The sequence below is a fragment of the Cupressus sempervirens genome, chromosome 3, assembly GCF_028749045.1.
Source record: "Cupressus sempervirens isolate cs-2001-9-10 chromosome 3, ASM2874904v1, whole genome shotgun sequence".
NCBI classification, from domain to species: Eukaryota; Viridiplantae; Streptophyta; class Pinopsida; order Cupressales; family Cupressaceae; genus Cupressus; species Cupressus sempervirens.
In genome coordinates, this window is record NC_143120.1 from 528,655,614 (window position 1) to 528,799,792 (window position 144,179).

At 35.0% G+C, this 144,179-nt stretch overlaps 1 protein-coding gene across 4 annotated transcripts; it reads left to right on the forward strand.

Annotated features, from left to right (window-relative positions):
* Positions 1–3,253: 3,253 nt before the first annotated feature.
* Positions 3,254–68,081, forward strand: LOC149567494 (uncharacterized). Of its 4 annotated transcripts, none has more exons than XM_089820688.1 (4): positions 3,254–3,692; positions 4,178–4,266; positions 4,496–5,070; positions 66,960–68,081. In XM_089820688.1, the coding sequence occupies exons 3-4, from the start codon at positions 4,519–4,521 to the stop codon at positions 67,821–67,823; spliced, it is 1,416 nt and encodes a 471-aa protein (XP_089676814.1). In that variant the 5' UTR covers positions 3,254–3,692; positions 4,178–4,266; positions 4,496–4,518; the 3' UTR covers positions 67,824–68,081. The 4 variants fall into 4 exon arrangements, with proteins under 4 accessions (XP_089676814.1, XP_089676813.1, XP_089676815.1 ...); XM_089820689.1 differs by having other exon boundaries at positions 3,277–3,765; XM_089820687.1 differs by lacking the exon at positions 4,178–4,266 and having other exon boundaries at positions 3,276–3,692.
* Positions 68,082–144,179: the final 76,098 nt, after the last annotated feature.

Genomic DNA, 144,179 nt, shown 5'->3' on the forward strand with positions numbered 1-144,179 from the left:
CCTTCATTCAACAATTACTTCTAATGATATTGGTTTGTCATTGTGATTAATCTAGTTACATATACTTGTGATAGTCTCCATGTTTGATAATAAGTTGGTAAGAGATATATTGGATAGCTCCTTCATATATTGTTTGTCAACACCTAAATAATTGTTGATTAGGTAATTCTTCCCATTGTCCCTTCTATAAATAATGAGTCTCTATTCATCTTGTTATGATAGCTTTCCTTGAGCCACAATCGACTATTATCATATTTATTTAGTTACAAATATTTTAATATTAGTGATAATTACATTATATTTACTTATATTTTATAATTTTTGGATTGGTAATGGACTTAAGCTAATACTAATATGGGGCTCAAGTAAACTCGAACCAAGACCTCCCTGACAAGAGGCTCACAATTTACCACTGCACTGTGAGGTGTTATCCTATAGAGTTGTTCTCCTATATTTACTTATATTTAGTACTATATAATATAATATTAAAATATTATATTATATCAATTTTATATTATAGTTTTTCATTATTATATTAAGTTAATTGTAATTATAAAATATTTGTTTTGTCATTTTTATTGTTAAATCTTATTTTAGAAAGGGGACATTACATGTATGTTGTAACATTTGTATTCTGGAGCATCCTCTCAACCCTTGGCATATTTTCTCTTCATGAATTATGAGAACCATGCCTTTCTTGCCTTTCTCTGCTTGTTAATCAATATGTCCTATACTTATTCTTTATAAGTCTAATATAGTTGGCTACATACCAATATTATAATTTCTTTTTTTTTGGGTGTATCTTTTTATTATCATGGAGGCTTTTCTTTGGTTACAATGTATCTAAAATGGGAGAGATAACTTGTACTATTTACAACCTTCTCCTTAGGAAGGTTTGTTGCAGGCATTGTGGTTCTCTCACTAGACCCTTATAGAACTATGCATGTCTAGACACAAGAACATATTCTTGGTGTCTCTTGTTGTTCCTATATTTAGAAGTAGGGTTCTTATATCTTGTATACAAGTGTAGAGATTTACATGCTCTTCAAGAGCTTTGTGTCTTTATTTGGACCTTTGTAAGTTCTTCATGCCTGAGATTTAAATATTTTTTCCTATTCATTTTAACTATGGTATTCTACTCTTTGGCTCAAAAAATGAAGGGTCTATGGTACATTATGTGCTTGTCACATCTTACACTTTCCAGATTTGTGAATATTACTTTTTCAGTAGCTTCCATATAAAAAAATGAGAAATTATTGAGTTGGAAGGGTGTTGTCTTGATGAAATCCATGTTTACGAATCAACCTTGAAATTGAAATAAAATTGAATTAAACATGTAATTATAAAGGTAAATATTTGATCTATATTGTAAATGTATACTTATTTATGGACAACTGTTGAGATTGGACATATTCATGGAGATGCTTGTATGCTTCTTGATAATAGCTCTTGAACCTTGGAAAGTAGGAATGAATCAAGGATGCATTTCACAAATGCATGGATCTATGGATGCCACTCCAAGATCTTCAATATTGCTGTGCTTGATAACTCCTACCTTTGAAGAATGAGTTACAAAAAAATGTTTAAAGATTATGGGAGAGAAACTCCTCTACTTGGCCATCATGGGAGAGAAGCTTGCTACAATGGAGAAGATTCACCTTCAAAATGCCTTAGGATACTTGAAGAACGCTTGAAATTTGATCTTGAACACTTGAATGTGAAAATGTGGGAGAAAACTTCAAATCAATTTATGCTTGTGGTTAGATTGATGGATGCCAAAATGAGGAGAAATAGGCCACTTATATACTTGCAACCTTGTAAATTTAGAATTCCCAATAACACATTGTAGTGGGCCACCCATTCAAATTTAGGCCCAAATGTCAGGGTATAAGCCACCTAGGCATCATATACCTAGGAAAATGAGACTAAATTTTAAGGGGGAGTTAGAAATAAATAGATGATACTAGAAGAAAAGGACCCAAGATGTTGGATTAAGCATGGCGAACATATTAAGTCTTGAAATTGCCAAAAATAAGGCCTAATATAACATCTAATTATAGGAGTTAACTTTTTAAAATCTTACTTTATGAATAAGATGATAAATAATCAACTAGAAAAGAAAGACTTATAGTAACAATCTTCAATCACCTTTAGATCATCTTCCCAAATACTCCTCATACTTTCTTATTACAAGGAGTTTCATTTGCAATATTGTCTTGATTGAATCCATTTTAAATTTGGATTGTTTAAAACCTTATAATATCTTATAATATCTTATGTGAATGAATGCACAATTTTAATAACATCCACAAGGCCAAAGCAACCAATGTGACCTCCTAAGTGCACCCACCCTAAGAATAGTGTGCCAAGGTCTTAAGCACTTTGTAACCTCTTTTTAAGATATCTTCTTTGACAATGTATTTTGATCCCCAATTTTTTTGATCTATCCAACTCAAGTTCTTGGAATAGACTACACAAATTATCTACTTCTAAGGTATCTACATAACTAAAACATGTCATTATATACTAGACATTCCATAACAAAATGTTGCTTTGTTTCTCCTTCCATTCCACCTAATAGAACTTGAGCAAACTTGAAATTTTATGGTCACCCCTATGTGTTATGTGTCTTTTTTATGATGGTTTGGTTATGTTAATGCCTTTCGTTTTACATTTTAAGAAAAATATTAGTTATCATTTTTTCTAAATAATTTAAAAATTATTTTAAATATGAATATTAATATAAAATAATAATATTTGTAAAAATCTCATATTTGAGATTCTAAATTTATACATTTTATTAAATAGTATAAAATTATATAAAATAATTATAAATTAGAATATATGTCAACTTAAGAAAGTTTCTAAGTTTATATTTCACATAGTAATATTTTAAATTAGTAAAACAAGTTTATATAATATATTTAAAAATATTAAGTATAGTGAATATAACAATTTATTGATAAATTTAAGTATTATATTGACAATTATTATAAAAAATTAATCTATTAATTCTATAATTCGATTTTGTTTAACTGAAAAAAATAGTGAATACGACCATCAAGCTGCTATCCTCCATTCAGTATAGTTGACAAATTAAAAAAAAACTGAAAATATTCTGAAATTTTCTGAAAATTTGAGCGTTCGATATTCATGATTAGAATAGTTTATAATTGAAAGCAACAAAAAAAATTGGAAAAAAATCACGAGTTTTTGTGAATGTGGAAAAAAGGGATTTCTATTTTGTTTTAGTACATTTTAGATGGAGATTACCTGTCCAGACCTGAAAGCGAGATAGCAGAATTGAAAGCTTGATTACCTTGCCTTGAGGCTTGGAGTCTAGGTGCGAGAAAAACAGCTAGATTAGTTGGCGATTCTCCATCTTTAGCTCTACCAAACTTATCAGCGTCCGCCAGGTGTTGACTCCACCTCCACCTAATAAACCGGAGTTTCCGCTTTTTTTACGGTAGAAAGTTGCCCTTGTTGGTCAGCGTCAAACACTTGCCAGTTGCCCTCCCACGCAGACGAATTCAGACATACGCTACCAAAGGAAATTGCATTCATTTTTTGTCGCTCTACTTGTTTATTCTGCTATAGTATCTTCCGATTGCAGACCAGAAGAAAAAGGACCGGTGAAAACGGGCGGATGTAATATGTTCGGTGCAAATTCAGAATGTTTGGCTTGGAATCTGGTGCGAATGCATATGCTATGAACCTGGTTACGAATAACTAGATTTATGCTAACCCACGGAGGAAATTTAGCTTGTAACGCCTGATCCATTCATTTTTTTAAATGTTTAATCGATGTAGAATGTAATTAATTGGCTTGTATAAATGATAATATTATATGTTAGTTACTACCTGTGCAGCGATACCCACCTGAATTGTGGATTGAGATTGGATGGGAATAAGGAGATAACATTACTTGATTGCTAGAATAATGTGCTTTGTGCAAGTATAGATCAAGGCTTTATCCAATAGACACTTTAAAGCCGAACACGAGAGGGTGTTTAATCCCCCTGGTCAAGGAAGAACAAAACTTTCCCCTTCAGCTCTTGCCCCATTAATTGATTGTTCATTGTATATGCCTTGAGGCTTCATACATTAATTTACAGACATGGTCCTCTAAATTAGAAACTAAATCGCTTTTTGATTCTTTCCACTTATTTTCATTCAGGTGAGGGAGGGGAGTATATTGTACGTTGACGGCGGTCAATGGAGATTTCATTTTTAAGCCATCAATTTCTGCAGTTTCCTAGTTTGCTTGTAATGGTTTCTTTCATAAGCTTTTAATCCCTATACTAACGTTGGGACATAATTGTGTTTTCCTTATTTTTGTTTTTTGGTTTTTTGACAACCGTAATGCATGCGCATTAACAGAGAGATGGTCATAGTAGTCGGAATTTAAGTAATTGATGTATAATACACGATCTATAGATTTGATTCATAAATTTGTGGAAGTTTTAACGTGTACTCTTCCATGTGTTTTCTGCAGCGTTGTCTGGAAGAATAAAAGGAATGAGAAAAATGGCACACAAACATGGGAGATCAACTGCTTTTAGTTGCAATGCAAGAAGCAAGTGTTCCTTGTCTGCTATAATCTGGAGTTTGGCGGCATGGATACTATTGGTTCATGCTTACAATACCTTAACTCCATCGAATTTTAATAGAGAAAAACCTCCAATGCAAGGAAATCATCTTTCTATTTATAGAGAGTATGAAGAGATAGAGGACAGGGGCTTTGAAGTCAGACAGAGGGGCAAAAAATTTGTCTCCCCATCAGCAAAGCAACGAGGGAAAAAATACACCCCAATAGATGATTTTCTTGATGTTACATCTCAAAGGAGATCCCTTTACTTCCCAGAAAAAAGTCTTGCTGTGAATCCTTTGAAAACCGATGAAGACATGCACTACTTTTATCCTGGCAGAGAATGGTGTGACACAGAGGGTAGGCCCATACAGGCACATGGAGGAGGCATTCTCTTTATTGAAGAAACTCAGACATTCTATTGGTATGGAGAGAATAAGGATGGCCGAACCTACCATATTCATAAGAAAAGTACCGCTCGCGTAAGTCTTTCTTTTATTTTTGGCAAAATATGCTTACTTTGAGAACAGGTTTGATGGTATTACTTTAATTATCAAACATATATAGTTTATATTCAGGAATCTTCACAAATATGGCTCGTCCTAACATCTGACTAATAGTTAGGTTCTTTCATTCATTAACATGAGACATATACATTGCTCCTTTTGATCAATAACATTGAACTAATACTTAGCTCCTATTGAGCAATCATGCTGGAAGCCGACATTGAAAGAGCATGCATCATGCCTTAGAAATCCACTTTGATGTCACATCCATACTAGAAGAAAACAATAGAAGATTAAGTCACAACTTAGAATTCCACATAAGATGTCATTTCGCGTATGTAATCTTGGGTTTCCACAATGAGAACCCAATGCTTTAATCAATCAGGTTCAACTTCTTTGACACTCTTATCAAACATTTTTTAAGATTATGATCCGTGTTTTGTGAGGGTTTTCCTGTACTTTTCTATAGTTTTAGCAAGACTACAATGAGTAAACTCAGAGTATATTTGTACTAGTGAAAATGATTTTGTTTTAGGCAGTAGCATTTGATATAAAAACTTGAAAGAGTTGTCTGATGTTCATTTGAAAGGAAAAGTACAAAGTAAGGAAATAATTACAATCTAGAGAGTTAGATGGTTAAGAAATGTTACCAAGAGAAATGCGAAGGCTCGGAGATTCACCCAAAGAGCCAACAAGGAGATGAGATTTTGAAAGAGGAAAAGCAAAGAAAAACTGCTTGTGAATTATTACAAATGATAGGGCTAGATATGCAGTTTTCACAATTGCATCTCTGCACCCCACCTGTCCCAACTAAGAGGGGAGTGGGAAGAGAATCACTTCAACCCCTGAAATTATCAAGTTAACAAATATGAATACAATGCTAAATATCACAGTATTTCTAAGCACTAGAGTGCATTTTAAAGTCACGAGGGTGTGCTAAATTGAAAAACTTTTATGGATCCAATTGCAGTTATCTATTATTGCTGCACTTATGGATATAGAAAGCTAAAACTAAATTTCATATGGTTTTGCTACTTCTATGTTCATTTTGAAATAAATGACCATTCCTTGCAATTGTGTGTGTGTGTGTGTGAGAGAGAGAGAGAGAGAGAGAGAGAGAGAGAGAGAGAGAGAGAGGTTTTTCTGTAAGGAGAGGTTTTTCTGTAAGGAAATTGTAATAGCTTAAGCAATGTTCCTGGAATAGCAGCTACCTCTATCTTTTCTTTGTGCAGATACAAAGACAAATTGATTCACAGGTTTTGACGTTTTCTACCTTCACTTCAAATAGCTATAAATAATCATAGAGATCATAACCTGTTTCCTTGTAAGTATAGAATGATAACTTCACAGTGCATTTCTTGGATTGGATCACAAGATGAAATTTCTTCTTCTTTTAGGAGTATTGCAAAGTAAATGAAATGTTTTAGGATTTTACTTGCTCTGGCTTCCTTCTAGAATACTCTTTATCATTCCTAATGATTAATGGGTCTTACTATTTACTATTTTTGCATCTTTCTTCTCCTTGCCCTGTCCCCTGCCATGGATGGAATAACGGTAAACTGAAATAATATGTGCTACTAGAGAGCAAAGAGAAAGGTTATTCAAGTATGTCTTTACCTATGAAGCAGTTTGCAAATCAGGCACATGTAGATAGGTTCAAAATTGCCAGGATTCATGAGTAAGGGTAATGAGAGGGTGTGCAATTTCTATAACTGCTCCCCTCTCTCACCACCCACAGAAAGACAAATACTCCATAAAAGCAGGAAGGGGATTTTTCAACCATAGAATTAGCAATTATATATACAATGTTAAATAAGGCAATAGACCTTGCTTCCCACAATAATGAAATACAAAAACTACCTTAAACCATGGAATAAGCCTTGAGACCTCACAACTGGCCACCAAGATAACTGCTTCCTCGAAGTGCATGAGGCAGCTAATCAGCATGATCTTATGGAAATTTCTCACATTGGTGGCTTAATAATGCAAACCTCAAATGTTCAATCCTAAAAGTATAGGGTTTCCTGTTTCCCTAGTTTTTTATCCTGCATCTACTGTGAGTTTTGAAGCCCGAACCATTTTGTCCCTATTTGAGGATTTTCAGTACACTCTTACAGTTATGAGGACATTTTTTCTGCCCCTTTCCAGATTCAAGGGTTGTTGCTGTATGTTTGAAGGATTTTTTCCTGTTCTTTCCTCACATCAGAGGATTTTCCTGGTCATCCTAATAGATTCAAAAGTTATCTGGTTCCCCTCTGTAGATATAACTTTTTCCATTCTCCTTGCAGTTTTCAGATCACTTTGAATTGTTCAAGATTGTTCATGACCTTTTTCGGTGGTGAGTCACATCCCTACATGTTTTGAGGAACAGACTATTGTGCTGGCCTGATATCATGCATTGTCTTCTTAAAATTTACAGTTACAGCATCAGAGGAAATCGTTCCCGGAAATTGCTATCTGGAAGATTGCTTCATGTCTTTTGAATGAGATTTGAATCTTTTCTGAATGTCAGCTCTAAGGGATGTTAACTTTCATTTTTCCTTCAATATCTGCAAACCTCTTGGATCAATCATTCGATTATTGAATTCATTTGAACAAGCAACATGTGGATATGGAGACCCAATTATCTATTTAGGTGAAGCCATATCCTGCTCATGGAGCTGAATACAAAATATTTACTATAAGAGGGTTTTCAGTTGGGAGACCTGCAATTATTGCCTATGTACATCTTTCAGGGGTAGATCTTATAAATTTAGGGGTTAAGCTATTCAGATACGTAGGAATTCAAGACAGGAACTTAGAGTTATGGCCTTTGATGGCAAGAACAACAGTAAATTTCAGGTCAATAAAATAACACTTGCAACATCTAGCTGAAAAAAGCAAGTGCTGGTCTATGGATGCTCCACCAAGCATCCACATCTTTGAAGAATCCCCAAAAGGAGAATATGACATATATCTGCAAGTGAGTTTGAGGATTTATAAATGAAGTTTGTTATTGATAGCTGTTAGGCATCTGGTTGTTTTGCTTAAAGCAGACACACATTTTGCTTAAAGCAGACACACATTCTCAGCTAGGAGAATTTTATTTGAACTTCATGGATGATATGGAGCTTAAATTTTTTTTTCCTGAGCAGTTAAAGAGGAGGGTCACTGTACTTGGAGCTTAAGTTTCTACTGAGCAGTTAAGTAGGAGGGCAATTGTTCTCAACTTCTTATGTAGGATGCAGCTTGAGAAGGATCTTTACGGGGGGATTTTCTTTTAATTGGGAACTGAGAGGGTGCAAGGTGTAATCCTCTTAGGGATTGGGTAAACTTTAAAGCATATGTTTCCGTTGTCCTTGACAACGTGGTAGTATAATGGATTTATTAAAATGGAATTTGGAACTATTTTTGTTGCATTAATCCATGCTCATCCTTGACACAAGTAATTAATAAAAGGATTCATATAATGGTATCTACTATCTATTCACCCATGTAAATCTGAGGATTTATCTATTCACTCATACAGATAAGCTGGTATTTTGCTTTCCCACTGTAGATAATTCTTTTTTTTGTTGTACTTGCAGTTCCAAGGCCATCCTGAAATTCTCACAAGTGTTCACAACCTCTTTCCATGACAATTCTTTTCCATTGAAGATGTCCTCCTGCATGTCTATTTTGAGAAACATTGCCTGTTTCTGGGATGCAATTATCAATCATCTGCTTAGAATTTGCAGTTGACTTATCATAGGAAGTCATTTCCAGAAACTGTTAGCTGGAAGATTGTTTCATGTCTTCTGAATGGGATTTGATTACATTCTAATCATGCTTAGCTAAAGTTGACATTGTTCTTAACAAGACAGCGGCTACAGATCTTTGGAATGAATTGTCTGATTGTTTCTAATCATAACCATCAATCTGTGGTCATGAAGAGAACAATGGCTAGTGAATTGATGATGGCTCTGTTGGTATGTAGAAGCGCTGAGGGTGGGGGGTGGGTTGGGCAGAGGGCTGAATCAGTGCAAACAGGTAAACCACTAAATCAAACTACCAATCTGATTATCTTCGAGTAACTTCTAAAACACATTATCATATAATTGCAGAATTTAAAGAGAAGTAAATAATATCAGTCAACCACACATGCAACACCCATAACACATTGATTTTTGTATATGGAAACCCTCGACTAGAGGGAGAAAACCACGGTGGGGATGACACCCTCAAGCCCTTTCACTGCAGTAAAAAGGTTTGCCTTGTTAGGAGCTACAAATACCCTTTCTAGGGGGTTCACCCTGTTAGGAGTGATTTGTATACTGTTAGGAGTACAATAGAGATCTGCTAGGATCTATCTCACTAGAGGATTTAGAACTCCTTCTGGGAGTCCGCTCTGTTAAAGGATTTACACAAAGAGACCTGTTAGAGTTCACCCAATTAAGGGATTTCCCTTGTTGAAACTGTTAGGAAACAACAAATTGAATGATCTGTAAGTAGCACTGCTTGCCTGTCAGATTCAATCAGCTCTCTCCACTCTGATATTGGTCACTGCTCAATCTTTACTTCACACCTTGATCGCACCCTCTATAATCACGAAATTCTCCTCCTGCACTCACCATACTCAACATACTTTCTCTTAGAACAACATCATACAAATTACTCAATCCTAATGTTGCTTAATCTTCGCCATCCATTCAAATCTCAAACTTGCTGCATATATACCACATGCAATTCACATATCCCGATGTCCCTAACATGTTTTCGATCACTGCCTTGATCAACATTAGAGTTTTCATATGATATCCCCAAGAACAGTTAAAATGTGTTTGACCTTCTCCAACTTTTTGTGGAATCTTTTCTTCATCCTTGTTTTGATCATATAAATGCCAGCTCATCACATCCTCAATTGATTGGGACACGTCATCACACCTACTCTCACCACATCGATCATACCGATCACCAATCAATAATCTGTCATTGGTAGCTCAAGAACATAAGCCATATATCCTGCAAAACCTTCTAACACTGAAAACCTTGCTCACTTGTCCATATTGTGCATTACGAGTGCACAGTCTGTATACATTAAATAGAAGCTTCACCTATGATTGCTCCACTTGATTCGTCCTGCATTGTGATCACCACCGAAATATCTAACTTGTTGCACTTCTGGCATACCGGTTATAACACTTAGTCGTTAACCTACTCACCGATCACTTGCCTTGGCTAACCGATCAATCCATGCTTATGCAATGACTTTGTTGCCATCAGTGACAAACAAATACTCCACTACTTCTGACTGCACCTCACAACCAATCAATCTCCACCAATTCTCATGTCAATGCCAACAGGTTCCTAATGGTGAAAGTCCTTAATGATGAAGCTGTAACCAAATTATTGGGCATAACTGGGTTTTTGGCAGGAGACCTCCAAAGTTTTGCCCAAAACTTTCTTAGAGACCACCCTCAAAAATGCAGGTGGTTGAGTGATTGGGTTACATGAAGCCTAAAAGCAGAAACATAAGAGGCATGGCACTCTAATGGCAGGAATCGCAGGAAATGTGTACTAAATAAAAAATATAATGTTTACTTCAAGCATCTAATTCTTTGAAGAAGCTAAGAAGAATTTTATCTATAGTCAGAAGTGTTTTAAAAAAAAAAAAAGTTTAACATTGTCAGGGTGCCCCACCCCCCCTTTATTTTGTTTTTCATTTTTTATAATTTAATGTGTTGGGTATATTTGGTTGTCCTTGGGAAGGTTGAGGGATATTTGAGACATCAAAAGCTGTCTCTATGATGTATTTGCATTCTCCTTACTGTCTTGGAAATGTTTAGTGGGACCGAAAAGAAAGAACATCCTTGGGGATGTTTCTTGGGCATCCCTGCTTCCCTGAAATGTACCAAGGACAGGAATGCCCAGGATATTCTCAGAGAAGCTTTCCTGCTTGAACCTGGATTGTTTTTTAAGGACCTCTTCTTGCTATTTTTATCCTTATCAAGTATAAGGTCGATACTCCAATATCATGACATATTACTTAAGAGAAAAACAACAGAAGGAATGTTTTATTGGGCTGAAATTGTTGAATAGGATCTAAAATGGTTAAGACAAAGGGAGCACAAGTATTATTGAAAAGTATTTTCAAAGGGTAAGATCAATTTGTGATTGTGGCAATGCAGTTGCTCTAATTGAGCCCATTCCAGTCTTGGGATATACGGATACCAATCATGGGAGTTGTGGTGCTTCAACAAGTCCCTTGGTATGGAATGTGCCAGTAAAACATTTTTACATTGTATGGATATGCTCCATTGCTCCGTGAGGTTCATACCTGTCTATAGAGTGAAGTTGGGGTTTCTGGCTCAGGAAGAATATGTGGTGAAGGTGTAGATTTTTACATAAAGATAAATAGCTCAGTCCACTAAGTTACAGGTTTTGCAAATAAAGATAAATAGCTCAACCTACCTATCTTTTGAAGTGATGCATGTATATCCCCCATGTTCTCTTGTGGAGGTAGAACTAATGCTCATTTTTTCATCAAAAGTTGCCCAAAATAAACATAATAATGTGTGTCTAGAAAGACTTGGAATATGTGTATCCAGATAGTCTATAATAACCCTTGCGATTAATTTATATGAATATCAGATTTGGGATTAACCCTTAATAACTATTTTGCAAAATTCTGAAATTGCTTCAAACATGGTTAATCAATTAACTAAATAAACACAACTGAAATCCATTTAACTTCACATCAGCTGATGAATAGGTGTAGCTCAGGTTTGCAGCAATGAATAACCATTTTTCTAATGTTATAAAATGAATTCAAACAACAAATAACATTGACAATAGCTTCTGGAATAAACTTTACAAACTTGACAACCAAAACAGCACAGTTTCAGTGAAACTTCACCACACTTGGAGCAACTGTCTGGAATAACATATCTGTTCTAAAATCATAATAGCAGAAAAATACATCCTCTTTGCTGGTATGAAAGCTACAACAAAATCTTGAAACAAAAAGTCAGACCACTCAAACAAGCTACTAACAAAACCCTCACAAAATGCATAAATAAACTATGAAATCTGAACCTTCAGCACAATGTACTCTCTGTATGAGACCACACCACAGTGTACCTATGGCTCCTATCCTTAGTAACCTGGAAACCCTCACACCACAAGTTTGACAGCCTTTGAAGAACAGCAAAACAATTAGCAAAATAACAAGTCAATCGATAAGAACATGGTAGCAAAGCCCTCTAAATAACAAGCATTCAAAACTGATGACCAAGGGGAAAGATTCTTTGCTTTTCCAAGAATGGAACTCCTTGTCTGCTTGTCTTCAATTGCTTAACTCTCTCCGTTGTATCCAGCCACTTGCTCATGCTGTCAAAAGTTTCCAAGTGACATGTAAAATTCCAAAATGCTATGTTGCACGGGTACTCGTACCCATACCCCTGGGATGCATACTGGGTAGTGGTACACGAATCTATGTACTGGGTACATGTGCCTAAGTACTAAATACTCAATGGGCACTTAGTGGAGAGCATCATAGTTAGGACCTTGATAAAGATCTCTAATATCCATTTCAGTTTTTTGTTTGCATATCAGCTTGCTGTTTATCAAGCTTAATTCAATATGTTATCAGTTTGAAACTTTGATACAATATTGATTAACAGTAAACTTATCACTGTTTGAGTTAGAAGTTTATCATTTGGAATATGTAATTGTTATATGATTTATGATCTTCTATTCTTACAAATATATTGCAGATCTGAAACTGTAAACACTATATTACATCTGCAAACTTTATCACTGTTCTTGTTTTGAAAACACATTGTTGTGACTTATATCTTCATATTTTCTATAAATTATTAAATTATATTAAAAAAATTGATGTGCCCAAGTATCCCCGTCCCCTATTTTGGAAAATACACATACTCATACGTATACCCGAAGTACCTAGGTGACCCCGTCTCCATGCAACATTGCCATAACATCCTTTTTGACTTCCCATGTCATCTTTTGCATTCAAAACCATTCAAATGCCATTTATTAATATATAAGTAAATTGATTTAACTGTTTAGCCATGAAAGATAACATTTCCTGATTTATTTGTAAGGTTCCGATTCATATTTTTGGATAACTGGACTTACTATAAATAGTAAGTACTATTTTTAGAAAAGGGAGATGACAGAGTCTATGTATAGCTAAGAATCTATTATATAAGAGAATGAAATGAAAGCATTATGCCCTCAAATGTAATGTTGTCTCTATATACACTAAGATGAAGATCTATAAAATAACAATCTCTAAATAGCCAAAGCTTCTATTAGCGGAGACACAATGACAAGAATCTATATGCAATATTAGGAGGGCAACATATTTGAGAACAAGATAAAGGAGAATAAAGTAAAGGGTGATTAAACTAAGGGCTATGGAAGGCAGTAAGGAAATTATTAATTAATGATTAAGTAGGTGCTAAATCTAGGGCAATATGGTCAAAAAGTAAATAGAATGTGTTAATGCAGTAAGTAACACACATACAATGAGAAATCAAATCTGCATGAAGGAAAGAGGTAGGGTGAAAAATGTTTGACCTATGTTTGACTTGCACTTGCATACAAATTAATCTGTTTGGATAGGTAGTTGTAGGTGTCATTGAGATGTATTATATACACCCTAGTAAGCTACATAGTTGGAAAACTTGCCGAGTTTTTCTGTTCGCTGGGCAACTAGGCAGGGGCAAAACTCGCCGAGTTTTTAGCAAATATTCGGAGAATTTTTGAAAAACACTTGTCCGTGCAGCGCAATCAGAGGTCAAACGCCTAGAAATGTTATTTTTTGATACCAGTTGCATTTGCAGCATTGTTTAGTTATTTTTGCAGCTCAAGGACCGGAGGATTATATAAATATAACATTCAAGTATAAGTTTTTTCCTTATACTTTAAGTTATATTTGTATAAATACTGTTAGGATGTTTGAGATAGGTTTCAGCTTCATAGGAGTTAAAATGCAGATTCTAGATTTTGGGGATTTTCAAAAAATTCGAGGCTTAACCAAGTTTCAGGATTCAACATGCCTTCAATAGTGTTATCTCCCACAAACTGTCCTGGCTACATGAGGTCGAATTAAACCTAGAACAATGATTTTCTAATGATTCTAACTCATTTTCTCACAAATCACTCGGTTTCAATTCTATATTCCTAAGTCTTGACAGACTTAGCTCAACCACTTGCTCACACCCAAGACAGGCATTACTTTCTAGTAGGCCAAAGTTGCTCAAACTCATGCCTTGATTATTATGCTATGATGTATTTTCTTCTAGTTTCAAAGAAACAATTTACTGTGATGTATTTACTTATAGTTTTACTAACTACAATGATGTATTTACTTCTAGTTTTATAGAAATTATTTACTAGTTTGCTTCTTGCCATCAACATTCCGCAAGAAAATCCGATTTTGTACCCACTTTGCATTTAGATATATCTAAACTTTGCTTGCTTCTTTTGTGTTCTCATTAATTAATTAACTCATTGGATGCATCTTCTCATTGAATTTTGTAAAGAAAAGTACTTTTAATTAAATTTAAGCTATTTTTTAGGTTCCCAATTTTTTTAAAAAATTGGCCAAATTTTTTTGAGGTTTTTTATTGGGCTTGGCGAGTATATAGAAGCAATGAGAAGAAGAATGCAAAGGTAATCAAACGAAGACAAATGAAATTGTAGAATAAATGGAAGATTACAACCAGGTTGCCAATATGTATAAGCTGATGCTATGATACCCAATCTTAGGAGAAATATGCCTTTTGGGTGGATATTTTGCAACCGACAGTTTTGGGTAAAAAGCTAGTCGCAAAATAGGATGACCAGCCACAACGTGTGAGACAGAGTCTCTCCTACCTAAAGGGAAGGCTCCCCCTTCTCACAGTTCCTTGGATCAACTCAAGGTAAGCAAGAAGTTGAGAGATTTTATAAAATGGGTGTTACCAATATCCTTTCTTCTTATCTTTCAAGAAAGAATCCACTTACTCGTGGAGCGAGTAATGGGCAGGGTGGATCTCTAACTACACTTCTATCAAGAGTTGGAAACGGTGATACCGATAAATCTTCACTAACTCAAAGGCTAGCTGAAAATGTACCGGTTTGGTTTTAAGTCCTGTCGTACTTCTGTATAAATTTTTTTTACAATTAGGGCATAAAGACTCCTAAAAGTAAGAATAATTTAACTATTTTGCGAATTAAGAAGAAAACATAAGTTACAGACAAAGCTTCTAGCTATATATTTCCACAATTGCTCTTGGTCAAAGCTCTGGCTCCAGTTGCTTCTTAACTCTTTTCTATTCAATTCACGAGATACAATTACCAATAACACAAGATAACATGAATCAAAGATAACTTAAATGAATTATAGACAAATCTAATAACTCATGCAAGTAACAATCTCACTTAATTAAAGTTAAGTCTCAAATGCTCCTTTGTATTCACTTTTTTTCAAAATAGTGCTTACACAAATAAAGTTTTGCTGGCACAATTTCTCTAGAGCTCTCTTGCATAAAGATAATGATGATTTTACAATGAAGGGGCACTCTTTTATATAGGCACAGGAGTTGAGAAAAAGGTGGAGGAAAAAGTGGGAGCAACTCAACCAACTTTGACCTAGTCTAACTATAGGAAAAGGGTTACATGCAACTACACATGCAACTCACATTACATCCTTTTTCATACATGTAACTCGCATTACATGTAATTACACTTTTTCATGTAATGCATCTTTTACAACTACTAACATGAAATAAAAACAAAAACAACAATCGTAAAGATTGTTTCTCAGTGCCTTGAATTTGACAATGATGTCACACATCGTGGGAAGATCAACAATTTCCATAGTCTTTGATATAGCTTCTACTCTCACTGCATTTTCATACGCTGATTGCACAACTTTGAAATTTGCCACTATAGTAGTTAACAAGTGTTTTGTCAAGGATTTATACAAGACAAACTTGTTCATCGTGTGCGAACCAAAATCTTCGGAATCTACATCAGCATTGATCTTGATTGTATATTTTGAATTTACTCTCTCTACTGTAATAAGATTACCAGATTCATCAGTAATATGGCATCCCATCTGTTCCAAATCACAAGTAACACTTGTTTCAACTGCTTGACAATCTTCAAAGGCCACCTACAATTTTGTGATCAACTTCCTCAATGTTTCCTCCTTGTAACCGATGAGTCCTTGAAATCTGAAGAACATTTCACATGACAGAAGAATGTCACATGAGACTAAGGCATCTAGATCGAATTTTATCATTTCATCCCAATCATCGAGGATTTCCTTCAAGTTATCTGCATCTTGAGTCAAAGAAAAGATTAAGTTTCGCTCCATTTCATTCATCTCTTTGACTCGCCTAAGAAATGCAAATGTCTCTGTGATGGCTTGAACTCCTTCTGAAATGATTTCTTGTATCCAAGACTTAGCGACCTCAATCAACTTTCTCTCCTTAGATGTTTGAGACATAACAACAACACTCTGAGAAGATTGTTTCTAAATGACCTCATTCAGACGAGAGACCTCTTGTTTCAGTTGATTTTTCTTTTCTCAAAGCTCATGATTGCTCTTTGATATATTAACCAATGCATCTTGAGCATCTTGCAGACAACTCAAACGTGACTGCTTTTCAATTTCAACCTTTGTAAACTTGTAATCAGAACAAGTAAGTTCCTCAATAGGTTTATCCACCACGGGCTCAACAATCTCAACAAATTTGGTTTTGGTGTCATCTAATTTCCACAATCCATTAGCAATATCAGAATTTTTGTGGAATTCGATTGTGTCTGAATTTTTAAGCATCAACGTTTCGGATCACACACAATGATCCATCATCAGGATGAAGATCAAGAGAATAGAGAAAATAAGTAGCAGACTAAAGGAGACACAGATATATAAAAAGAGGAGGGAATGGGGGGGGGGGGGGGGTGAGGTGGTTCACGAAGATCGAGAGGGGGGATCATAAGATAAAAAAGGAAGAAGAAAATGAGTTTGACCTTAAATGAAAGAGAAGAAATTCAAAAAATAAAAGCAATTAAAAATAAATAAAAATGAACATATAGATTGATAACTCAAGGACAAAAACAAGGTGAACAAGCCATAAGATGAAGAATGAAACCTAACCAGAAAGAATATGCAAAACCAAGAAAGACGATACAAAGATAAAATTTGAAACCTATATACATACATATAATAATAATGAATATTAATAATAATAAAATGGACATATTATGTATATGAATATGGATGTATCAATATTATAATGATAATAATAATAACATAAATAATATAACTAAATAAGACTAAATAAATGAATATATATAAATTAATTATATAAATATAAATAAGAAGAAAATAAAAATCAATAAAATAACATATAGAACATTGAGCAAAATATAAATAATGAAGAAAAATGACTAAAAATAAAAATTAATAATAATAACAAACTAAGAATGCGAATCTGAAAATGAACCACAACAAATAATAATACATATGAAAATAATAATAATAACAAATGGACGCATTATAAATATATATATGAATGCATAAATATTATAATGAAAATGATAATAACACCAATAATAAAAATAACACAAATAATATAACTAATTAAGACAAAATAAATAAAAATATATAAACTAATTATATATATATATGAAGAAAATAAAGATCAATAAAATAACATATAAGACATTGAGCAAAATATAAATATAAAAATAATAATAATAATGAAACGAACTAAGCATGCAAATCTGAAAATGAACCACAAAAAATTAATAATACCTATGAAAATAATAATAATAATAACAATAGAATGGACGCATTATATATATATATGAATGCATTATAAGGAAAATGATAATAACACCAAAAATGTAACTATATAAATATATAGATTAATTATATATATAAAAATAGGAAGACAATAAAAAATCAATAAAAATAACATTAAGAACATTGAGCTAAATATAAATAAAATGAAGATAAATGGTTAAATGTAAAAATAATAAAAATGAACTAAGAATGCGAATCTGTAAAAGAATAAAATGTCAACCACATAATAATAATAACATAACTATGTAAATGTATAAATTAAGAAGAATATGAAGAGAATAAAAATCAATAAAAATAACAATGGACTAAATATAAATAAATAACTAGATATAAAACATTAATAAAAATGATCTAGAAAAGAAGAAAAAATGTCAAACATACACACAAGAATATAATAAAGAGCAAGGAAATGGTAGAATAACGAAAGAAGTGGACCACAAGACTAGGAATGTTGGCATATAGAAAGCCTAGGGAAAGAGAGAGAATTAAAGATGAGAGAGCCCTAGAGAGCAAGACAACAAAGAAAATAGATAGGATAAAGAGTAGTACAACTGTCGACCTAAAAAATTGCCACCAAGGGAGCAAAGAGGAACCAAGAGGCGAGGAATGATTGAAGAGGCAGGAAGACCACAGGATTAGGATCATTGGCACTTAGCTAACATAGGAAGCCAAGAGGGGTTTAAGGTCCATCCATCGTCTCTGTTGAGGTTGATGGGGTGACCATTGATTTCTACTGCTTCCTTAAGTTTCCTTTTGAAATAGTTGTCCTCCTTGGATAAGATTTGAGCATCTTCCAGACAAATGCGATGCTTAGTAGCTGACAAGTGCTCAGCTAAAGCAGACTTTTGAACCCTATCATGTCTAATGTCAGCACTATGCTCCTTGATTCTCGTGCTGAAAGAACGACCAATTTTACCTATATAAGGTATATCGCAAGAGCAAGAAACTTTGTAGACCCCTGATTCTGAAAAAACATCTTTGGAGTCTTTGAGAGTGGGGGTTCAATTTTTGAGCCTATACTAGGGTTTGAAAGTGACACGTAGGCCTTTTTTGCTCAAAATCTTGGCTAACTTTTGGGGGACACCATCTACAAAGGGAAGCGTCACAAAAGAGGGAGGCAGAGAGGGGGTGGGTTTGGGAGCAGAGAGGGAAAGAGAGAAAGAGCATGCTTGGACAAGGGCCTCAGAAATTTGCTTATGAGAGTACCCATATAATCTAAAGACTTGGCGAAGGTGGGTAAGCTCCAAATTTAAGTGGTCATCATCACAAATTCTGTGGGCCCTTAAGGCTAAGGTCTCGAGGATGCCAACTTTTTGGCTCGGGTGGTGGTGAGAAGAGGCATGAAGGTACAAATAGGTGTGTGTGGCCTTCCGAAACACCCAATGCCCCAACAAGCCGTTAGGTTTCTTAATGAGTAAAACATCAATGAAGGGCAATTGCTTTGGTGAAAGAGATGCACAGAGAAATACTGTTGATATGTTTGTGAAACTCTTCAAGTTTCTTTGTTTCGTGGGGCTAGCAGACATTGGTATCATCTACGTATCGTTTCCACCATTTTGGCTTAAGGGGGAAAGAACAGAGGGCCAACTCCTCGAGGTGCTCCATATAAAGGTTAGCAATAACTGGAGAGAGTGGGGAGCCCATGGTGACCCTATCTACCTATTCGTAGATAACCCCTTGGAAGGAAAAGAAAGTTGACCTTAAGCAAAGTTCAACAAGGTTAGTGATCTCAACATTAGTTTTACTCTTCACAATTCCAACCACGTCAGGAATAGGCACCTTCATAAAGAGGGAGACCACATCAAAGCTAACCAAGATATCATTATCCTCCAGTTTGGCATCTTTGATGAAGTTAACAAAGTGGGATGAATCCTTGATGAAGCAATTGGAATTGCCCACTAGGGGAGAGATTAGCTTGGCAAGATGAGTGGCAAGAAGGTAAGTGGGAGAACCTCTGATGTCTACGATGGGTCTAAAGGGGATGCCAACTTTGTGAATCTTTGGGACACCATAGATGCGCGGGGTTACCTCCTTCGACGGTAAAAGTCTCTTCTTGGTGACATCATCAAATGAAGAGGAGGAAATGGCCGCTTTGTCTTTCTTGGAAATCTTGGAGTAGGGGTTGATGGAAAGGGCTCTGTAGTTACCTGAATCAGAGAGTAGGTCAGTCATTTTTGCAATGTAGCCATGTCTGCTCATAATGACGGTAGCATTGCCTTTGTCAGCTTCGACAAGAATAACATCAATTTTCAAAAAGTTGTTGAAGGCTAGAGACTCTCTTAGAAGTGTTACGTTTCGGAGGTTTAGCGCGTCTAAGTGCAACCGCACAATCCTGCCAAATTTAATCAGCATCATCGTTGGGGAGCGAGCGGATCGCACTTTCAATTTCCACAAGGAAATCAACGCACAGAACCTCATGGGGGCCAGAGCAAAGTTAAGACCATGTTTGACAAAGTTAAAAGTTAGCGGGTCAAGAAAAGCACTAGAAAGGTCAACCACTCACTTGTTCTCCCAATCAAAGATGATGGGGGCCATGTTCAAAAGGTTGACCGAGCTGGAGGGTGATGTAGACAAAAGGGGGGAATTCCCTGAGGGACGCACAATCACTAAGCTATTGGATACACAAAGAGGAGGGGTGGATGGGGCTCGAGGACCCAATTGAGGAGAGGCTACACCATCCAATACGAAAGAGAAATCAATGCAAGAAGAGATGAACCACATAGGCTAGAGGACGTACCAAGCTGCAACTGTGATTGGACGCCTTGCTACGATTGGACATCTTGTTGAAACGAAAGCTGGTTGCCAACTGTTTGTGAGATGGAGCCGTTGGATGGAAGTGACTGTTGAGGGATTAATGCATGCCCCATTGCGTCCAGAGAATTCTGTCTCGCACGTGCAGGGGAAGACCTTAGTGTGAAGACCTCTAGCGCATGGTGTTGCGCATTCCAAATGGTGTTAAATGCTGGTTTAGAGTTGGCAGCAACCGAGTCAGCTTGGAGGATCATTGTTGGAGAAGGGACCAAGCTTGAATGCAAAGAACTGAGCTGTGGGCAAGCATGGAATGTCGCAATAGAGCTAGGACGATGAGATAGAGGATGGGGATGCCTGCATGCCGTCCACTCAACATACCTATGGTTGCGCTTCCATAATGCAAGGAATTTACGTTTTTGTCTATTGATGCATTCTGCTTGATGCCTCATTGCTCTGGCATGCGAGGAGGTGTCTAGATGAATCCAAAATATCTGGATGCAGAGATGAGTCAAGCTCCAAATGTAGTGGTAACAACCTGGAATTCAAATGGTCAATTGATTTCCTAGTGGATCTGATGACGGCTCTAAGGAGGGATAAACATGCCTGATGGAAGATGCGCTTGGTGCAGTTGTTCCACAGGTGGTGGATGATTCTAACAAAAGAAGGAATTAAAAAAGCATCTCTGCATCTTTTTAGAAAAGCCAAGTCTGCAACTTTCTTCATGAGCTTGATTCTCAGCACTTCAAATTGCTTAGATTTAAAACAAATTTCCCTCCCATGAAGGGTATAGATTAGTGTCATCTGAATTCCACAATCCATTTATCAGAATCAACCAAAATTTTGGAAACAATCTTGTCTTTCAAAGATTTCGATTTGGACTTCTTAATAGGAAGATTGTCCGGAGGAACAATCACTTTCCTCCTCTTCATTGTTATTTTGCTCAACAATGCAGGCAAAGTGAAATTTTCATCCGCAAAAGCAGGTACAGTGGAAACCGTTAGCATTGATCCAGATTGTATTTTCGTAGTGACTGAGCAAGATTCAGTGTATACAACTGAAGGCATAGGAACATGTTGAGAAGACTCCGTCATGAAAAGCTCAAATCCTATGGAAGATGTATCAAGTTGGGAAACTTGACCACTGGTAAGAGTTCGAAAATCGTCAAACACATTTGCTAAATGATCATATTATTCATGTGCAGGGATGTGAGGAGCAACAGAGGAAATAGGAAGAGCCATGGTATTAACCTCTGAAATTGGAATGAAAGGAGTGAAACAATAGAGAATGAATCCACATCATCATCAACCTCATATAGAAAAGGCTCTTCATGTATAGAAGATGTACAAGCTTGTGTAGGCTTTGAAGGAGATATGATCATGATTTCCCCTTCTTCATTTGAATCTCCTTTATCAGATTCTATTTCCAATTCCTCTTTTGATTCTTCTACTGATTCTTGAATTGGTTCAGGAACTTGAGATGAATTAGCTCTTTTTTTGCCCTTCAATTTGAATTTGAGGTAACCCTTAGCATCAAAAGATGAGGCACCATCTTTCCTTGTGATTTCCAATTGTGACTTCCTGTCAATAGGACCAAAACTTCCACAATCTAAGCCCATCTTAGGATTTACTCTTTTCAACCATTTATTGGCGTTCACCAAGATGGATTGAAATCTATCCATGATAGACATACCTTCCTTTTGTTGCCATTGAATAGGAAAAGGGTACTTCTTATCAAAGCCGACTTGATAAAATTCCGGATCAAGGATGTTGCCATCATCTTCAACTTGGAAATTTGAAGGAATTTCCAACATGTTAAAATCAATTATCTACTGCAGGGTTAATCTGCAGTAGTCCATCTTCATGATGTCAAGTTTTGTCCTCATATCAATCCGGATGTCTTGGATGCGATGAACATGAGTGTAAGCTCTTTTCATTTGAGAGTTCATCTCTCGATAATCAAAATCAAATCTGACCTTGAACTTCTTCAAGGTAATCAACTGCAACTTTGCTTCCATGTTCTTTGCTTTAGGCACATAAATGATTGAATAATTGCCAATAGCCAAAGGTTTAGCTGAGGTAATGCCAAAACCAAGCCTATGCAAAGCATGCTGATCACTTTGCACATCCATGAGCTGTCTAGCTAGCTTCATCAGAAAAATTCGATCTATAGCATACTTGGGTAAGGTATATGGCTCACCTTTGAAATATCCAACTCTCAAGTATGTGAAAGTGGGAAATTGAATAAAAGTACAGCCGTATTGGTTCACCTTCTACCATGCTGCATCAGATACTCTTTTGACAAATAACTGTTTATTGAACAAGCACTGAAAATGCCCAAAGAAGGCATCTTGAACTTTTCTATAATGGAATTTACTATTTGCCAAAGTGATCTAGTCATAGTAATTCCAAATAGGAACCTGAAGATGATCTCCCTTGGTAGAAAGACCAGAGAAAGATCCCATGGCAGCAACAATGTAAACAAGATAAGAATTCATGTAAAAGGGCACTGATGTTCCCACATTGCATATTTGCTGGCAAAGTGCAGTATTGATGAGTTCTCGCCAGAAGATGTGTTCTTTATTCTCCATAATTTGAAACATGAACTTATACATCCATGACTCGAAATAAGTAGAATCTTCGAGGCCACAAATCTTGCTGAGAAGGATGATGAGATCCTTATATTCTTGTTTGAAATTAGACCGATGAACGATCTTTGGCCATCTGGAGAAATTGCTTCTTTTATTGTCTAACCAGTAAAGGTTGACATACTTCTGATAATCGCCCTTTTGCCTATTCCAACATGCCAATGATGATTCTTTGGTCAAATCAGCACATTCTGCTTTATGTGGAACCTTGAAAATTTGTTCAATGACCTCAAGATCAAGGCTAATGATAACCTTACCGTCAACATCTCTGATAGTCTTCGTCTTGGGAGTATATTGCCGTGCACATCTGAGATGAAATCAGGTTTTATGGCCGCCATGGGAAATGTAGACACTAGGTGAATGTTGCTTCTCTTAATACGCTTCATTTCATGACTAGCTAGAGCTTCAACTCTTTGTAGAAAATCAGCCACATCCAATGACCAATCTTTGTGTCCATCACGTTATCGAGAATAGATATAACTGACAAAGGGGCTGCATGAGCCAATTCTTTATCATATTGATATTTCATTTTGCCTTTGGATTTTGATGGCAAGGACATGTCTTATGCTTGTGCTGCAACACGAAAATCCCAAAACACAATACATCATCAGAAGAAATCTCCATACGAGTGGATTTTGGATCGGCAGTGAAGATTCGAAAATGGATTGGAGACTTCACAAATTTGACAAAGTGACTTTGAAGACAAAACGTATGCATATGTAGTGGAGTGCGGAATGAAAGTGGAAACAGAAAATATGGAAGATGGAATGAAACATAATGAAATGAGAATGCGTGAAGGTGGAACGCATGGGAATGTGTGCAAATGAAAATTGCTGATTTCAAAAGTGAGTATTTTCAAGGCATTAGTACGTGAAAAATGAGTACATGTAAGTGCAACATGTAACGGGAGATGAAAGGTGAGATGAGATGTAAATGCGGGTGGAGAGTGCACTTCACATGCAAGTGCGAATGGAGGATGAGGTGGAAAGCATGAAAAGATGCGGAAACATGCATTTGCTCATGGAGGCGCAAATGCATATGGAGGGACAAAAATGGAAAATGGAAGAGGGATAATAAGTTTTATAGTCACTTTTGGTGAAAAGGGGAAGTCAAAGCACATGAGAGATGACAATGACATCTTTTTGACTTTTCAAAATGTGACTTCTAATCAAAATCGAACCTTTTGGATGCAATTACATGTAAGACATTTCGTGTAATCGTGTCATGCAAATGGATGCGAAAAGTGAGATGAGTGAAAATGGAAACGAAAAATGAGATTACATGCATGTGTGGATGACGAATGAGATGGAAAACATGTAATTGCATTCGTTGAGTGAGAGATGAGATTTTGTGACACGGAAATGGAAAGTGGAACATGATAATGCTTTCCAATGAAGTGAAGTAAAAACAAGTTATTGGGAAAGAACTTGCAATTTCTCCAAGTGGAGAAAACCGGCAAGCAAGCACAAAGCACAAAACACAAAAGGAAAAATGTACCTTTGGAAAGTGATTCAAACATACTAATATGCAATGCACTTCAACACTCAAATTCGAAATTGAGACTTGGGAAAGAACTAAAAACATGAAAATGAACAAAAACTTCATTTTTAAAGGAAAAACGCACTTTCCATGGCAAAGATTTTAACAAGTGGCAACCATCAAGTAATTACATGCATAAAATCAACAAGATAAGCATAATTTAAAGCAAGAAAGAAAGAGTACACTTACATGTGCCAAAAATGAAGGGAAAAGATGCTCCAATGTTTAAAAAATTCTTCAAAAATGTTTGAAACTTTCAACCTCTCACAAATTCGAATGAGAGAAGGCAACAAACAAGGAGAAGTTGGTAGAACATACCAAAACGTGCTCTAAAAACACTCCAAGATCCAACGTTTTGGAGAAACACATGCTTGGGACGGTTTTAGCAAAAAATGTATTTCTCCATAATGCAAGATCAAAACGTTTTGATCATTAAACACCCAAACATGAACCAAAATGCAATGCAATCTCCAAAATATACCAAATCGATTTGCTTTGGAGCTAAAACATGTATTAAAAATGGATTTATTTGCTGATTTCTCAAAAAACATGCCCTAGAATGAAGCTTTCAAAAATGTTTTTGAGCTTAATAAATCCATTTTAAATGCAAGTTAAATCATTGCCAACCAAAAATGTTAACTTATGATCAAAATCGGGTTCTTGGAGGGCAAAAACATATTCTTCAAAAACAAACTTTTTGAGTGTCATTGCATATATTAAAACATGTTTTTTGACCAAAATCGGACCTTTTTGGGTCACTTATATATTTTAAAACGTGCATCTCATCAAAATCACACTTTTTGGGTGCCATTTCATGTTTTAAAATATGCTCATAGGCAAAATCAGACCTTTTGGAGGAGGAAACATATTTTAAAATGTATCTCACCTTTTAGATGTTAAAGCATGAAAACTTCACTTTTGATGCAATAACATCAAAAAGGTCCACTTATGATAGACTTTTGATGTAATGACATCAAAAAGGTCCACCAAAGTAAACTTTATATGAAGTGACATGTAAAATGTTCACTTTTGATGGATTTTACATGTTATTGCATATAAAATGTCCACTTTTGAAGACTTTAAGTCATTTAATTGACTTAAAATTATAAAAATGTTACAAAATAGGCCATAAACAATATTTATTTATCATATTTAGAAATATAACATATAAACATCATTTAAAAAGTAACATTTAAACAAACATTTGATTTTTAAAACTAAAAATCAAACTGAAACTATATAGTTATATAGTTATTTAAAGTGAAAAATTAAAAAGTAACTCAACTTAAAATTATAACATAAAGTGCACTATAGTCACTTTAAGTTAAAAATTTAAAGTTAAAGTAACTTAAAAACATAACAAAAAGTGAATATAAGTTATATTTCAAAAAGTAAAAGTCAAATTGAAAATATAACATTATATTTTTAATTCGTGCTATTGCACCCAAAAGGTCCACTTTTGAAGCACTAAAATGGGCACAACTCTTGACTAACAACCTCGATTGACCTTTAGGTTAGACCGAATTGAAGGGGAAACCGAAAGGCATGACATGAGCAAAACCAAAGGACTAAAAACAAACAAACGCAAACTCAAAAACAAAGAACAGACGATAAAGGCTTCAAACATCAAGCAAAGGCTCGACAGAAAGCAAAATGAAAAAGACTTGATGAAGGCCTTCAATAAAACAATTTGATTAATGAATTAAAATTGATCGTTCAATCAACATTAAACAATTAAATATCAAATTCAAGCTTAGAGAAACGTGAAACTAGATTGAAAATTTTTCGTGCTGTTACCAACATTTTGTGGTGACAAAATGTAGGACAACAATGCCTATTTTCTTTGCAACATAGAATACAAGCACAAAATGACACTCTACCCATAACCCAACTTCACCAATTTCTAAACCTTAGCAAGAACAACCTAGCAAATGATCAAGGTCTTCTATTATGTAGTGCTTGCTACTTTTAATGCCACATTAGATGGAAGTTGGTCACTGAATTCAATACAAGATCAAGTAGTTAATCAGCTAGGGAGCTGTCTAATAGAGGACAATATAGCCATTCCTTATTAAATCTGAAGTGACATTTTGTGACCTCCTAGAGTTGACACGCAATTAGAAAATCAAATTGTGTTGTTTGACAGTTTAGCGGAATGACCAACCACCTGACAAATGATATCTAATTGATCATAGTGAAGGGTGCACATGTTGTTGGGTCCATCATCTATTGATTCTTTAGTGCAACTGGACTCTTGCTTGGTAAAGATGGTTGGGGGTGTGTCGATAGGCAACACAAACATGCATGATTAAGTCAACATGTGGCAAACTACCACATTATGATATCCCCGTCAAAATATGGTATAGATAAATAAAATAATAATAATATAATATTAATAATCATATTATAATATATCAAGATATTGAGAATTAAATATTATTATATAAAATGATAAATCATAATATTTAAATTAATAATCATAATATATAAGTGACTATATTATGCTTAATACATGTAATAATATTAATATTAAAAAATATTATCAAAATTAATAATAAGAGATAATTGATTTTAATACTATAACTAAGGCATCCATAAAATCAACTTGTGAAGGGTTTTACACAGTTATGCTTAATACATGTAATAATATTAATATTAAAAAATATTATCAAAATTAATAATAAGAGATAATTGATTTTAATACTATAACTAAGGCATCCATAAAATCAACTTGTGAAGGCATCCATAAAATCAACTTGTGAAGGCATCCATAAAATCAACTTGTGAAGGGTATTGATTTTAATACACGCAATCAGAAAATCAAATTGTGTTGTTTGACAGTTTAGCGGAATGACCAACCACCTGACAAATGATATCTAATTGATCATAGTGAAGGGTGCACATGTTGTTGGGTCCATCATCTATTGATTCTTTAGTGCAACTGGACTCTTGCTTGGTAAAGATGGTTGGGGGTGTGTCGATAGGCAACACAAACATGCATGATTAAGTCAACATGTGGCAAACTACCACATTATGATATCCCCGTCAAAATATGGTATAGATAAATAAAATAATAATAATATAATATTAATAATCATATTATAATATATCAAGATATTGAGAATTAAATATTATTATATAAAATGATAAATCATAATATTTAAATTAATAATCATAATATATAAGTGACTATATTATGCTTAATACATGTAATAATATTAATATTAAAAAATATTATCAAAATTAATAATAAGAGATAATTGATTTTAATACTATAACTAAGGCATCCATAAAATGGGGTGGAACTCAAAAACCCCCTAAAGCAGCAATAGACTTTAACAAATGGATTAACAAAAATGGGCTAATAGAGATTGCCACTTCTAGAGATAGCTGCACTTGGAAAAATAGGAGAAAAGGATTCAACTTTATTGTGGAGAAACGTGACAGATTTCTTGTAAATGGGGATATGACAACTACTTTTTACTTTGGAATCAGAAGTGAAACCCATCTCAGGTTCAAATCACTACCTAGTTAAATTATGCATCATAAAGGATAAAAAGCCAAATAATTGTCCTTTCAAATTTGAACAAATGTGGTATAAGGATGAGGGCTTTCTAAAGACGATAGAAAAATGGTGGAACGAAATAGTGATATCTGGGTCTAAACTTTATCAAGTGGTTAACAAACTAAAAATTATTAAGCAAAGGCTTAAGGTATGGAATTCTAAACACTTTGGGAATTTAGCCTTATATGAAAGTGAGAAGTGCCAAATGAAGGATTATGAAGTGGTTCTTAGCCAAAGAGGAATTGTTTTGAAGGCAAAAATCAAGAGAAATATGGCTAGATGTAGGGGATAGAAACACAAAATTCTTTCACAATAGTACAAAACAATGTAGAATAGCTAATAGAACCACTTCCATCTAAAATAAGGATGGGAGAAATTGTAGGACGCAAATGATATTGCAAAAGAGGCAATAAAGTTCTTTGAAGAAATCTTCAATAATAATGGTAACTAGAACATAAGGGCACAAGAAATCATCATTAAGAACATCCCAAACTTATATCCAAAGAACAAAATAAAACACTTTTGGGAAAATTTACCTTTGAGGAAGTAAGTGTGGCCCTCAAGCTAATGAATCCAGATAAATCTCCAGGGCTGAATGGATTTTTGGCATGTTTCTGTCCAAAAAGGCTGGGACTTCATAAGGATGGAGGTAACTAAGGCTTTAGGAGGAGTACAAAATCGGGAAAACTCCTCAAGGAGGTGAATAATACCTTTATTGCCCTTATTCTGAAAAAAGGAGAAATCAAAGACGTTCAATATTTATCATTCCATAGCTCTTTGCAATACTCTATAAATTATTTATTAAGACTATGACAACGAGAATCTAGAAACTTCTCCCGAACTTGATTATTAAGGAACAAACAGGGGTTGTATAGGGCAGATTTATCTTCAATGGAGTAATTATTGCCCAAGAGGCCATACATACCGTTCAAAACAAAAAAGAGACCAATATGTTAATTAAGACAGATATTAAAAAGGCATATGATAGAGTGGACTGATTTTTTATAAGGAAATACCTCAAAGCCTTTGGGTTTGCAAAACAATGGGTGAATTTGATCTTTGAATGCATATCCTCCCCCAAGTTATCAATATTGGTAAATGGATCACCCAAATGCTTTTTTGGAATAAGTAGGGGACTTAGACAAGTAGATCCAATATCCCCTTTTCTTCTCATCTTAATGGCAGAAGCATTAGGAAGATCAATTAATAATGCCAGGTATGAGAAGACTATTAAAGGAATAAGGATCACTAGTGACTTGGATCCGACAATCCACAAACAGTTTGTTGATGACACTATGCTTTATGGACAAAATACCATAAAGGAGGCAAAGTCATATAAAACAATATTAAGTCAACACACCAGTGCATCAGGTCAAGATATTAACCCTGAAAAGTCAGAAATCTTCTTTAATACCCATCCTAATCTGGAGCAACAGATTTGCCAAATTTTGAATTTCAAAAGAGGAAGTTTTCCTTGTAAATACATGGGTCTCCCTTTAGACAAAGGGGCACGTTCAATGAAATTATGGGATCAAATAGCAAAAATGATCAAAAGAAAAATGGATTCCTAGAAGGGAAAATGACTCTCTTCTGCAGGTACAACAACGATGATACAAACTATCTTGTTAGTACAAGCTATTTATCAATTATCTTGTATTGAGCTCCTCGGAAAAAATAAGGACGAAATCAATAGGCTCCTTAGGACTTTCTTTTGGTAGGGAATAGGGGAACAGAAAAGAAACTCTTTGTTAGCTTGGGACAAGGTATGCAAACCAAAAGACGAGGAAGGTGTAGGGACCAGGGATATAAAAATCCAAGGTAAAGCTTAGGAGCTAAACTAGTAGAGAATGTACAGTAATCTACACCTCAAGTGAGCAAAGATCTTAATAAAGAAATATCTGATCAATATTGATCCGATCAACATATTCAGGGAGAAATCACCATCTAGAGGATCAAGAATTTAGAACTTCATGATGGATTGTAGATCCTCCATCCAAGATAAACTAACATGGAACCTAGGGAATGGGGAAGAAGCCCTCTTGTGGCAGAGACTCTTGGGGAGGATATGGTGCTTTGGAAAAGGATGGTAAACTAGCTTAGTTAAGGTTTTGAAGCCAAATGGGGAAAAAGAGTTAAGATTATGTGACCTTTGAGGATGGAGGGAAAGGTTGGAAATGGAAGGATTTTAAGGACATGAACCTCCCACCTAAGTAAGTAAAAGATCTAAAAAGAACCCTATCAAATAGGAAAGTAACTTTCAAGTTTGGGAAAGGACAAATTGATGTGGGATGGAAGCAAGAGCGCAAAATATAACTCGAAGGAGGGGTATCCTCAGGTCTCTCCAGATGAGCACAAAAAAATCCCTCCCTACAACATTTTGTTGGAATAAAGCTTGTCTGCAAAGGTAGGATTTTACCTAGTTAGTTTTAAATAGGAAGGTCCTTACCTTAGAAAGATTTAAGAAGATGGGATACCAAGGCCCAAGCAGATGTGCTTTATGCAAAGATGAGGAAGAATCCATTGACCACGTTTTTTTTGCATTGCCCTTATTTGAGTCAATGCTGGGAATGGCTATGGTCACAATTGGGATGGGTATCAACATTTCCAAGAACTATAACGTATATGGTACAGACTTGGCCCTCTTAAGAAAGGATAGTATTTATAGCTCTTTATGGATATCTACACCTTCCATAGTCCTATGGGAATTATGGAAGGATGCAACTGAATAATTTTTCAGGATAAGAAGATGAATATAGAACAACTTTTAATTAAAATTGAGACTTTTGTCATTGGACTTACCAACAACCAGATTTTGAATAAATTAAAAGAGGCTATAATGTCTCATTGGGATGAGAAAATGAGAGGCAAGTGGATAGGTCTAAAATTACCCTCCTTTATAGGAGGAGGGGGTAATTTATAGGAGGAGGGGAAATTTCAAAATCCAAATGAGAGATGTGTCAATGGAAACCATCCAGGTAGGGATGGTTTAAACTTAATTGATGGAGCTTCAAGAGGGACTACATTGGTTGTAGTCCATAACTCAAAAGGCATGGAGATAGCAAAGTTAGCAAGATATATAAGAAAAAAAACTAATAATTGGGTGGAATTAATGAATTTAGTGGAAGGACTAGAGTTGTATAAAAGTCTTGGTTGCAGGAATGTAGAGATTGAAGGAGATTCTGCACTTATAATAAATGCTATAAGGAAAGGATGCCTCATTAATTGGAGATTGACCTCAATTTTATCTAGAGACCTCTCACTATGTCAGACCTTTGACAAGATGACAACCAATCATATATATCGAGAGGGCAATTAAAGAGTAGATGAATTAGCTAATATAGGTATAGAAGAATGTGAGACATAAGAAGTCGAGATTTCAATATAGGGACTCCATTTGAATTAGGGATGGTTTAGAGTTTTTAGAATTTCAACCATTGTTTACATCTCATTATCTTGGGGAGGATTCAAGGTTCTTTCTTTAGCTTTTACCCATTGCCTACATCTCGCACATCCCAAGACAATATGATTGGATAGAGATTCATTATGGAAGATGGTGTTGGAGCTTGGGAAAATGAGTTTGAGGTGAATTTGGAGGTTCTGGAATCATCTAGTTTGGACTCAATGGACATTCAAAATGATGAGAAGCCTCTTTCCCCTATTTATGCCAGTAGAGTAACATAGGTTTATTACTGTTGTATTTTTATGTATCTAAACCGACAAAATACCCTCTAGAGTAACAATCTGATAATCATGTTGCTTAAGATATGTTTTCTCAGTTGAGGAATGACTGCTTCACTCTATTAGATGTATTTTTAGGTGATTTAGATGTATATTTTATCTTTGTTTAAGAAAATGCTTGTATCACTTTACATTTCATTTCTACGCTCTTTTTGTATTCATGTTACATAACATAAGTGCAAGAAGTACTGCTTAGATTATGTATAGATCCTAATTGAAAGTAGAAGAAGAGAAGGATGAAGAATGACCTAGATTAAAGGAGGGAAAATGTAACTTGGGACTAAAAGCTGATTATTTGAATGTATCTATGTACTTTATGATGTATCTAGGCTTAGGCCATTTATCTATCAAAAAAACGAAGAAGAGATAATTGATATAATTTATATTTTATTAATATAATTATATTATTAGTATAATATATTTATTATTTATGAAGGGACATGTCACTAAGAATGAAAATTATATATAGGGAGTATTAACATAGAAAAAAAAGATGGAAAAATACAAAAGAAACAAGGAGATATATATATATATATATAAAATATGGTTTGCAAAAAGTTCAGTTTGAGGAAATTGAAATAAATTATGTAAGTCCAGACAAGGGACATTACACACATCACAAGGCACATCTTGACATCTATTTTTGGTTTTGATGCAAGATCACATGAACCCAAGGAAGTGAATGAGATATTCTTTGTATTTATGCCTTTATATCTTCTTGCATATGCACATATCTAAGATTTTGACAATTTCTTCACTTCTTCACTTCGTTTCTCCAATTAGGTGTTTCTATTGGCTATGCATTTGAATTCTCAAGCAGTTGTAGGAATATAGATCGTAGATTGAATAACAACAAGATGTCCAACCTTTTTGACAACTTCTTCTCGTAAATATTCTTATAAAACTCGCATGATATCCCATTGGGGAACCTCTCCTTTCTTAGATGCACCATGATTATCTTGCACTATGAGTAGTCTTTATTTCTATCTTGTGTCGTGCTCTTACAATTGCTTCTTGACTTTCACAAAAACCTCCTTAATATGTTGTGTCAAGTCTTAGCTTGTATGCTTATGTGCCTTCCCTTAGCTTCCACTATAAACAGATTTGTGATTCCTTTTGGCCATTGTTCCATACACCACTTGAAAAGGCATCCTCCTTGATGATGTACTCATCGAGTGGTTGTATGCATACTTTTCTTGCACTAACACTAACTTTAAGTGGACTTTTCTCTTGTCAAAATTTTGACTAGATTGTCAATATTTGGATTGGTAACATTCCATCCATTTGTTAGTGATGTTGATGTATACTCGAGCTGCATTTCCAACTTCTTTTATAGGGTGTGACATAATGGCTAAAGAATTGCTATCAAATTTTGACATGATAGTGCATAGTAATCCATGCAACTGAACTATTTTGTTGAAGAATTAATCAACTACTTTAGACACATTAGTTAATTGTTAAAAGGGAATATATGTTAATAAGTAAAGTCCACACATAACTGAGGGTGGTGAGTGTGAATTAGTTATGAATAAATATAATGAAATCCAAACATATAAATCTGATCCCCAACAATTAAAATAATGATGCCCAACAATAAGAAACCATGCACCATAACAGAATGATTTGTTGACTAGAGAAAACCCCAGTGGGGATGGTACACACAAGATAATGTACTAATATATAAGTTGTGAAAGAATATGACCCTGTTAGGAGTCAAATACAATGCATTCAGTACAATAGTCCTAGTTAAAGGACAGATTCCTATTAGGATACTCCGAACCCTTGTTTGAAGGTTCTAGCCCTGTTAAAGGCTGATAGGAAACAAGTACACCCACTGCTTAAATGCTCTAACAAATGTGAAAGAGAACACTTTCAGGATAACATATCCAATAATATGAATTGACTGGTCTGCAACTTACTTGCCAAAACAGTTCCTTTGAAGTCCACTTCAATCAACCAACATCATCTCTACACTGCTCTGATCATCGAACATAAAAGCTCGCATCATATGTATCAAGACATATCATTTCCATGGGTATCCAACCAAGGAAAACAAATTTCCTCTATACCCTTCACAAATAATTAAGTAGGTTGGCCTATCTATCTATCTATCTATCTATCTATATATAAGCCCATGCCAAGGCATACACGGCTTCACAAGCATCATTACAACCATTACAATAAGGTTCCCATTTGTCACTATAAAAATATTACATTTTTAATAATGAATTACAAGTTTCCTCAACACAGTCAACTGCCAGTTTAATATACTACATGCCAAACATTAGTGACCTTTCTAGAATAATCCAAATGCTTTCCAATTATGAACTTAACGCACACGACCAGGTCGCCTATCACCTTCTAAGCTTGCCATGGTTAATTCTGTTTGCCAATAAGATATAACCCAAATGTCAACAACTATCTCTGTCACCGTTTCTTGTACATTGGCATGCTACCAATTTTCACCAAACAAATTGTATCTTAACCAAATCTTTACATAAAGAATAGCAAACATAGATATGATATATACTCATTCTTTTGCACACATATAAGCTCACATACATAATATTGTAACCAACTAACCTTGCTGAACTGATAATGAACCTGAAATATACAAAATTTGTGTCTATCATGAACATTCAAGCATATGTTGTCATCAATGCCAAAACTAGTCATCAATACAACATCTCAACAACTCATCCAAGTGCCAACAAAGGCCTCAATTCCTAACAATAAACTGTATGATTTTAGAAAATCTGTTCTCCACAGCAAAGATTGAGTTATTGCCCTTTGAATGCATGGCAATTCAAAGATGAAATCCGTTGATATTTCTCCCTTGGATTTGCATGTGCAATGGATTGTATATCCCAATGAATTTGCATTGTACCCTTCATTATTTGGTAGATCTTGTATCTCTCTACAAATTTCCACACATATTTGTCCAAGCTATACTAATAATACCTTTCCTCTAACATAGCCTACATCTTGTTTAGACCAAAGTGTCCTTTGCCTCCAACTCTGTGCAACACACTAATGAGGTTCTCCCTCATTGAAATCCATGGGATGCATGATTGCTGCCTCTTAATCAAGTACCCTTCTTGCACAAAGTATTCTTTATATGAAATCCTATTCCCAACCTAGGGCTTCATCCATAGTCATGAGAATCGGACTCGCCTTTGACTTGGAAAGTCAAAATCCAACTTAGACTCAACGACCGGACTCGGCAAGGACTCAGAAAATTGAAAAACCCATGAAATTCAAAGATTTTTAAGGATTTTAAGATTGTTTCATGAATCTTTTAGTCAATTAACATCAAATACACAATAATTGAGATAAATAGAAGCTACTCAATACACACACAATTTTGCATAGATCACATAAGTATAAAAGCGAATTTCTAAAGGAAAAAAACTGAATAATACAATATAAAGTATAAATTAATAAACATAGTGTCATTGCAGTGTCAAAGACTTGAATGTCTACAATATTCATGGATTATGAAATCCATGGTATCAAAAGTTCAAAACATATATCAAAATAACAACTAGAAGATTAAGGCTCATAGTAGTCTATGTCCTCCTATGAGTACGCCTTAGATAAGTCATGAAAGACTGTAGAGCCATCCTCTCTCCTTGTGTCTGAGGTTGAACCTTAGCCTCATCCTCATCCTCATCATCATCCTCATCCTCACCCACATAATCCTCATCATCAGACTCAGATCCATCACTCCTAGCCTCAGGGTCCTACACTCTGTCTCCTCGCGCTCTAGCCTCCTCGACTGCCATTACTACTGCCTCATCCGCCCGATCCACCTGATCTACCCACTCTACATCTTCATCATTGAAGACAGGATCAAAAATCTTTATGTTCCACTCTGCATGTGGATCGACATTCTCTAATTCGGTGATGTATTGGTGCCCATGATCTGTCTATGACGAAGGCAAAGGTTGTAGTGAACAAAGACAAGATCATTCAATTTTTTCACTGCTAACCTATTGCACCTCTTCGAGTGTATGTGCTCAAATAGACTCCAATTACGTTCGCATCTTGATGCACTAAATGGTTGGCACAATATGCGAATCACAATCCTCTGTAAATTTGGCACCTTAGTGCCAAACATCTTCCACCATGCATCTGAAACAAGAAATTTTTAAATCATATCAATAACTTTGACTTTATCAAATTAAAATGGTAATAGAATTAGAAATTAGTATGTAGAATCAAAGATTTTTACTAGGCATCAATTGTTCTATTTTTCTTGCACAACTCCCGTGCAAATAAGTCCTTTTGAGCTTTCTTAAACAACTCAATCTCATGGACTACAATTGTTCCAACTCTTGAATCAGGTGACATTCTCTCTACAACATCGTAGAGGCCGCTCCACACCTCATCATCAACCTTGAAATGTGGGCTGAATTGGTATGCTGGATTAAGGAAGTACGTTACTGCATGTATAGGCCTGTGAAGTAGATTGTGCCAATGTCTATCAATGACATCCCATATAGGCCCATTCCTATCTCGATTCCCTGCAAAAAAAGAGCGAATGACCTCCTTCACCCTATCCATGCCCTCATAAATGTAGCCCATTGAGGGTGTCTCTCCATCAACAGTTCGTAGGAGAACAACATGCGGCTTTGCGAACTACAATCATTATGAAAGTTGGAAGAGAAATAATCAGCTTTAAGTTTTTTTTTTTTTTAAATGAACAATAATTTATAACATAATTTCATAAACAAAATAAATTAAAATGAGGACAAATAGGAAAATTATCGTCACAATATCAGCAATCGGTGTCCAAAAGGAAGCCTCATAAAAAACGTGATCAACTGCATCAATCCCTGTAGTGGTCTTTGCATATGATGATGCAAGCCACTCTTCACTAACAAACATGCATCTCAAACCTCCGTTTGAATCAAACAAAGATATCAATGTGAGAAAATTGGTTGCAAATCTAGTGACCCTTGGACGAGACAACTCCTTTTGGTCATTGTGTTTCCTCATGAGGTTGAAGACCCATGTATAAATATAAATGAATTTGCATACACTCCTTTCTTGCTTTACAATTGTTTTTATCCAAGGGAGTTTACCAAGATCCTCTAACATGAGGTCAGTGCAGTGAGTAGCACAAGGGGTCCAAAATATGTGAGGGTGTCTCTTCATAAGAAGCTTTCCTGCAGCAACATAATTTGCTGCATTATCTGTAACTATCTGCACCACATTCTCCTCACCCACATCTTTTATCACTTCATCCATTACCTCACAAAGATATTCAACATTCTTTGTTTTTCTTGAGGCATCAATTGATTTCAAAATAACTGTAGCACCTGAAGAAAAAGAAATAAATTAGTATAATGATTATTGATGAATCATAATTTATAAATTCATAATTTATAAACTTAATCACTTAAATACAAGTTCTACTTCTAAATTTTTAATGTTTAAGACTCTCAGTACAATTACCTGATGAGGAGACAAGAAAGTTGAGGAGTGTTCTACTCTTTCTATTAGTCCAACCATCAGTCATGATGGTGCAACCCTTTGTCTTCTACACCTTATGCTCCTCCTCGATTGTACCTTCTACATCAGCCACCCTTTGGGTCAAAATAGGGCCTCGTAGCTTGTCAACATAGGGGATTTGAACCCCAGACCACAAACTGTAACAACATTGATTGCAATTTGCCAATAAGGGGAAGGGGTCCAAAATATGTGAGGGTGTCTCTCCATAAGAAGCTTTCCTGCAGCAACATAATTTGTTGCATTATCTGTAACTATCTGCACCACATTCTCCTCATCCACGTTCTGTATCACTTCATCCATTACCTCACAAAGATATTCAACATTCTTTGTCTTTTTTGAGGCATCAATTGATTTCAAAATAACTGTGGCACCTGAAGAAAAAGAAACAAATTAGTATAATGATTATTGATGAATCATAATTTATAAATTCATAATCTATAAACTTAATCACTTAAGTACAAGCTCTACTTCTAAATTTTTAATGTCTAAGACTCTAAGTACAACTACCTAATGAGGAGACAAGAAAGTTGAGGAGTGTCTACTTTTTCTATTAGTCCAACCATCAGTCATGATGGTGCAACCTTTCGTCTTCCACACTTTACGCTGCTCCTTGATTGTACCTTCTACATCAGCCACCCTTTGGGTCAAAATAGGGCCTCCTAGCTTGTCAACATTAGGGGCTTTGAACCCCAGACCACAAACATTAACAACATTGCTTGCAATTTTCCAATAAAGGTACCTTAAACAAATAAAATAAAATTTAAAATTAAAGAAATTAGTATATTATAAATAAATTTGAAAACAAAATACAAATTAAATAAACAAAATAAGCATATTATTGTCTTTTGAAAGTTGAAACTTGAAAGCAAGAGAAGAGATAAATTTAAATTTAAATAAATAAGTACCTTGTTGCATTGAATGAATGTTGTTGTAGATGAAAAAGTCTCCAAGTGCCAATTTTGTATAATCATGCTTCTCCTTGTTCCAACCCATGCTCTCAAGCGATGGTTGTGCACTTGGAGCCATGCATGGAACAAACATGGAATCAAGTGTCGATCTTTTTTTATGAATGCAAGGCCTAATGGTCACACTCGTACAAGCAGTGACATCCGTAGGTGGAGTAGGGGATAATGGAGAGTGAAAACTATAAGATCCCTATTGGGCTAGTTGTGCCATTTCTTCTTGTTGCTTCATTTTCAATTCTTTTCTCTTCATTTTTTCCTCTAGAAGAGTTTGCGTGTCTTAAATAACATCTTGAGGTACATTTTTGCATTTTTTAGCATCACACCTAAGTATATGTGCTAGGTGATACTTCAATCTATTTATTCCTCCCCCATTATATACTACACCACAATGCCAACATGTAACAACTCCCTTTTTGTGCCTTAGGATGGCATGTTTCCAAGCCCTATCCCTTGCTATTGCACTTGGGTCTGCATCAGGGTTAAATGCAGGCCCAGTTCCACTTCTAGAAGGCTCACCCTGAGGCATAATGTCAATGTGTTTGCTGCTGCAATATGAATATATTATAAATAGAAAAACGTAAGCATCAAATCAGATTTTTAAACTTTAAGGCCTTCTTACTTTGTCATTAAGATAAATTAGAATAAATCTAGATTGTAAATAGTAGATAGTAGAAGTAGAGACTAAACAAATGTAAACAAAATGGGAAGTAAAAAATATGAATGTAAAACATATTACAAAATAACACAAAGAAATGCAACTTTTTGCTTACCTCTTCAAATTTGCACAAAGTGAAACAATGGAAATGCAAGTAAGTTTGTAGAAGCCTCCTCCAAATGCTTTCTTAAGCTCCTCTCAATGCTTAAGTGTAAGCTACAAAGTTGCACAAACCATCAACAATCGATATGGGAGAGCCAACCGGTTTGCTGATTTCTCTCTCAAAACTCCAATATTCTTCTCTAACTCTTTCCTCTCTGTCACAAGCATAAGCAAATGGTGGAGTGACCTTTTTAGGTCAAATAGATGTTATAACAAGCAGAAAAATGCAGCTTAAGTCATTGATTTTTTTATTTTTTGCACTTTAATGTCTTTGCCATTGGCGAGAGTCCTGGGTTCGAGACTCGGTGAGTTTGGCGAGTCCTTGGACTTGGCAAGTCCACGTGGAATTTGCCAGGACTTAGCCGAGTTTGAGTCCAGAGGCCAATTGCCTCGGAAAGTGTGCCTCTGCCTCAGACTCTTAGAGTCCCAGAACATTGATTCATGCATATCAAAATAATGGATTTGTTCTTTATAAATCCTTAATCACCTCCAAATCCACTAGTTTAACTAACCAAACAATAATGCCTATCTCTTGTTTATAGTGTCTATTATTTTGTTGGTCTTGCTTTTAGTTTCTTCAACCTTCAACACAAAAGGGCAACTGTTATGATATTCTACTCACCTCAAGTGCCTCTAGTTAACATTTTCTTGAGAGTTGATGAACTTTAATGCCTAATAGGTTATGTTTAGCACAAACTCCTTTAGAAAAAAGTAATGTTCACGCTTCATCATTGTTGTGTAGCCTTGTTCAACTTCTTGCTGAAAAGTGTGATTGGACAAACCTGGAGTTGGCTCAATGACCCCAAATAGGACTTCTTGTTAGGACTTGGAAGGCCAATATAGGACTCGGACTTGGGACTTGGCAAAACAATTGACCAGGAATCGGCTAGGACTTGACAAAGAAAAAAATGGAAAAAGGTTTTTTAAGTCTATTTTGGTGTTTCCTAATAACTCGGGAGTCCTTCCTAAAGACTCACAAGTCTTTGTCTTGGACTTGCAGGACTCGACTTACGAGTCTTTGGCGAGTTACCTCAGCAAGTCATGAGACTCACGAGTTGTGGCAAGTCCCAAGAGTCTTTAAACTATGGGGTCTACCCTTCAAACTCATAGCACTAATTTTTGTTTTGTTGGCATTGTAGTCAACTTGGAATGTCTTGTTAAAATTTGGGAATGTAAGCACGAGCTTCCTTGTCATTTTCATCTTCAAGAGAACATAACTCTTGGTAGCAGTCATCCACTCAAAATTGCCCTTTCCCATAATTCAACAGTGTGCAAATGTCACTAAATTTCTTGATGAAATTCCAACAAAAGCTCACTAAGAAATGGAAACTTTTGGCTTCTATTGTGCATTTTAGTTTTTTGTACTCAACAATTATGCAAACCTTTCAAGCGTTCATGTGTAATTCACCTTGTGATTATCACAACTCCAAGCATGATCATCATGAAGCTGCATTCCTCAAGTTTTTTGTTCAAGTGTTCCCTCCTCAGTTGCGCCAAAACTTGTATGCAAGATGCCTTCCCCTTTCCTTATTGCACCAAAATATCATCAAGATAGATGATTAAACTCGCCAAGAAATGACTTTGTATCCTCAATCATCAATGAACATTCAATTTTTGGTCTCCTTATTTCGCTAGGTTTATTGGCATCTCTAATCCTCTTTGCTTTGTTTGTCCCCTCTTCTCCACAACCCTTCATATACGTCTTGAGTGAAGCTTGTCTGCATCTTGTACTTTTAAATCTTACACACTCTTTCACATCTTGATGATGGATCATATAGTGTGATTTGAAATGTTGATGCCAAAAATAAATACACAATCAAAACCAAAAGCAATAAATGGATTGTGCAAATCTGATAAATTTGATGGATGCTTGGGGTATTCATCAACCCAAATGACATCACCACCCATTTATATAAACCTTATTTTACTTTTTGAATATGATATTCCATTCATCTCCTTTTATCTTAATATGATGATATCTGCCATTGTAGTCTATCTTGGATAAGTAGAGCACTCCACTCAAGTAATCCATTCCATGAATAGTAGTTGGAATTTGTATTTGATGGTGATCTTATTATTGCATGGGAGTCTATGCACATGCTCCAATGTTCATCCATTTTTTGCATGAATAGTTGGACACTACATAAAAACTTACTCTCTGTATGCTTCATTTTAGTAGTTTCTCCACCTTATTAAACCCTGCACTCATGCAAGACATCTTGTGTAGGGTCTTGTTTGGCAAAATAAACTCGGAATCAGATCCATGTAGTGTAAGATGCAGGGTGTCAATGACAATTACCTTTGCCAACTAGATCTATAAACTTCCTGAGCTATATAGAGATCTTTGGTATGTTTTTGCATTGAATGCCTTAATTGCAACAAAACTTTGCTCTTTTGCATGGACTCCACTTCCTCTTCCAAGAGAAGCTACTCAGACTTCTTCCCATATTTCCTAACGGTGAAGGTTTTTTTGTGCTTGTCATGGATAGCACACTAGTCATATTGTGAATGCCTTCCTAGCAACACATGGCAAGTATTTATCTAGATCATGTTGCACCATACCTCATTTGTATATCCTCCAACATAGAATGCAAGTTGTGACTACTTAGTCACCGTGAGTTGCTATCCCTTTTATAACCAAGCAATTGTATGGCATTGGGTGCATGACCATCATTAACAACAACGTTGCACCAGCTTTGTGGACAATAAGTTGTGTATTGTCTCCATTAATTATCAAACTATAGTATTCCTTCCCTGACTTGCATTTAGTTTGGAAGAAGCTCTTTCCTTGACAACTTGTCATCTCTACCAATGAATCTAAATAAAACCTTTTACATCACTAGATTCTTACAAGCCTCAAGACCACTCTCTTTTGCTTTTTGGTCCCTAAGAAATTTGCCTCTTTAGAGAATGCAACATCACATTCTTCTCTACACAACCTTTTACTTATGTGACATCTAGACAGTCAAATGTGTGTTGACATGCTTGCCGCATCTAAAACAAGTACATATGATGCCGCATCTAGTCTCCATTTTTCTATCTTGAAGAGTGAGTAAATATAAATTTGGAGACAAAAGGGATTCAGAGATTTATGTTCATATGCAAGGGAAGATGATAGAGGCTCCTATGCAATGCTATCACTGCAATCTGACAATAATTTCTAGAAAATATATTGAGCATTCTAGACATAAAGACAACTTTCAGATTGCTAAGGAAAATGGTATATACAATGATAATCATGATATGCATATCTTGACTTTAATAGCAATTGATTATAGAAGAAACAATGTGGTACAGAGGACAAACTAATTCCTTCGTTAAGGAACAAAGAAAGTATACACAAAGTTCGAGTGGAGATTAGTGGTGACATTAAATTGTAATAAATATGGAGTTTTCAAAGATAATACATACAGTGACAAAGAGAGTGAAACCAATAAGAATTGAATGTATCAAAGCAATAGTTGCCATGAGTCTGCGATACGATATAATGAGCTAACGTAAAATAGAAGAGGACTATTAATATAGGAAATTATTGATGGCAGTCCCCAACAGCAAATCATCGTATGTATCCAGATTGAAGCAAGCAATATAAGATAATATAAAAGGTTAAGTTTGTGCCCAACGACAACCAAATCGATGTAGGAGTATAGAAGACAATCAAATCATATGCAGCTCCGGTATATAGGAATTTTGTGTCATATACTACTAATCTATATCTAATGATACTTCATGTCTCTCGTAGGTATGAATAAAAATATGGAGGAGTGTCGGCTTAAATGCAAAGTATGGAGTGGAAGGCATAAATTTGATTGCTTTGGAGGGAAATGAACATCATGGAATATCCAGTGGCAATGATAAAGAATTTTCAGAACACAAAAGACATGAATTTTGCATGTCAAGGGTTTCCCGTTAGCACTGGATCCTCATAAGAGGTGTATACACCTGGAAAATTGTTATGGTAGATAAGCTTGAAGAAATTAAAAGGAGGACAACAATGTATTTTCTTCACTGAGAAATTTGTGTTTTATTTTTGCCCGTAAGAAAGAAATGATTAATTATGATCCAAATATATTAGTTGCGATTCGTTTAGCAAGCAACCATTTGTATTATAAACAAGGCTTAAGATATATTATTCCGTTATTTTTTATGAAGGGATGTGATGTTTTGTAAAGGCACCCGATACCCCTCCAAAATATATAAATATAGATGTTGAAACAATTGACAAGATATATACAATATTCAATATATTAGGCATTTGGTGTATTATATTCTTTCATTGGTAAAGAAATGATTTTTTGAACCAAGCCCATGGATTGTGGATTATTGAATAAATCTTAATGTGATTCTGGAATCGAAATGCATTGGATGGATCATCTGTAAGGAGTGTCTCTATGTGCAATTTTATTTCCGGCACAATCTGTAAGCATATATTTTTTATTTATTTGATTAGGGTTTAAAATATTATTAAGTTGTGTCTTTTATAATTAAAAAAAAAAATTCTATAAATATTTTAATGTTTGAACAAGTGGACTGGGTCATTATTGCATTTTAAACTTGATAAACATAGATATTGTGGAATATTTAATTGTTTCCGTATTTATGTCTAGTTTGTCTCCACATCACAAGAGTTAAAAAGCATCCTAGACTAGTTTAAAATTGCGTTTATATAATTGATCCGTCGCGTCTAAATTGTTAAAATTGTTTATAGTTTAAATACATTGAACTTTATAAAGTTGTACGTGTCAACTTATAATATTGACTCTGATTGCCCATTTAATTAAGCACTGGTCTTTATATTACTCTTGATTTACAATCCAGATGCTGGCAATCATTTCATTTCTTTCCTTTGAGGAATTAATATATTCATTTGTTGCATTAATCTATACTTATTCTTATTTTTGAAAACATTCGTACATTCATTTATTATTCTTAGTTCATAAATTGCAAGTTTGAAGCTTTCGATAATTCTTGCCATTTTGGAAGCTTTCATTACATTCGCATTCTAATGGATCTACTTTTAAGCATCTTGGATTTAAGGTTGTTGTCCAGGATTAGGTGCGCCTGCCTTGCGCCTGCCTTGGTTTTGCAGAGCCAGAAGCGCAGGGGATTTGGATCACAACAATCAATCTTGTCAAGTTGGCCATAACCGGTTGGATATCCCAGCATCGAGTTGGCAAGACTCATAGGATTCCAATCTACGGTTTTGGGAACCAAGAAATTGGCGACTCTACTGGGGAGAGTTGCAAAACATACCCTAAGAGTTTTTGATTTCAAGATCAGTAAGAGTTAGGTTCTATTTAATTTGTTGAAACATTTTGATATATTTGAAATCCTAAATTGATAAGTTTTTTACGGTGCATTTTATTTCCTTGAGGATTTCAATCTCTCGTAATTATTTTACAAATTCTAATCTGCTTTATGATGGTTTGATCTTGTAGAAGCATTCTATATTTTTCTTTAAGCTTTTTCTGTAGATTCAACCTTTGGTGAGTTATACTCTGCTGGAAGGAAAATTCTGATTCTTGAAGATTATTCATTTCCTTCATTTGGAGGTGGCAACTCTATTGCATTTTGATTGGTACTTTAACAAAAGAAGTGCCTAAATCATTAGTCACTCTATCGAGGGAGAAGACTCAAAAGGAAGTGCTATACAGTTTTTTTAAACGCATCGATCATTTCAGAGAAAGCCTTTTATTACAGATGGCATCAGGCCATTGGATTTCAGCAATTTTGATAATGAACCTAGCAAGTTATCTCCAAAGCTTTCACAATTGGTACCAAAGTTCCATGGAGAATGGGATGAATCGACAATTCGACATTTGGATGCATTCTACACATTTAAAGAAGATTATGAGATTTGTGCAGAAGATCAAGTGATGAAATTGTTTGCCAGAACATTAAAAAACGATGTTAGACAAACATACGAATGATTACCCACATAGTGTATCTCGTCTTGGAAAGAGTTTGAAAAATGGTTCCTATATGATTTTCGTGATACAAGCGAGGAAGATGACATGTATTATGAACAATATGAAGATCAATATCGCAACATGGAAGAGTATCTTGACATGTCTCCACTTGATGCCTTTTTCAAATTGGAAAGGTACGAGGGTGAGACTTCAACACATTTGTTTTTGAGAGTGATGAACAATTATCATAAGATTCCGTCGAACCTCAAACCTCCTTATATGGAATTTCCAAACAAAATTGTTTAGTTGAGAATCTCGACAAAGGACCCTGACGTAAAGCTTCTTCTTCAGATATGGGATCAAGCCATTAAAGATGAAGCAAAAGATACTAAAGTAAAACAAGAACATAGTAATGTTTCAAATTCAAATATAGAGGAAATGAAAGAAGTCGTCGATCATGATGAGACTGGTAAAGAATCAGACAGTGAAGAATTTGGAAATAAGGAAGAGTATTCTCTCAGTGTGAGTGAGATTTCAGCTTTTTTGGACATAGAATATCAAAAGTATGTTGAGAAAAGAGGTCAAATCTTTCTTCTAATACACAAAGAAAAGCATACTAGTGAGACAACAAAAATGTCCTTTGAAACATTCAATTAACAAGAAAATCCATTCATCTTGTCAAATCCTTATTACTTTCATGAGAAGGAAGCCAATGAACCAGAAGGAGCATACAATTATCAGGATGACATATTTGTTTACAGTTATCAGGATGACATATTTGTTGAAGATATGCATTCTAATCAAAGTATAGAAGGACATTTCAAAGACAATATGAACATACATGAAGAAAAAGATGCATCCAGAAAGGACTACATAATCATTTCAGATTTGTTATGCAGTGAAACAATAGAGAATCTTGACAAAATATTTTATGAAGTTGAAATAGAGAAAAGTACAACATATGAACATGAAGAAGTTTCAAATGAAAGTTCTCCTAAAGATATTCCTGAGGTCTCTACTTTCTCAAATCCATTGTTTGAAGAGGATTTTCTTTGCAATCAAGTCCATCAGTATCATGATGAAGATAGCATGCTTGATGACAGATTTGAAGTGGATAAAACTCATGATGTGCAACTAGAAGATGAAATATGTATTAATTCATCTTATGATTAGCAAGTACAATCATACAAGAGTGATTCTGAAAATTCTCCAACTATCATATTTGATCAGATTTTCGATAGAAGAGGAGTAATAGTTCCTGAAAGTGAGCTGTCTTCAAAGCCTTTTTGTTATGAGGAACAACATTTAGAGTATGGAGACCAAGCAAATTATGCAGAAAAGATTAGTCCAGATGCTTGTATAATCGGTCAAATGCATGATCATAAGGATTCTTCATTCAACAAAGACCGCATTGAGCTTGATAACTTCTCGATAGCAAAACAAAAGTCAAATACCATGAATTGTATTCATGAAGCAAAGATAGTAAGTATTGTTCATGATTGTGGCGCATTTGATACAGGTATGGAGTATAAGAAGCATACTGAGGTAAGTAATCCTAAAGACTCTATAATAATATGCTTAAGGAAATACTTTTAAAATTTTGTCTCATTTCTTTTGGGGATTTTTCTTTTATGCATAGTGATCAAATAAGTGAAGCAAGAGATATGATATTTGGATTAAATGACAATGAAATTTAGTACTTTTTAAATGATATTGTTGATGAAGCAACGGTAAGATTAAGATCTAATTTTACACTAGCGATGAAGGAAAAACACATACTATGCAATGATTTCTTTCTAACATTTGTTAATGAATCAGATTTTACTAAGGAATGATGTGACACCTTGTTTAGGAGATCCATAGTGTTACATGATCAAAACTAGGTGTTCAATAGACGAAAGCATTCATGTTCATTTCATTGTGCATCATCCTAAGCATGGATGCTCGGTCTACTCCTCTAGAGACAGCTGGAATTCTCACTATGCCCACAAGGGGCATATGTCCCCAACAAGAGCCACTGAAGGAGCCCATATTAAGATAATATCTTATACTTTCTATAATAGTCAACTACTTGTCTGTAGTCCGTCTTTCAGTCTAGATAGGAATGTTTCCTATCCCGTCTCTTTTTTCTTCAGTCCAGATAGGAATGTTTCCTATCCTGTCTCTAGTTTTGTTTCTAATTCCGTCTTCAGTCTATGTTGTTTCTTTTAGAAACAACGTCCTTGTAATTCTTTATAAGGAACACATTTGTTCCTCTGTTAATCAATCAATTATCCGGAAATCCGTTAATCTACCAACTCTTCTTGAATCTTGTAACATGGTATCAAAGCCATGATAAGGAATTTTTCGAAAAATTTATAATTTCTTTTGAAATTATCTGCACACCACGACAGTCGTCTCTTTTTTGCAGCCTCCTGGTCTGCAAAATCCGTGCTTGTATCCTTGGGAAAGCTCGCAATTTTTTTTCTGCAAATCGCGTCCAAATCACACGCGTTTGAAGCTACTCGCGTCCATATATTTTCCAGCTCATTTGACAGCAAAATCGCGATTGTAGGGTCAAGGATTAGTTCCTTTTGTTTGCATTCTTCATCATTTGCGCTCTCCCTGAAAAAAACTGCCATTTTTATCAAGAAATCTGAAGTTTTTTCAAGCCTTTTTCAGCCAGGGCCGGTTTTTTTCGAAACCCTAATTTTTGGGGTCGAAAAAATATTTTGTTTGCAAATTCTTGGTGGGTTTTTCGAGAGCTCAACTGGGTTGTCGTCCTTTTTTTCTGGGTGCCTCGATTTTTGTGCCTCAATTTTCGAGCCAGCGGATCCAGAAAATGACAGCAAATTCCTTTAGGGTTTTTCGAGCTCTCTTCTGGGTCTTTTGTATTTTTGCCTCGAAGAACGTGCCTTCACAGATTTTCACAGATTTTCATTGAAAAATGTGCCATGGCATCTCTGACAAATATTCTGCTCGAACATAATTCCAAATTCAATGGTCGCAATTATGGAACCTGGAAGCAGCGCATCATCGCAATCTTCGAATATCGAAACACCGATCAACTTGTTCTGGGTGTTATGCAGCGTCCGACTTCTCCGGGTCCTGATCAAGATACATGGGATCTAAACAATCGAGAGGCAGTAATGCTTCTCAAACTATCCATAGCTGATGACCAGCTTTCTCAGATTCCATCCGGCAAGACAGCTGCCGAAATCTGGACACATCTAAAAGGTCTTCATGAGACTTCCGACAAGAGCAGAGCCTTCTGAATTTGTTTCTGTTTTTTTGGGTTTGTTGATTTTCTCCTCAAAAATCATTTCAAGTTGTCTGTAATACGCAAGGTTGTGTGAGATTCTGGGTTTTACCGTTTTTTCCACAAAAACGAAGTTTTGTAAATGCAACTTATTTCGAGTCATAGCACTCTTCTGGCAAAGCTTCTTGGTTTCAACATTCTGTAGATCTAGGGAGGGTCTCAGTTATCACAAAATGTTTTGACATCCGTACGTTGACCATTAAGGGAGGGTATTAAGATAATATCTTATACTTTCTATAATAGTCAACTACTTGTCTGTAGTCCGTCTTTTAGTCTAGATAGGAATGTTTCCTATCCCGTCTCTTTTTTCTTCAGTCCAGATAAGAATGTTTCCTATCCTGTCTCTAGTTTTGTTTCTAATTCTGTCTTCAGTCTACGTTGTTTCTTTTAGAAACAACATCCTTGTAATTCTTTATAAGGAACACGTTCCTCTGTTAATCAATCAATTATCCGGAAATCCGTTAATCTGCCAACTCTTCTTGAATCTTGTAACAGCCCAAAATTCTAGTCTCCATTTTTTATCTTGAAGAGTGAGTAAATATAAATTTGGAGATAGAAGGGATTCAAAGATTTATGTTCATATGCAAGGGAAGATGACAGAGGCTCCTATGCAATGCTATCACTGCAATTTGACAATAATTTCTAGAAAATATATTGAGCATTGTAGACACAAAGACAACTTTTAGATTGCTAAAGAAAATGGTATATACAATGATAATCATGATATGCATATCATGACTTTAATAACAATTGATTATAGAAGAAACAATGTGGTACAGAGGACAAACTAATTCTTTCGTTAAGAAACAAAGAAAGTATACACAAAGTTCGAGTGGAGATTAGTGGCGTCATTAAATTGTAATAAAAATGGAGTTTTCAAAGATAATAATACATACAATGACAGAGAGAGTGAAACCAGTAAGAACTAAATGTATCAAAGTAATAGTTGCCCTGAGTCTGTGGCACGATATAATGAGCTAATGCAAAATAGAAGAGGACAATTAATATAGGAAATTATTGATGGTAGTCCCCAGCAGCAAATCATCGTATGTGTCCAGATCGAAGCAAGCAATATAAGATAATATAAAAGGTTAAATTTGTGCCCAACAACAACCAAATCAATGCAGGAGTATGGAAGACAATCAAATTATATGCAACTCCAGTATACAGGAATTTTGTGTCATATACTACTAATCTGTATCTAATGATACTTCATGTCTTTCGTAGGTATGAATAAAAATACGGAGAAATTCTGGCTCAAATGCAAACTATGGAGCGAAGGCATAAATTTGATCTCTTTTGAGGGAAACGAACATCATGGAATATCTAGTGGCAATGATAAAGAATTTTCAGAACACAAAAGGACACATGAATTTTGCACATCAAGGGTCTCCCATCAGCACTAGATACTCATAAGAGGTGTATACGCTTGGAAAATTGTTACGGTAGATAAGCTTGAAGAAATTAAAAGGACGGCAATGCATTTTTTTCATTGAGAAATTCATGTTTTATTTTTGCCTGTAAGAAAGAAATGATTAGTTATGATTCAAATATATTAGTTGCAATTCATATAGCAAGCAGTCGTTTGTATTATAAACAAGGCTTAAGATATATTATTCCATTATTTTTTATGAAGGGGTGTGATGTTTTGTAAAGGCACTTGATACCCCTCCAAAATCTATAAATATAGATGTCGAAACAATTGACAAGATATATACAATATTCAATATATTAGGCATTTGGTGTATTATATTCTTTCATTGGTAAAGAAATGATTTTTTGAACCAAGCGCATGGATTGTGGATTATTGAATAAATTTTTATGCGATTTTGGAATCGAAATGCATTGGATGGATCATCTGTAAGGAGTGTCTCTATGTGCATTTTTAATTTCCGGCACAATCTATAAGCATATTTTTTTATTTATTTGATTAGGGTTTAAAATATTATTAAGTTGTGTCCTTTATAATTATTTTAAAAAAATTCTATAAATATTTTAATGTTTGGACAAGTGGACTGGGTCATTATTGCATTTTAAACTTGATAAACATAGATATTGTGAAATATTTAATTGTTTCCGTATTTATGTATAGTTTGTCTCCACATCACAGGAGTTAAAGTGCATCCTAGACTAGCTTCAAATTGCATTTATATAATTGATCCGTCGCGTCTACTTTGTTAAAATTGTTTATAGCTTAAATACATTAAACTTTATAAAGTTGTATGTGTCAACTTATAATATTGACTCTGATTGCCCATTTAATTAAGCATTGGTCTTTATATTACTGTTGATTCACAATCTATATGCTGGCAATCATTTCATTTCTTTCCTTTGAGGAATTAATATATTCATTTGTTGCATTGATCTATACTTATTCTTATTTTTGAAAACATTCATACATTCATTTATTATTCTTTGTTCATAAATTGCAAGTTTGAGGCTTTCGATAATTCTTGCCATTTTGGAAGCTTTCATTACATTCGCATTCTAGTTGATCTGCTTTTAAGCATCTTGGATTTAAGGTTGTTGTCTAGGATTAGGTACGCCCGCCTTGGTTTTGCAGAGCTAGAAGCGCAGGGGATTTGGATCGCAATGATCAATCCTGTCAAATTGGCCATAACCGGTTGAATATCCCAGCATCGAGTTGGCAAGATTCGTAGGATTCCAATCTGTGGTTTTGGGAACCAACAAGGTGCAAAGGTATATCATCTTGCATTTTGCTTTCTCTTCTTGTCCTTGCTGTTACTGCCACTATTTATTCTTTGTTGTCTATGGGACAACTCCACATTGAGAGTGAGTTGGTAGGCATCCTTAATGGACAGAATTGTTAGCAAGCATATCTTAACCTGATTGAAGATTCACAATCCATTAACACACCTTGACATTGTAGTTTCATCCATGGATCGGCCAACATGAATTCTTACTTTGTAGGATTACTCTATGTATTTTTTCATAATTACTTCTTGTTAGTGAAGGTTTTGAAGTTTTTTGTGCATATCAAAAGAGTAATTGGCTTGCAAAAACAAGCTCTTAAGCATAGCTACCATATGATCCCATAATGAGATCTTGTACTTTCCTGCACATGGCTTTTCCAGATTGAATCCCACCACAAGATAGCTGTTTTTTCAACTTTGCAGTGGCAAGTTTGACTCTCCTTAGGTTCTTCATGTCCTTGAGCTCAAGGTCTCTCCAACTTATTGATCTAGTCAATCAACGCATATGGATTTAAATTTTCAGCATAGCATGGGAGATCAATCCTTGACTTGCTCCTGACCTTCATCATAGTGTCAGCAAACATTTCCTCCATCATGATGTCCTCATCAATAGTGTTTGCATTTACAATACCTCATTGTGCATTACAACCTCCTTCATCGTTGCCACTATCTTCCAATGCCACTGACCTCTTTGTGCTGTCTTAACGACATCCAACCATTCTTACACCTCTTCTTCCAACTCTATGAGCCATCCCCTTTGGTTCACTTGCAATGGGACTGCACTATGCAATTGTAAATTTTTAACGAAACATTCATGAGCTCACCTCTAGGGTGTAGAACACTAAACTCTGATGCTAACTAGTGCATGAACTTGTTTGGTTGAATGAACAACCAACAAATGATACAAACAAAGCAAACAATAGATGGATGAGAGAGAATGTAAAGGAAATGAAATGAAATTGCAGATTGGATCGAAGATTATGAGGGTTTCCAATTTTCATAACCTAGTGCAATGCCACCCAATCTTAGAAAAAATTTCCAGTGACTCTACAACATACAATGCAAGCACAAAATGGAACTCTATGTGAAAACCCAATGTCACCAACTTTTAGACCTCAACAAAAACCACCTAGCAAATGACCAAGGCTTCTTGTTGTGTAGTGCATGGCATTACCACATTAGATGGAAGCTGGATGCTGAATTTAATACACGAGCAAGTAGTAGTTGAGCAATAGGGAGTATTTTGGCACTAGATAATCTGGTCATTCCCCATTAAATTTGGAATTACATTTTTTAACCTTCCAAAATTCACATTCAAGTAGAAAATGTAAGGGGCCATTTAGTATTTGAGAACATGGGTGATCCATTTTGTAAGTGGGTCTTTAGTGCAATAGGACTTGCATTTAGTAGAGATGCACAAGGGTACCCAATTAGGAAACAAGGTATGCAAGAAGATCAAAAGTGCCCAACATAGCATAGGACTTATGCAGCTAATACTAAGAAATCACATCCCAAGGTGCATGAATGTTTAAGTTTGGTCACAAATCTAAACATCAATTTTGGTTAATGCAAGATTGTGTGAGCCTAAGGATTCTTTTGCATCACCCAGTCAAAATTTTCACTTCATTAAGTCTTAAACTGTGTTACACAACCCAAATTTGACAATATGATTTTGACTTAGATTCGGACTTAGACTTTTGCCCAAGTTCGACAAAGACTTAGCAAATTGAAAAGCCTAAGAAATTCAAAGATTTGTATGGATTTAAAACTTGTTTCATGTACCCTCAAGTAAATAAAGCTTAAAGAAACAGAGATCTGATCAAATAAAAGCTATTTGATCACATATACAAGTATATATTGATCCTTGTATAAACGCAAATCATAGCTGAAAGAAATTCTAATAACACATTAGATATTTAACTATTGTCAAGTATATACAAAACTCATCGAATGAAACCCATTGCTTCAAAAGTTCTAACAAATACTAAAATAATAGATAAAAGTCCATGGCTTAGAGGAGCTTATGTCACTTAGTCCTAAGGCCATCTTGCAAGTACGTCTAAGATAGGTCCCTAGATGATGATGCAACCATGATACTTTCCTATGTCTTAGGTTTAGTGACATCCATACCAACACCAAAGAGAACTCCTTGTGCTTTGTCCTCCTTTGTCAGCCACTTGATCCACTTGTTCAACCCATGCCAAGTTATCATCATTGAAGAACTTTAAGTTTTTCTTTTTAAATTGTTTTTTTCTTCTAGCTGCATGGCCATGAGATTGTTGAGTCTTCTAAAACTTCTCCAAACTTGATGGAGGCGATATCTCTAAGCTTTCTAAGTTTTATTCTAGGTCACTTCTAGGACCCTCCAGGGTTTCAATTCAAGTCTCAAACCCTACTGATTAGGGGGTTTGACCCACTTTCTTCCTCCTTTCTTAGAGCTCCTCTATCAATTTAAAATGCAATCCTTTGTTCTTCAAGTTCACAAGGAGAAACTCAAGCATCACTTACTAGCCCTTCCACATTTGACTTACATGAGTCCAGGACTTCCAAATCGACCAATTTGAACATGATTCACTCCATTTTTTTGATTCCACAACCTTTTTCTTACCAATCTCTTGGTTTTGCTCTTTAGGTCTTCTAGCCCTTTTAGGTCAGCAATTAGGTCTCTATTTTAGGTTTTAGGCCTCTAGTCTGAAAACATGCCAAAAAATCCCCCAAAAAACTACTCTATTTAAGTTACCCTTTTTGATGTTATTTAAGATTTTTGAGGTCTTACGTTTCAGAGTGACCATACAACATCTAAACCTAATATGGGTGATTTGCAAAGGAAATAAACTTGGAACCAATATTGAAGTCTAAAAATCCCGCAAATGGATGCAACCAACTTTCTACTCTTTACCAGGGCTTTAGTAGGACCTATTCCATCTTCTCACGTAATTGAATTGATAAATCCAATCAACTCCTACAAGTATTCAACCTTTGTTACTCTATTTCCCCAACCGGGCTATGGCAAAGCTCGCCTAGGGCAAGAGTTTAAAAATAGCAAACATAGTTTTCTGGACTCTAACAAAAAGGAACAATATGTACATTGGCCCTACTTTTAGATCTCCAAAGGCTGCGAAATTCCCACGATGGAGATTTAGGGTAGAGCCATTATTCTAGATCAAACTCTAAATTGACTGATGAATGGTGATAAGGAGTTTGATTTATATTTAGACAATCAAAATTGTACAAAAGCCACCATAAACACACAATGCAAGAAAACAAGTGGCTCTAACTATTTACAGTGAAAAACTTGAGGATTCAATCTATTTGGCATGAGTTGCACCAGTTGCAATGAAACTGTGATGTTTATCCGAAAAACTGTCAATCATTTACTATTGCAAATTGTACTAAATATTCTCCAACCTTTGTACAATGCCTTGGAATACCTTAAATATGTCCTCCCATCATGTTTCAATTGTTGGTTTGGGCCCATAGCCGATTTTGGGCAAAACGCATATTCTTGCAAAATATTGTCATGCAACATTACAAAGTTGCACATGACAACATTTTTGCAACTTGTGCAAATTTTCACTCCCTCTTACAAACTTACCACCTATTGATGCATAATGATATTGATGTCATATCACTTGCTAAACACATCTACAATCAAAACACAACATCTTATGCACTTCTGTGCCATTTTCCACCTTATGCCTAAATTTGGCTTACATTGCAACTTTTTAACCAACCTTGGCAGAACCAACCTAACTAACTTTTCAAACCTACTATACTCACTCAAGGGACTCTCAACTAGTCTTTATTCCCACCTTGACCCATATAGGATCTCACAACCAAAATATGAGGGTTGAAAATGTAGAACCCCTAGGTGCTCCTGCACCATTCTGCCCTGGTAGAAAAGAAGTCAAGCCACATCAGGTGACAAGAGTTTAGGATCAATACCAAACTTTTTGAAATTGCTTTCAGAACCCAACTGGCTTTAGCATTGGACATATTTTTCCACTTGATCAAATGTTCCATGTAAATCCCATGCCTAGTCTTCTTTGCAACTCTTGAATCCATTATCTTCTCTGCTTGGGACTTGGATTGGGAAGGCAATGTCAAGTCACTGGCTATCTTTGTAACATCAGGATCTCCTTTACCTCCCTCTGTATTGAAACCTTTGTATGGCACCAGATCTACCATATTGAAGATAGGAGATAGGGCTATGTCTTCTGGTAGATCAATCTTGTAAGCATTGCTTCCATACTTCGTCAGTATCTTATAGGGACCAATTCTTCTCATGTGCAACTTGCTAGGAACTCCCTTTTGAAGTCTTGCTTTGTTCAAATGCACCATTACCAAGTCTCCTATTGCATATTGCACATCCTTCTTTTCATCAACTTTGTCCTTGATCTTGGTGTTCTCTGTCAGAGATTGCTCAACTTGCTCATGAATATCTTTCATGGATTATGCAATTTTTTTAGCATGTTCACTTATTCTTTCCATGTCTCCGAGGTCTCTAAGCTCCAACACACCTTTGGGATGTAGGCCATACGCTGTTTTAAAAAGGCTCTTCCCTGTTGTCTTGTTAACTATATCATTGTAAGCAAATTCTGCTTGGTGAATGACTTGATCCCAAGCTTGTCCATACTCCTTTGTCAAGCATCTCAGGAGGTTACCCAATGTCCTATTTACAACTTTTGTCTGCCCATTTGTTTGGGGATGGTTAGCAGACCCAAATGACAAGTTAGTGCCTAACCTTTTCCACAAGGTTTCTAGAAATCTATCAGACACTATGTTGACTGGTAAACCATGAATCCTAATGAGTTCTTTGAAAAACAAATTGGCTGTTTGACTAGCATCATGAGTCACCTTGCCGGGAATAAAATGGATCATTTTGCTAAATCTATCTACTACAACATATATGCTATTAAAAGTGAAAACCTTTCTTTGTCTTAGGCAATCCAACAATAAATTCCATACTACACATTCCCATGGCCTATTGGGAATTGGCAAGGGTTGATAGCGTCCAGCATTTGAAGAAGTTCCCTTAGCTCTTTGTCAAATAGTGCACTGTTCCACATACCTCTTTATATCCTTATGTGTCTTTGGCCAATTGTAGAATCTTTGTACCAGCTCCAAGGTTTTGTTCAATCCAAAATGTCCATTCAAGCTGCCATTATGCTATTCTTGGACTGAATTCTCTCTTGCTGACCCCCTTGGTACACAAAGTTGACCTCCTTTAAATAGTAAACCTTCTTGCAATGTGTAATCTGCATAATCACCATGGAAGTGTATTTCAAAATTCTGACATACCTTGAAGGCTGCAGCAAAATCTTCATCTTCTTTAGAGCTCCTTAAAGCTATCTATTCCAATGCTCTTTAACTGCACTTCCTTGGCTGTTAGCAATTTTCTACTTAAGGCATCAACAACTTTATTGCATTGGCCCTTATTATGTTTAATAGTGATTGTGAATGTATAAGACTGCAGGTACTGTACCCATTTGATATGCCTATGACTCAACTTATCTCGTGAGTTAAGGAAACAAAGTGCTTGATTGTTTGTATAAACAACAAATTCTTTCGGCAAGAGGTAATGCCTCCACTTTCTTAGCGCTTGAACAAGAGCATATAATTCCAAGTCATAAGATGAGTACCTTTTCTTAGCTTCAGTAAGCTTCTCACTAAAGGATGCTACTGGCCTTCCTTCTTGGCTCAAGACTGCCTCTGCTGCAATATTACTGGCATCACACTCTATTGTGAAAAGTTTGTCAAAGCTTGGTAGAACTAACATATGTTGTGTAGGTTCTATCTCTAAGCTTTCTAAGTTTTACTCTAGGTCACTTCTAGGACCCTCTAGGGCTTCAATTCAAGTTTCGAACCCTATTGATTAGGGGGCTTGACCCACTTTCTTCCTCTTTTCTTAGAGCTCCTTTATCCCTTTAAAATGCAATCCTTTGTTCTTCAAGTTGACTAGTACAAACTCAAGCGTCACTTACTAGCCCTTCCACAGTCAACTTACAGGAGTCTAGGGCTTCCAAATCGACCAATTCAAACTTGAAACACTCCATTTTGTTTGATTCCACAACCTTTTTTTTTTCCTGATCTTTTTGGTTTTGCTCTTTAGGCCTTCTAGCCCGTTTAGGTCAACAATTAGGCCTCTGTTTTAGGTTTTTGGCCTCTAGTTTGAAAACATGCAAAAAAACCCCAAAAACAAACTCCTATTTAAGATACCCTTTTTGATGTTCTTTACGATTTTTGAGGTCTTAGGTTTCAGACTGATCGTACAACATCTAACCCTAATATGAGTGTTTTGCAAAGGAAATAGACTTGGAACCAATCTTGAAGTTGAAAATTCCGTCAAATGGATTCAACCAACTTTCTATTCTTTACTAGGGCTTCATTGGGACCTATTCCATCTTCTCACATCAATGGATTGATAAATCCAATCAACTCCTGCAAGTATTCAACCTCTGTTACTCTATTTCTCTGGCCGGGCTATGGCAGAGCTTGCTTAAGGCAAAAGTTTAAAAATAGCAAACATAGTTTTTTGGATTCCAACAAAAAGGAACAATATGTACATTGGCCCTACTTTCAGACCTCCAATGGCTGTGAAATTCCCATGGTGGAGATTTAAGGTAGAGCCATTATTCTAGACCAAACCCTGAACTGACCCGTGAACAGTGATTAGGAGTTTGATTTTTTTTAGACAATCAAAACTGTACAAAATCCACCACCAAAGCACACAATGCAAGAAAACAAGTGAGTCTAACTATTTACATTGAAAAGCTTGAGGATTTAATCCAATTGGCACGAGTTGCACCAATTGCAATGAAACTGTGATGTTTATCAGAAAAACTGTCAATAATTTAGAATCACAAATTGTACAAAATGTTCTCCAACCTCCGCACAATGCCTCGGAAGACCTTAAATATGTCCTCCCATCATGTTTCAACTGTTGGTTTCATACCTATAATTGATATTGGGCAAAATGCTTATTCTTCTAAAATTTTGTCATGCAATTTTGCAAAGTTGCAAATGCTGTCATGACAACATTTTTGCAACTTTTGCAATTTTTCTCTCCCTCTTACAAACTTACCACCTATTGATGCAGAATAATGTCATATCACCCCCTAAACATGTCTACAATCAAAACACAACATTTTATGCACTTTTGTGACTCCTTCAAAATGCAAAAGTTATGATGGATTTTGACTCTTCCAAAAGGTAATAATTATGGAAGGTTGTGACTTCCAAAGGGTGGAAATTGTGGAAGGTTGTGACCATTGCAAAAAGTAGACATGGTGAAGGGTTGTGACTCTTGCCAACATTGGAAGATATAAAGGGTAGAAGGTTTCATTTGAAGAGGACATATAAAGGGAGATCAATTTGGGGATTTTTTTCTTCGAAGACTACAATTGAAAAGTGGCGATTCAATTATCATGGAAGATGGTGACCCTTTCACTGATAAAGTATAAAGGAGATTTCATTCTCGGATTAGGTATATGCATTTGGAAGAATACTACAACATGACCCACTATATGTCTATTTCTGTGCCTCCATTCATAACTTTATATGGTTATGATGTATTAGCCTTCATTGATTTAGTGTTCACATATAGCATGGTGCCAACAATTGATGACTCGACAAAACCTAAAAGAGATATATTGAGATCACCCAAAGATTAATTCTAACAAGGAATCAAGAGAAAGTCTATGCAGATTCAAACCGCTCAAAGAGTTCATTTGAAGTTGGAGATATGATTGTTAGTGTAAATAATTAATAATTATTACACTTTACTTAAGTTTACTTAGGAATATGCATAGACATATGAGTTGTCTTGTTGACAACATAGGAGTTAGCAACTTATTTGAGCACATGGTGTCTACAACATCTCTTTATGAGATACACATACGTAAACTTATCCTCTCATCATCACACAAACTCCTGTGCTCAATGGAGGATAATCCACCTTTCGTGGACATGTGCTGAGCTATAATCCTTATCTCTTTGCTGACTCCTAGTCATTCTAGTTGCCTTTATATACAGGCACTTCTAGTGTGTATTCATGTCATATCCAATCATCTGATATCCATTATCATTTTGATCATTATTGAGATTCTCATTTGATCATCATTAGTCTCTTTTGTGCTATCTATTGAGCTTCTTGATCGTGGTGTTGAATTATTGCCTTATGCAAATTCTTACATGGTATCAGAGCCATAGGAGTTTCATTACATAGCCATTGGAGAGATTTTTTTTTGCAGGTCAAGAGTGGAGCTTGGTGGTGCAAATCAGATGTTGGCATCACATTTAGAAGGTCAAAAAACCCCCAAATCGACTTTTGTTTCATCAAAATCGGACATCTGAGGTGAAATCTAGAGTCATTTGATTTTTGGAGGTGTGACAGCTGCGTTTCATGAAAAATAATTACAAAGGTGATTTTCAAACAGCGATATCTCCCTCATACGGACTTCTTTTTTCAAGCAATTTTTTTTGTTTTGTGGTACAATTTCGTGATCTACACATACATGGTATCAGAGCTATACCAAATTCTTACAATGATAATTTTGAAATTGTTGCTTTTTGAAAAACCACTTGTCAACCAGCAACGAAGGCTATTGGCCAAATGGATACGACTTATATCTATTATTAAAATAAGAGCTTACAATATGACTGACTTACAACCTATATCACTCTGCTTTTGGTCTGCAAAGAAGATCGGTCGAAGTGCTTATGCAGAGAGCATACCCAAAATGACAGATTTCCTAGATTCAATCCTTAAGATTGTAAGACCAAATGAAAACCTAATGCCCATTATGCTTCAGCATGAGCTTATTTATAACAACTTAGTAGGTAAAAGGTGACATGGAACTGAGGATTCTAGGTAGCTCATGTCAAAAGACAGTTTGTCCAATATCAATTATCAATAGTGACGGCCTCGTAGAAAGATTCCCCTTTAATGACATTGTGTTGGCGGAGGATGAGTTGGATGCTGGTGACAGGACTGGAGGTGTCAGTTCTCTATGGTCAAAGACGTCTTCCCATGTGAGTGGTCTCCGTCGCGCCAAGAGATTAAATCGATGGTGAATATTCCAATCTTGTCGGTTATCATCATACATCAAGTGCAGAGAATAGTAAGATTCCCATTTAAGCCTTAGCTTTGTGATGACCAATGCATAGACTTCTTGGTTGAGGTCATGATCAGGATTTACTTTATCTGGTCCGGCATATGTAAAGAAATCCAAAATTTGTCTAGTTTGAGGGGCAGCACATGTGACCTACCATGTGAAGAAATGTTCCCTGATAGGAGCAAGCAATAATAAATATTGATGATTTGTTTTAATTTGAAGAATAATGAATTCTCCATAAGCATCATTAGTAATAACTAGGTAATACATCCCAAATTTGAGTGTGTCTGCTGCATTATTTGCACTGTGTAGAAGCTTAGTGTTGACAACACTCATTAGACAGCTTCTCTGAAGATTGAGCAATTTCATGAAGGGCTCTGAAATAGATGTAAAATTCATTAGAAAGATAGAATCCTGGATAAGGAAGAGGATTCTGCATAAGACACCAGGAGGTTGTTGGCTTAGATAATCAGCAACAATATTCTGCTTTCCTGGAATGTGTTGGGCTTCATAGTTATATTGGTTCAAATTTGCTTGGTAGTGAACATACTTACCTCTACCATCTTTCCTGCCATGGTCCCCTTTGAATGTGAGAAATCTTGTACAGTCTGTCTGAATGATGAATTTTGGAAGATGCATGAACTCTAAAGAAAATTTCGTTAAGCATTTAATGATACCATAGATCTCCATATCAAAATAAATCCATCTTTTGACTTCTACAGGAAACACACCACTGGCATATTCAGCAATAAATTCTTTTCCTTCTCTGACAAGACACAGGTGTCCTCCCCAGGCATTATCAGAAGCAAAGTAGGGAGATCTTGGATTTTTTGTTAGATCTTTTTGACAGCTTCATCATGAATAGAAGTCCACTGATGCTTTCTTTTTGTCAGGAGTTGTTGAAGTGATTCTCTGTCAAAACCTGCACCTAAATAATAGTTATTTATATAGTTTAATATACCTAGGAATCCTTGGAGCTCCTTAGTATTAAGAGGAGGCTGAAATTCAAGGATTTTAGTCTTTATGTGAGGCTGAACCTCAAGTTTACCAGAATTAACAATAATTCCTAAAAACCTACGATAGTCTGAACACCATTGAATCTTAGATAGGGACAGAACAAGATAGTCTGTATCCATTTCCATACAGCCTGTATCACTGGTTAACAAGAAGATGGCTGTAGATTGGCATCCTCCCTGTGACATCCAAGTCCTGCTGAAGCAGTTTTATATACATAAAAACCTCCTGAATTCCTTTCAAATAGGTTTCCAACCTAAAATGTCCCTTTCAAGATTCTGTTAAAACTCCCAACACCTCCATTAAAGGGACAGCCAATTGCTTCTTCCAAATAAATTGAATTGCTGTGACTTAGCCTCTCAAACTGTAACTATACTCAGCTATAAGTGTATCTCTGCCTTGTGTGAATGAAGAGGGATAAGGGACGCCTTAAATTGGAATGCCCTTCTTTGCAAATCTTCACCACAGCCTCAAATAAGAAGTCACCTGAAACACTTAAGAATCGTTCTTGACTGCAAGAGGAAGCTCTTGAACTGCTTATTCAAATTCAAAACTCATCATGAAATCAGATGTCAACTCTGTATGAATCCACCAATCGTGAAGGAATGGGGTTCTGTCCCAACCTTCTTGGTTCTAAGGGTTTCCATCCTCAGAACAATCTAGTCACTGAATATCAGCAACAAGAAAAATAGCTTTAATATAATATACTCACAACACCCCCAAATGACAGTACACCTCCCTTAAACAATGTGAGATAAAAAGTCACTTTCATATTATAAAGCCACTTTATAAAGTCACTTAATTCTCATCATGTTATATAAAATAAGTAACTTTAGCTTTATAAACCCATTAAATAATATTGTATTTCCTTTGTTTCTTTTACAAATAAAGTTGCGACCGGAAATGCATCCTTTTAATAAATTATTAGCCTATCAGGATGAGAAAGTAGGCTAAGAAGATGGGGACATTACAGAACTTGATTTTAGAACTCCATTGCCCCTTTAATAGGCATGCACCTGTATGAAAGATTTTAACATTAAACTCTATTTACTTCATTGTCTTTTGCTCAATGCACTCCTATACAAGAGATCTGAGAGTTTGATTTTGGGTGCCAATTTTTCTTCACACTGGTATATCCCTGTATATATGATTTGTTATGAATTTGAGAACTTGTTTTGCACATGACAGGCATGTGCCTGCCAATGAGAAATTCTAACATTACCTTGCCAGCTCCTTTACCATGCGTGCCCTTTATAATGGACTTCCGATATACTAATTTTAATCTCATCTAAATTAATTAGTGGCAGAGCACTTTTGACTTCCCTAGATGGCTACCTTTCCCTGCTTTATTGATTTCAGCAACCTCTTTATCATCTGTTCATCATTAATGGTGTGTTTGAAAGCTTTTGTTTATTGAAGCTGTAAAAACATTGACATTAGATGACAAAAATGACAAGGACAACCATGACTAAACCTTGATTCATGTTTGGGAAAACGGCAAAGCATTAGCATGAAACATGATGCTATGCACTTTTTCCTATATGGGTGCAACATGATGAGTAATCTAGAGCTAAAAAAAAAAAAAAAAATCATGCTTGATGTTGGGGGTGTTGGATTCACTTGGGACATACTGCACAAGTCATCAAGAGAAATTCCATACATTTAAAAAAGGGGATTGTGAGTACACTGTTGAGTCTTTTTTTCTCAAGGAGATCAAGGTAGTTGATTCCAGTCAAAAAGAGAAGATTTTGAAGAACGATTTCCGAGTTCTGTGCTAGAAATATTGCAGTTTTTAGGTTTTCCGAAAGAGTATCCCCCGAATAGAAATGTGAAGTACATCAATGAGATTAACCCTCCAGATGGGCCTCCAGTTGTTCACTCTTATAAGTATGGTCATTCCCAGAAATCTGAAATTGAGAGGCTTGTGTTGGATGTGCTAAAAAAATTGACTCATTATTGGTAGCATAAGTCAGTATACTGTAGCTGTGGTCCTGGGTAGGAAGGTGGATCCTATTGGATGTACATTGATTACAAAGTGCTTAACTGAATCATCGTAAATAACAAGTTTTGGATGTCCGGGTTTGATGATTTATTGGATGATCTGCATGGGATGAAATATTTGTCAAAGATTGGCATTTGATCTAGTTATTAGCTGATTTTAATCTGACTCCAAGATCAAGCAAAGATGACACTTTAGTCTCACCGAGGGCACTAACAATTCCAAGCCTTTGGTCTTTGCAATGCATCTGTTACACATCAAACATAAATGAATAAGGTCATCAATAAGATATTTTGTATATTTGTTCTTGTGTTTCTGATGATTTTCATCATAAAGAACTAACAGAGCATTTCGAACACTTGAATATGGTGCTTTCAGTTTCGGTAGAGGAAAAATCATACTGAGGAGCCAAGACATGAGTTTTCCATGTCATCCCTATCACACCTTGGTCATATTATTTATGTAGAGGATGCCCAAAAAAGTTGAAGGACAGATTCAGCCAGGCTGAAATATGTTCAAAAGGAACTAAGAGAATGCTTCAGAGGATGAATATTAACTATTGAAATGTCTGTTTGAAAGATCCAAGAGAATCTAAAGTGCTCTCATGTGTTCAAGAGGGATCTAAATTCGCTATGGGGGACAAAGGGATGCTAATAATGTTTGGAAGAGGATGCTTAGAGTGTACAAAATTTCTTATGTGGCAAAGGATGATGCTTAAGCATGCCATGGGAAACTACTCATGACTAAGGCTGAGCTTACCCCAATCCTACCATATTTAATGATGGGAGATGCAGTGTGCCAATGAGACACTTAGCATGAAAAGTATTAGTAAACTATTTTGTAGTCTGCAAATAGATCACTATGTGGAGCTCCAATGGAATAACCAAATGTTTATTGCCATAAAAACTTTGCAATATGAAAATTACAAAGGAAATATGAGCATCTCAAAGAGCTTTGTCCAAACTTCCATCGGCACCAAAAGTAATTATTGAGGATGTCACTCTAAAAATCAATAATGTATACAGGTTAAAGATCTCTCAACAAGGTAACAATCCAAGACATCCTGCTTCTATTTAGCATCCACAAACAATCGTTTGGCATGAGCAAAAACAATATGACATGCATCTTTCTAATATAGCTTGATGAAAACAAATTGAAATGGATTACTCATCAACAAGGACAAGCTAGCTTCTACGTTACCCAAATAGAGAATCATCTAACTTCCATCCTCCCCAGATAGAGAATCATACTCATTGAGATCAATCTTAAAAATGAATAATAGATGTTATCAAGAATCAAGAGATCAGACATTGAAAACAATTTTGATGACAAAATTTGGGTGTTATCATCCTTTTAACTTAATTAGTGCTTCCTGCAACCACACCAAACTCACAATAGAATATTTCTGGAACATATTCTGATTCTGAGAAAGGACAAAGTAAATCACAAGGAGCACACATACCATTTTTATAAAGCTACTAATCTATACATCTAATCACTGAATAATTATTTACAAAATTAAAACAGAAGATAAGTACTGTTGATGCCAAAGACAATTGATTTAAGGCAGTAATTTATGGAACACTTCGTAGTAATCATAATTAGCTCAAACTGACCAACTGAAATTGATTTCCTTATTGACAAATCTGGGGATCAGAAGTTTTTTGGAATAAACTTAATTACCGGATGTAAAGGACAGTGGACCAACAAACTAAATATGATTTCAGGTGTTTAGACAAGTTCCTATGGTGTTTCTGTCAAGGGATTGTGTTTTAATGATCTTTTTTGGTTTTTTTAGTGACATTGGTTTTTCTGAAACATATATGGCCATGGCTTGATCATCAACATCCATCATGCAATTAGACAACTTGGCTTTTAAAACTCCACATGCAGCGCAGGGGCTGCATGTGCATTAAATGCTCTCCCATTTCAACTTTAACTCAGACACATCTTGAATGCATCCATTAAACCGTGACTATAATGAGAAACAAAAAGTATTAATGTTGTTCTAACTTGTCTATTTCCTTAATAAGATTTCTCTTATTAGCTCAGAGGACATTGGTACCTTGTTTGCCTATCACATGATCACCTAAAGCTGCTTAGTCATCGTCACTAGTGCTGTCAAACTGCAACAAGGCATGAACCTCAATTCATCCCATTGCTAAAAGCAGGATGTGGGCAAGCATGAATGAAATTACCTCCTCCATTTGAGCCTTATATAGTGCATCCAAGATGAAAAATTTAAACAAATATTTCAAAAGCCTCTTGTTGCTCACACAGTGTCTCGATTATGCTGAGAGAAACATGTGGATGCTCAATCTGATATTATAACAATGCATTCAAGGATTATTTCAGTATAGTCCCTATGATCTGCTATATATAGTGTTGAGGGATGATGGATCAATGTGTAGGACTAGTTGGAGATATCAATAGCTGGGAATTCTTGAGGGGTTTGGAGCCATGATAGACCTCTAAGTGGCACCTTGCACTTAGCACTAGAGTTTGGTAATCCAAAGGATTTGGGTGGTGGAGATCTTCTTGGGAGTAAATGGATGGTGATGATGAAAAATGACACTTTTGGAAATATAGAAGTCCTTTTTTCTAAGATGTGAAGAACTAGAATTTTCTAGATTGAAAGGATAAACGAGATTGAGGGAGGGGCTTTTTTAGAAGTGGGGACTGTGTAGCAAGGACCATGTACATGCATGACATTTGCAGGTTTGACCATGGCTGAAACATACTATAAAATCTACAAGTAGATATATTGGCTAACTGATTGGTTTTAGTTAACTAATGTCATGAGGGGAGTGAGAGGAATTAAATAAATAGTGTGTTAATTTAATTTTTGGACTAACGGCATGTGGAGGGTGAACTGCACTAAATAAATGTTGAGGGTGAACTACAGAGTTAATGGCTAAGGTGATCAATTAATTGAATAAACGATTGGAATCTTTTTAATTCGTGCTAGTAAGACAATTGGAAGCTTAATTAAATAATTGGATTTATGTAATTAATGTCTGAAGAGTATAAAATTAAATGACTTGTGTGTGGTTAGGCTGTGGAAGATTTAGGTGTTTACATAGGATATCTAACAAATTTTCATCTTAGTTAAATCCAGAAAGAAAAATAAAAATAATTTAAACAAAAAGGGAATAAAGCCCTTTTTACACCTTTGTTGCCTTTGGTTGTCTTTGCTGATTTTTTTCAGTAGAAACTACTGTACGCATAGACAAAACAAGTCATGGAAGATAAATTATTTGTCCTTGCAAAAGGATGACATTTTTTTATACACAAAAGTATGTTTCCTATTTGTTTGGTTTGTTGACTGGAAATTTGAAAAAGCATTGACAAAATAATTGTTTATAATGATTGATTTATCATACAATTACCCTGGGCAAGCTCATAAAATGTGTTCCATATCTTTACTTACAGGTGGACATTATAGGTGTCAGTTGCTACTCATCAAAGAATCTGTGGGCATGGAAGAACGAGGGCATAGTTCTACCAGGCGAGAGAAACAATAAGACACATGACCTGTATGTCAGCAATGTACTTGAGAGACCAAAGGTGATTTATAATGATCGCAGTAAACAGTATGTAATGTGGATGCACATCGACAATGCTAACTATTCCAAAGCTTCTGTTGGTGTGGCAGTCAGTTCTTCCCCTACTGGGCCATTCCATTATCTTGGAAGCAAAAGGCCACATGGTTTTGATAGTAGAGACATGACAGTATTCAAAGATGATAACGGTGAAGCATATATTATCTACTCATCGGAAGACAACAGTGAATTGCATATTGGGCAGTTGACTGAAGACTACAAGGATGTCACCAGAGTCATGCGGAGGAATTTAGTTGGAGAGCATAGAGAAGCTCCTGCTGTTTTTAAGCATGGGGGATTATATTATATGATAACTTCTGGCTGTACTGGATGGGCTCCAAATACAGCTTTGGCTCATTCAGCAGAGTCCATGCTAGGACCATGGGAAACATTGGGAAATCCATGCATGGGGGGCAATGAAGACTTCCGAGTTACAACATTTTTTGCGCAAGGTACATTCGTTGTGCCTCTGCCTGGAATGCCCGATACTTTCATATTCATGGCAGATCGGTGGAACCCAGCTGATCTAAGAGATTCTCGTTATGTCTGGTTGCCTCTAACAATGGATGGGCCAGCAGATGAGCCACTAGAAGATGATTTTGAGTTTCCTCTTTGGTCAAGAGTGTCTATATATTGGCATAAAAAATGGAGGCTTCCAGAAGAATGGAGATTGCCACTTGCTCAATCAATGTAGTTAGTCAGAAAAAATCTGTATTCTAATGACAATAATTGAATCTTTGTATTCATAAGCTTAATGCAGTGCCTAGAATGTACATTCTACAAATTACACTTCCAATGGCAGTCATAACTCCAGCAGCTTTTTTTTGGAAAGTTGTCAGGGATTGAAATTGCATTCAAAGTATGAAGTCAAAAGAATTTGTATTTTAATAGCACTTGAATCTTTCTATTCCCAGGCTAAAATGCAACGGCCAGTATGCTCATTTCCTATAAATTCCTCTTCCAATGATATTCATAATTATAGAAGCATTATTTGGAAAGTAGTTAGGAATCATAGAGAACAGCTCTTTGACACCTTTTTGGATTCATTGGCCACCGAAAGTATTGGGGAGAGCTGAGTACAGTAGAGAGAGTGATTAATCCAAATGGCACAAGCGCTTTGTATTTCGCTTCCTCTGGAACTAAAAATATATAAATCTATAATGTATCTTTAAACCTTTGAGGAATCAATACATCACGTTGCCCTTATAAATTTTTAACCCTACATTCTAAACCATTAGCAATTGATCAGCACACCAAAAAATTCTCATTTTGATTATGCTTCAACTCTACCTGTCTTGGATTCTCAACCTTTTCAAGCGTTTCCATAAAGCGGCAAAGGTTTTCTATCTCTTGATGATGAGAGGGAATAGAAGTAATCCATCCATCCAAGTTTTGAACTAGAGGAAACACGCCAATTGTCGCCCATGTATGCAATGCCGCCACGTTAACCATTACCTTTCCCCCCCAATGACTGCCCAGAAAAACTTCAGAATTTGCACACAAACATGCCAAAACAAATCACCATGAATACCAATAGCCATTCACTTTGTTTCCATTTTTAAGTTCTTGATTGCTGATTGGTCCATTTGTGCAAAAAGTACTATAACAGCTATTGGGGGGTCTTAGTAGTGGGTATTTGGTGAATGTTTTAAAATGACACTTTAAGACCACCTTGCACTGTACGAGTTCTACAAAGAGCTCTGCAAATGCAAGAAAGCTGAAAAGTTAGCTTTAAGCTCTTCACTCACCTACGGAGGCTCACCAAAAAATTGGCAAAATTTGACATACAGATTAGGAACTGTAGGTGCACGAAGTTAACTTGGGCGGCTACTGGGTTGTTTCCCCTATGTCGTTTGTTTAGTTATGAAATTCGACATTTTGATCCATCCAAGTTTTGAATGATGGCATTTGTTTGGTTATAAGATTCGACATTTTGATTTTTATCATTTGTAGATTGTATAAGGAATAGAAAGTGATGATGGAGGGTTCCAATGTGTTGTGGTGAAAAGGGGCTTAGAATTTGTAAATTGTAGTCTATTAGAAAAGAATATTATTATAATTAGTATTATTATTATTATTGAATAGAATCATCATACTCGTGGTGTTTTCTTATTAAAATTTGACATGTTTTTCGAAAAAATGGTGTCGAGAGTCTTCAAATGTATCTATTTAAGAATACTGTCACAAGATGATGTATAGCCATTATTATTGGGTTCACAATTTCAAATTATCCATGAGAAGCTAGGAGTTAATTTATGTGCCTCTAATGGTTCAAACTTCCATTACAAACAAGTTTTACTGTCCACGCCTCCACACCAACCTCTTAAAAGGCTATAGAGAATTGCTTAGTTTGTGTCCGCAATCATCTCACTAACTCTCAAAGAACCTTTTGTGAGCAGACCTCGTCTATTTAGAGCTTAGGGAGACAATTTTTTCATTGGTAGATGTGAAATCCTCCAGTTGTGATGGTTTCCCATGTGAATTTAATAAAGCCTTTTGGGATTGTTTTGGGTCTTACCTTCACCATTTGTACTTAGAAGCATTCTACTTGAGATCGTTAATGAAACACTTCATTTAGGAACTCAAAAGAAATAAACCCAATATGTTCAAATTGAACTTTAAAAAAGAAGAAGTTTAAAAAACATCAAAGTAACAATGTGAAAACAACATGTACCTACACAACAATCACAGGTGCAATTACAATACAAATTTCATTCCTCAAGGGTTCTTTCACGTTAAGTCATGTTTAAGAAGTTTTATTAATAAGTTTTAAGTCCCAAGTACAATGTGTAAGGAAACTTGCAACAAAAAATATAACTGTTTGCACATAACCCATAATATATCTGAAATAAATATGTAATTAAAATCCACATGCAAGAGAATAGACAACATACCCACAAAAATGTGACAATATATCCTGGGAAACCCTCATTGAAGGAAAAAACTCAGCCTCCAAAAGCATCCGTCACCATATATTATTATGCAAAAACATCATTGCAATACAACCATGAAAGCGTTCGAAGCCATAGCCATAACTAAGCAATCCATGTGAACAAGCATGAATCCACACATCATATGTCATGCTTCCAACTTTCACAAATGCTCCATTGGCTAACCTGTTAAGCTTTGTCCCACTCGACTCTTGCCTTTTGCCCTTTTGTCTCGTCTCTACAACTACTCTTGTGGCTACTTATATAGTAGCAAGTCCCACAAAACCACCAAGTGATATATATATATATATAAACCGTGTGCTAAAACCATGTACCACCTAATCCATTGACCCCACATTTAATATTGGACATTTAATTGTTTTCACAAATACATCAAATATTATCATAATGTTACAATACAACTTATCAAGTATATCCCATGGAAATATTTATATGTTGCGCGTCCATCTAAGTCGTCCTAGGTGCAACATTACATAATAAAATAAAATAAAATAATATAACAATATTATGCAATGTGTGCAACACCCATTATCTCAACACAATGTCCATAATCTTAAAATGAATAAACAAATACATAATCTCAAACACACATACATAAGAACAATTGATATGGTAAAGTCCATCTAGACAACATCATCCATTGCACATGTTGGAGGGTATGCAATAATAAATACAAGTACATCAAAATATTACACATCTTGTAGGATCTCAAATACAAGATACATAATACACAGATATAATTTTGGAATAGAAATCTCTAGGATAAGAATAAGAACGATAATAATACAACTACATCAACAAACATCCAACATCTGCCAATCTAAGGGGGACCCACATGGTAAAAAAGACTACCTCTTGATTGCGTGGTCACTTAATCAGGGTCTCACTCCCATTGTGTAAGGGAGATAATGGACAGTCTCCATATGGATATCAAATCATATAATCAATCCTAGGCAAGGAACCCTAATAACCAAATCTACCTCAAGGGTGCACAAACTATTGATAAAGAAAGATAACCAAAGTCAAACAAACACTCAACCAATTCCAACACCATTTGCCTTTGGTGGTGTACTTGTTGGATGTATTTAGTGTGAGTTGATAACCATTGTTGGATCTTATTTATTGTGGGTGGCCGACTTTTATTGATAACAACTATTTCTTTGTTGGTTATTATTCTTTTGACACTTGACATTTGATTTGGAAGTGGTTGCCCTTCAATGTTGTATTTCTTTTTTTTATATTCGATTTACACTTGGTATTTGTTATTTACTTTGGTATGTGGTATTGGAATTGGTTGAGTGTTTGTTTGACTTTGGTTATCTTTCTTTATCAATAGTTTGTGTACCCTTGAGGTAGATTTGGCTATTAAGATTCCTTGCCTAGGATTGATTATATTATTTGATATCCATGTGGATCACTTGTGGATCACACATTATCTCCCCTGCATGGTGGGAGTGAGACCTTGATTAGGAGACCATGCAGTTGGGAGGTAGTGACTTCTTACCATTTGGGTCCCCTTCAGATTGACAGATGTTGGATGTTCGTTGATACTATTGTATTATTATCATTCTTATTCTTATTGTGGATATTTCAATTTAGAAGTTGTATATATGTGTATTATGTGTCTTGTATTTGAGATCCCATGAGATGTTATAATATTTTGATGTACTTGTATTTATTATTGCATATCCTATGACGTGCGGTGGATGATGTTATTTGGATGTACTTTCCTAGATCAATTTTTCTTATGTATGCATGTATGAGATCATGTATTTATTTATTCATTTTATGATTATGGACATTGTACTTGAGACATAAACTTACTAATAAAACTTCTTAAACACGACTTAACACACAAAGAACCCTTGAGGAATGAAATTTGTATTGTAATTGCATGTGTGATTGTTGTGTATGTGTATATTGCTTCCACACTATTACTTTGATGTTGTTTAAACTTTAAAAAAATAGTTTAGTAAACTTAGTGAAATAAAGGAAACATAAATTCAAACCTAAAGTTGGCGGTCGTGAGATTTGTAATTGGTGCCCCATCATTATGTCCAATGTCTCCTATAAAATAATTCCAAAGGCTCCAACTTTAAAAATTCACCATCTGCTTCCTCAGTTCACTCGTCCAAAACAAACTAGATTATTTAATCCAGATTCATAGTTATATTATAACTGTTTTTTGAAGAGGCATGGAATGAGTTTGTCACTTTGGCTAGTTTCTTCAAAATTGATTTTGCAAAAGCCTATGACCAAATTGAGTGGCTTTTTATTCTTTATGTTGTCCGCATTAGGCTTTGGTCCTCATTTTGTGGCTTTTTAAAAATGCTTTTTGCTAGTTCCAATGTCTGCATTACCATTAATAGCAATCAATCTATTGTACTTGGTATGTATAGGTCCACTCGCCAAGGCTATCCTTTGGCCCCAACTTTGTACATATTAGCTGCTAAATGCTTTGGTTATTTGCTAACTTCTACCATTTTCGTTAAAATAGTTCATAGCATATCTTTTCCCAATTCCCCCTCTCAACTTATCAATGGCCTCTTTGTTGATGATTATTTTTTAACCCTTCTTGACGATGAGGCAAATGTTCAACAAGTGCTTAATTGCCTTGATACTTTTTGCTTGGCTTCTAGCTCAACCATTCAATGACATACGGCCTTTTCTATTGCTAGTTTTTCCTTCCACCTCCCCAATGGGTGTTAAATTTGACTGGAAATGGATTCAACATGGCCAAGTATTTTGTTATTTGGGAATTACCTTTGCCTTTCATGGACTTGCTACATAACTCTAGGACATGGTCCTCTCCAAAGTAGAGGCCAAGTTGGCCTATTAGAGAATCAAGCCACTTTCTTTTGTCGAGAAAATACAAGTTTTTTTTAAGATTCTCACAGACACACATGTTTACTATTCATCATGTTGGTTACCTTCCAGAGCAATCTATGAGAAATTAGAAGATCTGTTGAGGGAATTCTTGTAGGCCTTAGATACTTAGAGGCATGGATTTCACAATGTTGTTTGAAGTATTGTTGTCTCCCTAACTATTCTGGTGGGCTTGATCTCATTTCCACACACAGACAAGGCTAAAATCTCTGTTTGAAATGGGTGGTTTGTAGTATTACAAAAGATGAGGCATACAAAGTTCTTTTGAGACATTGCATCTCCTCTAACTACTCTTTACATATACTGACCTAGAGAGATAGGCTTTCCAACCCTTCTTTTCATGTAAGACCCAATGAAAATTGTACACCCAAAAATGTGGACTTCTCTAAGTCCTTGTATTCAAGGTATCCCATGGATTAAGAGCCCCAAATGTTGACCTAGAGCTCCCTAGTCATGGAGTTCAAAGGAATGCAAATATCAATGAAATGGCTCTTAGTTGAGCATAAGAATACAACCCCTTACAAGTACACTATGAAACGAGAGATTCTAAGATAAGAGAAAGGATGCCAGTGTCCAAGAACTACCATTACATGCTATGCAAAAATGTAGCTAAGCTATATGACATGCAAGAAATACAACTAACTAGAAATATGAGTGTTACAATCCTTCTAATTAATTTAGATGTGCTATTCTAATGCATAAAAAGAAGCTATACTGATGCAATATGAGATTAAACTACCATACTATGCAAGAATGAGAGGGAGGCTACAAGATCTTCAAAAGCTCCAAGAGAACGTATAGGAAAACATACAAGATAACAATAGTGCAAAATAGTGGATCCTTAGATGAGGAGAGAGCTCTCCCTTAAAAGTGTGGATATTGAAGATCATGAGACAAGAAGACCTAATCAAGGGCGGGGAGTTGAATTTTGCATGATCCATGTGCACAATCATTTCCACCAATCACAAAGAGTTGACTTTTGTATCTGCCTGTGAGACAAAAGACTTTTCTTTTATTTTTAAAATGAGAAAATGCTTTTTATGTGTGCAACTTAGGATAAGAAATGAAAGGGGTCTTTTATTTAATTAAAGGGGGGACATGTTCCTTTTAATTAAATAAAAACTTAGGATATAATGGTCAAACTATAAGATATAATCAAATAAATTGATTTTTAAAAATTTAATTAAGATAAGTGTTTTAATAATTTTAGCAAAATGATGAGAAGGGGGCTAATAGTCTAGATGACCATTTTTGGGTGATTATATTTGGCCCTCTTTGACTAATGTGTGATCGATCTGGGAACACATTATGTGAAAGAATGAAGAAGCCAAGCAAGCAACAATAGATAGAAAGTTCCAACTTCGAAGAAAAAAGTGTAGAGTGAGGTAGCAAATCCTTAATGTGCAGCCTGATAGCGATGATACTAGACATTAGGAGCAAAAGAGACAATATCACAACTTGAGATGAGGACTAATATGTCGAGCAAAGTAGATAGATCAAGAGAAAATGGAAAGGTCAAGCATATGCTCCTGAGAAATAGATAGCCATAACAGGCAAGCAATTTACAGTGATGATAGACTATTCTTGCTCCCTCAGAATCAAAATTAAAATGAGATAGAGCGAATTCAAAAATGAGCAAAATATGATCAAATCGAGATAAAGAAAAGGTCCATGATGAAAATAAGTGATTAAAACCCAAGATTGACCACTAAGAAGTGATAGAATGCCCCAATTTGACTAAGTTTGATCAAAGAAGATAAAGTATTAGAATTAGGTCAAATCAAAGAGAAAGATGAAGTGAAATGGACTAAAGTGAGTAAGAAGCGTGGAAGAGAGTAGAAATGAAGAAATGATGATGCCCCCACGAGATTCAACGATTTAGCCTCAAAAGGTTAGCCATTTGCATAGGAGGGTATTTTAAAATGCATTTTTTACCATCAAGATGAACTCATATTTTGATTTCAATCCCGAAAATGGATTCAGGATGTCGAAATTAGCTAGGGGTGCAATTTTTGCACAATTATGAGGAGTTCAAAATTGGGTCAAAATGAGGTCAAAATGTATAAAAGGGGCTCAAGGGTCATTTTCTATTCATTTTGTCTTCTTGTGATTTTGAGAGCTTTTAAGGATTTGAGAGAGAGACAATGGCACAAGGAGGCATTTCGATTGCATCTCACCATTTCGAGTGCAGCCAGTTGCATCCTCCATAGTATGGTGCCTCGGTAAGTTTTTGATTTTCTAAGCTTTTTAGGTCATTTTGTTGAGTATTTTGACAATTTTCATAGGGTTTCATAGGTTTTTCGTAAACTGTTGTGTGATACTTTAGAAAGTATCACACAATAGTTATATGAACTATCATACGATACTTTTGAGTTTTGGAAAGTGTTGCATGGGCATTAAAAAGAGTATCATACGAGACCCACCCAATAGTCATATGATATTGTGCAAAGTATCACACGCCTATTGGAGAAAGTATCGTATGATACTTGTTCAACCAATTTTGCATGTATGAGCCAATTTTTCATCATTTCTCAGTTTGAATGTAAGTTTTTGCACTTGGATAATAGAGTATATATGCGTTTAGTCATGTTTTGGTTTTCATTATGACATGTACTGACATATGGAGTCATTTTCGTAGATGGTGTTCTAATGTTTCATATTAGGGCTCCCGAAGTAGTGGGGTTGAGATTGGTAGGTCAGCTAGATGAGCACAAGAGGAGGACTATGAGGACTATGGATTTGAGTGACTATTGCATTTGTCCCATATCAGACCAAACCATGGCCTCCTTACCACACTAGCAAAGAGATGGCATAGTGAGCATAACACCTTCTATTTTCCCATTGGAGAGGCCACTATCGCACTTGAGTATGTGTATCACATCCTGCGAATACCTTGTCATGAGGACCTAGTAAGTGTAACGAGTATGTCTGTGTTTTCTTTTGCATCATCTCTTGATCATGAGTGCTGACATGAGCTTTGTGTGTCATAAGTCTATTATGACGAAACCCCAACAGAGGGTAGAGCAACATTACATGCCTTATTTGAGGATGTGACCGTCCTTGATAGACATTTGACATTAGAGAGGCTGATAGTAGAGTACGAGCATTGGTACTTGGTTATATGCATCGTATGTTTCTTGGTGGCCCATGACTAGTCATAGATAAAAGATAGAAGGGCTTCCCATGCGAATGGAGGAGACTAGTTATGGATCTGATAGGGAGGCCACGATGGATTGGTTTGGGGACTAACCATTCTAGCTGATATGTATCATGAGCTGCATGAGAATATCTTTTGGGAGGGGAAGACATGGGCATGTGGTGTAGTAGTAGTAGAGATTTGGGTGTGGGACCATATAACAATCATCCAACCTTGAGTACAACCTCAAGAGAGGTCTTATCCCTTTAACTACAGATTCTGTGACTTTGTCTCCCAATCACATAGAAAATACATGACATATTATCGATGGTTATTTGATGAGCTTTTGGCTTTTGAGTTGTGACCCTACAAGGGATGTGAGGGCTGGCAGGAGGTAGTGAATGAATTGGGCCACATGTTTAGGAGCCGATCATTGGTAGGCTATCATGTTGGTATTGTGAAGTGATTTGTCATCACACAAGTGTGGAGGCAGTTTGGGTGACAATAGAGGGTCCCTACAAAGACCACCACATATGCCCAATTTTGTGGAGAGGAGGAGTTAGGGTGGATGCTGATGCTAGACTATGCCATAGTTTTGTAGGAGACATAAGGGCTACAATGGGAGATGTGGGACTATCTCCCAGGGGTCATAGATGGAGGAGTGTCAATTGATTGTGCTCAAAACATGATGAGGTTTCCATTTCCTTGGTTTACGAACCTTGATGCAAAACCAGAGGATGCAAGGGTAGGAGGTGATGACGGGGGTGACGATGAAGGGGATGGAGGAGGTGGTGAAGGGGTCCAATAGCTAGACGCACTCAAGGAGCCACATAGATACAGAGGTAGAGGATGAGGAGGAGAGACAAGAGAGGTTGGTGTGACGACCTTGGGTGGAGAGGCAACAACCAAAATAGGAGGAGAGGTAGACACCACCTACCCTAGGTGGAGGAGGAGATGATTGACAGATCAGAGCTCTAGAGGGGGACTTATAACAGCCATAGATCACCACAATGGTCTGAGATTAGTAACTCATATACGAGCAGACATAGATTGAGGAGCTCAGGTGAGAGCGAGCCACAAATAGACAAGAGTCTGAGCGACATGGTGCAAGGGAAACTTACTATTATGCAACCTATAGAGGTGTAGTGCCTCTAGGGTAGGGGTTACCCAACTACTTAGAGAGATCTGGGAGGTCAAAGGGAGTGGTCTAGCCACCAGACAGGACACATGCACCACCTCCACAACCTCCTTCCACACATGAGGGAGGCAGCTAGTCATAGGTCCAAGACTAGGTCTAGTTTTTGATGCCCCTATGGCACTTGATGTATATTATAGTTATCTATACTTTGGATCCCATATTGTACATGTACTTGATTCATCATTTATATATGAGATATTGGATTCAATTTAGGGCTTTGTGTACTTGTCTCCTTTCTTGCTCATGTGATGGATGTTCACATGTATTTCAACACTCGTCTTTATGTTTTCATGTTATGTTTCTATGTATGCTCATGTTTATGTATGCTAATTTTATGTTTATATGCTCATGGATGTATCTATTTCATAGATGTTTTAGCTCTAATGTTATGATGTAGACTCATAATTTGAAAGTGTAGCAATTGCATAGATTAGATACGATGATGAGATTAACCCCTCGTCATGATAGGAATCAAAGAATCATTAAGTTGATATGATCAATAAGAAGCAAAAGACATGATCAAGAGAAAGTGAGAAAAGGTGAACAATGAAAGACACGATCAAGAGGAAGTGAGAAAAGGGTGAACAATGAAAGACATGATCAAGAGGAAGTGAGAAAAGGTGAATGCAGTTAGCTGACGTGTCCGTGAAAGATGAAGAGAGCTCTGTCAATATGCAAGAAGAAAAAGCTAAACTAGAATGAACCCTAAAATGCAAACTAGTATGCAAAGGTGTGATTGCAAGGGACACATAATTAGACTCCAATTTTCATCATCGATCTTTATTTGAGACATCAAAAGATCATACAATCATCACTAGTGTAACCATGAGGATATGAATATGATCTATATCAGATAGAAATGTGGGAACCCAACTTAAGCATCAAAGACATATAGGTTAAGATGACCAATGGAGTTAGGTTCCCTAAGTTTGATATAGAAAGATTAAACATGTATCAAGGCATAAGTGCCACGATAACCCCTAAGTATCTTGTGAAAATAGGCAAGGATGATATGTTGTAGATCCAAAATGTAAAGTAGGAAAAGCATGAATGCTCATGACACTTTTAGATCAGCAAAGTATACCCACAAATAGAAAACAAGTAACATGCCCCATGCCCCCAGTCTTCTAGTCCATGACATCCTCAAGAGACTATTAGAGAGGGAACACTCAACAAAGAAATTGTCATAGACAACACACACAGAAAAGTAAAGTCAATCAAGTCTCAAAAAGTTTAATGTTCAAGTGCGTGTGTGTAAGTCACATGACCATTTCTTTAGGACTTGAATCTGGTAGTGAGAAATATCACAACAACCTAGATCGTAGCTAAAGTATTTGAAAAGTGTTGAGAAACAGTGGATGTCAAGGGAAGTGTTAAGAAACATTGTTTGACAAGTTGCCAAAGAAACACCAATGCGACAAAGAGACCCTGATAAGCTAAGCAATTTGTGCCCTCTAGACCTAGATGTGAGTCAGTTCCAAGCTAGGTAAGGTAAAATGAAGCGAATGAGCAAGACTGATAGACATAGGTGCAAGGGTCTCAAGTAGCACATGTTTCTAGGTTTTCATCACTTGGCACCATTTTTTTAGGACTTTTTATGATTTTTTTGTATTTTGGGATTTGTTTATTTTTGTGGTGATGCATCAAAGTGCCTATTGCTAGGTTTTCACTAAGATGATCACTTTTTAAAGATATTTTCTAATTTTTAGTATTTTAAAAAATATTATGTATGATTTTTTTTGAATTTTTTTTCAGGATCATAGAATATGTAAAAGAAATTGAGCAGTAAGAGCCTCAAGCATAGAAATTTTTCAAATGGAGAATATTGATAGGTTCAGGGAGTAGTTCTCCCTTAAGCGTAGAAAGCTGATAGGCACTGAACCCAAATGCAACAGTGACAATGTAGGTACCTAACCAATTAGGCTCAAACTTACCTTTCTGCTCTTTATTCTATTGATTCTTTGGGTTATGATGCAAGAGCATCCTGGATAATAGCCAATCAGAGTAATATTTTGAGAGTTATGGCCTTCCAAAGTTGGGCTACCAAAAATTTCTATAATAATTGTCAAAGATGTATTTGGCCAACTCTATATGTATTGTTAGGGTCTTTCAGCCCTATGTATTAAGTTTCAATGTTTAGAACCTTCCCCAGCGACATAAAATTGCCCATTTAAGAAAGACCCGAACATTGTCTCGAATAACTCTAGGTGGTAGTTCATATCTTAGTCTTGCAAATTATTATAATGAAGGTGCCCATGTGGGTTAGCATATTGTACTTGTGAATTCTGTAATTTCACATTTGTGATGATAATAAGAAGTCCATATTTTGTTCTCACATTTGCTATTGTTTCTTCATTTTTGTTAGGGGTTTATGGTATTGAGGGGAACACTCTTCATTAGGTTCTCTATAAGAACAAGATCACCTACTTGGAATTCACAAGGATGAACTTTCTTGTTATAATTGGTAGACATCCTCTTTTGGTGAGCTCACATGTGATCAAAAGAAACCCTTCAGTGCTCATCTAGAGTCTCAAGCTCGTGAATTCTTATAACCATATGGTCCTTATCAATGATTAGTCTATGTAAAGAGACACACAAAGATGAACCTCAACTTCCAATGGGAGGAAAGCCTTAGAACCATAGACCAGTGCAAAGGCTGTAGCCCTAGTGGGAGTTTGTATGGTGGTTATGCCAGATTAATCTATAGGTGCCAATCCCTTCCTGATTTGTGAACTATCCTATGCAAAATTTTCAGCAACATTTTATTTGAGGCCTCATCTTGGCCATTCCCTTGAGGGTAGTAGATGGAGGACCAATGTTGTTTGATTTTAAACTTCTTGCAAAGTTGCCTAAGGTCCTTGTTCTTAAATTGCCCCCCATTGTCAATGACTATGGAGGAGGGAATGCCATAGCGACAAATAATATGATTTAGCATAAACAAGGCCACATGTTTTCCTATAGCTATAGAAAGAGGAACAACTTTGACCCACTTAGTGAAATATTCAGTTGTTATGATAATGAAATTGTGTCTGCTAGATGAACTTGGATGAATCTTGCCAACCAAGTCAAAGGCCCATTGCCGAAAAGGCTAGTGTGTGATAGAAGGAATGAGTTCATGCCCAACAAGTTGTTGCGTAGTTGACAATTCTTACAAGATTTAGAATAGAAGACAACATCAACTTGCATATTTGGTCAATAATATCCCACCCTAAGAAGTTTCTGAGCAAGTGCAAGGCCATTAGAATGTGACCTACAAATGCCGTTGTGAAGTTTGGCTAATGCCTTTTTGGACTCATTGATCTATCTCTAAACACTTAAGGGATATTCCATCTAAGCTCTTTCTATATAGGTCACCAAAGATGAGGGTGTACACTTTTCATTGCATGTAAGGTTCTCAGGAATGATTTGGTCTCATAAATAGGAGAAAATGGTGGAGTAGGGGGAGAAATCATGATTGACAATTGTGCAAATAATGCGGTCATCAGGGGAACCATACATGGGATGACTCAGTTCTTCTACCAAGAACTCCAAGCGAGACTCATGTTTTTGTAGTTGTTGGATAGATTCCAAAGTTTCCATAGCATCAACAACCTTGTTTTTTGCCCTAGGAATTTTTCAGAAGGTAACAACTCTGAAATAATTCCTTAAGGTATCAACCAATCTCTTGTAGGGTATGAGCTTGTCATCCTTAGTTTGATAATAATTTTTAACTTGACTTTGAGATAATGGGTGTTGCACACATTGCATACTATTGTTATATTGTATTATTTTATTTTATTATGTAATGTTGCACCTAGATGGACCTGTAACATGTAAAGATTCCCATGGGATATACTTGATGAGTTGTATTGTAACATCGTGATAATATTTCATGTAATTATTTAATTTTGAAAAAAATAAATAAATTTCCAATATTAAATATGGGGTCAATGGGTTAGGTAGCACATGGTTTATGTAATACCACTTGGTGGTTTTGTGAGACTTGCTACTATATAAGAATCCACAAAGGTAGTTGTTGGTGTGTGAAGAAGAAGGCAGAAAGGGAAAGAGTCGAGCGGGACAAGGCTTGACAGGTTAGCCAAAGGAGCATTTGTGAAGGTTGGAAGCATGGCATGCGATGTGTGAATTCATGTTTGTTCACATGAATTTCTTGGTTGTGGCTATGGTTTTGAAGGCTTCCATGGTTGTATTGTAATGGTGTTTTTTTCTAAATAATATATGGTGATGGATGCTTTTGGAGGTTGAGCTTTTCCCTCAATGAGGGTTTCCTAGGGTATATCTTGTGTCACAATTTTTGTGGGTATGTTGTCTATTCTCTTGCATGTGGATTTCAATTACATATTTATTTTAGATCTATTATGAGTTATGTGGAAATGAATATATTCTTTATTACAAGTTTTCTTACAAGTGGTATTAGAGTCAGGTTTTGTTATTGTAACCCTAGATTGAATCTATGGGAATAGATAACAGGATAAAAGAAAGGGCAATTGTAGATCTGAGGGTTTTTATGTTTGCTGTTATGATGAGATGTTGGTAGATTTTTGGCACGTGAAATTGTTGGACAAAATATTTTTTTGGATGTTTCATTTAAATGAGGGTTTTAGGGGGAGCTTGTAGAAATAACCTCCTAGGTAAAAACATACCTCAGCATTGGATTCAGATTGATGTTTTCATAAATTTTGATATATAATATGCCCTAGTTTGGTCATATTTAGAGGAAATGAAAGAGTTTTTAAGTTTCATCTCATGATGGCTGTCAAATTTAATCTCGTCAGAATTTTCATCACAAAAAAAAATCACAGTGAAAATGGTAAAAATATTGTCTTAGTAAAACAACCATATCTTTCTCTCACAATATCATATTTTAGACTTCTTATAGGTTTTGGAAAGTTAATTCAGAGTACTACAACTTGGTATAGGTTTAGTTCTATGATTTTGATATTTTGTTAGGTTTTAAGAGCCTGCAAGTTAGATGTTATTTATTTTGAGCACAAATTAGGGCATAACTTAGGAATACAAAGTTAGATTTTGGACTTCGAGTAGTCAATAGAAAGCTCTTGGAGAGCTTTACACATTGGTTTAGATTTGGTGCATGTTTGGTATGGTTTATTTGGTTATATATTAATCTGGATAGTTTATGATATATATTGACTATGGTAGCATTGTGAGTTTATGACATTGTATAATTTGGAGATTTAAGATTTGATGTCATTGTATACTCAGTTCATATTTTAGATTGGTCTCATGATGATATGGTTATTAGTGTTTGGTTTGGATATGTATGAAGACTTGTTGGGTCTACAAGTTGTGCAGTGTTTTAAGCGGTCTATACTTCTAGGTTGCATTTACAACTTGGTTATGAATTGTCTTTGCCTATTGATCTTTCATTATTGATACATATTTAGATTTGTGGCTTGGATTTAGGTTGTCTATGCCTACACTCACATGATTTGCTGATTTTCTTTATATAGAAGTGATGAGATATTATTACCAGGTATATTCATGGTGGAGGATTGTGGTTGACTATTTTATGCTGACAAGTTGAACATATTGAGAGTCAGATGCTTGGTTCATGGATGTGATCACGGTGTTATAGATTTTGGCATGACATGATTGGATATATAGGTACATCCTTGATTTTTATTGGTTTGAATTTTTCAATTTGGTTATGGTGGTATATCTTCTTGGTTGAGGATCATGGTTATTTGATTTCTTTTGAGGAGCTCATGATGTGCACTTTGAGTTCTTTGATGATTTGATTCTTTGGTTGATTCTCATGGTTTTTTTCATCATGATGTCATGGATAGCTTGGATACACAGTTTAGTGGGAGCTTGTGATAGTGATGAGGTGATAGTGTAGGATTAGTTCTTAGTTTGGTTGATATTTTCTTGGTTTGGAGATATTGGTTTCACTTGGTATTGACATTTTGGTTGTGTGAGTGTAGACCTAGAGGATCTTCATGTAGGAGATGGGTTTTATGATGCCTTGGTACCATGGTTGAGTGGGAGTTGTTGGCATTGATATAATGATTGAGTGTTTGTAGATGTTAGAGATTTGTCTTAGATCTTGTTGCTGTAGAAACATCTTTGACATTTGCATGGTGCACTTGTTATCTTCATGGTGTGTGAAGATAGTTAGATCTTGAGGCCTCATGGGCTTCTTGGTTATCTTCATGGTGTGTGGAGATGGTTCTTCATGGTATGTGGAGATAGTTTTTCTTCATGGTCTAAGGAGATGGTTGCATCTTGAGGACTAATGGGGTTCTTGGTAAAGGTGTGGTGTGTGCTTTCATTTGACATGTTATCCTTGGTGTGAGGATGATTTTATTATTATGTCATGGTATACTTTTGATATGCGTTTAGAGTTTTGACATGTTACAGTATGTTCATATGGAGCATGTTATCTCTTTGGTTGAGATGGCATGATCATGTTGTCATATGTTCCTAAGGCCATGGTTGGAACTTTGACATTGTTCTTGGTATTGAGTACATTGATCATATGTTGGATACTTCATGATATTGCTATGTTGCATTTGGAGTTGGCATGGATTGATTGGTTAGAGGTGCTCATGGATACTTAGAGATGGTGGTGATGCTAATTTATCTTATATTAGAGAAGTATTTGTGGGGACAGTTGTTTGGTTTCAATAGGAAGCCCAAGGGGCATTCACCTGATATGGACTTGAGAGGAGATTGTTCTTAGACGAGTCTTGGTTGGAGACTTGGATATCTTGATAAGCATTCTCATTCCCCACTCTTGGTCTACTTAGTGGTTTTGCTACTTGAGAGGTATAGCCCATTTTTTCTCTCAATTGCATTATGTTTATGCTTGTCTTTCATGGATATGAATCTTAAGCTATGGTACATGAATTAGTTCTAGAGGGTTCATTTGAGAGATGGTTTAGCATTGGTTATGTCCTTGTGCGTTGTTATGCTGGTTGAGTTTGAGAGATGGTTTTATATTTCACATATTCCTTGGATTAGGAATGGTTTATAAGTTTGATCTTCTTGTGAGAGGCTTACATCCATGATTAGTTATATGGTATGGTTTGGGTGTTGTTGTGGATTCTTAGTTGGGGTTTTATGGAGGAGATCATACTTGCACAGTTTACATCTAGATTTGTGTATAGAAGGACATGCCACAAGTTATGATTTGCATTATTTCTCTTTGATCTTGGTTATCTTCTTGGATGACTGGTTTTGCTTACATTGGATTTGAGATTAGTTAGAGATTGTGATCACTGGTTTGTGCTCATGTATGTCATGTGAGAGATGACATGGTTATTCCTTTATCTCTTTTCTTTATTGGTCATGGAGAACTTGGGAGGTGTTGGAGACTTTTTATGAAATTTGTTCTTGCAGGTTATTGATTTATGTGTTGTGGATGTCCTTGATACTACATGGATTCACTTCTTTGAGATGTTGTGAGTGGATTGGTTATAGATTTGACATTATCTTTTGCAGTGGGAGCTTCTTGGTATATATGTGACAGGTATTTCTCTTAAGGCTTGTGATTGCAGGTTACAGATTGGATATGTTGATGATGTGAGATTCACTTGGTATACTTTTAGAGGTATCCGTAGTTGGATGAGTTTGATACTTGTTAAGGGTGCTATTTTAGCTATGGATATTTTGACAACTACTGATAAATGTGATTACCTTTGGATTAGATTTTTGTGCTTGGAATTTCAGTTGGTACAAGATTTTATGATCTTTAATGCGATAGGTTGGGTGGCTTTCTCTTTGGATGGCTTCTATGTATGTCTAGTGGAAATGGTATAATAGGAGGTGGGATCATTTATGTTTGAGATGTTGGATACTTTGATTTTGTTGTGGGTACTAGAATGGAGCACATGGTGCACTTTGATTCATGATGGTGGATGTGCTAGGAGGGATTTTTCCCTTGTTCATTTATGTGGCTACAGATTGACCCTATGCAATGTATACAACAAGTGGGAGATTGTTGAGATAATGGGTATTGCATATATTGCATAATATTGTTATATTGTATTATCTTATTTTATTATATAATGTTGTACCTAGATGGATGTGCAACATGTAAAGATTCCCATGGGATATACTTGATGATTTGTATTGCAACATTGTGATAATATTTCATGTAATTATTTAATATTGAAAAAATAAAATAAATTTCTAATATTAAATTTGGGGTCAATGGGTTAGGTAGCACATGATTTTAGCACATGGTTTATGTAATACCACTTGGTGGTTTTGTAGGACTTGCTACTATATAAGTAGCCACAAGGGTAGTTGTTGAAGTGTGAGGAAGAAGGCAAAAATGGAAAGATTCGAGCAAGACAAGGCTTGAAAAGTTACTCAAAGGAGCATTTGTGAAGGTTGGAAACATGGCATGAGATGTGTGGATTCATGTTTGTTCACATGGATTTTTTGGTTGTGGTTATGGATTTGAACGCTTCCATGGTTGTATTGTAATGGTGTTTTTTCTAAATAATACATGGTGATGGATGCTTTTGGAGGTTGGGTTTCTCCCAAGGTATATCTTATGTCACAATTTTTGTGGGTATGTTGTCTATTCTCTTGCATGTGGATTTCAATTACATATTTATTTCAGTTTTATTAAGGGTTATGTGGAAACAAATATATTCTTTTTTGCAAGTTTCCTTACACTTGATTGATGATAAGCTGAGAATATCTATAGATATGTAGCTTTTTTATTCTCCATTCAAGGGCTAGCTTGATTCCATTAGCAAGAGCTTCAAATTCAACTATATTATTGGTGCACGGGAACAATAGATTGTAAGTGTATCATCTTAAAATGGAAGCACTTCCATGTTAAGAGCGTTTAGGCCTTTGAGTAAGTGGTTTGGGGTCATGTCAAGCACCTTGAATAGGTCTTTGCATGGATCTGGCTATTTTTCCCTTGTCCTACTTCTCTTTATTTCCAACCTCTTTCTAACAAATTCCTTTATGAAATTGAGGACTTTTACTTTTTGGGATAACGATGACCTAAAGGGTCAAGGTTGACCTCAACCCTAACCTAGGTCAAGGATGACCTCGATCCTAACCTAGGGCAAGGTCAACCTCGTCCCTGACCCTAGGTCCAATTTTCAAGTTCTAGGAGTTTTGGGCTTTAGAAAGTTTCATTTTCCTGCTTCTAGGTCTACTTTTTTAGGTTTTAGAATGGTAGACTCTTAAATTGAATTTAATCTAGGTCCATTTCTAGGGGATAAGGTTAATTGAGATTTAATGCTCCTGTGTCAACCTTCTATAGAAGTTTGTGCCCTAGATCTCTATATAAGGAAACCTTCTTCCCTCATTTTGACATCCACTTAATATGAAATCTTGACATCTACTTTTCATGAGGAGACACTATATCGGATGATCCATTATCAAGCATTCAAGCATTCAAGTATTCAAGCATTCAATTTTTCAAGGAGATCCATTGTTAGCCATTGAAGGACTAATCACTATGGAGCTCTCTTGTTGAAGATTTCTCCATCCATATCCATTTTCATCCAAGCCTTTTCCTATGTAAAGATCCATTGAAGGTTGGTGTTGAAGATCTAATGCCATTGATTTGAGACATGCTACATTCATTTCTACATACATTTTGAGCATCCATACTTGTGGATTCAAGGATTCAAATTGTTCACAAGGATTTCTATATAAGAAAGGTGAATAGTTCCATTTTCTTTGTTTATACATATTGCAATTTCAATTACATTTCAAGGTTGATTCTAAACTAGGGTTTGATGAAGGCAAACCCCCATCCAAACAAAAAAACTATTTTTCTTACAGGTAGAAGACAATGAATTAAAGTACAGATTTGGATACCCTTTTCACCGAACTTTCAGGATTTGTGAACAAATTTTTTGTCAGAGAAGTGTAGGTTAAGGTCAAATTTTTGGAGTACAATTGTGCTTTAGGGTAAGATTGTGCCTCGTTATCTAGGTCAAGGTCGACCTACTCTCAAAAGGACAAAAGTTTTCTAGGTTTTGTCTGTCTCAACATTTCCAGTTTAGAATAGGCTGCATAATTCCCCAAGCTGTATAAAAACATCAAAAATCAACATTTTCCAGATTCATCCTACTTTGAGGTTACTATTTTTCTTTTATTCATTCAAGGTTTCAAGAACTTACTTTCTATAGTAGATTATAGGATTTCCTCCTTTCTTCATATTCTCCATCATTTGACTCATTTGTGCATTGATCACTTCCTTGTGGTTAATAAATTTGGATCATTCCTTTTGAGAATTCGGGTTAAGGAGAGATCCTATATTCCCCCTTATATCACATCCTATTCATTCACATTTTTTTCCTCTTTTCATGTTTATGAACTAAACACACTTACCCTCTTTTTTTTGTGGAATTAGATTCCCTATTGTATTTTGTGGTATTAGATTTCCTTTCATATTATCTTGTGTGCTCACCTTCATCTATTCATTCTGGTGAACCCGACATGCTTAGCCTCTTTTCTTTTATGGAATTAGATGCCCTATTGTGTTTTATGGTGTTAGATTTCCTTTATCTTATTGGTTTTAGATCTGTCTTTTATGCTAAATTTTGCATGCTAATTAGATTTATTGCATTTATATTTCAAAAATATAAAAAATTGCAAAATCTCTTTCCAAATACAAAAATATTCATGCTTTATGTTTTATTAGTTTAGTTCATTTTCATTATATTGGTTTATGAGATTTATTACTTCTAGTCCTACTTCTAATATTCTAGTTAAAGGAAGTCATAGACTTATGGGTACCTTTGATCCCGAGTCTTCTTCTCCTTTCCTTAGGATCCCAAATGAGAATTTGATTCTTCCTAATTCCAATCTTGTTATGGAGAAAAAATTTTCTCACTCCTCTCATGATGATGATGATGCTTTAAGAGTTCCTCCTGAACAAGTCCAAAAAATTTCAACTAAACTTGATAAAATGGGTAATTCGCTTATTCAAGAAAACCATAATCAAGATTCCATCAAGCTATAGTAGCTCTTACGAAATTTCTTCATGATAGTGATCAAGGTGTTAACCTCTTGCATGGTATTACTCACCTTGTGCATTTAAATGTTAAACCTTTAGCTCAAGAAGCTCATGATTTAGGGTTGATTGCTCCTGTCACTAGTGTAGAACCTTCTTTTGTTCCTTTCTCTTCTATTCCTACTTGGACTCCTTCTTTGGTGACTACAACAATTCTCTCTATTCCTATCAGTGCTCCTCTCGTGTCCCTTTTTATATCACAACCTTCTTATCATAATGTTTCTTTTACTTATTATAATCCTCTACGAACTATAGTTCCAAGTGTTTCTCCAGTTTTGTCTTCCATTCTTGTAGCTTCCTACACTTTACCTAGTGTTTCTAATGTTGCTAGTCCTCCCATTTCCTCTAATGATTCGACACTCATCAGTTGGCTCAAACTATGTCATCTTTACAACAACAACTTGCTACCTTGACTTAAAACAAGTTTAGTAGTCATATTTGTGACATGGGAAATCCTTTGTCTTGGGATATCATTCATACTCTCATTCCTTAGCAAGTCAATATGCCTCATCTTGAGAATTAAATCGGTAAGGGGGACCCTGTTTATCACATTAAAACATTTCAAATCCTTTGTAGTGATTATGCTCATGATCATAGGATTTTAGCCAAGTTGTTTGCTATAAATTTTCGTGGTGAGGCCTTACAATGGTTTTGTTCCTTGCCACCTTATTCTATTGACTCATTTCCACAACCTGCCAATGCTTTTATTCAACAATTCCAAAACAACATTGGCCCAAAAGTGTCTTTGACTAATTTGATGCATTGTAAACAAAGTTCTAAAGAAAAATTGACTAAATTTATTGGTAGATTTAAGCATTTACATGCTCGGATTTCCTATCCTATTCTTGATATTGATATTCAATGTCTATTTACTTCAAATTCTCAAAAGGATATTCTAGATAAGATTCTGCTTACTGAATTTACCCGTTTTCAACAACTTTGTGCAATGCTTCATAATTATCAATTAGAAGTGAGTCAATTTGAGAGAACCACTCCAATGGCTCCTGTTCCTATTGATAAAAGTGATGCTGCTCCTAATCCAAATAAATTTCAAAAATTCAACAACTATGTCAATATTATCAAATAAGAAAATGTAGTTGCTAATCGAGTTGTTGTTGCATCTCATAATGCCACTTCTGCATCCATTTCTTTTCGATTAAATCATAGTTTACTCCTCTTTCTGTATCTTTACATTCTATAATGAATAGATTGTTAACTACTAATATGATTACTACCTCCTATTCGACCTCTTTTACTTATTATGATTGCATCTAAATCTTTCGATTGTAAAGTTTTTGTCAATATCATTGTCAGAATGGTCATAATATTGAAAAATGTTATTCTTCAAAACATAGGGTTCAAGATTTAATTGAATCTAATGCTTTATCTATTGATAATTTTGATGGTAGTGGGACTAAGTCTATTTCTCCTCCAAATCAAAATCTATAGATCTATACAAATCCTTTACCTCAACATGATACTAATACTATTGCTCAACCATCTTCTATGGATATTGTGTATGATTGAAAGATGGATGCTCTTGATCATGTTGTTAATCAAGTGGAGCATGTTGTTTAGTCTATATCTCCACCTCAACCTAAACCTCAACAATAACCTAAGAATAAAACACCTCAGGAACTTTTGATTACCTTTGATGATTCTAAAACTATTAAAGCTACTAATGGTCCCCTTTATATTGCTGCTAGGATTTCTTAGATACCTACTCGTGGTTGTCTTGTTGATCCTACCTCCTTATTCAATGTTATTATTGAAGAAAATATTTTTATGAAAAGATTCTAAAACTATTAAAGCTACTAATGGTCCCCTTTATATTGCTGCTAGGATTTCTTAGATACCTACTCGTGGTTGTCTTGTTCATCCTACCTCCTTATTCAATGTTATTATTGAAGAAAATATTTTTATGAAAAGATTGCAACATGATTTTTATGATACATCTGATGTGTGGATTCAAACTTGTAATGGTTTTCTTCATCCATCATTTGGTTCTATTAATTTACTGGTTGAGCTTTGTGGAAAAATTGTTAACAATACCTTTGTTGTTGTTCCTACTTTTGATCAGTTTCAAGTTAGGCTTGATTTTTCGTGGTTAAACACCATGCATGTTGTTGCTTCATCTATCCATAAATGTCTTAAGTTTGTTCATGATGACGAAGTGAAGATGGTTAATCATAGTTTATATCACACTTCTAGGAGCAAGGATTGTGCTACCATTGACTTTTTTTGGCCTTCATTACCTAATTCATGTCCTTCTCGACCTAATCATCTTTTCCATTCATATCAAGCCTATAAGCACCATAAGATTCAAACTTTAGTTCACCTCCTATGGATCTTAATCATGGTCTTTTGCCTACACCTTCCATACCTCCTTTATTTATAGCTTCTACATATGTTAATTAAGCTCCTTCGATTGCTTGTCAGTCTGCTGATAATCCTATTAATCCTCTTATAGAACCTATGAAGGATCCTTCCATACCTCCTTTATTTATAGCTTCTACATATGTTAATTAAGCTCCTCCTATTTCTTGTTAGTCTATTGATAATCCTATTAATCCTCTTATAGAACCTGTGAAGGATCTAGTAGTTTTTCCTCCTAGTTCTCAACACATTTCAAACAAGACAAAATGTAATTGATCTACTAATGAACATCATAAGAAGCATCATACTGAAGCTAAATCTCATAATTATGTTTTTCAAAAATCTTTACCTTCTTTGGATACAACTATGCATGATGTGTTAGAAGTTGTTACTAATAATGATGTTGAGATGGATGATTCTAAGGATTCCATTCATATCTTAGATCCTAGTTTGATTAATCTAGATGAACAAGATACTCTTGATGATATTGACGATGTTAATGATGAATATGAAACTATTGACATTGAAATTGATTTACCTAATATGCTTTCCTCATAATTAACACTTACACCTAGTATCAAACATTGTGATTCTCAAGAGGATCCTTGTTTAGAACTGGCTATCATTCCTACTATGTTGGATATAGTCCCTATTTTGAGTTACCCAACTTCCCTAGATGATATAAAATGAGATGGGGAGAGTAGGCGACATGCTTGATTGGCTTGTCCTTTATGGTAGCTTCATTGTTTGTTTGTCTATTGTATTATGCTTCTCCCATGATGTGTTTGCTAAATGTTGTTAGATTCTTTTATATGATCCTTGTGGCTCTATTGGTGCAAGACAATAAAATAACTGAACCTAGTGTATTATTCCTCTATATGTATCTCTATTCTTCCATGTGTTGTTTAATGTTATGTTGTACATGTGCTATTGTTTGTACATGTTTCCTTGTGTAATCTACTTGGATTTGTTATTTGGTAGCACTAATTCTTTTTGATCTCTAGGTCATGGTCCAAAAAGAATTCTTCATATCTCTTATGTGATCTTTCCTCCTTTGTGATTGTAGTTCTAAGTTCTTTGGAGAATGATGTCAATTCATTTGCAATAATATTATATATTATCTTATGATCATATTGACCCAACAATAGGTAGATCCCTTCTATTTTTTATGTATGTTTATGTGGTAATTCCCTTGATTTGTCTTCGCCTAGGGGCATCTTGTAGATGAAATGTAATTAGTGGAGTTGTTTATGTTTTCATTCAAGCCATTTCTCTTGTTAAAGTGTTAGCAATGATTTTGACGTGGGGGCATAAACTCTGCTCACTTATTGCACACATGCACTTTTTGATACATATATATAATTTTTCAAGATACCTTTTCTCCTTTTTTGGATTAATGACTAATCCTTAACGCATGAATTTATATTTTTGGATCTTGTTATCCCTCCAATTTCAAAATTTTTGATCCCTTAAGGTCGAAGGTGTCCTTAAGATTGGATCTTTTTTTTCTTTTCTTTGGTTTTACTCTTATGGAATACAATATTCTTGAGGGAAAACCCTTGATGGGTTGACTAGTGGGTAGCCACATTCACTAGGTAGTTCAATTCCATCTTTCTAGCTGTGTCGTTTCCTTGTGTTGTTTACAAAGGGACATAAGTTCTCATTGGGTGAGATAATCAAATTCTTTTTCTTTTTCTCTTTTTCTAGAGATGTCTCTCTTATTGTGATCTTGGAGTTGACAAAGACTTGAGTCTCTAGGGGCTTAAGGATCTCTTTTTCCCTTTGATTTTAATAAGATTATCTTTTCATTATAATCTACTTTACTAAGAGTTTGCATCGAGTCCATACTCTTGCTAAAGTGGGGGCTTAATGTATTTCTTTAAAATGGAAGCACTTCCATGTTGAGAGCATTTATCTCTCCGAGTAAGTGGTTTGTGGTCATGTTAAGCACCTTGAATAGGTCTTTGCATGGATTTAGCTATTTTCCTCTAGTTCTGCCTCTCTCTCTCTCTCTCTCTCTCTCTCTCTCTCTCTCTCTCTCTCTCTCTCTCTCTCTCTCTCTCTCTCTCTCTCTCTATTTCTAGCCTCTTTCTGACAATTTTCTTTGTGAAATTGTGTACTTTGACTTTTTGGATCAAGGATGACCTAAAGGGTCAATGTCGACCTCAACCTTGACCTAGGTCAAGGATGACCTTGACCCTAACCTATGTTAAGGTTGCCTCGTTCCTGATCCCAAGTCCAATTTTGAAGTTCAAGGAGTTTTAGGATATTGGGCTTCATAAAGTTTTATTTTCTTGCTTTTGGGTTGGCTGTTTTAGGTTTTAGAATGGTAGACTCTTAAATTTCATTTAATCTAAGTCTATTTCTAGGGATTAAGGTTAATAGGGATTTAATGCTACCATGTCGGCCTTATTTTTAAGTTTGTGCCCTAGATCTCTATATAAGGAAGCCTTCTTCCCTCATTTTGACATCCACTTACTATGAAGTTTTGACATCTAATTTTCATGAGGAGACATTATATCAGATGATCCATTATCAAGCATTCAAGCATTCAAGTATTAAAGCATTCAATTCATCAAGGAGATCCATTGTTAGCCATTGAAGGATTCAATCTCTATTGAGCCCTCTTATTAAATATTTCTCCATCCCTATCCATATTCATCCAAGCCTTTTCCTATGCAAAGATCCATTCAAGATTGGTGTTGAAGATCTAATGCCATTGATTTGAGACATCTTGCATTCATTTCTACATACATTTGGAGCATTAGTACTTGTGGATTCAAGGATTCAAATCCTCCACAAGGAATTCAATATAAGCAAGGTGAATAGTTCCATTTTCTTTTTTTATACATATTGCAATTTTAATTACATTTCAAGGTTGATTCTAAACTGGGGTTTGACCAAGGAACACCCTCCATCCAAACATAAAAACCATTTTTCTTGTAGGTACAAGACAATGAATTAAGTGCAGATTTGGATACCCTTTTTGCCAAACTTGCGAGAACAACAAATAGAAATTTCATCAGAGTAGTGTAGGTCAAGGTCAACTTTTAGGGGGTACAATTGTGCCCTGTTATCTCGGTCAAGGTCAACCTACCCTTGAAAGGACAAATTTTTTTTGAGTGTTCTCTGTCTCAACATTTCTAGTCTAAAATAGGTTGCATAATTCCTCGAAATTGTATATAGACATCACAAATCATTATTTTCTAGATTAACTCTACTTTGAAGTTAATATTTTTCTTTTATTCATTCAAGGTTTCAAGTACTTACTTTCTATAGTAGATTATAGGATTTCCTCCTTTCTTCATATTCTCCATCATTTGATTTATTTGTGCATTGATCACTTCCCTATGGTTAATCAATTTGGATCATTCCTTTTGGGAATTTGGGTTAAGGATAGATCCTATATCCCCCCTCATATCACATCCTATTCATTCATATTTTTTCCTTCTACTCAGTAAGATTTTGGAATGGTATAGCCATGAGGTGTAATGAATAGAATTCCAACAGCAGCCCCATTTTGAGTATACGAACGATCAAAGAACATCTTCCAGGTCTATTCTATAATGTACATGATAGATGCATCAGGGAAGTCAATCTACATAGGAGTATTATCTGTGATTGGAAAGTAAAAAAGTTGATCAGTAATAGCTTGTCCTTTGATGGCCTCACAATAAACGTTTTGAATGTCAAAATTTGAAAGAATCATCATCCATTTTGCTAGTCTACTCGTAAGAGTAGCCTTACTCAAGAGATACTTCAAAGGATCAATTTTAGCAACAAGCTGCATGGTATGTGCGAGAATGTAGTGGAAATTTTTTTATGAAACAAACACTATAGTGAGATAAGCTGTTTCAATGTTGTTATAATTGAGTTCATAGGAAACCAATGTGTGATTGATGTAGCATATAACTCTTTCTTTCCCATTCTCATCATGTTGTGCTAATAAAGCCTCTAGAGAATTTGTAGTAGTTGAAATGTAAAGAATCAAAGGCTTCCCCTGAATTGGAGGCATGAGGTTAGGTGACTTTGCTAAATACTCTTTGATTTGAGCTAAGATCTTCTCACATGCTTCATTCCATATGCATGCAAACCCTTTATGAAGATTTTGTTTAACGGTAGAGATCTATCATCTATTTGAGATATGAACCTCTTGATGGACTAAAGGCACCCTTGTAGACTCCTTAGTTGACTAATGTTCTTGGGTGGTAGCATTTCCATAATAGCTAACAAGTTTTATGGATTAACTTCTATGTCCTTAGCTAATATTATGTACCCTAACAATTTTCTAGATGTGACACTTAAAGCACACTTTTTGGGATTAAGGCTAAGTTGAAACTGTTCCATGCAGTCTAGTATCAAAATCAGGCCAAGTAAGTGAGTGCTTCATTGTTTATATTTTACAAGGGTGTCAGAAACATAATCCTCCATATTTTTATGCATAAAATCATGAAATATTGTAGTCATATCTCTTTGGTACCTGCATTTTTGAGCCCAAAGGGCATGCCATTCCAAAATAAGATACCCCTTGCACACTTGAAAGCTATTTTCTCCTACTGTTTGGGAGTTATTTGTTGGAATTAAAGTCCACCAAGATAATGAAGAAGGAGGGGAGGGGGTGGTAATTGGTTATCCAACTATTAGAACATTTGTAAACCTTATTAAGCCTTAAAATTGTGAACAATATAATCAACAACCATAACAAGATACTCATACACAATAACACTAGATATGCTAACTAGGGAGACCCTTAATTAGAGGGAAAACCCCGATGGGGATGGTACCCAAAAAATGATGTACTAATATAAATATTTCTTGTTAGAGGATGGAGTCAATGAAATACATTAAGTACATATCAGTCCCTATTAGAAGACTTTGAATCCTTGTTAGGAGTTGTAGAAGGTAGATGGACCCACTGTCCAAATAGCTTCAGGGGAAAGTCCATTGAACTCACTGTCCAACTAATATCTATATTATTTTTGCAGAATAATAGAAATGTATAACTCCTCTATCCTTTGACTAAATTCCTCTTCTTCTGATATCAATACCAGATCACCAACTTTTCATCCAATAACCCCTTGGATTGCTCACTCACATTTACTAACTGCTTCACATATCACACTTTAATTGCTTATTGCTTACTTTCCTTCAAAATGAAAATAACCTTCCTTTATACCATATCCTTAAAATAATTCCTTGAGTTGGCCTCGAGGTTTTCCAAATTGAATATAATAGGACCTCTTTAAGATGATTAATTATTTTACAATTACACAACAATGTCGGCTCACAGTCTTTATAATTTCTCACATGTACGACATCAGACCTTGTGCAATCATTGACATCATCATCAAGCTATCTTTTTTCACTGTCCAACTTCGCATATTAAGACTCTATCTCAAATAAGAGATACAAATCAATTATTAGAAACCACTTATCAAATACTTTGTCTTCTTACTATCTTTTGTAAATCAAGAATATCTTCTGCATGTCTTTGACCCTCTATATATGCACTTATACACATCATTAAGATATAGTGTAGAACACATCCTTAACTATGCTTGACTTGATCATCAATATATAGTTCACATGACCTTGTTCTCTATTTGCTAATCTGCCAATCTTCATAGAAATAATTCTATATTGACATCAATGAAAAACATAGTCATGAATGCAATATGCCAATAATGCTAACAATCTTCTCAAGTGTTCTAGTAATTCTTTGGATATTCCCCCTAAGGAATACCATCAAAATTCATGCTAACAATCTTCCCCTTTGGCATTGATGATAACAAGGATGAAAGATATCTAAGTTCCTAGAATACCAAATCAAACTCTATTGCTACTATAGTTCTCTTCTTTTCAAATCCTCTTCATCAGTCAAATCTTAAATTCATTGGAACATTACTCTTTCTATGCTTTCTCATCTTTAAGATCGACATTAGTCATTCACAATATGACTCTTAGGAACAAATCTCATTCTTCCATGGATGGTCATTACTTTTTGCTTGTAGGAACAACTTCTTCTCCATCTCAGTATTACATAGATGGAAATCAATTGTTCACAACTTTTCTCAGTCAATCTTTCTCCCTATTGACATCAACAATACTTCTCCCCATACATAGAAGTTTTTCATGCAATCTCTCCCCCATACATAGGAGACACTTCTCTCTTATTCATAGGAGATGTTTTTCATGCATACTTCTCCCCCATTGACATCCGACAAAAGATTCATTATGTCAATCATATACTCCAAGTCTCATATCAGCTCAAGTGTTTAAATATATTGTTCAATATAAACTACTAAGAGTCCTTGATGACTCTGCTCATCACAAATACTCCCCCATATAGGAAGCATTAGGATTCAGTGCAGATAAAGAATAGTGCTATGCATCACTAGACTGATGCACTATGTGCATCATCTACTCAGAAATAGGTAGGGACATAACGTCAAGCATACCTCGTAAGTACTTAAAAAAAAATCTTGTCTTTTTTATTTACATACTCCAATCTAATCTCTTTTTCTTCAACTTTCTCTCTCAAAACATGATACTTAATAGATATATGCTTAGTCTTAGAATGCAAAACATGATTCTTAGACATACTTACTATACTTGTGTTATCAAAATGTATGATAATAGGATCTAATTTTTTTAACCCAATATCCCTCACCATCTACTTCATCCACATTATCTGATTGCAATTGTTTGCTACTACTACATACTCTACTTCTATTGTACTTTGTGAAATACAATTTTGTTTCTTACTTAGCCAATAAACCAATATTCCTCCAAAGAAAAATGCTCCACCAGTATAGTGCTCTTTTTGTCATCCATACTACCTATGCAATCCACATTAGTATAAGCACACAAAGTGAAATCACTTGATCTAATATAGCATAATCCAAAATTAGGCGTACCTTTAGATATTCAAATATCCTCTTTACTACTGCATAATGAGATTCCTTAGGATCAAACTGAAATCTTTCTATTGGAAGCATGAATGCTGATGATATCTCTATGGGGGAGTATTCTAAATATGTTACTATGATGATATGTTACATTCATGACTGAGTTTGTCATTTATGTCAACATAGCAATCTTCTTTCGTATCTGATAGCACAACAATGAAAATATCAAGTTGGTACAGATGGCTACTTGAGTATTCTCACTATCTAAGGTTATGGGAGATACTTTTGAATATCTAGTATATGCAATCAATGTCAATTGAAGAAATGATAGGTCTAGAAGAAGTTATTGTTGTGATGTGGAGCCTAATTAGACTTAGCAGTTTATTCAGCATGATTTTCTTCCAAACCATTTCTACAAGGGTTTGGGGGCAACACCTCCAAGATGTGGTCAAGGGGCAAAAATCCTTGTCATAGTACAAGGTAGGGTCAAGGGGAAACACCCTCGTGAGGGTTTAAAGACAAAAATACCCTTATATTGTAAAAAGTGTCGGCTACTATTTTTCTATTATTCTAGCCCTAATTTTGTAAGTGGAAAAAAGCTTGTATAAAAAGGCTTAGGATCAAGGATTTCATTATGAATAGTGACATTGTAACTTCTTGCAGTGGTATTGAGCTGTAAGGGATTACAGATTGTAATCACTAGATAATAATAATATTGGACTTGTTGTTGGTGGACGTAGCCTAGGGATTGGGTGAACCACGTTAAATCTTGGTGTCTTTTGTTCTCTTTTATGTAATCTACTATTTTTTGGTATTGGTTATATTTGCATGTAACTATTATTTTTATTTAAGGTTAATCCTAACAAGTGGTATCAGAGCTAGACAAACATCATTTTTTAAAGCCAGACCATCATCATTTTTTTAGCGATCCTTTGCAGGAAGGTCTCATGGTTGAGTGGAAGCGATGGCAGACAAGGGTAAGTTGAGGGTTGACAAGTTTAATGGGTAGAACTTTTAGTTATGGAAAATGCAAATGAAGGACTATCTTTATCAGATATATTTATGGAAGCTATTGGAAGGAAAAACCAAGAATTAGGGATCTATGACAAATGACAATTGGGATCTTTTTGATAGAAAGGCACTTGGAAGCATTTGATTATGGTTGGCACCATTGATGGTATTTAATATTACAAAAGTGAAGATAAAAGAAGAATTGATGTAGACCCTAGTAAAACTAAATGAAAAACCCTCTACTTCAAACAAGGTATTTCTCATGAAGTGTTTATTTACTATAAAAATAATAGAAGGTGGATCTGTTGCGGATTGTTTGAATGAGTTTAATACTATTACTAGTCAGTTATCTTCTGTGGGGAATGATTCCCTATATTGAGTGGGACAACATCAGACTTATTCATTGAATTCTAAATTAAAAAATGAGATATATATACACCTTACCTCTTATGAATGACCTCGACTGATATGATGTGCGAACTATAGTTTAGTTGATTGGAATAGACTAAACCCCCTACCCCTACTGTATCATTTTGATGAAGAAATTAGGGCTCTCTTGATTTTGTGTTCTTTTCGTGTAAGCTGGAATGGCTTGGTAATGGCTATGAGTAATTCTATTTTTGCATCTAGTACCCTAAAATATGATGATGTGATCAGTGTTATTTTGAGTGAGCAAATTCGTAGGAAAACCTTAGGTGGATCTACATCAAGAAGTGCTTTGAACACACAAAGTAGAGGTAGAATGACTAAGAGAGTAAATAATTTTAAAAGTCATGGGAAATCAAGAGGAAAGTCAAAGGGGAAGAGGATCCAATCTAGAAGACCGAGAGATTGCTGGTACTATGGGAAATCAAGGCATAAGAAGAAAGATTGCTGGACTTGAAAGAACAATGAAGGATATAAACCAGAAGGGAACAAGGAGGAAAATGTTGTAAGTAAAAATTTTAAGAGGATGCTTTGCTTCTATCTTTAGAAAGTGTTGATGATTCATGGGTTTTATATTCTGGTGCTTCATTTCATGCTACACCTCATAGAGGTTATCTCATTGATTATGTCCAAGGGGATTTTGAGCTTGTTTATTTGGGGAATAATGAACCCTATCAAATTGCTAGAAAGGGAAAAGTTAATATTAAGTTGTAGAATGGGAATCATTGGCTACCACATGAGGTAAGACATGTTCCAAGGCTGAGTAGGAATTTAATTTTAGTAGGGAAACTCGGTGATGAGTGTTTTATAGTTAATTTTAATGATAAAAATTGCAACGTTTCAAAAGGTTCCCTTGTAGTAGCAAAAGGTGTGAAAGTAGACATTTTATATCTTTGTACATGTCATATTGTTCCTTCTACTTTGATTGTTTCAGAGAAAAATGAATGCTCAGGAATAGTTGCTGCAGTTGAGTAGGGAGAACAAATAACTATTGTAAATTTTGATACAACACTATGGCACAACAGACTTCAGCACATGAGTGAGAAAGCTATGAAAGTACTTCATTCAAAGAAAGTTTTACTAGGTCTGAAATGTGTCAATATGAACTTCTGTGAAATTTGTGTGTATGGAAAACAAAAGAGAGTGAGTTTTGTGAAGACTAGGAAGGAAAATAAAAGTGAAAAATTAGAGCTTGTGCATATAGATGTATGGTGACTAGCTGAGATATCTTCCCTTGGTGGCTCTCATTATTATGATACATTTATTAATGATGCAACTAGAAACATATGGGTTTATTTTCTTAGATAGAAATTTTATGTATTTCAACCTTTAAGAAATGAAAATGCTTGGTTGAAAATGAGACTACAAAAAAAATTAAAATGTCTCAAATCTGATAATGGTGGTGAGTATTGTAGTCATGAATTTGAAGATTATTGCTCCACTAATAGTATCCATAGACAAAAAATTGTTCCAAGGACTCCACATAAAAATGGAGTGGTTGAATGCATGAATAGAACTATAATGGAGCGTGCAAGAAGCATGAGGTTGCATGCATGGTTGCTCTTAAACATGTGGGTGGAGGTTGCTAATACTACTATATATTTGATTAATAGAGGTCCCTCTACTCCTTTGCATTGTGGTAATCTAGAGGAAGCATGGATTGGTAAGAAGGTGAGTTATTCTTTTCTTAGAACCTTTGGTTGTGAAACATTTGCTCATATAGATTGTGACAATAGAACCAAGCTGGAAGATAAGTCAAAGAAATGTGTATTTGTTGGATATGACATTAATGAATTTGGTTATAGGCTTTGAAATTTTGAAAATCGTAAAATTATAAGTAGGGATGTCATATTCAATTAGAAAGTGTTGTACAAAGATCTATTGTAGCAACATGAGAAGAAAGAAAATGATTATGTAGTGTTGGATGATACTCCAAAAGTTGATATTCCAACAATTCCTCATGATGTATAACAATCGCAACAATAAATACCACACACTCCAGTAAATGTTAGACAATAAAAAAGGATGAGTAGACCTCTAGGAGGATTTTCTCCTTGTTTTTAATTTTACTTACTGATGCTAGTGAACTTGAATGTTATGACGAAGTTGTGTAGGTGGATATAAATATTCAATGGGAGTCTACTATGAAAGAAGAAACATACTCTTTTTTGAATAAGACATGAGATTTATGCAAGTTTCCTACTGATAAAAAGACTTTATAGAATAAGTGGGAATATAGGTTGAAAGAAGAGGATGGAGGTAAGAAAAAATTTAAAGCCATGTTAGTTGTAAAATGATTTGCATAGAAAAAAGACATCGATTTTGATGAGATATTCTCTCCTATTGTTAAAATGACTTCTACTCGGATTGTTTTAAGTATTGTGGCTATTGAAGATTTACATTTGGAGTAGTTTGATGTTAAAACAACCTTTCTTCATGGTGATTTATATGAAGAGATATATATGGCTCAGCCCCAGTGATTTGAGGTCAAAGGTAAAGAGAACTTAATATGTAGATTGAAGAAAAGTTTATATGGCTTGAAGCAAGCACCTCGGCAATGGTATCTGAAATTTGACAGTTTTATGCATGAGCATGGATAACAGGGGTCATTCAAATCATCATGTCTATTTTAAGAGGTTGGATTATGACAACTACATTATTTTATGTTTATATGTTAATGATATGCTTGTAGTTGGGTCTAACATGGATCATATTAAGGGGCTAAAACACCAGTTAGCACATGCATTTGCTATGAAGGATTTGTAGGAAAAAAAATAAATCCTTGGTATAAAGATTTGCAAAGATAGAAAGAACAAGAAATTGACATTATCTTAGGCTAATTATATTGAGAAGGTGTTGCAACATTTCTCTACGGAGAATGCTAAAGCTATTAGCACACCTTTACCTGATCATTTGAAGTTGACTAAAGAGATGTGTCCCAAAACACAAGAAGAGGAGGACAAGATGTCTAAGGTACCTTATGCTTCAGCTGTAGGAAGCTTGATGTATGCTTGGGTATGTACAAGACTAGATATTGCACATGTAGTGGGTGTTGTTAGCAAGTATATGAATCATCCAGGAATTGAGCATTGGAATGCAGTTAAATGGATTCTCATATATTTGAGAGAAACATCCAGTAAGTGTTTACACTTTGAGGGCTCTACTATTGATTTATAAGGCTATTTTGACTTAGATTTGGTAGGGGATATTGATACTAGGTGGAGTACTATAGGTTATGTATTTACTATTGGTGGGGCAACAATGAGCTTAGTTTCTAAGTTACAGAAGGTTAATGCTTTATCCACTATAGAGGCATAATATGTTGCTGCTATAGAGGTAGCTAAGGAGATGATATGGCTTTAGTTCTTCTTAGCAGAATTGGGACACCCTTAGAAGGATATTTATTTACAGATAGTTAAATTGCCATTCATCTTGCAAAGAATTTAGCTCTGTATTCAAAAGTAGCTAAGGAGATGATATGGCTTCAGTTCTTCTTAGAAGAATTGGGACACCCTTAGAAGGATAATTATTTATTTATAGATAGTTAAAGTGCCATTCATCTTGCAAAGAATTTAGCTCTGCATTCAAAAATAAAACACATTCAGTTGTGTTGCCATTTCATTTGGTCAATTTTGGATGATTTACAATTAAAAATTGAGAAAATACATATAAATGATAATCCAATAGATATGTTTACAAAGTTTGTGACAAGGGAGAAGCTGAATTCCTCTTCAGCTTCAGTTGGTCTTCTAGACTGAACATAATAAAAGAATAGTAGAGTCTAGGGTGGTTTGATATTCCAGTGGGAGCTATAGGTTTAACAATGCTATGATCAGTCTCCAAGTGGGAGGTTATTATTGTGGAGTCTAATTAGTCTCCATGTCATGTCCCCTTTTCAAATAATTAAAAATAATAATCTTTGCTAAGGCAGGCAGGCCCAAAAAGGTGAAGTTTTGGAAAAAGGGGATAATATTTGGAAGCTAATGGACTAATAAATGAAAATTATTATTAAAATATGTTTTATTGACCCCTCTTGGAAATGAGTTAGGGTTATGCCCTCTTTTAAAGGGTTTGGAGGCATTTTGGGCTGATTCCAGAACTTGATTTTTGTGCATTGCTTTGTTGTTCTTTAGAGGCTACCAAACCTGTGGAGAAGGAGACCCAAGAATGAGATTTTGTAGGTTTTTAGGAAGGCTAAGGATGGGAGTTTGAAGCCATTACATGTGCATTGCTCATGCAGAGTTTGCCTTTGTGCCGAACAGTGCAAATTTGTGAGTTTTCAGGTGTGTTTTTTGTAAGAGTGGTGTATTTTCAGTTGAGTATTTCATATCAGTTTGGGTTGCTGCTGTATATCAGACATTTAGATGTTAAAATAAAGCTGAATATATGTATTTGGCTGTGATTATACTTTTGTGATAAATTATTAGTGTTTTTGTAGTGTTTTCAGGCTGTTTTGTGTTAATTTCGCGAGCTCGATGAGCATAGTTTTTGTCCTACATTTGTGAGCTGTTGTGTAAATGCTATACAGATCTAGAAATGTCATTTTGTTGGCCATTATGCTACTGAATTTTTTTTAAGATCGTTCATTTTCAGATTTATTAATAATATGTGAAGTTGTGAAGTTTTTGGCACTATTTCGGACATACCCGATTTGGGGTTTATTGAGAAATTGGTGGATCTTTGTAATATTGGTTGTTTGATTTTAAAAATCTGATTGGAGGCTTGAAATATCATATAAAATCAGAAAAGGGACATTTTAGTGTTATCAGAGCTATGATCTTGCTAGCTTGAGGGTTTGTAGAAGTTTGCATGTCAGTTTTGACAACTACCCAAATCTTGCATGTCAAAATTTATGGTTGCATGCTACTTCTAATCATTTGCATGTTAGTTCTTGGTGAATTTGGTGGTTGCATGTTGCTTCTAATCAACTGCATGTCAAAATCTATGGTTGCATGCTACTTCTAATCATTTGCATGTTAGTTCTTGGTGAATTTGGTGGTTACATGTTGCTTCTAATCAACTGCATGTCAAAATCTATGGTTGCATGCTACTTCTAATCAATTGCATGTTAGTTCTTGGTGTTTGAAGAAGTTATAACCTATTGAGGTTACACTCTACTTTATCCAGAATGGACAGGTATAGTACAGAGTCTCAGAGGACACGATCTTGGACAATTGATATCCAGAGTCAGAACAGTAGAAAGAATGGTTATTTAGACATTCGAGATAAACTTAGGAAAATAAGCCATGACATGTCTGAACAGTTGGTTGAGCACCATCGTATAATGAATGACATGTTGTCTGACCTAGCTAAGGTGGATAAGTTGACTGGATTTCTATTTGGCAGATTTTCTCACAGGGTAGATGACACAATTACCAAGAACTTGCATGAGGAGTTTGAGAAACTAGCTTATAGCCAGGCTGAGGTCTCAGATTCTACTCCACCATAGGAGGTAGTGAGAAAGGATATTACGCAGATTGATAGTAATGGTCAACTTGATACTCAAATTGAGACAATTGTATACAGGTCGTCAAAGGGTGATGTCACAGGTATTCAGGATGGTATAGTTACAACAGGTAGTGACTACAGCGTAGTGGGTTTAGATGATGATTATGAGGATGTTGTTGTGCATGATGGTGAGATACCTGGTAGAGATGAGCAGACATTGAGCATTCATGACTTTGCTGAGAAAGAGTACCAGGCACAGTTAGATGCTTTGACACATGAGGTTGAGGTTGGTAGTACTTCACATGATTTGTCTAGCCAGCTAAAAGTGAACAAAAATAGTATTGTGACTTCATTATCTCATCATGACAGGTATGTGGAGTTAGTTGGTATTGGTCATATTACTCAGGTGAGGAGTTTTCTTGAGTTACCAGCTAATTCTAGTTTATAGATATGGACACGAGATTGTTATATTGGCATTTGGGATTTAGTTGACTGGAGATCTTTAACACTTTTTGGCAGCAGTGTTTGTTTGGGTGCTATCATGGATTTGATTATTAGATTGCACGGTGTTGTCTTTTCTTGTGCCAACAGCTTGTCCGATGCTGGTATTAGTTTTTATACATCAATGTTAGGCTTTGTTCATATATCCAATCGACCATACTTGCTAGAATGTGTTGATGATCTTTCATATTTTCCAGTGTGTATAGATGAGTCCCAGGATCATATTGGCATTGATGACATCTAGGAGGATGCAGTGGGTAGTTTTGAAGACTTAGTTTCCTTGGCAGTTTCTTTTGGTACGGAGGAGTTAGACATCAGTGCTACAGTTTTTGATACTCCATATGTTGATATGAGCTTTGGAGTTGATTCACAGGATATGGATGGTAATACTCTAGAGACTAGTAACTTTGAGAATACTCCTTTAGATAGTGCATCAGAGGAGGTTTGTAGGAGACAATCTAGCCAGTGCCATCATGTGTCTAATTAGTTGAGAGTTAGTGAGCGAGACATTGCTATCGCTTGCCAGCATTTTGATGCTGCTCATCAGTTGTTAGCAGTTTATGGATGGGGTTCTCCTACTAGTGATGAGCAAGGAGGCAGTTATCTTTCCTCGACAGAGTTCCACTCTTTATGGGAGGCTATCCAGATTCTGAGACAGGATTATATGCAATTGGTAGCTGATAGAGATTATCTTATGGAGTGGGGCAGTACAGCATACGATGCATTGTTGGCCAAGGAAGATGAGGTGAGTGAGCTTACTCAGCAGCTTGAGGTGACTTTTGAGATTCTTGAGAGTACACAGTTGGCTTTCAAGGAGTCACAGTTTCATTTGGCTAAGGTGACCATGGAGTTAGAGCAACTACAGTCTTTACCAGATTCTATACAATCACAAGCTATGGTCTCTGGTGATCCGAGGATGTCCATGGTTGAGATTGTCAAAGACAGTGGAGATGGGGATGCATCCATCCTTGATACTAACATTGGCATATCGAGTTTATCCCCACTAGAGTCAGGTTCAGTTGAGTTGGGTGTTGCAACAGATTGTTGTGGTATGCCTGACATGGTGGTGATCTCTAGTACTAATGGCATGAAGACTAGAGATGATGTATCAAAGACCATGTGTGATGTCGGTGAGCCAACAGTTGGCATGGTTCCTGCTAGTAATACTACTCCCTTGGTGATGTCTTCAGAGGTAGTAGTTAGTTCCAACTTGGTTAGTGATCAATTGCAGTTAGTTACATCTGGATTGCAGTCTAAGCCATTGACTGAGATTGGTGCATTCTATCAACATTACATTGTGAAGTATGCTCATCAATTCACCTTTGATGACCATGTTGACGAGATGATGATACAGAGATATACTTTGGTTCCTAGTGCTTATCATCAGTTATGGGATAGTTTGATGCCTCGGGATGAGAGTTGTGATGGGCACGACATGGCAATAGGTCCTGCAATTGACAGCTTGATAATACATGACTTAGAGCAGGAGTTTTGGAGTGATACTTCAGTGAGTGTTGTTATTGATTCTACTCCTTTGGCTATGACATCTCCTGACTTAGCTAGTGATCAGTCATAGTGGGTTGTATCGCTTGTTCATGGTGAGCTGTTGACTGAGGTTGGTTTTTTTTATCAACATTATATTGCAGGGTATGTACATTAGTTAGCATTTGATCCTTGTGCTGAGGAGTTGATGGCAGACAAACTTGGTTTGGGTTCCATTTCTTGCTATTTATCTTGTGATAGCTTTTCACCATCAGGGGTGCATGGGAGTTATGGTTATGAGACAGTGGCCGGTGATCTGCAGAGTTGTGTTGACTGCAGGAGTTGTACAGTGTGTGGATTCTCCATACTTAGTACAGTTTCATTTAGGAGTGTTCACCATTGTTGCAGAGTTGGATTGTACATTCTATATAGGCCAGTGGGATGCGTTGATGGTATTTACTATGTTGGCAATTTGATTTGTCCACTTTATTTAAGTTTTGATGTTCTAAGTGTTTGTGTCTCATGGGTTTCTAACTGTGGAAGTTGTGACTTTGGAGTTTGGTTGAGTAGTAATTGTCAGTTTGATTATGGATTCCTCTTGGTTATATTGCAGAGGATATTAAAGGAGCCTATGTTAATTGACAATAGTATAGCTCATGACTACATTTGGGATCTAGGTGGATTGATTGGTCTATTATTCAACCATTGCTTGAGGACAAACAATATTTGGAAGGGGAGGACTTGTCATGTCCCCTTTTCAAATAATTAAAAATAATAATCTTTGCTAAGGCAGGCAGGCCCAAAAAGGTGAAGTTTCAGAAAAAGGGGATAATTTTTGGAAGCTAATGGACTAATAAATGAAAATTATTATTAAAATTATGTTTTATTAACCCCTCTTGGACGTGAGTTAGGGTTATGCCCTCTTTTAAAGAGTTTGGAGGCATTTTGGGCTGATTCCAGAACTTGATTTTTGCGCATTGCTTTGTTGTTCTTCAGAGGCTGCCAAACCTGTGGAGGAGACCCAAGAATGAGAGTTTGTAGGTTTTCAAGAAGGCTAAGGATGGGAGTTTGAAGCCATTCCATGTGCATGCTCATGCAGAGTTTGCCTTTGTGCTGAACAGTGCAGATTTGTGAGTTTTCGGGTGTGTTTTTTGTAAGTGTTTGGTATTTTCGGTTGAGTATTTCATATCAGTTTGGGTTGCTGCTGTATATCAGACATTTAGATGTTAAAATAAAGCTGAATATATGTATTTGGTTGTGATTATACTTCTATGATAGATTATTAGTATTTTTGTGGTGTTTCCGACATGTTTTGTGTTAATTTCGAGAGCCCTATGAGCATAGTTTTTGTCCTACATTTGTGAGTTGTTGTGTAAATGCTATATAGATCTAGAAATGTCATTTTGTTGACCGTTATGCTACTGAAATTTCTGTAAGAATGTTCATTTTCAGATTTATTAATAATATGTGAAGTTGTGAAGTTTTTGGCACTTTCGGACATACTCGATTTGGGGTTTATTGAGAAATTGGTGGATCTTTGTAATATTGGTTGTTTGATTTTGAAAATCTGATTAGAGGCTTGAAATATCATATAAAATCAAAAAAAGGACATTTCACTCCAAGTGGGAGATTATTGTGATGTGGAGCCTAATTAGACTCAGAGGTTTATTTGGTACAATTTTCCTCCAGATTATTTCTATGGGGTAGTGCCCTTGCGGGGTCAAGGGGCAACACCCCTGGTGTGCTTCCTGTCACAGTATAGGGTGGGGTTGAAGGGCAATGTCCCTATGGGGGTTTTCAGGGGTAGGACCCCTGAAGCCAAAAATGCTCTTATATTGTAAAATGTGTCAGCTACTATTTTTTTATTATTCTAGCCCTAATTTTGTAAGTAGAAAAAGCTTTTATAAAAAGGCTTAGGGTTAGGGATTTCATTGTGAATGGTGATATTGTAGCTTCTTGTGGTGGTATTGAGCTATAAGGGATAATAGATTATAATTAAGTTGTAATCACTAGATAATAATAATATTGGACTTGCTATTGGTGGACGTAGCCCAATGATTGGGTGAACCATGTTAAATCTTGGTGTCTTGTGTTCTCTTTTATGCGATCTACTATTATCTAGCATTGGTTATATTTTCATGTAACAATTATTTCTATCTGAGGTTAATCTTAATAGTTATGTAAGTTTTCATGATGTCTGTTCTGAGATAGAGTTTACAGAGGTAGGTTCTGGTAAACTTGTTATATCTCTTAGCAGAGTTGTTATTCTAAGAATCAAGGTTGAGGATATTCAAAAGACATATTGGTGACAATGTGGCTAATTTTTCTCATCATAATATTACATGTATGGAAAGATATTCAAGTTGCAAGGTAGAAGATCAATGTTATCTCTAAGTGCAACATGTTTTTAATCTGGTCCTATAATGATTAATTGAGAAGCTCTAACAACCAACTTAGAGAACTATTTTATGGACTTAGTATAAAGGAAGGACATATTCCTTTATCATGTGTATTATTTAGAAGTAATTTTAAGCAATGAAGAGAGTGGAATGCAAAGTTCAGTAGAGAAGAGAAAAAGTGAAGGAAACTTTATTGCTAAAGTTTTGTTGATGACCGAGGTTTGATATTTGGATCCAAGGTTCATGACCTAGTCTACAAGGTTTGAAAATGATTGGTCTAGTTGACAGAATAGAGGAAAGAGAAACATAATAGTAAATTTCATGTTGAGCAGTGAGCTCTTCTTGTCGTTAAAATTGCATGTTTGGACAATGAGCTCATCTTGCATACATTGTACTACAACTCCTAATAGGGTTGGTATCTACTAGCAGGGACTCAAAGTCTCCTAATAGGGACTCATATGTACTAAATGTTTTAATAGACTCCTAATAGGGTCCATCCTTTAACAAGGAATATTTATATTAGTACATCATCTTGTGGTCATCATTCACATAGGGGTTTTCCCTCTGATCAAGGGTATCACTAGTTAACATATCTAGTGTAATTATCTATGTGCATCTTATTATGGTTGTTTTTTACTTTAGTTGAATGGTTAAGTTTGTTTAAATAAGATAAATATTTTAATGGTAGGATAATTGATTCACCCCCCCACCACCTACCTTAGTTATCTTGGTGAATTATTGTTTTTAACAATTGTTATTAGAGCATCAAGTCCTTAAAGATAAAGTTTAACAACTTTGGGATATCCATGGTGAGCATGTTAAGGAAAGATAGTCCAAAGTTTGATGTAAGAAATTATGAGAGCTAGAAGGAAAAGATGAAGACACATCTGCTTTGTATGGGTTTGCGATATTGCATCTTGACAAAATGAGTGAAGACAATCATTGTTGAAAAGGATTTGGAAACTTGTACTGAGGAAGAAAGACATTTTTTTATGTGTGACATGAGGGCTAGAGAAGCACTATTGACTGCACTTCTTAAAATTGAATACAATCAGATAAAACCACTTGCTACTTCACATTTGATTGGAGAGCTTTGGAAACTATTTTTGAAGGTGATGCACATTCTAAGAAGTTAAGGCTACAAAGTTGGATTTGTGCATTTCAAGATGCTAAAATGATGGAAGATGAATCTATAAGAAAATATGTACGTAGAATATCAAAAATTATTGTAGGTATTAAATCTCAAGGAGGAACTAGAGAAGATGATGAGGTTATATGAAAGATATTGAATAATTTAATACCATCATTTAAGTTAGAAGTTCAAATGATATAGTTGTTGATATCTTGTACCAAAGATTTCATAAATGAGACATTGCTTGGAAGACTTGGAGCAATTGAGAATGAGCTTAGACAGTCTGGAGAATTGACCTAAACAAAGATAGCTTTTAGTGCCTTTAATATTCAACCTAGCTTATCAAGGAGCACAAGTGATAAAGGAGATTTTTCTAGCAGTAGTAGATCTAACGAGGACAAAAAGATTGAAGGAGTAGCCCTTCTGGTAAGAAGAGAAAAAGGCAGTAAGAAAATCTTTAAATGTTGGACTTGTGATGAATATGGTCATTATGTATCTAAGTGTCCTAAAAGAGAGAAAAATTATAAAAGAAATTAAAAACCTATAAGAGATAGAGAGTGTTTGTATGAAAATGAAGAAAATGATTCTAATGAATAAGAAATAAGTGCTAGTGATGATGAAATTGGATTTGTAGCAATTAAAGAAGAAATTCTAGACAAAGTAGCTTTGGTATCATAGGTTGAAAATTAATCTAATTAGATAATTGATAGTGGTTTTTCACATCATATGACTGGTGATATGAACAAGTTTGTTGACTTCAAAAGTTAGGATGGAGGCATTGTCAGAGTTGGAAACAATGTAACATGCCAAGTTAAAGGTACTGAATCTATAAATCTTGATGGTAAAACTAAAACCGAGGATATACATTTTGTTAATATTTTAAAGCACAATCTTTTGACAATTTGACAACTAGTAGACAAAGGTTATTAGTTGTAGTTCACAAAGAAGACATGCATGATAAGAGACAAAAATAGAAAGGTAATTGGAACAAGAAGCATATCTAGAGGTAATGTATTTCAGTTGAATCCTACTGAAATGGCATGTATGGTTGCAAGGGTAGATGATAGTTGGTTATGGCATAAAGTATTTTTTTATATAAACTTTGACAGTATTGTGAAGACTAGTAGTATGTTTGCAATTAGAGATTTGCCTAAGATTGTAAATCCTACTAACACAATTTGCAAGGAGTGTGTTTTGGCAAAGCAAAACAAGAATTCTTTTCCCAACAAGAAGTTTACTACTACAAAAAAATTGGAGATTGTACACACAGATCTTAGTGGTCCTAAAAAGACTAAAGGATTCTATGGTGAAAGGTATTTTATTATTCTAGTTGATGACTTTTCTAGAATGTGTGGGTTGCATTTCTGAAAGAGAAATATGAGCCATTTGATAAGTTCAAGATATTCAAGAATAGAATTGAGAATGAATCTAGTATGAAGATTAAATTTTTAAGATCAAAAAGAGGAGGAGAATTTAATTCAAATGAGTTTAACATGTTTTGTGAAGAAAATGGAATCAAAAGACAATTATCATCTCCAAGAACCCCTAAACAAAATGACATTGTAGAGAGAAGGAACATGTCAGTTACAAAAGAAACAAGAGCTATGTTAGCTGAGAATGATGTATCCAAGATATTTTGGCAAGAAGCTATGAATACAACAGTCTACACTATGAATAGAGTGCAAGTTAGGAAAGACACAAACAAGGCCCCTTATGAACTATAGTTTGGACACTCACCTACAGTTAAGTATTTTAAATTTTTTTTGTAGTAAATATTATATCAAAAGAGATGATGATATTGGTAAGTTTGATGCTAGAAGTGATGAATGTATATTTCTTGGTTATTCATTGAAAAGCAAGGCTCATAAATTCTATAATCTGAGAACTAAGACTATTATGGATAGTGCAAATGTGAGATGATGATGTTGTTACTAAACCAATGAATGATGAAGTATTTCTTGAGACTAATAATGATTTACAAAATGAAGGAGAGATAAGGCAGGAACAAAGCTTAGAACCTTCAATAGAGCCAAGATTTGAGATAACAACTCCTACTTTAGGAAAGAATATGATAAAGAATCACAGAGAAAATCATCGAAAGTAGAGATAAAGGTGCGATGACAAGAAGAAAAGTCAATGAAGAATTCTATTTGATATCTCAAGTTGAACCTAAGAATGTAGATGAAACATGTAAAGATGATTATTGGAAACAAGCTATGAAAGAGGAATTGGATCAAATAGTAAAGAATGAGACATGGGAATTGGTCCCAAGACAAATAGACAAGAATGTGATAGGAACTAAATGGGTATTCAAGAATAAGATGAATGAACAAGGAGAAGTTGTAAGGAACAAGGCAAGTTTGGCATGTAAAGGTTACTCATTACAAGAAGGAATACACTATGATGAGACCCATACTCTAGTGGCTAGAATTGAAGCAATTATTCTTAGCCTATACAACACAAAAGAAATTCAAAGTTTATCAGATGGATGTTAAGTCAGAATTTCTGAATGGAGAACTTGAAGAAGAGGTATACATTAAGTAGCTTGAAGGTTGTCCTTTGACAAATGATAAGGACATAGTATGCGAATTGAAGTAACCATTGTATGGCTTGAAGAAAGCACCCAAAACCTAGTATGCAAGGTTGGCAAAACATTTGACAAAGCTTGGATATAGAAAAGGTACAGTAGATAGTAATCTCTATTGGAAACAAATTGATGATGGTTTGATGATTTTAGTAATATTTGTTAATGATATCATATTTGGAGGAAATGATGATGAAAGGGACAAATTTGCTGAAAAGATGAAAAAGGAATTTGAGATGATTATGATAGGAGAAATGAAATATTTTCTAGGATTATAGATTGTACAAAATAAAGAAGGAATCTTTATTTCTCAAACTAAGTATTTGAAGGATTTACTAAAAAGGTTTGGTTTAGAAACATGCAAACCCATTGGAACACCTATGGTAACTAGACACAAGTTATCTACAAAGGATGAGACACCTATTGTTGAGCAGAAGAAGTACAGATCTATGATTGGAGGATTGTAATATCTAAAAGGAACACTAGAGTTCGGATTTTGGTATGACAGATCTAATAATTTTATTCTAAGTGCTTATATTGATGCTGATTAGGTAGGTAGTATGGATGACAGAAAAAGCACCAGTGGTGGAGCCTTCTTTCTTAGAGGAAGATTGATTTCTTGGATAAGAAAGAAGTAGGATTTTACCTCACAAAGTATAGCGAAAGAAAAATATGTTGCAGCAACAAACAATTACAATCAAGTTGTTTGAATGAAGGAAATGCTAAAGGATATTATGATATAAATCAGTGAGCCTATTGTCATACACGACAACAACACAAGCATAGTAAATATGTCTAAGAATCCAATGTTGCATTAAAAAACTAAGCACATTTCTATTAAGTATCATATGTTGAGAGATAAAGTTATAGATAAGGTAATTAGATTAGAGTATGTGAACACTAAAGAGAAGATTACATATATATTCATTAAGCCTCTTCCCAAAGAGACTTTTGAGTATTTGCAAGGTATGCTAGGGGTTATGCCCCTTCCTATATCAAAGTAGATGATGCAAGAGTGCATAAGTTCAATGTAATAGAGCACCATTGTTTGTTTGGATTGAACTTTGATGCTTCCTATATGGGGGAGTATCTATGATGGATAGAGTCATCTAGGAATCTTGTTGGATGTTATTTTGAATAGTGTCTTTGGAAACTTGAGCTAGTAAGAATCAATTGTTGTAGAGCTTGATGGTTGCTGAAACCTTTGACATTGATGTCAATGGGGAAGAAATGTGATATGAAAAACATTATGAGAAGATCATAACAAAGAACATCACGAGAAGAAGAAAAGACAAGCAAAAAAAAGCACATGTTCAAAAAAAGTACAACATAGAATGAAAGTTTGACAGAAAGCACATTGATTTATATCAATGAGGGATAATGATTGAATGATTGATGAAGAGGATTTGAAAAGAAAGATTAACAGTCTTGTTGGTATTCTTGGAACTAGATGTTTTTCATCTATGTTTCCATCAATGCCAAAGGGGGAGATTGTTGGAAGCATGAATGCTTATGATATTCCTATGGGGGATTATTGTAGATATGTTGCATTCATGACTAAGTTTTTCATTGATGTCAACATAGTAGTCTTCTATGGAATTTGACAAAAGAAAAATGAAAATATCAAGTTGGTATAGATGGATACTTGAGTTTTCTCACTATCCAAGGTTATGGGAGATACTTTTGAGTATCTAGGATATGCATTTAATGTCAAATGAAGAAATGATAAGTTTGGAAGAAGTTATGTAAGTTTTGGTGATGTCTTTTCTAAGATAGAGTTACAAAGGCATGTTCTAGTAAACTTGTTATATCTCTTAGCAGAGTTGTTATTCTAAGAATCGAGGTTGAGGATATTAAGAAGACATGTTGGTGATGACATGGCTAAGTTTTCTCATCATTATATTATGTGTATGAAAAGATATTCAGGTTGCATGATAGAAGATTAATGTTATTGCTAAGTGTAACATGTTCTTAATGTGGTCCTATAATGATTAATTAAGAAGGTCTAACAAATGACTTAAGGAATTTTTTTATGGACTCAGTATAAAGGAAGGACATTTTCCTTAATCATGTATATTATTTAGTTGTAATTATAAGCAGCAGACAGTAAAATGCAAACTAAAGGAAACTTCATTGCCAAGGTTTTGTTGAGTGATTTGAGGTTTGATATTTGGATCCAAGGTTCGTGACTTGGTCTACAAGGTCTGACAGTGATTGGATTAGTTGATAGAAAAAAGGAAAGATGAACATAATGGTAAATTGCATGTTGAGAAATGAGCTCTTCTTGTAGTTGAAATTGCATGTTTGGGTAGTGGCTTTATTGACATCTCAATCAAGTTTATTTATTAGTGACACATACACTTGATCAAACAGTTAATAGCTACCAAGCTTATTGTATAGTTAACAATGTTAACCAAGTAATTTAGGCTCTACCAAGTTCTATAGTTGCTACCAAGTATTAGGAATAGTATTTATTTTGCACCAAGCAATTTCTACCAAGTTGGTGATTATTAGTGTTTATCGAGTTTCTCAGTGCAAACCAAGTTCTTCAGTGGTTACTAAGTTCATAGATTTAGTGATGTGAATGCAATGTTGACCGAGCTATGCAATGTCAACCAAGTGATTCAATTTATATCGAGCTTGTAGTGATAGCATTGACTATGCTATGCAGTGTAAATCAAGTGATTCAGTGTATATGTTGAGTTTCATAGTATTTATCAAGTCACCAGTGCAAACTAAGTTCAGACTACTTGGAAGTGATTAGTATTTACTGAGCTTCTATTTCTACTGAGTGCATGATGATACTAAGCATTGACAATGGATGCCGAGCATTTGAACCTCACCAAGTCTATCTTTAGAACTTGAGTTCCTATAGTTGGGGCAACTTTATGTGTTTTGGTTTAACTTGTATCGTAGCCGACTTTGATGAATTATAGTTTGGATTGGTAATATATGTAATATATTGTATCACATCCAAATATAAATGAAACAAGAAGTAAGAAGAAAAAGTGCAAATTAGAAGGCTACAAGTAGTATAAGGAGCAACAAAGATTTATCTATCACAGTTAGGTGATCATTACACTCAAAGGAATCTAATTTAGAAAATCATAGTTGTAGATTAGAGTTCAACCATTGGTTCATCCTAATAGGTGGAACAGTTAAATCTTTTCACAAGGTAGACTTAACAGTCTTCTGTAAATCTTTACCGAGTGTATACTTCTGTAAATGTTTGTAAATCCTTTTACAAGGTGGACCTAATAGTCCTTATTACTTCTAATAGGATAGATCATTAGAAGTGATCATTGTAAGCCTTAACATGCCAACTTTATACTACAGGACTAAAGCTTGTGGGTATCATCCCCACCCCATTTTTACTTTCTATTTGGAAGGTTTCTGGGTCACCATATTGTGTGTCAAAGTGTTATGAATGTTTTAATGCTTTCAATTTTTCATGCATGCAATTGGATTAGAATACACATGAATGATTAATTGGTAAATAAGGATTAAGTTTTATAAGTTATTGATTCACCCCTTCCCTCTTAGTAAATTAGCCTATCATATATTTCCAACAAGATCATCTTGCATACATTGTACTACAACTCATAATAGGGCTAGAATCTCCTAACAAGGATTCAAAATCTCCTAACAAGGACTCATATGTACTAAATATTGTAATAGAATCCTAACAGGGTCCATCCTTTAATAAGGAATATTTATATTATTACATCATCTTGGGGGCATCATTCCCATCGGGGTTTTCCCTCTGATCAAGGGTTTCCCTAGCTATAATATCTGGTGTAATTGTCTATGTGCATCTTATCATGGGTGTTAAGTTTTTTTAAAGAAGATACATGGTTTAATGGTAGGATACACCCCCACGCACCACTCGCTCCCCCCCAACCCCTTTGCCCTCTCAATTATCTTTGTGGACTATTGTTTCTAACACTTTCTACTATCCTAACTACATTTTCTATAACTAGTCTAGTGTGAGTCAGATATTGCAAACCTCTGATCATTTACATACTCCAGTTTGATTTATTTTTCTCCAAATTTATCTCTCAAAACATGATACTGAATAGATATATTCTTAGTCTTACAATGTAACACATGATTCTTAGACATACTGTACTTGTGTTATCATAATGTATGATAATAAGATCTAAAAATTCTATCCCAATATCCTTCACCATCTACTTCATCCACATGATCTGATTACAATCGTTTGCTACTACTACATACTCTACTTCTGTTGTACTCTATGAAATACAATCTTGTTTCTTGCTTAGCTAAGAAGCCAATCTTCCTCCAAGGAAAAATGCTCCACTAATACTAGTGCTCTTTCTATCATCCATATTGCCTACCCAATCCGCATTAGTATAAGAACACAAAGTAAAATCACTTGATCTATCATATCATAATCCAAAATTAGGTGTACCTTTAGATATTTGAATATCCTCTTTACTGCTACATAATGAGATTTCTTAGGATCAACTTAAAATCTTTCTACTATCCCAACTACATTTTCTATATCTAGTCTGGTATGAGTTAGATATTGCAAACCTCTAATCATTTACATACTCCAATCTGTTATCTTTTTCTTCAACTTTCTCTCTCAAAACATGGTACCTAATAGATATATTCTTAGTCTTAGAATGAAACACATGATTCGTAAACATACTTATTGTACTTGTGTTATCACAATGTATGATAACAAGATCTGAAAATTTTATCCCAATATCCTTCACCATTTGCTTCATCCACATGATCTGATTACAATTGTTTGCTGCTGCTACATACTCTACTTTTTTTGTACTCTATGAAATACAATCTTGTTTCTTTCTTAGCCAAGAAACCAATCTTCCTCCAAGGAAAAATGCTCTACTAGTACTAGTGCTCTTTCTATCATCCATACTTCCTACCCAATTCACATTAGTATAAGGACACAAAGTGAAATCATTTGATCTATTATACCATAATCCAAAATTAGGCGTACCTTTGGATATTCAAATATCCTCTTTACCACTACATAATGAGATTCCTTAGGATCAACTTGAAATATTTCTACTATGCCAACTATATTTTCTATATCTAGTCTGGTGTGAGTTAGATATTACAAACCTCTAATCATTTACATACTCCAATTTGATCTTTTTTTTTCAAATTTCTCGCTCAAAAAAGATACTTAATAGATATATTCTTAGTCTTAGAATGCAACACATGATTCTTAGACATACTTTACTTGTGTTATCATAATTTATGATATTAGGATCTAAAAATTCTATCCCAATATCCTTCACCATCTACTTCATTCACATGATCTGGTTACAATTGTTTGTTGTTGCTACATACTCTACTTCTGTTGTACTATGAGAAATACAATCTTGTTTCTTGCTTAGCCAAGAAACCAATCTTTCTCCAAGGAAAAATGATCCATTAGTACTAGTGCTCTTTCTGTCATCCATACTACCTGCCCAATCCATATTAGTTTAAGCACACAATGTGAAATCACTTGATCTATATTCATACCATAATCCAAAATTAGGTGTAGCTTTAGGTGTTCAAATATCCTCTTTACTACTTCATAATGAGTGTAAGGCCCACACTAGTACCCTATTCTAGATCCTGATGAAATAACAATGTGAGTTATGATTTTAGGAGACTAATGTAGATTTTGATACTCTCTCCAGTAACATTAGGTCGATAAGATAAGACCACATGGAAATGAGATTTAAAATGTTCAAGACAAGAATCTGACCATGAGACACTATGGATGATCCACGAGGCAGTTAGGACAGATAAAATAACATTCAACCTACTAAGAACAACTATTAGTATAGGTTATGATGATAATCAGATACATGGATATGTTTGAAACTTGGTTTTAAATTATTATGACATAATTACTAAAACATTCTAACAGTCCAAGGAGTTAAACTTAATCAAAGTTATTAGTTAACTAGTCCGCACATATCCATTTTATATTGTTTTTACGATTTACTAAAGATGATTTAGAGTTTCTTTGTTAGGTGAAAAAGAGTTGTGATGATACTCTAATTGAAAATGATTTATACTCAGAAAGATTACTGTGGATACACATATTTGATATTTCATTGTTTTAAATATTTCATGAGAATGATAATGAAATGTTTTGAATATGCACTTAGATGAAAGTTAAATGGAATATGCTATTGCAATGTTTTATTGATAGTACTTAGAATAGAAATGATTAGATGATACTTACTTGTATACATTAATGAGTAGTACAAGATATTGGATTTATGTTGTACGTGTTTGTATGGATCCTGTATTATCTTATTGGATTACTAATGTTTAAGTTGAGTGTGTAGGAAAGTGGAACCATGGTGATTAATGGGGGAAACAAGGTTCAATCTTATGTGAACATGGTTAAGCCAAGGTGAATCTTTGGAAGATTCAAAACCTCGTTGTATTATGTTTATTTCATACTGTGACTGTGTATGAGTGTTGTAATCAGAGAGCATGGTTGATTAGTGACATGTCATCATAATGTGTGAAGTGTTTTTATGTGCATGTGTGTGTCATTTGACACTTGTATTGTCTATTTGTAAATTACATGTCCAATAGGATTATTTGGCATGAAGTCACTTAACCTAAGCCTAATCCTCATTGCAACATCAATTAAACCACCTTGGAGAGTGTTAGGAAGAATCACCTTTTGATGGAATGCAAGTTACAAGTGATAGGAATTTTAGAGAGCCTAAGTGATTCTTAAGTGTTAATTTTGTGAGAACAAGTCACCCACATGGTAATAGTATGGGTTGGGGGGTTAAATATTATAATAAGTGAGTCTAGGTGACCTAGGGGACCCTCAAAAAGAGTCATTTCCAAGCCAATTCGAAAATCCTATTGTAACCTAAATTCTTTCCTCATGACACCACTTAGTTAAGTCCTCATTGGTGGGAAAAAAAAAAAAAAAAAGAGGTAGGTGAGGATGAAAGTGAAGGTCTTTATAGGGAAGTTGTGCCAATCTTGGGGATTCATTTTTCACCCACTCTCTAATTTTAGAGACAACTAGGGATGGGGAAGGAGAAGCTTGGAAGCCAAGCAGGAAGAGGTCTTTACTCCATTGCCATAGCTTGTAATCAGGTTAGTGCTTCATGCCATGCTTCTTCATTGGAAATTGTAAGAATGCCTTTGGTAGGATTGTTCTTAGAATTCTTGTGTTGTGATAATGTGATGTACTCTTGAAATTTTTTTGTTTTATTTCTACTTGGTTTTGTTTTCTTCTTTGTGCTTGAGCGTTGTTATGGGTGTGGGACTTACACTCACCCTTGTGGGAAGGGAAGAGGAGTCCAGGGTGAATGGGCAGTAGTTGGATTGCGTAGTTGAGGACCTTGGAGTATGGGCTCCATTGTATGCCATTGTCATATTCATATTTTGCCTTGGAAAAAAAAAAAAAGGAGAAATGGTGAGGAAGCAAGTAACTGAAGTATGGGTTTGTAGGAAGCTAAAGCTGTTGGTTGTGTGTGGTGGAGGATGATGTGTTGGTAGTGTGTGTGGTGGAAGATGTTTATGAAGCCCCGAAAGGGCATGATATTATGAAGCCCCGAAAGGGCCTTGTATTTTGTTGATTTAGCCCCGAAAGGGCATGATTTTTATGGCAGATATGATATGAAATGGTAAACCTCCTTGTGTTTCCACCTTCACCCAATGTTTATGATTCCATTTGTGAATCATTGTGCAAGCCTTGGTTGGGAATTGTAAATGTGTTGTTAAACTGTGATTTTCATGTTGGATTATTGTTATAATGATGATGTTTGAATGTATCCCTGTTGAGCCTTGTTTCCCCTAGTGCGGGGGTGGTCTCTTTGAGGCCTAGGTTGGGAGGTGAGCCTCCATGGTTCCCTAGTTGTTCCTCTTTTGTGCAGGTATTCTTTTGGAGAGTATTGGTAACCTGATGTTATGGAGTCCATTTCTTGCTTTTGAGCAGATGCATTATTATTGTGTTAAGGAGAGAGAAATCCTCCTTGGTTATGTGAAAGAAATTGTATTGTAGAGTGTGGTGTTGTTTCTATTTCATATGTTCTGAAGAAGAGAAGTTGATGTAATTAGTATTATATATGATCTTTCTATTGTGCTCAAGTTGATAGAATTCATGCTGGATATTGTATTGAAACAAATTTGCAAGGATCATATTTGAGAGGGTATGCTGCTTAGATGTTGCTCCATTTATATTGAATAGGAATATGCAGGAAGGAGAATTTGAGTATCTTGAGATTACAATAGGAATGAAAACTGGACTTTGCCACCTTGATATCTTATTTTTCTATTGCATAAGGAATAATTAAAAGTTTGATGTTTAGTATTGGAATTGATAAAGAAGTAAGGTATGCAATTGATAGTAAGAATGGTAGAAAGTTTTAAGTCTTGGTATTGAATAATATGGAAGTTAATGAAAACATTGGTTGTATGAAAGATTAGCTCAACACTTCCTGAGTTCTATTGTTTTTAATTTGACTTCTCTACATGTGTTGTTTTAAATGGCATCTCTTGACTAAAAGATCTAATGAGTTTATTAATTGAAATGGTAAGAACAAGTTTAATAATTCATAATATATCATTATAATAATTCATGAAGGATAACCTCTATTAAGAGAGAAGAAAGTTAGAATAATACACATAAGTGTAAAGAAACTAAAAAAAAAAACTAACTAGCTGAAGGTGCCCATTTAACTTTCTGGAATTTATATGGGAAGGTGACTAAATTTTCTCCTTCTATTACAGAGAAATATTTTATTGGCTAGAGCCTACATAGGACTCTAGAGAAATGAGACTTTCCTAGCTAGCAATAATATTCAAATAAACAATGAGCTATATCAAATCACTCTCCATAAAGAAAAAATTAATAATAGAAAACAAAAAAAGGAAGTCTGCATATAATAGTGTTAACATAAATGTTATACATGATTGCCCAGGGCATCACCATTTTTTGAGCATGGCGAAGTCAACAACAAAATCTGCAAATATAATGAAAAAAAACATAAACAAATACAAGTGGCATCCCATTCTAGGCGTACCCTCTAAGGACATGGTGAAAAGTTGCAAGTTGATATAACAAATGCACATTATTCAAACCTGGACGCTAGCTTTTTGGAGCAAGGGAAAAAGTACTTGAAAAAAAAAACTTTATTTGTGCAGACCATGTCATGATTACCCTTACCTCCTTGGGCATCGCCTTCTTTTATGCATTTAAGGAAGAAAGGACTTTAGGAAACCTTGGGGAACGCACCTTCTTTACCATTTGCTCCCCACCTACCACTATTCCCACCTAGGCGCCCATGTGGCAAGGAGGGAAGTTAATTAGCTTTATTGTGTTAAGTTTTTAAGGGCAAAATCTGCATTAGACAAGATTGACTTAAAATACATGCGTTTGAAAAAGAAGATGGGTTTTTATTGCATGAAGTTGAGTGATATGACAGCCTTAGCATACTCATGATGTAAGCCTAGACCCTTAGCTTAGGAAAGATAGGCATAATCAAGTGGTATTTAGAAGTGGGTTTGAATTTTAATTTAGTATTTGTTTTGAAATTTAGACATGACATGTAAATTAATAAAGTTATGTTTTAATGGAAATTAATTTATAAATGGGTTATAGATACTTAATCATCTAAATGATTATATTAACATGTTTTTAATTTAATAAAATAGATAAAAGAGATTAAAAGTATGTGGGGATGTAATGGGTAACTAGGGATATGTCTTATATTTCTCTTATTATGTAAGTAGATATATATATAAATTTAGATTATTTAGGTATATACTATTTAAAATTATATTATTCCATTTTGATCTATCTTATATTAATTAGTGGTTATTTAGGTCGAGCATAGTATAGTCAAGATGACCAAGATGGGCACTTAATTTTAAAAATGAATTAACAATGTTTTGATGTCAACATAAAGAGATACGAGACTGAACACTAATCTGATCAAGATAATAATTGCACAATAACTCCAAGCTCCGTAGTTGATAATTGAAAATAATAATGTAACCTGTTCGTGAAAAGATGCAAACTAAGGAAGTATAGGCACTGGTAAGGTATAACTATAATAGTAGTAAACTCATAATAGGACATATAATAATAATGGTAACCTGAATACCAATGGAGACACGCGGAGTAATAACTCATCCTCTTGTTGTCATCTTCTACGTTATCATCGCCACATTCACATAAGATTAATCACATCTACTCATCAGAGTGTCTTGGTTTGAGTGCAGAAAACTAAGGGCTCGTAACTTCATTTCCCTAGTAGAGCCTTTTAATCCATTAACAAACCTTAACAACTCCTAGTTAAATACGGATAATGTATCCTTTAATCTTATCGACAACTCCAGTTAGGTAATTATCGAAGCTTCATTGTAAACTCTAAACTTAGCATGCAACTCACACTTTTAATCATACAAAGTAGCAGTCAAATATAACCGCCACCTGATAGGAGTATAATCCTCCTTCACAATGCAAACGAAACCATTCATCTAGTCAGGAAAACGTTAATGTATTCTTCAAAAAAAAAAAAAGTTGGTTGTGTTCTCGCATTAAAATTTTATGTTAAAAATACATGGCATGACAATGAGATTCCTTGGGATCAACTTGAAATATTTCTACTATGCCAATTGCATTCTCTATATCTTGTATGGTGTGAGTCAGATATTGCAAACCTCCAATCATAGATATATACTTCTTCTGCTCAATTGTAGGTGTACCAACATGCTTACAATTATTATAGGTGTACCGACAAACTTACAATTTTCCAAACCAAATCTTTTTAACGAGTCTTTTATATACTTAGCTTGTGATATGAAAATAACATCATTATTTTGCACAATTTGTAAACCCAAGAAAAAATTCATCTCACCAATCATACTCATCTCAAACTTATTCTTCATTTCATTATCAAACTTACAACTTTCATCATCATTACCTCCGAATATTATGTCATAAAAAAATATTGCAATGATCAACAATCCATTCTCAAAATTTCTCAAATATAAGTTATTGTCTACCGTACCTTTAACAAATCCCAAATTTGCCAAATATTTGTCCAACCTTGCATACTAGGTTCTAGGTGCTTTCTTTATACCATACAATTCTTTCTTCAATCTGTACACCATGTCCTTTTCCTTTGTCAAAGGAAATCTTTTAGGATTCTCAATGTAGACTTCTTCTTCAAGTTCTCCATTCAGAAATGTAGACTTTACATCTGTCTGATATGGTTTAAACTTCTTACTTACTACATAAGCCAAGAACATTCTTATTGCTTTCATTCTTTCAATAGGGGAAAATGTCTCTTCATAATCTACACCTTCTTGCTATGAATATCCTTTGCATACCAATATTTCTTTATTCCTCACATTTTCACCTTGTTCATTTATCTTATTTCTTAATACCCATTTAGTTCCTATAACATTCTTGTCTTTAGGCCTAGGAACCAATTCCCATTTCTCATTCTTCACAATTTGATCTAGTTCTTCTATCATTTCTTGAATCCCATGATCATCCTTACATGCCTCATCTTCATTCTTAGGTTCAACTTGATAAATCAAGCATAATTCCTCATGTACTCTATTTCTTCTCATCACTACTTTGTCTTTACTTCTAATAATATCATTAGTAGGATGATTCTTTGCTAAATTCCTATTTAGTATAGGAGTCACTATTTCAATTCTTACTTCTTCTCTTGGTTTAGATCTCTGTAATTCTCTTTTTTCAACAATTTAAACATCATTCTGCAAGTCATTTTTAGTCTCAAAGAAAACTTCAATATTCTCTCTAACAAGTTTAGGATTATCTTCTTCTTCATCAAAAATATAATCAAACATTCCCTCTTTAATTCCAAACTTTCCATCCACTTTCACATTCATAGACTCAACAATTTTCTTAGTTCAATGATTAAAACATCTATAAGCTTTGCTTTTCAATGAATAACCAAAGAAATTACCTTCATCGCTTCTTGCATCAAACTTACCAATATTATCATCTCTCTTTATGTAACACTTACTTCCAAAGATTCTGAAATACTTTATTGATGATGCATGTCCAAAGCATAATTCATGAGTCTTGTTTGTGCCTTTTCTAATCTGTACTCTATTCATGGTTTATAATTTTTTATTGACTATTTCCCTCCAAAATATCTTGGATACATCATTCACAAACATCATTGCTTTTGCTACTTCAGTTACAAACCCGTTCCTTCTTTTTGCAATTCTATTTTTCTCAATATTCTTGGGTGTTGATAAGTATCTTTTAATGCCATTTTCTTCATAAAAGATATGAAATTTTCTAGAAGTAAACTCTCCACCTCTATCTAATCTTAAGCATTTTATCTTTACACTAGATTCATTCTCAACTCTATTCTTGAACAACTTGAACTTTTCAAATGCTTTAGACTTATCTTTAAGAAATGCTATCCACATCATTCTAGTGAAATCATCAATACAAATCATAAAGTACCTTTCTCCATAGAATCCTCTTGTTCTAGTAGGACCACTAAAATTTGTATGAACAATCTCCAATTTTGCCATGGTAGTGAAATTCTTGTTGAGAAAAGAAACCTTCTTTTGCTTAGCCATAATACATTCTTTACAAACTACATTAGTAGGCTTCATAATTCTAGGTAAATCTAGGCAATTCTAGGCTTCACAATATTATCAAAGTTCACATGACAAAACCTTTTATTCCACAACCATCTATTATCCACTTTTTCAACTAAACAAGTCATCTCTGTAGGGTTCAATCAAAACACATTGCCTCTAGATTTTATACTTGTTCCAATCAATTTACCATATTTATCCTTGATAATGCAAGTCTAAACTGTGAATTGCAACTAATAACTTTTATCAATGAACTATCAAACACTAAACATGTTAGGGTTTAACCCAACAACAAAATAAACATCATTAATGTTAGTCTTTCCATCAAGAGTAATAGATTGTATTCTTGTGATATGACAAGATATATTCTTACCAACTCTAACAATTCCTCTGTCATGATTTCTAAACTTAACAAACTTATTCATATCTCCAATCATATGATGTGAACATCCACTGTATATAATCTAATCAGATTTCTTTTCAACTTGTGAAACTACGACTTTTTCTTCTCTAATTTCATTTTTTGAGTTCTCTTCTTTTATAGCCACAAATCTTAATTCATCATCACTTTCACTATGAACTCTTTTCACAGATTCATCATCTTCATTTGCATACAAACAATCTCTAGGTATTCTAGGCTTGAAATTCATCTTATACTTTTTCTCTCTTTTAGGGAACTTAGAAGCATAATGCCAAATTCATTGCAAGTCCAACATTAAAATGTTTTCTTACCATCTAGTACTTTTCTCACAACTAGGGGCAATTCATTCTTCAATTGTTCTATCCTCCTCATATCTGGATTTGCTATTGCTAGCATAGTATCCACTAGTGCTTGTACTTCTTGTTAAAGAAGGACAAACACTTAGGTTGTTTCGACTATTGACAATTCTCCAGATTCTTTTAAGCTCACTTTTGCTACTTCCAATCTTGCAAGTGAATTTTCTCTAGTAAACTTCTTAGTGCAAGGTATCACTTTCTCAATCATCTACACTATCAATTTGAATGGTGGTGTCAATGTCTTCAAGATCTTCCATATAATCTCATCTTCATCTTTAGATCCTTCACAAGACTTAATTCCTATAACAATCTCAGATATTTTACCAATATAGCTTCTAACAGATTCATCTTCCATCATCTTGAAACAAAATATCCAATTCTATAGTCTGACTCTTTTAGCATTCTTATCACCTTCAAAAGTAGATTCTAAAGCTTTCCAAATTTTATGAGATGTTTCTAAGGATTTTACATAACTATATTCGTTCTCAGGAAGAGCTAACTGTATGCCTAAAATGTAAGCACACTCCTATGAATCATTATATTCAAGATTACTCAACAATGAGGTCTCAAATGGCAACTCATAGCTCTCTAGTCATGGAGTGCAAGGGTTTTGCAATGGAGACCCTTAGTTTGACCTAGTTCATGCCCATGAAAGTACACCATGAAATGAGAGATTCAAAGATCCAAAATGCATGAAAATGGAGATGAAAACTAATTTATATGATAACAATGCAAGAACAATGCAAAATCTGATCTATGAAAGCAAGATCTAATCTTATGAAAGCAAATATGACTCTAAACTAACATGCAAATGCAATGATGAAAGCCCATGATGAAAGCCATGGGTGCAAGAGAGAATGAGACAAGAAGATAGAAGTTCTCCACAAAAAGCTTTAGCATTCAAAAACTCCTTCAAAAATTGCTCTCCAAACCTGTAGCATAACAATAACATCATCCGTGTGTAAAATGAGGAGAGGGCTCTCCCTTATAAAGGAAATTATGGAGGTGAGAGGCTTCTCACAACCAATATGGGATAATAGAGTTTGATCCATGTGAGACAAAATTCTACCAATGAGAAAAGAGGAGTGGTTGAGAAGAAAGTGAAAAGATAAGTCCCACTTAGAAATATGTGCACGTAGAAATTAAATAAAAGAATTTATTTTATTTCCCTTTCATCAACAAGAGATATTTAAGTGAGATTTTTATTTAATTAAAAGGGAGCAAGTTCTTTTAATTAAATAGGAGATATTTAATTAAATTAAAAGAGAGGATGAATTATTTAATTAAAAGAGAGGTTTCCTTTTAATTAAATGGGGACTTATTTTAGTTAATTAAAAGAGGAGATTTTATTTTAATTAAATAAGACTTAGGATAAAATGATCAACCTTAGAAATAAAATAATCGAATTTGATCAAGGAAATTGATTTGAATTGATTTAATAAAATATTGCAAACCATTGATTCAAGAAATTTGATAAATTGATAAATTGAATAATGTGGGGGCCCATAGTCTAGGCAACCATTTTAGGGTGTATACATTTGCCCCTCTTTGACTAATGTGTGATTTATTTGGGAACACATGTAGTCAAAGAAAGAAATTGAATCAAAGATTGAAGTTAATAATTATTGCCCCCTCATGATCGGAATCGAAATGAGATAGAGGAGAGACAACAAATTGATAAATTTGATCAAATCGAACAAAAGATAAGGTTCTTGATGTAAGATGAAAGCTATAAGAATCATTGAACCAAGGTAGATCATCAAGCATGAAATATTATGTCCCAAAGGTGATTTTAGAAGGAAAGAAGTGGGGGATAAAGAAAATGGAAGATAGGAGTTTGAAAGATATGGAAAGAAAATAGAAAGAAGAAAAGAAAATGCCCCAAAATCAATCAACTGTTTAAGATAGAAATTTTGGTTGAGATCATGAAAGAAGATAAGGAAATGAAGATCAAAATATGACCACAGTTGATTAAAAGTCCACAATAAAGATGAAGGGAGAACCCTCTCAAACTCATAATGCAGCCTAAAAATGCAAACTAACATGAAGTCTAATAATGCAAGCTACATGAAAATGCAATGGTGTACTTGCAAAAGAGAAACTATAACATAGGATTTTGTGTTCATCATTCATTAGAGAATGTAAAGAACTTATTTTCATCATTGGGCCATTATTAACAGACATCAAAAAAAATCACACAATCATCACTAGTCACAAGTGCAACTATGAAGATACCTTTCTCATTTAATTAAATAATTACATTTAATTAATTAAGATAGGCGTATTTATTAAAAGTGATTTAATTTAAGGATTGGTTCCAAAGTTGATGATATGAAAATCAATTGCTAAGCTTTTAAGGACTATCTCTAGAACAGAGCTTAATCCCAAGGAATCCAGGTAGAGCACCTAGATACCTAAGATTGAAAGCATTTAGAAGATTATCTCCAGAACGGAGCTTAACCTTCAAGGATCTAGATAGAACACCTAGATACCTGAGATTGAAAGCATTTAGAAGATTATCTCCACAATGGAGGTTAACCTTCAAGGATCCAGATAGAACACCTAGATACCTGAGATTGAAAGCATTTAGAAGATTATCTCCAAAACGGAGCTTAACCTTCAAGGATCTAGATAGAACACCTAGATACCTGAGATTGAAAGCATTTAGAAGATTATCTCTAGAACGGAGCTTAACCTTCAAGGATCTAGATAGAACACCTAGATACTTGAGACTGAAAGCATTTAGAAGATTATCTCTAGAACGGAGCTTAACCTTCAAGGATCCAAATAGAACACCTAGATACCTGAGATTGAAAGAATTTAGAAGATTATCTCTAGAAGGGAGCTTAACCTTCAAGGATCCAGATAGAACACCTAGATACTTGAGATTGAAAGAATTTAGAAGATTATCTCCAGAACGGAGCTTAACCTTCAAGGATCCGGATAGAACACCTAGATACTTGAGATTGAAAGCATTTAGAAGATTATCTCCAGAACGGAGCTTAACCTTCAAGGATCCAGATAGAACACCTAGATACCTGAGATTGAAAGAATTTAGAAGATTATCTCCAGAATAGAGCTTGACCTTCAAGGATCTATATAGAACACCTAGATACCTGAGATTGATAAAAGATAACAAGGTTCAATCATGAGTCGTAGAATCATCCCCAGAACGAGGCTTGATCTTTAGGAGTCGAGGTTTAGACTGTCCCAATACTTGTCCATCGAACTCTGAGAAGAGCTGTTATAAGGTTGATCAATTGATGAAAAGATAAGATAGATAGCAAAGATGCCAGATAGAAGGGAACAAGATGACTTGAGTGATGAGATGCCCTAAGTGACGAGGACATAAGATGGAAACGAGATGCCCCGAGCAATAATTATTCAATGATGTAATCATCCTACCCCCTCGGGAGTGAAATCGAAAGATGACACACCAAAAATATGATGTGAAGCAGTATATCAATTTGGAGATTCAACAAAATGTAGAAGAGATCATAATGATCTAAAGAAAAGATGAGGAGATCAGAATGATCAGAAGAAATTGAAGAGATCAGAACGATCTAAAGAAATGTGGAAGTTGATCCGAAGTGATTTTGAGGTCCAAAAGTCCAAGTTTGATTTCAAAAGATTCCAAGAATCAAAAAGTATCAAAAGAATTTGGATTGTCCAAAATTCTAAAATGCATTTTTGAGCCACTTAAGTGTGTCAGATTTCAAATTCAATCTCGAAAAATGGGTTCTGAGCAGCCAAAGTAGCCAAAAGAGTGATTAATCAATCATTTGTGTAGTTCGTGAAGAACATGATACTTTGAAGAGATCAACAATCCCTCATCAGAGAAGGTGAAAGTAGATTTGCATGCTTATATAAGTGAAGTATGCAATGCGAGACTATGTTAAATGCAACCCTTCGTCTGGTTACCAAGCCTCAATATTTAATCATCACCGAATATAGAACAAAGCTCGTAGGTCATAAAATTCCCACTAACATTGCAATCATGGAAATATGAATATAACATACATTATTGGTTTGTCGGGATTAAATGTAAGCATTCAAGGCACAAGAAGCCAGAATGACCAGAATATTTATCCCTTTTAATGTAGCAAGTTAATATAAGCATCAAAGCATAAATGCTAGGATGACCTGAATGTTGCTTGCGTAATAGGCACACCAAACACACGGGAGATCCCTCTTATGCTAAGCATTTAGTATTCATTCTATCCGCAACAACCCTTGCATTCGTAACCTGAGACAGAAGTGTGCTAGATATACTCGTAGTGACCCGTACGTTCACTTAGCAGGACAAGTATTAGTATTTACTATAGCATGAAGAGTTCACTCCAACAAACAAGGAGAAGCACCAACGTTATTGACATATTCTTATAAAAGGAGTCGAGGTATACACGGCCATCCAATACGAGATGAAGGCTCTTATAGTGGACACCTCTTTTATAGGAGTAGATCAACTTAGTGGAACTAAACCGCAAACAGAAAGCAAAGAAAAAGATCATGCCTCTAGTCATCACTTTTTTAGTCGAAGATGACATCATCAAGTTTCTCAAGGAGATATGATAAAGAAAAACAAAGAAAACAAAGAAAATGCTCAGCATATCCAAACAAGTACATCAATTTTGAGTTCAATGTTTTGGGATTGATGTCAAGTGCTAATGTCCAGAATTCATTCGAAAGAGATCTCTTTAGTAGGGTGACAACAGTAGGCAAACAGAGTCAGAACAACTGGTGACTGATGTCAAAGAGGAATCTTCATGATGAAGAACCTAAAGAGGACTGGGTGACAGTAGACAGACACAACCAGAATGATCAGTGGCTGACACAATAGAGATCTTCCATAAATGAAGCTGGAGACATGACCCAAGCAACAGTAGGCAGACGCAGCTGAAACAACTAGTGACTGTTGCGAAAGAGATTCTATGAGGAGAATCTCAAAAAGCATGACACTAGCGATAGTAGGCAGATGCAGTTTGAAAAAACTGGTGACTATCATGAAAGAGATTCTATGAGGAGAACGTCGAAAAGAGTGACACTAAGGGGGGATGCCCCCAAGTTGGGACAAGACTCAATCCATGGATACATGAGTAGGAAAAGAAGGAAATCAAAAGTGTGAAAGTGACTGTACAGAATAGCCAGAAGATGTGCTGCAAGATGGAGCATTGGAAATAAGAGGCGCCTGTTTACCAGGTTTTCACCTTCTTGGCAAGATTTTCTTTTTCTTTTTGCTACCATGATGTCTGTTTCCAGGTTTTCACCAATGTCACTTTTCTATTTTTCAATTTTTTTTGTATTTTTCTCTTTTTTGTATTTTTTTGTATTTTTTTCTTTTTTGATTTTTTGGTGTTACCAAGGCGCCTATTTGCTAGGTTTTCACCAGGGTAATAATTTTTTTTCAGGACTTTTTCCAATTTTTAGATTTTTTTAGAGATTACTAGCTCTCAAGAAGAATCACCTTGATTTTGTTCCAGTGTCTAGCAAGGTGTAGGATGAGATGTAGTAGCAAGCTGGTAGATAAGTAGAGATGGAAAGACAAGGAGTATGAAGTGGTGAATGTTACCCTCAAGGAAAGTCTTCACAAGATTACCCAAGCTAGGGAAAAGGATAACAATATAAGCTCATGGTGTAGTGAAGGGTGTCGTGTAGGTAATCCAAGAAAGTGACCATGTCAAGAGATTGCTAAGAATTGAATTTTTTTCTTTCTTTTGTTGATTAAGACCAAAGGGTTAACTGTATAGGATAGCAAAGTTTGTTATGGAGGTTATGAGTGAATGACTTCAGGAATGAGAACATCTGAAGGATAAGCAAGATCATGATAGGATGTCATGGATGGAAGAATTACGCATGATGCCTGTTTACTAGGTTTTCATCATGGTACTTGTCTAGGGTGCCACAAGAAGTGGTTTTCACCATAGGACGGATTTATTTTTCTTTACTTTTGCTACCAAGGCGCCTGTTTCTAGATTTTCACCAAGGCACTTTTTCTCTTTTTTTTTTTTCTTTTTTTCTTTTTGGAATTTTTAGAGTTTTCGAAAAGAATTCGAGCCTTTCTCAAATGAGATAGCACTCCTATAAGAAAGATAAGTTATGATAAGCCAAGGCCATAGAAAGGTATGCTCAAAGATGCTGATAAGGTAATGGAGGGAGATAGGAAAATGAGAGGCAGATGGAGGATAATGTTGTTGGTTTTGGAAGACTGAAACAAGCAAGGATGGGAAGTAGGCATAAGATTTGGAGGATCTCATGAGGGTGGATGAGATATTAGGAAAGATAAACATTGACACACACCTTGAAGGGTAGTGGAATGATGGAGGAAATATGGATGAAATAGATTGAGGCTTAGATATATGAGGTAGCAAAGCCATTTTGGAGAGGGGTGGAGTAGAAGGTTTTGAAACCTTTTTAGGAAGATGTTGGGAAGAAGATGGAGTGGAAGCCTTTGGAAGCTTGAATGTCAACTTTAATTTGTTTCGATATTCAAGTCCTTCAAAAGAGACTTGGGAATCCATATAGCTTTTGATTTTTCATTAGATGCTTTGGAATGCATTTCTTCAATAACAGATTTAAGAACCCATACTTTCTTTGGTTGAGCTCTTTGAATAGTGGACCTTTGCGGTCTCTTTTGCATATTTTCCTTCTTAACATTCACATGTTGATTAGAGGAGACATAGTGAAAATTTGAAGATGGATTCATGCACTTGTTTTTGAGTTGATCATCCAAATTGCTTCCAAAGGACTTGGGCCTTGTGGATGAATGAGGCCAATATGACTGGTTTAGATGGAAAGGCGGATGTGAAGAGTTCAAGTATGTGTATCTTTGTTGATCTTGAGGAATGGTAGGAGGAATGTGTAATGAGCTAGTAGTGGAAATAGGAGATAGAGGAACATAAGGTCCCAATATGGATGGAAGACTTGAAGGTTTTAGGTTAGATGGGTAGGGACCAAGGATAGATTTAGAAGATGTGAATGGACCATGAGTATGGATATCAGCATCTTTAGAGTGAGCAATATGACCAAAGTCATCAATAGATTTATGAGGAACTATTATAGAAGCAATACCTTTGATAGGAGTATTTAAAGCTTGAGCATAGTTTGGAAGTGAATGTAGCGAGGTAGAATAAGAGAGCGAGGGAACACTTTTCTCTTCAAAAGGAATTTTGGGTAACATAGGAAAATTATGCTTCTCTTGGTCTTTTATAATCTCCTTAAGGATGGTGGAAGGAATATCTTGATCTTGCTTAGTAGAGGTGCATGACATGGGAGATGGAGGACTATGTGGCTCTTGAGATGGAGGCACAAGATCTTGGAAGATTTGAAAGGGGATGAAGGAATCTTGGTCTTGATCAACACTTGTTTCTTCATCATTTAAGCAGTCCTCTTGACATGAAACCAAATCCAAGGATGAGGGAGTATTTGAATATGTACTCAAATATATTTCTAGAGTCTCCATAACAGGCTCTTGAAGGGACAATGGAGGAATAGTTGGATTGGGGATAATAGGAGGAGCAACACATGGAGGTTTTGGATCTTTTCTTTGTGTAGTATGGGAGAGGTTTGCAGCTAAGTCAAGATTAGCTTGAGTTTCCTTTAAAGGTAGTCCTTGAGGGTACACATAGTCAACTAGGGGAGTAGTGAATTTTTTTGGTGAGTATGTGTTGGAAAGATTGGATAATTTAGAAGGCGGATGTATGTTGGAGGAAGTAGTAGTTGCATTTGAACCATTACTAGACATGGTTTTATGAGGTTGATCCTTCTTGAGAGTAGAATCTTTAGTATATGAGAGCTTAGATTTTTGAATTATGCCATTGTCAAAGAGATCTTGGATCTTGTTTTTTAGCTCCTTACAATGGGAAGTTTTATGTAAATTATGTCTATGATAGACACAATAGTTACTCATAAACGAAACTCTCGCCAAAGTGAGCTTAGGTAAAGTAATGAGTTTTTCTTCAAGAAGTTCTTCTAAGATTAATTCATAAGATTTTCTCAAAGGTGTGAAATCACGCTTTGGTTTAGGTTCCCAAGGTTTGTTTTCAAAGATATTTCTAGATTTCTTGGGTGTATGTGAGGTGTTCTCAGATGTCTTGGATTCAAGATCACAAGAATGTGATTTTTGGTTGTCATAGGAGAAACGGAAAATTTCTCTCAAAGAGAATTTGTTCGTTGATATGTTTTCCTCTTCTTTTAGTCTTTGAAGTTGAGCACTCATTGATTGGATTTGTTGTTTCATGTGTGCAATAAGTATCTTTTCTTCCTCACTCAGAATATTGGATTTAGCACATTTGTTGTTAGCCATTTTGATGTACTATGTTTCAAGTAGTGACAACCAAGTTTTAGAACATAAATCAAGTTGCCACAGTCATAGAAAATGACAAAAGAAAAAGCTTAGACTAGGACCACACTAGAACTTAGTCTCAATGGGACAAGATAAGAGTGTTGTATACTAAGGCATGAATACTCTGATTTGAAGGCTAGAACAGCCAAAGATTATGACTATCATAACACAGAGTACAACAAGCACTAAAGGACAAGAGCAAGATAACTGAGAGACAAGACTAGTTAAAGTATGGATCACAAGTCATTAGCTAAGAAGGATGCCACTATTTGAGACTATTTTTAGATAGAGAAGCAGTAAACTAATGCAAGAAACAAACTTGGTACAGAGCACAAATAGCTCTAATAGACTAACTTGACAATTCAGACTCAAGATCTCACGTGAAGATCCTCTGAAAGGCACATGAGAAAGTACACAGGGCCATGCAAAGACTCTAGATAGCATAAATATTTCACATGAGGATGTAATGTAGGCCACACAAAGTAGAGCAAGGTTAACTTGGATAGCATAAAGATCTCACATGGAGATGTGCAACTATTTGCATGAGAACTTGGACAAAGCTGCTTGAAGAAGTAGTAGGACAACAAGCATTCGCGCAAAAGTTTGCAAACTATGTGCGAAAATGGAAACTAGAATAACAACTAAACTGGATTTTGAAAAGACTTTGAAGATTTCAAACAGTTTTGGATAGATTGTTGGTTTGTTTTAGTAACCAGGCAGATAAACAGGCACGTAGAACAACAAGCAGGTGATTTCAAGCACGTCTGAAAACAATGAGCAAGGGCAAAAGCAACCTTGCGCATGAACAATCAAGTGACTTAGTTTGTGCTAATCCCTAGGAGAGCTAATTGTGTATGTTTTCAAAGAGTTTTGCAATCATTGCACACATTCCTAGAAAATGAAAAAGTTTGGCCTCTCTAAGGTTTTTAGTAATGGTTTGACTCTGCAACTTTTATGACTCACAGGGGTGACCTCCAATCTTGGCGCACCAGGGTTTTGACACAGTCTAAGAACTTAATCTTCAAGAGCTGCTGGGGAGATCTGACAACCCATAATGAACCACACCCATGGAGATTTCTTCCACAAGGACATTTATATAGCAATTGTCACTACCATGGCGAAAATGGCTATTACCGCTTGAGGTTCCATCAACGCAGTTTTCCCTGTTGAGGGATTGTCTACTATGGTTAACCCTCTATAAAGGTGACCGACTCACAATAGTGTACCACAAGGGGACTTAGCTTCCAGATCCAAAGTTTTGACACCTTTTCACTTTTAGCCCAATCAAAGCAGACAGATTAATCCGACACGCTAAACTAAGAGTATCTCTTAAAGATCTATGATATCAACTCCTAGTGATCTATCAACCTCTCCGGAGAAAGGATGCCTCAATCAACAAGTTGAAGATTCATCTATCTGTGAGATGCTCAAAGTATCCTCCCCACCTACAAAGAATCCATTGTAGAGAGGAGTTTCACTGGGAACCCACTCTCTCAAGATCCACGAATAGTTTTCATGAGGCCTAATTACTATGTGTGTACAAATGTTAATTCCCAAAAGCAAATCTATCCAAAAGCAACCAAAGAGCACAAGGTGGTACACTTAACGCTTCAACTAATGCGAGGTGAGTCCAAAGATGTGAAACATTTAACCCCTCAGACAAGCCAAAATGAGTCCACAACTTAGAAATTGGTGAGTTCTAAAAAGCACAAAAGGGTTGCCTAGTAGAACATTTAACGCTTCTGTCCTATAGACCCCTCCCCGTTTAACATGGTGCTGAGCTTACAACCACAAAGTAAAATGAGGGGCCGGTGGATTAGCGAGTCCAATAACCCAAGATAGCTAATTAGATCTATCACAAGTAACTAAGCCTGCTAAATGGAAACTAATGGAGATCACAACCTAGTATCAAATTATGCATGTGTTGTAAAATAAGAACATGAAAGGAAATACACACACAAGATTGACACAAGAGATTTTCGTTTTAGCTCTAGATGAAGTGTTATCAGTCAAAGAAAATTACCTGGTAATCCTTGCAACACGTCTTTTCTTTGTTGTACCTTTCATTTACACTTGATCACTCGCTCACAACGAACAAAGCAACAAACTCATGAATGCAATATATGTCAACTCATGCAAAATCAAGGTTAGATCTGAAAATCTAATTTTTAAGAGTGATGAGAATTAGCAAGTAACCCAAATGAAAGCCCACATTATGCATTGATTCATTGTAAAAATGAAATGCAAACTATTCATTCAATGCCTTTTTTTTTTCAATTGATTTTTGACTTAGTCATAAAGATAGGATCTACATGATATGAATTCGGATCCAAAACTCAAAATATAGAAAAGTAACCCCTATCAAAAATTAGAGAACTTTCCAAAAATGCAATTTTTTTGAAAAGATCTTTTAATTTGTGCCTTAGGGAGTTGTTTTGTCAAAACAGACCAGTTTTTGCAAATCAAATTATTGACCCATAATATGACCTCTAAAATTGAAACACAAAGAACCAACTCTATTTAAAATTCTAGGAGTTTTCCGAAACTATAAATGTTTCCAAAAAATGTGCTGATTTACACCTGAAAATAATTTTTTATGAAAAATGAAGAAAATATCATAAAAGCTTGAAAACATTTCGAAAAAGTCTAAAAACTGGACCAAAGCTTCTTGGATATATCACTGACTTGCAAAATTTTTTTTAGATCAAAATACACATCTGTTTGAAAGATATGAACAAATATTTCAAATCTAGGGTTTCTTTGAGTCTACAAACAACTCTGCACAAAAACCAGCAAGCAAAGGTGGGTTGCCCCACTGTGGGCGCCAAAAATGTATGCCTAAAATGTAAGGACACTTCTATGAATCATTATATTCAAGATTACTCAAGAATGAGGTCTCAAATGGCGACTCATAGCTCTCTAGTCATGGAGTGCAAGGGTTTTGCAATGGAGGCCCTCAGTTTGACCTAGTTCATGCCCATGCAAGTACACCATGAAATGAGAGATTCAAAGATCCAAAATGCATGCAAATGGAGATGAAAACTAATCTATATGATAACAATGCAAGAACAATGCAAAATCTAATCTATGAAAGCACGATCTAATCTTATGAAAGCAAATATGACTCTAAACTAACATGCAAATTCAATGATAAAAGCCCACGATGAAAGCCATGGGTGCAAGAGAGAATGAGACAAGAAGATAGAAGTTCTCCAAAAAAAGATTTAGCATTCAAAAACTCCTTCTTCAAAAATTGCTCTCCAAACTTGCAGCATAACAATAACATCATCCGTGTGTAAAATGAGGAGAGGGCTCTCCCTTATAAAAGAAATTATGGAGGTGAGAGGCTTCTCACAACCAATATGGGATAATAGAGTTTGATCCATGTGAGATGAAATTCCACCAATGAGAAAAGAGGAGTGGTTGAGAAGAAAGTGAAAAGATAAGTCCCACTTAGAAATATGTGCATGGGTATGTGCAGGATCATGGTGTGCCAAAAAGTGGCGATCTGAAAAATATGTAGTTCTGAAATGTCTCAACGAATTTCAAAATCTATTCCCACTTTTTTCCCACCCATCCTGATACTAAATGAAAACAATTAATACCTTTATAATTCCTACTATATCTTTCAATACCAACCTTATATGGTCATCTTTAAAACATCCCAAAAATATGTTTTTGGCATGTTCTTATGTGTTTTTTTACTTCAAGCATGTAGCTGACGACTTTTTTTAAACCAAAATTTGATGTAATGAAAAGGGTTTCTTAAGAATGTTCTTAGCTTTTTATAAATGTAAGTTTTGTCAAATTACAAGTTCAGTAAGTAATTATTACTTATTTTCTAATGGAGTTAGCTACAAAGTGCTGATTGACATACTGGTTGAAAAATAGCTATAACTTTCAAACCGTATAAGATTTGTGAAATCCAAAAGATGCGTCACATTCTATTCTTTGACTAGTATAAGAAAAAAAAAAAAAACTTAATTTTGATTTTTTTTGAACTAGTTAAGGTGGTCAGACACGGGAGTTTTTTAATTCTAAAAATAGTATAGTAGAAAATTCATAATTAATTATTTATTTGGAATAAAAATTGCCAAAAATATGCGTCACATCTAGGCATGAGTCTACTTTTTATATCTAAAATTATATTTAAAAATATTATCATTTGATTATGATTAAGGTGGTCAGACATACACCTACTTTTTATTTTTGCCCTGAAATTTTTGTAGTACTGCATTAAAATCCAAACTTTTGACCAATCAAATATTTTTTTCTCCAGATAAGGCCTTATAGTTTAGAAACTAGATTCAATTTCCTACAGATTATTTTTTTACAACTTTTTGATATAAAGTCCAGAACCACTTTAAAATTATGTGTCAAGTTGATGTAACCCTGATTTGTTGGTTTTTCATTGCCACTTAAGGCCATAGTTTGGTACACCATGATCCTGCACATACCCGCATGTAGAAATTAAATAAAAGAATTTATTTTATTTCCCTTTCATCAACAAGAGATATTTAAGTGAGATTTTTATTTAATTAAAAGGGAGCAAGTTCTTTTAATTAAATAGGAGATATTTAATTAAATTAAAAGAGGGGTTTTTCTCTTAATTAATTAAATGCGAATGAATTATTTAATTAAAAGAGAGGTTTCCTTTTAATTAAATGGGGACTTATTTTATTTAATTAAAAGAGGAGATTTTCTTTTAATTAAATAAGACTTAGGATAAAATGATCAACCTTAGAAATAAAATAATCGAATTTGATCAAGGAAATTCATTTGAATTGATTTAATAAAATATTGCAAACAATTGATTCAAAAAATTTGATAAATTGATAAATTGAATAATGGGGGCCCATAGTCTAGGCGACCATTTTAGGGTGTATACGATAATTCTCCAAATTCCTTTAAGCTCACTTTTGCTACTTCCAATCTTGCAAGTGAATTTTCTCTAGTAAACTTCTTAGTGCAAGGTATCACTTGCTCAATCATCTACACTATCAATTTGAATGGTGGTGTCAATGTCTTCAAGATCTTCCATATAATCTCATCTTCATCTTTAGATCCTTCACAAGACTTAATTCCTACAAAAATCTTAGATATTTTACCAATATAGCTTCTAACAAATTCATCTTCCATCATCTTGAAACAAAATATCCAATTCTATAGTCCGACTCTTTTAGCATTCTTATCACCTTCAAAAGTAGATTCTAAAGATTTCCAAATTTTATGAGATTTTTCTAAGGATTTTACATAATTGTATTCATTCCCAGGAAGAGCTAACAATAGTGCTTGTCTGGAAAACATATTACACATAAACATATCTCTTTCAGCTTCACTACGTTCCTCAACATTGCTTTCTTCCATAACATTCTTTTTATTCTTTGTCATCAACCAATATCTTGGACCCATTCATAGAAAATGAGTCTTCACCTTCACCTTCCATCTATAATAGTTTACTCCATCAAATTTAAGACTTTCTTTTTTGAAATGACCCACCATTGATCTCCCAAAACTGTTAAGATTTTTCTTCATGGACCTAATAATCTAATACCAATTGTTAGAAAGTAAAGTCCACCAAGATAACTAGGGGGGGTGTAAATCAATTATCCAAATATTAAAATATTTATCAACCTTATTAATCCTTAAATATGTGAATAATATAATCAACAACCATAACAAGATACTCATACACAATAACACCAGATATGTTAACTAGGGAAATCCTTCATCAGAGGGAAAAACCCAATGGGGATGGTACCCACAAAATGATATACTAATATAAATGTTCCTTGTTATAGGATGAACACTATTAGGAGTCAATGCAATACATTCAGCACATATCAATCATTTTTAGGAGAGTTTGAATCCCTGTTAGGAGATTCCAACCCTGTTAGGAGTTGTATTAACCCTATTAGGAGTTGTGCCAACCTTGTTAGGAGTTGTAGAAGGCAGATGAACCCATTGTCCAAATAGCTTTAGGAGAAAGAAAATTGAAATCACTATCCAATTGAACTCAGTATTATTCTTTGTAGAATAATAGAAATGTATAGCTCCTTCTCTATCCTCTAATTGAACTTATCTTCTTTAGATCTCGATACAAGATCACCAACTTCACATCCAATAATCCCTTGAATCTCTTACTCACATTTACTAAATACTTCGCATATCACACTTCAATCGCTTATTTCTCTCTCCTTCAAAAGGAAAACAACCTTCCTTTATGTCACATCCTTAAAATAATTCCTTGAGTCATCCTTAATTATTTCTCAATTAATTAAATAGGACCTCATTAAGATAATTAATTATTTTACAATTACACAACACTGTCGGCTCACAATCTTTACAATTTCTCACATGTGTGACCTCAAACCTTGCGCACTCACTGACATCATCATCAAACTATCTTCTATCACTATCCAACTTTGCATTTGAAGACTCTATCTTAGAAAAGAGATAAAAATCAATTATTAGAAACTACTTATCAAGTACTATGTCTTCTTACTATCTTCTGTAAATCAAGCATATCTTCTACATGTCTTCGAGTCTTTGTATGTGGACTTATCCAAATCATCAAGATATAGTTTATAACACATCTTTAACTGTGCTTGACCAAATCATCAATACATAGTTTGTATGACCTCATTCTTTGTATGCTACTCTTCCAGTCTTCACATAAATAATGCTTTATTGACATCAATGAAAAACACACTCATGAATGAACCACGTCAGTCATCCTAACAAACATCTTGAGTGTTCTAGCAATGCTTAGGATATTCCATCAAAGGAATAACATCATAATTCATGCTAACAAAGTCCACCTTTGTTATTGATGGAAGCATAGATGAAAAACATCTAAGTTCCAAGATTACCAAATCAAACTCTACTAGTACTGCTATTTGCTTCTTTTTAAATCTTCTTCATCAATGAAATTTGAAATTCATTGGATCAATGCTCTTTCTATGATTTCTCATCCTTAGGATTGACATCAGTTGTTCACACTCTAACTCTTAGGAACAACTCTAATTCTTCCATGGATGGTCATCAATTTTCACACTTCTCACTTACACAAACAACTTCTTCATCTCAATCTTACATGGATGGAAATCAATTGTTCACAAATTTTCCCATTCAACGTTTCTCTCTATTGGTATAAAAAATACTTCACCTCTATACACATGATATTTTCATGTAATCTCTCCCCCATACATAGGAGAAACTTCTCCCTTGTTGATATGCAATGTTTTTCATGTATACTTCTCCCCCATTGACATCAATCACAAAGGCTTCATTATGTAAATCATCTACTCCAAGCTTTAAATCAGCTCAAGTGTCCAAAAACACTGTTCAATATCAATTACCAATATTCCTTGATGACTCTACTCATCTTAGATACTCCCCCATACAAGAAGCATCAACATTTAGTCTTAGATTCAATTTTTCTCAAATATAAGTTATTGTGTATTGTACCTTTAGTAACTCCCAATTTTGCCAAATATTTATCCAACCTTTCATACCTAGTTCTAAGTGTTGAAAATATAAGAGGAGTAACTTAGAGGGGAGGGGAGAATTAGTTACTACTAAAATAAATCCCAGATCCCTTAAATGTCAGTACAAAATAATGTCTGAAAACTGAATACTGCTAATGCTTGGTAAACATACATAAAATGATGTAACTTAATAATTACTAATTATAAAAATCTTTAAATGTTATCTATGATTATCCTTACTTTGACTTAGTTGAAAATACATAAAAGAAAATAGCATGAACACATTTGACACTAGGATTTAATGTGGAAACACAATTTGGAAAAACCACCAATTGCAACTAGTTACTGTTTTCACTCTTCTGAAGTGAGCCTTGTTAGGAGCCAACCTTGTTAAAGGTTACAAAACACACTGTTAGGTGTGACCTTGTTAAAGGATTTAATCACCTTGTTAGGAGTGGCCTTGTTAGAGGTCTTAAGACAATTCAATAGAATTTCCACCTTGTTAGAGGATTTAAAAATATCTATTAAGCCAACTCTATTAAAAGATTTAGATCACTGCTAAAATGGTTAGAGAGTAACAATGAGATGACTTGATTTGAATGCAACTGATTTTCTTATTATAGATCCCTATTTTGGCTTGTACTTGATCCTTCCTAATTGAATATAGCTTTTCTTCTCCACAAGGATATTCTACTTATCCTTCAAATTTGCTTCCTCTCTTCATCATTAAATCTTGAATACATTCATAACACCTTCACACTCTTGTTGAATCCATGACTTAACCTTATACTTATATCTTTCATATTATCAAGTCGGCTCATATACAACTTAGAATAACTAATATTCATCATCACATTTGGCTAGAACCAATGGATAAACCAATTAAGCTTAATATGCCAAAACAAGAAAATCCTTCATTAGCCAATCCAGCTCGGTAGATACTAACTCAGAAGGGATTTCCTATGTTAACCAATAGAAGCTTGGTTAACACTGAAAACTTGCAAAGATCCTTTGGCAACCAAGTGAGATTGGTTAATATTGGTTCCATCCAAATTTTCTTTATTAATTAAGTGAAGTCAATTAACACTCATATTCTGCAGACTTTCCTTCAATGCCCAAATGAACTCAGTAGACATTGCTTTCTAAACTAGGAAAACACAGGAATGCTCGGTAGACATAGAAATCTATCTTCATTGCCCGATTGAGCTCGACATACACTGACTGATAATGATATGAAATTTGTGTAACATCAAAGAAAATACATAATTAATCAATTGTATCCAACAATCTCCCTCTTTGGCATTGATGGAAACACACCATGCCATAACATAATGAAATTTTGGAACATGAATAAAGTAAGAAACATATCCTTAATTTTATTCATGAGAACTCTCTCTATCAGTGTGAGCTCTTCCTACCTTCAGTTTCTTCCTCTGTCTACAACAAATTTTGCAAAGTTTGTTCTTCCTCATAGATAATTCTTCATATAGTTCCTATGTTAGAAAACTTCTCCCTCTTATAGCAAACTTCTCCTTCTTTGAAATGAAAACAATTCTATGAGATATGACAATAAACTTCTCTCTTTGACAACACATGCCAAAGACAATAAGTCTATTAATATCAATGTACCTTAAGTACCTTGTCAATTTTCTACCAATTGATTGATCTTCAATGTGCTCTGGTTGATTCATCACTAAACTTTATTTAGTGAGCTTCAGATAGGGGAACGAACCCTAGCTTACCTCTTAGATACAGAAGTGCATCCTTAGGTAATGGCTTGGTGAATATGTCTACAATCTATTCTTTTTTATTTACATATTCCAATCTGAATTCTTTATTTTGCACCAACTCTCTTAAGAAGTGATATTTTATAGTAATATAGTAATGTGCTTTGTTTTGATATGCATCACTAGATTCTTTGATATATTGATTGCACTGGTGTTATCATAGTATATGACTACTGGATCCTTGATCTCTATCTTCATTCCTTTAAAAAATTATTTGAACCAAACAATGTTAGAACAATTAACTGCTGTTGCCACATATTCTACCTCTTTTGTGGATTGAGAGATGCAATTTTATTTCTTGCTTGTCCAAGAAACTAGTCTTTTACCAAGAAAAAATGTTCCACCACTAGTCCTTTTTCTCTCATCAAGACTTCCTACCCCATCAGCATTAGTAAACACCTTCAAGTACAAATTGCCTCCAAGTTTGTACCATAAGCCATAGTCTTCAGTAATTTTTAGATATCTCATGATTCTTTTGATTTCCATCATGTGATTTTCTCTAAGATTTGTTGAGGATCTTGCTACCATACCAACTTCTAGTGCAACATCAAGCCTTGTATGTACTATATA

Coding starts and splice junctions, on each gene's coding strand:
- LOC149567494 (XM_089820685.1), top strand. CDS start 3,738: ATGCTAACCCACGGAGGAAATTTAGCTT. Junction 3,766..4,495: donor CCACGGAGGAAATTTAGCTT/GTAACGCCTGAT, acceptor TGTTTTCTGCAG/CGTTGTCTGGAAGAATAAAA. Junction 5,071..66,959: donor ATAAGAAAAGTACCGCTCGC/GTAAGTCTTTCT, acceptor CTTTACTTACAG/GTGGACATTATAGGTGTCAG.